Consider the following 125,806-nt stretch of genomic DNA (forward strand, 5'->3'; position numbering starts at 1 on the left):
ATCTATATTCTTCACAATACCTTGTGAAAATCTATATTCTTCACAACCTATAGTTTAAATCTTTTTTAGCTAAGTACTTATGTTATTTAAAAATCTGATGCCCGTGTGATGAACGTAGGGGAGCAATTCATTGTTATTCCAGCTCTTACATTCGAATTAAAGAAACTTTTATTGATTGAGTTTTTTCAACTTCGCTGTAATACACACCAGTAATCTCGAGGCAAGGGTTTCAAAAATCCTCATCTCTAGATTCCCTTGACTGTAATACAATTAAGTGTTTGTAAACTATCAGCCTTTGTACTGACAGAGGGTGCATGGTATCCGTCGTGGTTAAACTCTTCTACCGTAAAGAGCTCGACTTCGCGCACGGGTCATCGGCTAGAAAGCAGTAGGGCTTCTCCTTTGCAGAGGATCAGAATTGCAAATCATGTCTTCGGATCATCCTCAGGGATGTTTCCCAGACCATCACTAATAGCCCCTTGTGCAGCTCTAGTGCGACGTAAATAAAGTACCTACCTACCGTTATGAGTATATTCAAGTATTTCAAAATTCTCATTTTCTCGGCTACCTAACTGATCTGGAATCAAGCATGAAGGTCATGCATTTTGATATGTGGGCAGGTTCTTTTTTGTCTTACTAGAGCTACACAATAGGCTATTGGGAATGGTCTGGGAAACATCCCTGATTATGATCTGAAGATATGCCATCACATTTTTCATCCTCTGCAGAGGATGAGTCCTCAGCTTTGGTAGCCTGACAACCTAGATGTGAAGTAAAACAGTCTACACTCGGTTCCTACGCAATGCTGACAAAATTGATCACGCACCCGCTTACTGATCGCAGTCAGTGATGCTTGACTTCAGTGTTCTACTGGGAACCGAGTCCTTACCATCAGTCCACTGCGAGACCTTAAATTTTTAATATGTATCATGATGTGATTGTCAACATCATTATCTACATACAATTTGATTCGTTTTTCGTCTTCTTAAACATGAAAACTTGCATAGACAATCGCAGGCTGAAGACTCGATGTTACGGAAATAATCTCTAGCGCTTATAGTCGAAAACAAAATTCGAACCTAATACTTTTACGCTGCGGCACTTGGCGGATCGACACGGCCACTCGTCCAAGGTTACCCCTAAAACCTTCTTTCTCCAGATTCTCTTAACACTTAAGCTTCACACTTAAATATTAAGTTATTAATTTATAAAAGCCCAAATTGCCCGAGCAGCCAGGATGTCGAAACGAACGATGACTTCCTCCTAGAATGCTCATCATTCCAGAATGCTACCAATCCTTGTCTTTTCAGAATCTAGTATTTACCGATACCGTAAACTAGTCTTTCACTCCTCGATCCAATCTCTAATCTCTTTCTAAATAATTCATCAACAGTATATCAATCTGCTTTCTATTCTTGCTTCAAAATAAATGTTTTACTAAATTATAATATAAAGTTGGAACTTTAATAGGGGTATCAAAATAAATAAAGTTGTATTTATGTTTACTGAGTATACAATTATATTCAGGTGTCTGTTCAGAAGAAATTTGGGTCCGTTAACGTACCCTTCACAATATATCTTTTCATAAAAACGAACCCTTCACAAAATATTTTAATTTAAAAACGAACCTTTTACAAAATAATTTATTTTTTAATCTGTCCTTTCACAACAGACACTCGACATATATTTGCGTATTATTGTAAATGGGTGGGAAAAATTGACTGATGCTGAGTGTTCAGATATTCCAGGAATAATTTCAATTCCGAAAATACAATAATTTACCTTTACTAGAAATAAATGACCCGTTAAAGGGTTAAATTAAATTAAACTAAAATTCACAGTTAAAATTTTTTACACTTTTTCGTTACATTTTAGTGTGTACTTATTAAATATTTTCTTCTTTAAAAATGGTTACAGTCAGAATTGCTGTAGACTATTAATACAATCATGATTCATCATACTCATTATTTAAATAAATAACATTCTGGGAATAATAAAATGCAAAATTAAGTGAAATATTTTTTTATATTTAATATCGCTTTAAATTAATATTTAATTTTCAAAACTTGTTTCTTTTAAATTTAATACAGTATGACTTACACAAAAATATTTTGCATAATTTATTGGCTAAAAATACTGAGAGTGATTTAGCATTATTTTGGCGTACATACGCGCGTAAGTAAATTGAACTTTGCCTGTAAGTAAGGTTACAACAAGTATTCAAAATCCCCCCTCCGCTACACTCCTTTGAAGCTTTGTCCAGATGTGTAAGTGTGGAAGAGGTCAAAGGTTATTATTTATTTTACAGTTTTCCCCCTTTTGCGCAATTTCCCCCTTTTGCGCCCCTTTAGCCCCTAAATCACTGGTACCGCATGCAATACTGTCTGTATAAACAGATGACACTTTAATTCGAATTGAAGAGAAACTGCAAAAAAACATTAGAATTATCCAAAATTCGAACTACCCTTATAACATTTAATAAGTGCACCTTATTACAAGTTATGTCTGATTTATTAATAAAAAGATTTGTTTTAGGTCCATTGGCCGTTTTCCTAATCAATACTTCAGTATCCGGACTTCAGTATCCTGTAGTAGTGTCTGCTGTAGAAATTGCTGATTGCTTCTTCATCCTGTTCCTCATTATCTTCTTTGGACTCTTCAGGGGTGAGGTTTTCTTTTTTTTCGCATTAGTGATCATCGTAATCTCCCCCATTTTAAAATGTCTAGAATGAGAGTGAATTTTATGCAAGAAAAATGTTATTGAGCAAATAATTTGTGGGAACCATAAGAGAGTTCAGGGTTAGAGAAAACATAAAACTTTTTTTGTAAACCTTTAATTAGCCTTGTTGTAAAAATAGAGTCTCAGGGGTTGAGAGATCCGTGTCACTGCATTTTTCACTCATTATCAGCGAGTTGTAAAAATATAAGCCGCAAATAATATCGAAAGGCTTTTAGGTGAAGGTTTGATTAAGCAACTCTTATTTCATGAATTTTACACTAACATTTGTAAAATTAATTTTTTTCCTTCAGATTAATATGAAATTAATACTATTTAATCAACATTATTTCACGAATTTTCAAGTGCAGTATACTCTTGATCACATATGGCAACGTTACTTTTAAAAAGTAACGAGTAAAAGTACAAGTATTTTTAAAAAAGTAACGAGTAAAAAGTAAAAAGTGCATATTTTAAAAAGTAACGAGTAAAAAGTACAAGTAAAAGAACAAGTACTAAGCAAAAAAAGTAACGATTTAAAAGTACATTTCTAGGAAATCGAAAATTCAAAGTAACCTAAAATTTTATTGAATAATATTCTTACGCTCTTTAAAGTTTTTGCCAAATTGTTGTCATTTGTTTAATTATTTTTAATTTTGAAAGTTATGGATTTAAATTTATTTTTAAATTCGAAAGAATATTATAATATGATTTTATAATATAATCGTACAATATAATTTTAAAATCAAATATAGTTTTAATTTCAAACTTTTTATGGATTTGCACGAAAAAGAAATTTTATCTATTGATTTTAATTTTTAGCTTATTATTTTTATTTATTTAAATTACCATTGATTTAAGATTGTTTTACTCTTTAGAGACGCGTTTTAAAAGCACAAACATAAACAAAGCAAACACAGGGTTTCAGATAGCTTTGTGATCTTTGAGCTATTAAAAAATAATTGAATGTGCAGTATAAGTTGAAACAGAAGGTATTTAAACACGAAGTTAGCTGTGAATGCATGTATATTGCACATTAATTTTATTAATTAAGAAAAAACATAAGCATTTTTTTTCAACTTAATATTTTTTTTTTAGAAAGCTTACCGAGTTTTAGAAAAAAAGTAACGATTTCGTTCGATATTTCCGTTACAAATACTTGTACTTTTTCCCTAAAAAACTAACGAAAGTACAAGTAAAAGTACTAAATTTAAAAAGTAACGAAGTACAAGTAAAAGTACGTACTTTTTACTTGTTCCGGCGGTACAAGTAACGAAAGTAAAAGTACTGCCATATATGTACATATCTGCAGTTCGAAAGTTTCTACTCAAATTAAATGATATATGTAGAAAAAACTGTTAGAATTCAAAATGTAATATTTATATTTTAGTTTGACGGGAAAAAATAATTTTTTTGTTGTTAATTAAAATTAATTTTGAGTTCTATTAGAAACTACAGTTATATAGAACTAAATGTAGAAAAATATAAAAAAAGAATATTTAAAGGATAATTGTAAGTTACTAACGATATACGTGTTTTGTTAATAGATGTCGCCACCATAGAAATATTTTGAACTGTCGCTTTCTTGGTTTTTCGTTTCTAAAGTATAATATTGGATAAAATTTTATCAAAAAAAAAAAAAAAGAAAGAATAATTAGGAGTATTTTTCATTTTTTGTCTTTAAAAAAAATAAATGGTTTTTGACTAGAATATTCCTAGGCTTTTTATAACACAGTTTCTTGGCCTCACTTTTATTTCCTCGTAATGTGATATTTTTTAACATAAAAAAATATGCTTTTTGCTTGTGGTCAATTAAAAAGTAATTGTGGTTTTTAGCCAAAATAATTAAAGATTTCCCCCACCCACCAGAAACAAAGTTTCAAGGATTCAATTTTTACTTCTTATAGTTTGAAATGTCATATTTCACAATAAAAAAAATCAAAGGTCTTTATTTTTTCGTTTTAGTTTTGTTAAAAAATAGTTTTTAACCGAAATGATTCAGAATTTTTTTATTGTCCAAAAACAAAATTTATTGACTTTAATTTTCTTTTCAAATATTGTTATTTTTCAATCTAGAAAAACGTAAGAGTTTTTTTTCTTTTTGTTTTAAAAAAAATAAAAGTAAAAAGTGATATTCTGTCAAAATATTTAAAGTTTTTCTCTAGGCAAATAAGTAAAATTTAGAGACTTTTTCTCATGGAGCTCTTTCTTCATAAAGTTAAACATCGTATTTTTTTTCATGTAAAGCACTCAAGGTGTATTTTATTCTCTGGTCATGAAAAAAAGTGGTCTAAGGCCAAAACACTTCAAGGCACGAAATCAATAATATTTTCCAGCAATTGTATTGCAAACTTTTATACGAGGATAGGGTGATGAGTGTACTGCGAAATTATAGAAATGGGCGGCTGTAGACTTCCACGGGTGAATCATATATACGCTTTGGTAAATGTCCGAAATATATATACGTACTAGGTCCAGATGAGTGCCACTGCCTGGCACACATTTGCCCGGTATGTCCTACATCAATATTTTTGTTAAGGTTCACTGTCACTGCCCGGTATACCCTACATCAATGATTTTTTTAAGGTTTAGTGTAACTGCCCGATATACATTTGCCCGGTATGTCCTACATCATCAATGCTTTTTTAACGTTCAATATCACTGTCCGGTATGCATTTTCCCGGTATGCACTATATCAATGTTTTTTTAAGGTTCAGTTTAAATGTCTGATATACATTTGCCCGGTATGCCTTATATCAATGTTTCTTAAAGTTCAATGCCCCTGTCCGGTAAACATTTGCCCGGTATACCCTACACCAATGTTTTTTTAAGGTTCAATGTCATTGTCCGGTATACATTTGCCCGGTATGCCCTACATCAATATTTTTTTAAGGTTCAGTGACACTGTCCGGTATACATTTGCCCGGTACACCCTACTTAAATGTTTTTTAAGGTCCACTGTCACTGTCTGGTATACATTTGACCGGTATACCCTACATCAATGTTTTTTTAAGGTCACTGCCCGATATACATTTGTCCGGTATGTTCTGCATCAATGTTTTTTAAGGCCACTGCCCGGTAAACATTTGCCCGGTATACCCTACATCAATGTTTTTTTAAGGTTCAATGTTACTGGTATACATTTGCCCAGTATACCCTGCATCAATGTTTTTTTTAAGGTTCAGTGTCTCTGACCGATATACATTTACCCGGTATGTCCTGCATCAATGTTTTTTAATGTCACTGCCCGGTATGCCAAAAATCAATTTTTCTTAAGGTCACTGCCCGGTATGCATTTATCCAGTACACCGAACATATCGAATTAATATAACAATATCAACATCAAATCGGATATAACAAGGACATTCACCAAAGCGACTCTTTGATTGTTGACATTCTCTAGATTTTGGTCATTCATATACATAAAGAAAGACATTGTTTCTTAGGCTGCGTAAGAACTAAACTATTGCAGTTTTTTTTTTTGTTCTTCACCATAATTTAATAGACTGAATTGAAATTACAGGAGAAAGCGTTACACATAATCCAACAACACCGTTTTCTGCAAGGATTCGCATTCTAATTGCCTCCGCCGCATAATAATTGTTGCGGAATTTTGAGGGGAATATTTTTCTCCTAAGAAATCATTCTCGCCTCCATTCCATTTTCCAAAGGACACGCGTTTTCGAGCTCTATTATGCCGCATTCCTTGCATTCTTCTCCCTTTTCTCCCGGATTCAAGTCACGCGACTTGCGTCGTTCATGACGTCATATACATTTTCTGAAATTTCCTTCCCCCCTTTTCTTTCAGCAATATTTACTGAAATTACTTTTTTGAGCAGTTCTTCTCTTTTTAAATCTGCACACTTTTAAGAATCATTTATCCGAATTCTTAAATGTTGAGATTTGAAACTCAGATGAGGTTTTTTCCTTCGCGATTGAACCAACTTCATAACCAGAATTTCGGTTTCTGGTAAAGGATGAACCTAATTCACCCCAACCAATTATGGGGGACAACACATTTGATAACTTTATGTACATATGTGTTTTTGTTTATTTGATTTAAATTCAGATGAGGTTTTTTTCTTTCGTGATATTTAACCAGCTTCATAACCAAATTTTTTTGTTTCAGGGAAAGGAAAACTATCGATGCTCAAAAACCCACTATCAGTACTCTAACTATTTTTATCGGTACTTGAACCCAATATCATTTGATCAGTTTTAGAAATCCTTTTCATAAATACCTACGATGATTTTATGGGTACACTCGTACCAACTATCATTTGGTCAAATTTCGAATCTTTTTATCGGTACTCGAACCCACTTACCTTTATTCAAACCTTCAATCATTTGATCAGTACTCACAATATTTTGAAAGATACTTGAACGAACTATCCTTTATATAGTTCTCAAACCCACTCTCATTTAATCGGTGCATGAACCCACTACATTTGACCAATTACCTTCCTTTTGTTTCAAACTTAAACCCATTCTCTTATTATCGGTTCTCAAACCAGTTATTTTATCAGTACTTAAACCGACTTTTCATTTTTTTTAATCTAAACTCGAACTCACTATCATCTGATCATCTTTAGAAGCCATGTATTTGTTGATCAGTACTTGATTTTTGTTGTTGTTGTTGTTAATTTACGTCGCACTAGAGCTGCACAATGGGCTATTGGCGACGGTCTGGGAAACATCCCGGTGGATGATCCGAAGACATGCCATCACAATTTTGATCCTCTGCGGAGGGGATGGCACCCCTGCTTCGGTAGCCCGACGACCTGCGCGCGAAGTCTAGCACTTTACGGTAGCACAGTTTAACAAGGACCAATACCGCACACCCTCGGTCCCTACGCAGACTGATCCAAGTGGACACCCACCCGCACACTGACCGCAGCCAGTGGTGCTTGACTTCTGTGATCTGCTGGGAACCGTGTCTTAACGATCAGTCCACTGCGGGACGATCAGTACTTGAACCACCAATGTTTTTAAAGGTATATTCGATCCAACTATCATTTGGTCAGTTCTCGAACCCACTTACTTTTTATCGGTATTAGAAATCAGTATTTTTTAACGGTACTCAAACCGGCTACATTTTGATCAGTATAAGTATAATTTAAATTTATCTAAATTATGATTGTTAAAAATTTTGAAAAAATTTAAGTATAATTTGCATTTAATTTTATAAGCTGACAATTTCAAAGTATATTTAAAAATGTTCTTGGTAAAAAAAAAGTATATTCACATATAAAATCTGCGTTATCGTTATAAATTTATAAACAGAAAAAAGAAATGTTTTATTGAAATGATAAAATCAATAATTTATATCAGTATGAAAAGCTGATTCATTTGAGAACTGAAAACTTCAGGATTGTTGGTTCTTTTTAACTTTAAATGTAAATTTTGAAACTTTTAAAATATATTTTTGAAAATTTTAAATTTTTAAATATCGGAGAAAATTTTACTATACTCTGATAAGTTCAGGTCGTATTAGGGGTCTGTACAGACATTATGTGAAAGGTCCTTTTTTTTCAAAATTGTGAAAAAATTACTCGTAATTTGTGAATATAAAATAAACGTTAAATCACATTATTTTAACCAGGATCCTGCTTTTATGAATTTGTGCGAATAGGGTCCGGTTATTGCAAAAAACTTTTCAAAGAGTTTTTAAATTGTAAATAGATACAGGATTATACTGTTTCTGTTTAGTTAATTGCTGTTTATTTTCAAAAATAAACGGAAATTGCTGCTTCTAAATTAGAGATGTAACATACAAATATTTGATATTTAGCCTATACTGCTGAACGCAGAATATTCATTTCGGACGAATAATGGAAGAATCGTCTGCCCGAGGACAAAACTTAATTCATTTACATCAATCTTTCTTGCTTTCCCCACTGGTTTCTTTGATTAACAAATCTATACATAATAATAAAAGCGGCTGTGTGTGTGTGTGTGTGTCTGTAATCACAATATATCGCCCCAGAAGCCTCGCCCAGGCACGAAACTCGGAACATAATTGTGTTTTGACATAATGAAGAAGTATTTTTTTTCTTTTTCAAAAATTTGGATTAGTTATTTAGTTATCAGTCATTTTGTAAGTCTATGCTTTTCGTCTGCTTTTTCGTCTTCAAAGAGCCATATTCAAAAAACTATTAAAAAATGCATATACTTTTCCCCACTCTTATAAATGTATGCTAATGCGAACCTTACAATTGAAATATTAATTTTCGACAACTTAAACCAATAATATACGAAGGAATTAATAATTTAATTGTAAAGTTCGCATTAGTTTACATTTATTAAAGTGGAGAAAAGTTTAACTTTTGTATTAAAAATGTGGCAACATATTCGATACGTAAATAGAACGCTTCGCTTTGATATATTTGTCGCTGTTCATAATTGTTATAATAAGTTTTTCTTCTTCTTTCCACGCTCTATTTTTTTTCTTAAGCGAAGACGATAATTTTTGTAGCGATATTGTAGTACTTTGTACAACTAAAAATTCTTTTCACAACACTTTAAGAATTTTTACTTTATTTTCTTTATATATACAGAGAACAGTCGGCAAAGAATTCGATTAGGTTGAAAAACATTTCGCTAAAAAGGAACGAATTCCAAAAGAAAAAATAAACAACTTAAAGAATAAAAATGCTGATGCCAGCCAATGTTTTGAAAGTTAACTTAGAAATAACAAACCAAACTATGTTAAATAACAAACCAAACGATGTTAACAAAATGACGTAGAAAGCGCAACTAGATCAAAATTATACAAGCACAACTAGATCAAATTATAATACCTGGGTGCTTGACGTAACAGATATAGAAATAGAATTTGATACCATAAAAAATTATATAGAAATAAAAATTGATACCATAAAAAATTTATTCGTTTTCGTGTTCTTTTCATGTATTTGGCATTTTAGTTTTTTTCTTCTTAAGCGTTGTAGCTATATAATTTCAAACATCCTCAAGAGCTATAACACATCTGCAGCAGAACTGGATATGAAGACAAAATTGCAGGACAGGAACACTTTAATTGTCCACTAATCTTCATATTTCCTGCTATGTTTTAAAAAACTTTATTTGTGAAAACCTTCAGCGTGGCGGACAGCTGGTCGCCTTAGGCGGCTAGTTAATAATAAAGATAAACAAATTTGTGAAGGGTCCGATTAAAAGAAAAATCATTTTGTGAAGGGTTCGTTTTTAAGTTAAAATATTTTGTGAAGGGTCCGTTTTTATGAAAAGATATTTTGGTCCGTTAACGGACTCAAATTTCTTCTAAACAGACCCCTGTGTATGCACATAATTTTGAAATACTTATCAAAAACAACCATTTACATAAAAGGAGGGATATTATTAATATATAAAGGTTTTATGGATTACGGCTAATATGGAGGGAGATCTCATGGACTGACGAGTTTTATAATAATACCCTATCATCTTTTTCGGTGTGCATCCCAGATTTATTTAGGATGGCGTCTGCTGAACTTGAACACTTCAGACTCTTTCATAATAAAATATTTTATTTATTAGCTAAATTCGAAATGAACGACTGTAATATATTCCGATGCGCATCTTAAACATATATTTAGGATTGCTGATCTTGAAATACATACACTTTCAAAATATTTTTTGTAAGTTAAATTTGAAAGGAATAAATATTAATTTTGAAATTTATAGAGTTATATTTTAAAGATTGTATTCTAAAGTTATACCAGCGCTTAAATTTCCAAAAAAGTTTAGCAAAGTTTTTTCTTTAGCAGAAAATTTAACATGAAGCCAATATTTTAAGTCTACTATTGTAGCGAATGATATTTTGGTAGAGGAAGAAATCTGAAATCCTTACGTCAAATTTCAATAATTTTTTTTTTATACGAATTACAAATGTCAACTATTCTACTTTGTTAAGGTTTGTAAAAAATTTTATTATACAAGGGACTGTTTAAAGAAATATCGTACTTAATTTAATATTGGTTGAATAGGGTGAGTTTCATTTTCCTTTCTCTAACATAATTAAAAACCTTTAATACCTCAATACTTTTGTAATAAGATAATTTCTCTGATATTAAAAAAAAAAAGCATAATTTGTAAATCGCGGAAAAGGAAAAAAGAGCACCTCCTTACCATTTGTATAAACATAATATCCGACTTGATTCATGCCATTGTACCTCAATTCGAAAAGAATCTATAATTACTCAATCGTAGTTATCTCTAAAAAAAATGAGTCCTTGTACAGTGTTTACTTTAAAGTTTTAAAGGAATTTTTAATGCTTTATATATATTTAATTTGAAATACAATTACATGATAGACTAGTATTGTTATACAAAAGGAATTTATTAACTATCGTCTGTCAGGGACTTGATTGTTTTGATAAGTATAAAATATTAAAACAATTCAATCAATTGGATATCAATTGAATTTTCTATAAAATAGAATGTAGTTATAAAAAGTATACTTTGTATTTTATTGAAATCACAGTGCAATAAATATAATTATTGAAGTTTTAAACAATTTTAGAATTTCTCTTAAGATAAAGTTGGGAAAACTTAATTATTTTATCTGAATCTTGAAAAATCTTGCAAAAATATGTTTTACTTTCTAGAAGAGTTTTAGAAAAAAATTTGCTCAATTATAAAAATTTTTTTCAAAAATTTGTTTCATTCAATTTTGTTTCAAAAACTAATAAAAGAATTCGAGTTAAAGATAAAAGATTGCTATGATTTTAACGTAAAAAGGTATTTCTCACTTCCTTTGTTCAACAAATAACTTAGACAATTTTTTTTAGTAAGTGACAATTGGATATCAAAACGTGCCGAAAAGAAACGAATCTTTTAGAACAAAATGAAAAAAAAAAGAAAAAGAAAAAGTGGGGTCTAGTCAACATTTCAGAACTTAAATGGTTATGTAATTGTTAGAGAGAAGAAATAATTTGCTTGGAAAAGTTGCAGAACAAATATGACTTTAAAGAGGAAAGATCATCCATACTCGTAACATTGAGCATGAAAACTACTAAATCAGATGCAATTCCTAGATTAGCACGCGAGCTTTCCTAATTTATTTTCTTCACAGCTATTTATGGGTTTTCAACCGATCCCTCACTGATTTGTCCAAGAAGCGGTAGTTGGTATAAATTCTAAAGAAACACAAGTCCAATTTTATTTCCATCATAATCATCATTGGGAGCTTTAATTAATACTATTTTATACGAAGTTCTAATTGCTGCCTGGAACTCTCAATACTTTTATTAGTTTATATTCAAAATATTTTCGATAGCGCTGTCTAACTATTTCTTTTAATTGAGTTGTTTTGAAAAACTTCATTACCAAATTTCGAGATCTAAAGAATATTACATCAAGTTAAAATCATTAGCAAAGGGTATTTAAATTTGGTTTAAATTTGTGTATAGAGTATTAAAGTCTTTTTTAAAAAGCAGTTTTATTAAGGAAATTTCCTAAATTAATCAGTTTCATAAACTATTAATTTTATATGTATTCGACTTTTGAAAGTAATAAAGTATTCCTTAGTTATTTTTTAATAACAAGTAAATGCCATTGACTAATAAAACAAATGCGGCATGCAAACGATTCTTTATTGAACTTTTCGAAGGACTTCGCTTACTTTATTGAACTTTTCGAAGGACTTCGCTTATTTAAATTCACGATAGACATTAGTTATTAACACCTATTGAAGGTTCTAAAAAATTCATACGATTTCATGTATTAAATTTACTGCGATTATAACCGAAGATAAATCTCATTAAATATTAAGCAGATTTACAGATTTTCAAAAACTCACAATTTTTTAATTTTTCTTAGAGATTAAGCGTATTTCAGCAGGTTAAACAAATTTAATAAACCCGTTCTTAAAACACTAAGATTAATAGAATATGTTATGAAGTAAATGATATATTCTTAATAACTATTTAATATTATGCAATCAACATAACAATTCAAAAAAAGTATTTGCATTTTATCTAAAAATTAGAATACGAGAGCTGGTGACACACACACTTTGTATTAGAATCAAGAAATATGAGTATTACATATAATATTCAAAATAAAATAGTAAAATCTACCGGAAAATTTAAAATTCAATGTTTATATAAGTTAAAAGAAATCAGATACTATAAAACGAAATCGCAAGAAATTTCCATTCAATATTTTTAGTACTATTTTCATATTCTTTAAAAATTTAAAATATTGTCTATAAATTTAATAAGATTTAACGTTCAAACAATACTATAAATCTATAAAGGTAGAAATCATTAAAAGTTATGCTTTAAAACTAACCGCTAAGGTTGCTTGATTTAATTCAGCATAAATTTAACTATTCTTCAATTCCGAAAATTATGCTTAATTTGAAGTTGAACTACAAAAAAAAGCATGCTGCATTTTAAGAAAAATGGCCTTTGGAAGTATGACCCACAATTCTAAATTTAGTTTCGTAAAATTTCAAAAATGAATTTTCTAGTCTTAACGAGTCAAATTTTCAAAAACCAGAAAAGTTAAATCGAAAGTGAAAAATCTAACATATGTTGCTTGTATTTATAACTGTTAAAATTTTCAAGTAGTTGTAGTTTAAAATTCCAAATTTTTCTCAATAGCTTAAAAAGTAATAAAAGTCAAAAATAGTGAAAAAAAATTTTCATTCAATAGTTAAAGATTCAATAGTTTAAAATTTTCTAAGTTTATTAGCATTTTACAAAAGGAAAGTTTCCAACATCTGTTGCTTGCATTTATAACGTTTAAAATAAATATTTATCAAAAAATAGATTTTGCTGTCAAAAAAAAATATCGTTGAATCACCACATTTGAATTAAATAAAATTGCAACGTAAAAAACACAGTACATTTAAAGTGATTAACTTTTCTACAATATAATGGACGGAATCTAAATGGCTGACAATCTAAGAACGTTTTGTACTCTGATGTTCGACTCTTATAACCTAACAGATTTGTTAATAAAAAGACCAAAAAATAAACTAAACACAAGTTTTATTTCTGTTCAAGACAAAGAACACACTTTTACAAATAGCATTTCTTAAGACTCAAACAATAGTTCATTCATTACAAAATTATTCAATGCAAAATACTAAAAAAATTCGCCACTAAATTTGTTTAAGGCAAAATACTAAAAACATTCGCCACTAAATTTGTTTAAGGAAAAATTTTAAACAAATATTATTATTACAATTTTGTTACTCTTCAGCTGGGGATTTATTAATAGATAATTGTATTAGCAAAGGGAGATAGTGTTAATTTAGCGATTATATCCAAAATTATTGTAATAAGAATTTATAAATTATTTTTTAAATATAAACATTTGAATGCAATATATTTAAGTAACGCAAATTAATATTTTTATGAAAGTAATTCTTCTGTTATTTTAAAAAATTTAAGATTTTAGCAATAAAGTTTAAAATTTTATTTCACAGATCTGAATTTTTTCATAATCTCATTTTATGAAAGCCAAAATAGAATGAATCATTTTGGAAAATGGGTTTCTTCATTGGATTCAAATTGTCATTTTGAAAATCGGTCAACTTCAATTTTAAGCTTAAGCTACAATAAAAATTTAAAAGTTTTGTATCAATTTTAAACAAAAATAAGTATTTATTTATAAAAATGTGAAATTAACAGGGTACATTGTTAGTCTAATTTTTAAACTAGTTTTCCTATTACCATTAAAAAGTGTTTTTAAATGTAGAAAACTATTACCGAACAAATAAAACTGCATTGCCTTACAAAACAAAATCATATTTATAATTAAAATGTATCAGTAAATTGAGAAATCCAGGGAACAAAACTTAAGCTTTAAGACGAAGAGCTGATTAATAAATTTAGAAAATTTTTATTTCGACAAATCATTTCATGTATCTTAGAGAATTTTAAAAATATTTATACTTCTTCAGCGATCTTTGATTTACTACTAAATAAACTGGAAGTATAAGCCAGTATTCATTTAAAAAAAAAGAATTTATACTAAGAGCATTTTTAGTGGAGAATTGTGTACACAAAAGGGTTTTAAACTAATAAGTATTCAAGGCACGTAACAATCCACTTACACCAATATAACATAGACACAAAACATTAAAGTTTAAATTTCATACACCATTGTAATGTAAAGAAATATGATACATTTGTTATTAAATACATACTGTTTCAGTACTCAATTAAAATAAAGTTTCAAAACAGTTTCAGTCATGCTAATCTAGCTGATACAAGATATTTAAGTAAAACATTTTAGCTTTAGGAAAGCGCAATTTCGTTAATTTCAACACTAAAATTAAGTTTGAAGTGAATAAGAATTTAAAATTACTGATCAATTTACTTCGCAGCACTATATTTGCCTCTTTGTTTGAAGGTAAATTTTCCATGCATTAAAAACATTTCAATTAAATTTAGGCGTATCAAGATTCGTATATAATGTATTTATTAAAATTTAAAAATTCCCTTTTGTTTATTCAAAAATGTTTTACCTCTTAAAATTGAAACTTTAGAAAATCTATTCAATGCAAATACTGTCAAATTAATCGAACTTCGGATAAGTTTTACCTTAAGGCATGCTAGAATTATTAACTGTTTTATTATTAATTGTTTAATAATAACTAACTAATTTTTATTAACTGTTTTAGCACATAACATTAATAACAGTCGGATTCAAAACTTATCTGCACAGTCATAATTGTTTAAAAAATGGCAATTATAAAAGTTCAATTAAGTAGTTTATATATTTTAAGGTTTAGAAAATTAGACCTTCATTTTAAGATTTTTTTATAAAACTTTCTTATTTAAATTTATTGCATGCCTAAGGTTCTACAATTAAAAATTAAATTTAGAGCGATACTACATTTTTAACTCTAATTTTAAGAGCATTCGTCAAATGCAACATTAATCCACATAACGCTTAGATCGCTTTTTTGACGAGATCTTTAAACGATTACATACTGTCGTAATCTAAAGTTCTACGAGTGGTCTAGTTCTACTAAGCAATTTTAAAGTGCCGGGGATTTTCAGGGCACGAACTTGCAATGTAAAATTGCAGTCCAGGACCTTACTACCCAGCCCTTTAAAATTCGATGAACGCTCTAGTTCAAAAGTTACTTTTAACAGCATCTAGGCTATTCGGCTTTAAGTGCTAGAGTTCTTCGGAGACTTCAGGTCACGAACATGCGATCTAGCATCGCAGTCCAGGACCCCCAGAACTCCAAAAGGCACCCCGGCCCTTACTGCAGGGACACTGTTACTGCAGCAGGGTACACAAGGGAATCGAAAAGCTTCGAAACTGCTGAACGAGTGTAGGGCTCGAAGAGGGAGCAGAACGGCCGTCTACCGATACCAATTCGAACTCTACGCTTGTCAAGCTGTCTCGGAATTTTTCGTTTCACACAAGTTTACCTGGGTTGTAAAACTATGTCCCTATATCGAGTTTCCGATAGATCGCAGATTTATGGGGGGTAAACATTTAAATTACTCTAACAGAGCTAAAGTTCTCAAAGAAAGTATAATTACTAAACATTTATCTTAGTACATCGGGCTGATCGTTCTCCTGCTTCGAAGGACAGGGTAAAGTTTATCTATATATATAAAAAAAAGACTCAATTGCTTAAAGATAAAAATTAAAAATCTTTAAACTGTCTCTGCCAAAGTTCATGTTTAAAAGTTATTTTAAAGTAAAATAAACCTTTATTTTTCCTGCAACGCTACTTAAAACTTACTCTTAATTTTCAATTATCTTATTATGTACTTTAGAGTCGTACCGTTTGAAAAAAGCAACTGTCTGGGAATTATAGCTATAAAACACTTCAGGCATACAGATTTCCACTTAATATGCTTTAATATGTTTAAGAATTTAATTTGCTGAACTAATAATTTCTGAAGATTTATATATGTTCACGATATTTTACTTTAAGAAATTTCAACCAGAGTAGGCAAACCTTCTTATAAAATTAAAAGGCTTGAACTGGAAATTGTACAAGCTTTTAATGATTATGATCGAATTCTACTTATGTTTTGAATTAAAAATATTTCGCATAACCACTGGGTTTTTATTTTTGTTACAAATAGTTTTGTGTAGCACAAAAGCTCTTATGCTTATGTGCGGGACTCCAAACGCAAGGCGATACGTAAATTCAGCAATGCTTTAATTTTAAATTTTAATTTCAGACAAATATAAAACATTGAAATGCAAGACAAGACATTGAAACATCTCTTCATATTTATTTTCTATTTAAATAAATTTTTCAAACATAAGTTTCTTCTACACATAATATTTGATAACTTTAACGTCAAAAACAAAACTAGAAGAAAATAATGTAGGACTAGAATTATATGCCAAATTTGTTTTCTCGGTGAAATGGATTTAAACTTACGGTTTGAATGAAGTTTGTTATAAGTAATCTCAAATGAAATAAGCGCAGTTTTTAAAATATTTCAAGTTTGAGAATTTCGACTAAAAGATCTTTTTTACAGCCGTTCGAAAATCTCCAATCCATTCTTTATATATTCTTATATAAATCCATTTCTTTTTAATGACAAAAAATATAGTTCAATTTGAGAGTAAACAAATTTTATTTTTATCAATGCCCTTTTATAGTTCTATAAATTTTGTATCTAACGCTGTGGTTTTAAGTTCAGTTTCTGATATACACAAAATCAGATACTTCTGAATTAAGTAGGACTTTAAAGGTATTCTTAGTCTGTTTTGTGCATCGAGAAAAATAGTAAAAATTTCCAACCAAAAATACTTAGAAAATTTCTCGAAACTTTAATTATTAATTGAATTTTTTTAGAATCGCACCCTTTTTATCCTAAATTTGAATGGCTTTTTAAAACACGCTAATAAAGAGCTACATTCGATGCAGTTAGTTTGAAAGCACTGAATTTTTAAAAAAAAATACTTTTTCATAATGAAAATGCTAGTTGCTTCTAATTATTGGATCAATCTAAATTTAGATAAGTTTGGCAAAATTAACGATTAGGTAGGAATTTCCAAAGACTAAGTGATAGCCCGATGTTTCCAATCATACGAGCCTAAATGATAACTTTAAATAGAGAGTAAAATATCTAAGAGTTAAAATCTTACAATTTTCTTGATGACTACATAAAACGTTCCAGAACATCTTACTTAGAATTGAAATTTTGGCTAAGGAAAGAATTTTTCACTAGTTTCGATATTCGGTGGTGAGGAAATCAACGTATCTGGAGATTTCATCTACATGACCGATATTTTTGTTAAAATAATTTTTGCATCTAACAGTATTTGCTTTAACCAATATTTATTTGAATGTTGTACATATTAAAGAGTTGGCCGTGAAGGTTTAAAGAATAAATAGAAAATTAAAATTCATAAAAATCTGCTCTTTGGCATTCATAATATAGGAATATTACAGGCAAAATTTAAAGTAAATGTTTTTAATTACATCCTAATGTTTTAAAAACATTCTCTAGACTATTCATTAAAAAAAAAAAGGAAAGTAACAAAAGATCTTAAATATCTGTATCAGTCTAGTACAATGTATAGGCAATTAATGTGAAGTGTACAAACTAAAACAATTCCACAATATAAAGAGTTCTTGACCTGTATAGAGTCCTTATTCAACTCGTTACATCTGCTACTCATTTTCATGTAGTAAACCATTTTGTGCAGATTCTAGAAGATTTCTCTCTTTGCATGAGAGACTCAGTTTCACGAAGTAAAGCATAGGTGAATATTCCAATAGAAGTGGCAAATTCTAAAAACTAAACAAATTGTCAATTTCATAATTTGAGATAAACACAAATAGAAATTTCTTTTAAAAATTACTTAAATATTAGCTGAACAACAGTTTAAACCTGACGTGTACTCTTTTTACGAAATGAATCTTAAAAATAAAACTTGAGGCTTCTTAAACAGTCATTAAAATTGATGAGACTTAAATTTATGTCATTGTAAGAAAGAAAAATTAAACTCACACGAAATGCAATTAAAGTTCAATAATTACTATTTACTCAGAACTCTGCAAGGAACTACTTAGAAAAAAAAATATTTACAGTTAATAAAAGTTTAACAGTTTAAGTTTGAGACCTAACTAGATTAATATATAGTATTTGAATCTGGGGTATCATGATTTTATTTATACAATGGTACTTAAATAAAATATGGCTGAAGTCAGAAGTATATATAACTTTCTTTAAAAAAAGTTTTAAAGTTCTCTTTGTTATTTACTGAAATCTAACTTCGACTTTTAAATTTAGATCAGTGTCTCAAATTTAATAAGAACTGTTAAAAGTAATTTTATTTTAAGATTTGTCTTAACACTGTCGCTGTTTAATTTATCAAAGTAATTAAAAAACTACGTAGTTTAATTACATAATTTCAAATATATATATTTTACAATTTTAATGTACAAAAATCTTTTATTCAAGTTTTTTTAAATATAAAATTAGATAAAAAACTTGCCTGAAATTGTAAGAATGATAAAAGCAAAACTTTGAAATTCTTTCGTTCAATGATTTATTTTATGACAAAAAAAAATGCTGTAATTATTCAATTTGCTTAAAAATTTACAGCCAGAAATAGAGTTTGCTCCCTCAAGAACTTTACTAAACAAATATTTCACAGAATATATTACAGATAACATACACACCTTGATGCGATGTCCTTAAAGTCAGAATTCATTCCTGGTTGAGTCTGTTAATCAAGAAACGGTTGATAGTCCCTTTCATCCTGTGAGATTCTCCGTTCAGCTATAGTCTGGTTTCGAATGATAGGTTAAAAAGCTCTTCTGAAAAAGATTAGAAAAGACTCAATAGCTTAAGATTGAAATTTAAAAATCTCTAAACTATCTCCGCCGAAATTAGTGTTTAAAAGTAATATTAAAGCAAAAAATTTAATCCTTTTTTTCTCCTTAGAACTTGAACTCCTAATTTTGTAAGTCAAACTATGAATTATTGTATTATGTACTTTAGAGTGACCTCTCACAAAATAGCACTGCTGACCTATTATAACTAAAAACCACTTCAGGTAAACATTTTAAAACTACTTTAGAGGAAACCTGTGTAAGAATTTAATTTCCTGAAGTAATAAAATATCATGTAAATTTTCAGAAATTACTTCAAGCCTTTTGATTTTATAAGAAGGTTCGCCTACTCTAGTTAAAATTTGTTAAACTGGAAATTGTATAAACTTTTAATGTTTATGATCAAATTTCATTTAATTTTTTGAATTAAAAATATTCTGCATATGCGCTGGGTCTTTCCTTTAGTTACAAATAGCTTTGTATAGCTCGAAGGCTTGTATTATGAGATGTGCTGGGCTACAAACGCAAGACGATACGTTAATTGAGCAACTTTTGCATTACTGAAGTTTTAAAATGTTTCAAGCAAATACAAGACATTGAAATACAAGAGATTGAAAACATCTTTTTATATTTACTTTCTATTTAAAGTAATTTTTTAAATATAAAAAAAATAATTCTTCTACACATAAAATTTCATGAACCTTAATTTTTTACTAGTTTCGTTTTTAACATTAAAGTAGGGTTAGAACAAAATAACAATCTGATTCTCTGTAAAATGGAATTTAGGCTTACGGTTTGAATGAAGTTTGCTGTAAGTGCTCTCAAATGTAATAAACGCAATTTGTAAGTTATTTTCAGTTTACGACAATTGCAACTAAAAGATCCTTTTCATAGTCATTTGTAAATTAGTTTTTACTTTGAAGAACTCACTGTGACTTTTGTAACAAAATTACTACAAGCATTTCGTCATTCAGATTGTTTTTAAATAAAATTGCCTGGTTAATTTACTAACTTTTCATCACAGTTTCTATTGAGCCCAATCCCAATTATAATTTTACTTTTATTCAAAAATGGAGTTTACTCTTATACTTATTCTACCACCGAAGCAGCGAATTAGTATTATGGTCAATGTTAAGGTGTGTTACGTGATTACTGAATAGTTAGTCATTATTTTGCTACTCCAGCAGCGAATAAGTATCATTAAAACTCATAAATTTGTCATAGACTTAAAATTTATCTTCAATTTACGTTAAGTACTTTAACTAGACTGAATAGCGCATTACCTTGACAAAATTAGCTACTTGCTAAAATAATTCTTTTATTTATTTTAGTTTAAAATTACATTGAAAATTCCTGAGCCAAGTGCGCATTTTGTTGGCAATTTGTTTTATTAAATTTTACTTTCAACTGCAATTACACCACAATACTATAAATTCATTGGATTTAATTTCAAAACACGAAGAACCCTTAAGTGCTTATATTAGAATTGCTTTTATTAACTTATTTTATTGCAAGTATATAGACTATTAAAAATGTTTAATTATCTAATTAAGTTTGAAGCAAAAATCGTATTTAGGTTTCTACATTCTTATAGTCTTCATCACTTCTGCGCTAGGAGGGGCTTAATTTAGCTGTAAACCTTTTTTTTCCTTACAAAGTCCATTTATTTTTCATAACTAAAAATCAAGTTTAACATGAAAGTAAACAAATTGTATGTTTTATCAATACCCTATAACTGTTTAATTAGAGATTTTCTACAAATTTCGTATCAAACGATGTGATTTTAAGAGCTTAGTTTGAAATACTCAAAATCAGATACTTGCGAATTATTAAATACAATTCTCAAGAGAGATTTTAAACAGTTTTATTTCAGATTTTATTCTTGGAAAATTGTTTGAAACGAAAAGTCAGATTACAATCTTAAATTTCGTTAGTTATTAAATAACATTCACTACATTAAGAAAATCTGTTTTCCGTTCAATTTTGTTTATCAGTAAAGAAAATTATCTTACGCAACTATGAACACACACAACTATGAATTATATCTTACACAACTTCAGATATTTCTTAACTATACTGAATTTTGTATACGTTTTGCAAAAACGTAATACAAAAAGTTGATAAAAATGGAACCAGGCAAAAATTTAGATATTAGTTTTCAGAATATCTCCCTTATCTTAAAGTTGAATCTCTTTAAAAACACGCTAATGAAGAATTACAACGAATGTGTTTAGCTTGAAAGAACTAAATTTTAAACACTTTCTTACAATAAGAATACTAGTTGCTTCTAACTATTGAGTCAATCTATATTTAGATAAGTTGGGCAAAATTAACAATTAGGTAAGAATTTCCAAAGACTAAGTGATCGCCCAATGTTTCCAATCAGACTAATCTGAATGATAACTTGAAATAGACAGTGAAATATCTAAAAGTTAAAATCTTACAATTTTCTAGATGACTGCATAAAACGTTCAACATCTTACTTAGAGTTAAAATTTCGAGTACGGAGAGACTTAAAAAAAGGAAAGTAACATCAAAGATCTGAAATATCTGGATCAGTCTAATACAATGTGTAGGCAATTAATGTGAAGTGTACAAACTAAAACAATTCTACAAAATATAAAGAGTTCTTGACCTGTATAGAGCCCTGCTTCAACTTGTTGCACCAGAGGCTCAGTTTCTTGCAAAAAAACCATAGGTGAAGGTTCCAGTAGAAGTGATGTATAAATCTGAAAGAAAACAAATTGCCAATTTCAGGATTTGTGTTAAAACAAAAAGAAATCTCACTGAAAAATTAAATTTTACCTGAATAACAGTTTAAACATGACGCAGACTAGTTACGAAATAAATCGTGAAAATGCTTCTAAGTGCTAATAGCTTCTTAAACATCTTAACTAAAATTGATGGGACTTAAAAAATTTTCTAAGACCTTTTAAGAAAATTTCTAACTGACACGAAATGCAATTCAAGTTCAATAATTAATACACTCCAAGGTGTTACTTAAAAAATCCAATATTTACAATCAATAAAAGCTTAACAGTTCAAATTTGAGACGTAACAAGATTTAATATATAGTATACATAATAATACTTTAAAGACTTTAAAATTACTAACACAAACTCGAAATTCAGACAACATAGTCAAACCGAATTTAAAAAGAACTCGTTTTACCAGATTTTTGTTAACTTTCTTTATAACAACTTTAGAAGTCTAGTTTCTGAAAATAACAGAAAAAACAAAGAGCAACTTCTTAATGTAGATAGCTGTCTTAAATTTAATAAAAACTATCAAAAATAATTTTATTTATCTAAATAAATTCAAAAACTACGTAGTTACATAATTTCTAATATATATTTTATAATTGAAACACACGAAATCTTTTACTAAAGTATTTTTTGGATAGGAAATTAGATAAAAAGCTCTTGGCAGATAAAATTTAAGAATGATAACAAAATTTTATGATTTATTTCATGAAAAACATACTGTAAATAATCAATTTGCAGAGTAATAAGAGTAATGAAATTTACTAGAAATTTACAGCCAGAAATAGAGTTTGCGCCTAAAGAATTTTACTAAAAATTATTTTACGGAATATAATACAAATAACAAATACATCTTGATGCGATGTCCTTACAGTCAGAATTCATTTCTGGTTATGTCTGTTAATCAAGAAAAGGTTGATAGTTCCTTCCAAATTCTCCGTTCAACAATAGTCTGGCTGCTAGTTCCTTCCAAGTGAGACATTTGGAACTAGCATTAAGCCTTAGTACTAAATAATCTAACCAAAAATTTAATAGAATAAAATCAAAATGGCAAATTTCATAAATTAATTTATCGAAATCCTAGTTCACGAAATTTAAGAAATTGAGTAAAACTTGTTTCATTTGAAATTAAATTTATTTAAAGTTGCGAAGCAGTAGAGACTCTTGGAACAACTTTTTATTTAAAAATCAAAATTAAAAATTATTAAAAATTGCTGAAACATAAAGAAAAGTAAACTTACCTGTAAACATTGAACAAACAGAAGAAGTGTCCTACAAATTTGAGTCAGTGGCGTATTTAATGCGTGGATCGACCAGGAGCGAGTGTTGTCCTTTTTATAAGAGAGGGCGGACTCTTGGGATCGCATCCGTCTGTTTTTGTCACAAAATCAATTTTTTTTTCTTTTGCAGCCTCCATGACAGCAAAAGGATTTTTTCTAATCTCTGATGGGTGCCGCAGTGGACTGATCGTTAAGACAAGATTCCCAGCAGATCACCGAAGTCAAACATCACCAGCTAAGCTACGGTCAGTGTGCGGGTGGGTGACCACCTGGAGCAGTCTGAGCAAGGTCCGAGGGCTCGTTCGTTGTAATGGAACTGAGTGTCTGAGACCTTACGGCCCTTTTCCCCATTCATCCTGAAATTAGACTAAGAGATATACATGACAAAAATAAAGTTTTGGGATCAAAATGGAGTTAGTGAGATAAGAAAAAAATGGCACTTTGCCATTATTAGGTAATAACAAAATTACAAGTAATAAAAACGTACATGAAAAAAGGTAAAATTAAAGTAAAAGGGGAAAATAAACACTAAGGAATATTTACAGTATTTACAGTTTGGGAATACATACAAAAAGGGGGCGAGTTAAAGAAAGCAAGGTCCGGGGGTGTGCGGTATTGATTCTCATTAAACTTTATCGTAAAATGCTGGACTTCGGACGTAGTTCGTCGGGCTACCAATACAGGGGAACAATCCCCTCTGCAGAAGATCAAAATTGTGATTGCATGTCTTCGGATCATCTGCCGGGATGTTTCCCAGACTGTCTAGTGTGACGTAAACAAAATACACACTTACCTACTTATCTCTGATGGTATTTTTATCTAATAAGTACCTTACGAAATGTGATGTTCTCCGAAGGTGTTGGTACTGGCACACTTTATGTGTTGCTTGCGGCACTGCTCATTGAAAACAAGGCTATAAATCACTTTTTTTTTATCCTTTATTTGCTGAATTTTCTTTGTTCAGCTATTTTCACGATAATTCTATAATTTCAGCTCATCTCTCTCCAAGGCCGGATTAACCATTAAGCACACTAAGCACGTGCTTAGGGCACCAGAAGATTGAGGGGCACCACAAAGCCTAACTAAATGTTCGCAGTACATATTTATTATTTTTTTTTGAAACATTGATAATAAATTTATTATTTTGAGCTTCCTTTTTAAGAGTAGATAACAACCATTTCTAAGTACGAAATTTCACATAATAAAAGAAAAAAAAAATCGAAAGATGTTTTGTATCAAAAATTTTCGGTCTTATAATGAAATTAGGTAGTGAATTTCTACGCAATAAAAGCTCTATTTATTTATCCATTACAATGATTCCATAACATACTGCTACGATTCATGTTAACAGAATATTTTTCGCAGTTGTAGCAAGTTAATACTCCGGCAATTTGATATTTTTATGAAAAAAAAATTTGATTTACACAATTTTGATGCAATGGTTTGATGATGTAAAAAATGTGATTTTTGATGCGAAAAAAAAAATCCATGTTGTGCATGTTTGCAGTTTTTGTGCATGTTTTTGTTTATACTACATAAAATATTTTCTTATACTATATTTTTAATTATATTCTCATGGCAACTGGAAAAGAAGTCACCAAATTACGTAAAGGTTGTGTTGCAAAAATTTGCGTCAAATAATTTTTTTTATTCACTAAATTAAGAAAAAGGAGCTGTGTTTAAGTATCATTTTTTGAAATTCCTTTGTGGAGGAGAGGTTAAATTTGCGAAAAATATGACCACACACTTCGCATCACTTATGATTTTTTTATCTATATATATCGAAATTAGATTTTAAGATTTAAAATATATACTACGTAATATGACTGCAAGCAGCTAGTTTTTGAATAAGGAAAGAATTATAGGTTCCTTAGTCCTTAGAGTCTTGTATAAATACAAATGTTATAAAAGTTGAGCACAAAAGATGTGTAAATTCTCAATGTGAACCGGATGTTCGTTGACGCTGAAAAATACGTTAAGAAGAGTACCCATTAAAACTAATTTAATTTTGAAAGCAAATGTAAGAAATAAGTAGCAATAAAATAAAATTTTCAATCATTGAATTTTGTTTAGTGCAAGTAAACTATATTTTGTGCATCTTATAACAAAATTTGTAAAAATTATAATTAAGAAATAAGAAAAGTACTGAAAATTTCAAATTAAAAATAAATAGCAAATTTAAGAAAGATCTTTTTATTAATTGAATTTTAAAATATGTTTAATAACTAATAAGGAAAATCCTTAGATTATGATAATGATTATATATATATACAATATATGTGTGTAATTTCATCAACTTTTATTATGATGATAATTTGAACGTGTAAATATTTTAAATATAATAATATTATTTCTGTCACTAAAAAAAAATTTAATAGTTGTGCTTAATTTTTACTTGTAGCTCGTGTGTAAATCAGATTGAAATAAATAAATAATTAGTTACGGTATTTCCATTATCCATTTAACTTTTTCTTAAAATAAAAATTGGTCATTCTGCATAAACGAGTGGGAAAAATATTGTTGTTCCCTGTTATTTTATTACAAGTAACAGACTTCTGGGAAACGTGGTTCAATTTAACCTGATCTTGCTTTCTACCTATAACAAACAATCCCGACATAAAACAACAAAAGCTGTATATTGCCAGCATTCGACTCCATGAATTCGAAGGTTCCTGAAAAGGACCACCGTGATTGTCACCAACATATGTGTTAGAATACAAAGCTAAATTTTCTGAGCTAAATTTTCTGAGAAGAAGCACTTTAAGGACAAGACAAGTGTAACCAATTGATTTGCTACAGACAGAGAACATCCTTTCATCTCAGATATCTTTAAGCATCCTATAGGGGACTCATTCCCCCCTCTTTTTTTTCAAAAGAAAAAAGGGTGCATATCTCAGAAAATTCAAATTTTCTTTCTTTCGAGGAGGGGGGGGGTAGAGTTACAAATAAATGGTGACTTATAAGATTGAAGAAAGTAGGAGGTCTAGGAAAGGAAAAGTTTCTTGATTGACATAATTTTTAACCAATAACATTATTTATGCTACAATCAGTAACTAATTTCTCGTATTTACACACCCCCGTGTATACGTGAATGCACAGAACGTGAGTGCACTGAATCCTACATGAATGCACAGAAAAAGTTTATTCTACTAAAACATTATTTTAAATTATTGCTTTTGAAAGCATGCTGTTATAGTGTAAAGCTGATGTTGCTTCAGGTAGTAGCTAAACCCTTCAAATAATTTTATCAATAATTATTATTTATCGATCAATATTGATTGTGTTTAAATCAATATAAGTGAAGAGTTTAATTTTCCTAAAGAATTACTATATTTTAATAATAAAAAATTAATTAAACTTAAATGTAAAAATAAAATTACAATTATTAAAAATTATATAATTTTTTTTTAACATTTTAAGCATTCTATTACACAATAATACTCAAAAGTAATAAAAACAAATTTCAAGTTTTTGTTAAAAATACAATGTGACGTATTTTTTAAGAGGGGATGATGCCGTATTATAAGTTTTAAGAAGTAATTAAATTTTTTAAATGATTGATCTTATCGAAATAAATTTCATTCTATGATGTTAAAATTAAAATAGTTATTCGATTTAAAATAAAAATTTTAGGTAACAATGCACAAATTTTACTTCGATTTATTTTACGAATTTGTCTTTAAATGTTGTAAAGAATATGTAAAATATTTAGTACATAAAATTTTAGTAGGCAAAATAGATTTTAGTAGGTTTAAGATAAATGTTGGTTTAATAAAATTACATACAATACTTCTGTTTATGTTTCTAAGGATTATATTTTTCCAAACCTAAAATTATTTTCTATAAAACTAATGTTGTATTATGTTCGCGTATGCATACAGGAATAAAAAATATCGTAACACCAAAAAAAGTTGATAAATTAAGAGTGATTGTTTGTTATTTTCTACTGATTATTATTTAAGTTTAGTTTTTATATTATATTCATTGTTGCTATACTTATGTTTTTGTTTTGTATTATAAAAACACGAATGTTCCGAATTTGTAAATGAAAATCTGATCATTGAATTTATAGCTATTTAAAGTATTTTATTTATGCATTTATTTACTTATTGAGGACAGAATTTTTATTTACTGTGACAGCTTTTTCAGACCAAAGTTACTGCTATCACTTATGAGAGTTTTAAGTACAGGTTTAATGCAGTAGTTTTAAGTGATTTCTATCATTTTTTCTAAAAGGTCATTTTTTTACTAGTCAAATTAAGATTTAATTGATAGTTATTTATTGCTCTTCAGCTCTTCTGTACCTTTGACTTTGACAGGTCAACTAACTACGAGAATGTCCAAAATATTAAACAAAATAGTAATAATTCTATTAGATAATTAGTTCTGTTTTCCACAGATGCAATCTAGAGTGAGTTGTTATTATGAAATAAGTTCATTTCTGATTTTTAATCCAGATTTTATGGGATCATTTAAGATAATTGTTGCATTTATAAAATTACTCATCACTATTTTTTCCCTTCATTTCTCTTCCTATCATTATTAATATATTAGGTTTAATAAGGAAAAAAGGAATAGTGAAAAGCATTATTATTTCTAAAAGTTGTGTGTTATTATATACAGTGCGTAAAATAAAAAAAAGTAAAAAACCTGAATAACTCTTGATTTAATGATCGGATTTTAACTTACTAGATCTCAATCTAATTGGTTTGAGGGCCAAACTTAAAATATGCAAATTAGTTGGTGCAGAAGATATTTTTTTTAAGTTATGAAATCGGGCAAACGTGCTTCCTCTACCTACATATATGTATATGTTGTTGAATTTGGATATTTGTCTCTCAAAATATGGATGGTATTCACAATATGGAAATTAAGATCCCAAAAGTTTTTTTAAGTTGAAAGTTTGGACTCCTTTATTTAATTGCAGTTTTCATGCATTTCGCCATGTCTCGAGAACTTTTGAAACGAATTGAAAAATTTTTACACTTAATAATAAAATTCATTAACCTAAAAATAATTCTTTGTCAAAAAAATTTTTTTTTAATTATTTATTATTAATAGTCGGAACAATTTTGAATTCAAAAATATACTAATTATTGCATAATTTTAAAGAATATTAATTTAAATAGTAAAATACAAAATTTGAACAAAATCTGTCAAAAAGTTCTTGAAAAATTAAATGTTAAATATATAACTTTTTTAAAATTGAAAGATTCAGGTTTATTTGATTGATTTAGTACAGATTAAATTTTGTATTTTGTCATTTAAAATGATATTTGTTAAATTTTCAATTTGAAGTTATTTCGACTATTCTCTTAATAAATAAAATAATATAAAATGATTAATACTTCTTACAAATTATTTTTGACAAATAACTATTTTTAGGTAAATGAATTTTATTATTGTGTGCTAAAATTTTTTAGTTCGTTTGAAAAATTCTCGAGATATGATCATTTATTTCGAGAGTCAAGAATTCGAATCAATTGGAAAAAAAAAGGTATGCTTTTTTTAGAAAAAGTACGTGTCTGTTTTTCTAATTTAAAGTATTTTGAGTAAAATAAAATATATAAAAGTTCAAACTTTCGATCATGAGTTATTCAAAGTGTTTGCTTTTTTGCACATACCCACAAACATAAGTTATTTGTTTAATATTAATTGAAAAGTTTTCAATTGATTATAATATTTTTTTTTAAAAATTTGATTTAATTTGAATAAATATTTTTTTTTACAAAAAAAATTTGATTTTATATTTTGAATTAACACGTGAATTAGTACTAGATATATTTTTTATTGTTATAGGGGGGAGGGCACCAAAATATTTTCAGTGCTTAGGGCCTCAAGAGGTCTTAATCCGGCCCTGTCTCTCTCAAGATACAGAGGATAAAAGCGAGAAGTATATACATCCTCTTCAACTGAACTCTGTGACCGAGCGGGCTCTGTCGCGTAGAGATAGCGGGTTCAAGTTCCATCGTTTAACCTGCTGTCTTTCTGATATCCCGATGCTTACTATCTGTTCTTAAATCTGACAAATGTCTTATAAGCCACTTCTGTTATGAGCAATATAGTAGTAATAGTTTGTCATTTTTGATCGTATCAAATAATCAAAATACTTACGGGTATACGAGGTATACCCGTACGGGTATACGTATGCTGAATCGTATTCAAAATACGATTCAACATACACTCATAAGAAAAATATGTGAACTGTTTGCAATTTCAAATTAATATTGAAATGTACAGGTTTAAAATTTTCTACAGTGAAAAGTTTTCGGAACTTCAGTATTCAAAAAAGTATACAAAAACTGGACGGATTTTTAATCTGTTTTATTCCTCTATAGAAATACCAAAATTTGCCTAGAAAAATCTAGAAAATTGTTTGAAACGAAAAGTCAGAATTTAATTTTAAATTTAATTCCTTATTTAATAACATTCACTACAATATTAAGAACATCTGTTTTTCCATTCAATTTTGTTTATCAGTATAGAACTATTTTAAATGTTCATATCTTACACAATTTTATAAATTGATCCAAAAATTATTTAACTATATTGAATATTTTAGAAGTTTGGCAAAACGTAAGACGAAAAGTTTATAAAAATGGAACCAGACAAAAATTTAGAAATTAGTTTTCAGAATTTCTCCCCTTTATCTTAAAAAGTTGAATCTCTTTTAAAAACACGCAAATATAGAATTACAATGAATATGTTTAATTTGAAAGCTTCAAGATACATCCAGATTTTCACAATAAGAATGCTAGTTTCTTCTAATTGCTGTGGCACTAATCTGAATCAGGATAAGTTTGGCAAAATGAACACTTACATAAGCAATTTAAAAGACTGAGTGATCTTCCGATGTTTTCAATTATACTAGCCTAAAGGATAGCTTGAGACAAAATACCTTAGCAGAGTTAAAATCTTAAATTGTTCTAGATAACTTCATAAAACGTCTCACAATATCTTAATTAGAATTCATATTTCGCGAAAAGAAATATTTGCTTTAAGATCTTTGATATTCAGTGAGAAAATCTGTGTGCCTGGTGTCTAGGAAATCAGCGTACCAGGAGATGCTCTCTGAACACCAGATTTATTTTAGATTTATTTTAAAATTATAGTTTTGAATCAAACAGTATTTGATTTAACCTATATTTATTGGAATTTTGACACATTATTAAAGAGTTGGCGGGAGAAGGTTTAAAAATAAATAGAAAGTTAAAATTTATGAAAATCTGCTCCTTGACATTCTTAATTTAGGAATATTACAGTCAAAATTTAAAATGTTTTTAATTATATCTTCTTGTATTTAAATTCGTAAGACTATTCATTTAAAAGCAAACAAACTAAAAACTAATAGCAAAGATCTAGAATATCTGTATCAGTCTAGATCATTTACTTTGAGTAGTCAATTAATATGAAAAGGCATTAAATAAACATTCCACAATATATATATATATATATATATAAAAAAGAAAGAGTTCTTGACCTGTTATAGAGTAGTCGTAATTCAACTCGTGGCGACATCTGAGGCTCATTTTCATGCAGTAAACCATTAAGTGTAGATTCCAGTAGAAGTGAATTCTGAAAGAAAACAAACTGTCAATTTCACGATTAGAGATTGTACAAATAGAAATTTAATTTAAAAATCGCTTAAATGTTATCTGAATAACAGTTCAAACCTGACGTAAGCTCTTTAAAGTTTCATTTTTAAGAATTGTTTCATAATGTCTTCTTAACTTAATGGCACTTATCACTAAAATTGATGGGACTTAAATTTAGGTCATTGTAAGAAATTTTTTTTAACCGCAATGAAATGCAATAAAAGTTCAATAATAGTTACTTAGAACTCTCCAAGGTACTACTTAGTAAAAACTAGTATTTACAATTAATAAAAAAAAGTTTAATTTTGAAACGTAACTAGATTTAAAATATTGCATACATTATTATACTTTAAGGCTTTACAAATTACTAACAGAACAAAGTCAACCAGAATTTGAATAAGATGAGAATCTGACAAAATTTTAATCTGGGCTGTCATGGTTTCAGAAACACGAACATTTTAAAATCATTTGATAAACTTCCTAGAACACCTGAAGTTTCTTCTAAGGAATTTTGTCAACCGGTTAACAATATACCAACATATTAACCGAACTTTTGACCGGTTCTAGTTAGCGCATGTTTAGTGTTAAGGTCAACTAACGAGATCTGGCTTGTATTATCGTATCAAATCTATTGCAGTGCGCGTGAACTCTTGTAAAAATAAAACTACCGTTGACTATCAAGGCTTTAAAATTCAATAAAATACATTTGGTGTATGTTTTATATTACCAATAGGAATTTTGGACTGCGAGGAGGTAAAGGTCTCATGGCCAGAAACTAATATTAAATTAGAGACTTATTTGACGTTTTAATTTGCATAAAAGTTTAAGCCGAGATAAAGATTTCTTTAATTGAATACAAAAATACGAAGCATTCTGCCAGAAAACTCTTCCACTTCGTATTGTTCTTGCATCTTATTTTTGGCAATTTAGAATGCTAATTGCAGTATCTGTTTAGATGTTTATTATTAATTTACTGAAAATTTAATTCCTCCTTGCCTTTCGTAAAGTTTATAAAAAGACCATTTATCATGCTACATAATTTAACTTTAAATTACAAGTCTTCAAAAATTAAATTTCGCATTTAACTGGTAAATTGCGTATTTAAAAGTCCCAAAATTTCTAGTGCTGAGTGTCTAAATGTCTAAGAATAGAGAAGTTAATTAGCATGGAAATTTCTAACCAGGAGACAAGATAACATTTGCTGTCTCATGCCCTGCTGTTATCATCCAATGAAAACTTATGATTATAATAGATGTAAGATTAGTGTGAAATATCCCCCCCTCCCCAATAATCACTCATTTCGGTATAAAGTTAAGTTTTTACCTTTGAGTTGTGGTATTTCAAAACTTATTTAACTCCAATTATAGAAAATGTTTCATATACTAATTTTAGGCAAATATTAATTTAAAGAGTCAAACAATATTTAATCTTCACTTAAAAGCCAGAAATAGAGTTTGCGCCTAATGAATTTTACTAAACAAATATTTCACAGAATATGATACAGCTGACATACACACACAATGATGCGAAGTCTTTAAAGACAGAATTCATTTCTCGTTACTTCAGGTAATCAAGAAAATGTTGATAGTCCCTTCCATACTAGCAAATTCTCCGTTCAACAATATCCATGCAGCAAGTTCCTTCCAAACTGTGAAATTATCATTATCCAGGCTGCTAGTTAGATCAATCACTCGACCAAACGGACGTCACGGAGATATTTTAGTTATTTATTGCGTAAGGAGTAGTGGTTTCTTAACGCTTAAAAGCAATTTTTACATTAAAAACGGTTTGAAAAATTTGTTTTGAAAATAGTGTTACCATACACCAGAAAAGGTTACAATACACTAGAAAAGGTTAACCAAACGAATATTGCGTTAAATTTTTTTTAAATAGCCTCTAGATGCTTCAATCATCTAGAAATTTAAGAATACTTTTCCACTATTTTTCAAAAAATAAGTAATATAAAATTTAAATAGAACTATCACTTGATAATATACTTAAACTGCAGCAATAGACAAGCTATATCACTGTATTTAAAGTGTAATTATTTTAAAGAAATTTAGTGTTTTGATGAAAGTCCAAAAGTAGCTTACAAGAAATGGATTAAAATTATTTAAATTAACTTATCAAAATCCCAGTTCGTGAGACTTAAAAATTTCGGGAAACTTTTCATTTGAAATTAAATTATTTATTTTAAAGTTAACAAGACTTTCAACGGCCACGAAGCTAAAGATTCAAATATAAACTTTTTATTTTATAATCACATCATACAAAACTATGGCTGAATATATAAGAACGAAAGCAAACTTACCTACTAATATTGAATAACCAACAGAAGTTCAGTACCACAATTTTGACTTGGCACAATCTTAAATGCGTGGGTCAAGAACTACAAACCAACTGATCAAGTTTCTCAGAGTAACTATCCAGGAACGGATGTCTGCTCTTTCATCTAAATTGAAGAAAGGGAAGGGAGTTAACATTAAGTTAAATCTCAGAATGAACAATTGACAATCAAGTCTGGGTTATACCTAAAGATAAATCGCAAGTTGATACATAAAAGGGAACAAATTGAAGATATCGAAAAAATTTTTACACTATTTACAAAAGATTGAGCGACTTTTATATAAGAGGTTGGGTACTTTGGATCGCATTAGTTTGCTCATTTTTGTCACAAAAACTTTTCTTTTGCAGCCTCCTTGAGGTGGCTGATTCGAATCCCGCCGTAACCCAGGATGTGATGTCCTTTAAAATGTTCTATATGTCCTACTAGACAAAGGTTTATAAGCCTGAATTGAGCAATCAAATCTGCAAATGTAATTTCATTAAATCCTCCTCGACCGGAAAGAATTTTTCCATCTCTGATGGGTCCCGCAGAGGATTGATCGTTAAGACACGATTCTCAGCAGATCACCGAAGTCAAGCATCACTGGCAGGGGTCAGTGTGCGAGTGGGTGACCACTTAGATCAGTCTGTGCAAGATCAGAGGGTGTGCATATGGGTCCGCATTAAACTGTTCTGCTTTAAAGTGTTAGACTTCACGCTTAGGTCGTCGGATATTTGATGCTCTCCAAAAGTGTCGGTATTGGTACACCCTATTTGTTATTTATAGTTCTGCCCATCGAAAACCATGCAATAAATCATTTTTTTTAAAAATCCTTAATAGCTGAGTATTTCGTTGCTCAGCTATATTCGCTATAATTTCAGCTCATCTCTCTCAAGAGACAGAGGATAAAAGCGAGAAGTATATACATCCTCTTCATCAAATGAACTCTGTGATCGAGCGGGTAGAGATAGCGGGTTCAAGTCCCATCGTTCAACCTGGTGTCTTTGTGATGTCCTGATACTTACTATCTGTTCTTAAATCTGACAAATGACTTATGAGCCACTTCTGTTATGAGCAATATACTAGTAATATTTTGTCATTTTTGATCATATCAATTACTCAAAATATTTATCAAACAAAGTACTTAACAAACTTAGTCGAATAATATTATTACAATAATTGATAATAATTATATAAATAAATATATTATTTTTTAATAAGGGTAGAGGAAACTTTGAATTATATATTGCTTCTAATTATTGGGTCAATCCAAATTTGGATAAGTTTGGCAAAATTAAAGCTTAGGTAAGAATTTCCGAAGTCATCGCCCAATGTTTCCAATTATACTAGCCTAAACGATAACTTGAAATAGACAGTAAAATATCTTAGAGTTAAAAATCTTAAAAAATTTTCTCGATGACTACATAAAAAGGTCCCACAACATCTTACTTAGAATTAAAATTTCGAAAAAGGAAAGACTTTCTTCATATTCGGTGAGGAAATCGGAATGTTGCATAGGAAGACAGTGAACATGGAGACAGTGAATATGCCAGATATTTTAAAATTTTATTTTTGAATCTAACAGTATTTGCTTTAACCAATATTTATTGGAATTCTGTAAATTTGACATATTAAAAAGTTGGCGGTGAAGGCTTAAAGAATAAATAGAAAGTTATAAGTCACAAAATTCTGCTCTTCTGCATTCATTGTATAGGAATATTACAATCAAAATTTAAATGACATGTTTTTAATTATATCCTAATGTTTTAAGAAAATTCATAAGACTATTCACTAAAAAAGGAAAGTAACATCAAAGATCTTAAATATCTGGATCAGTCTAGATCATTCACAATGTGCAGACAATTAATGTGAAGTGTACAAACTAAATAAATTCCTCAAAATATGAAGAGTTCTCGACCTGTATAGAGTCGTCCAGATTCAACTCATGTCATCTGAGGATCATTTCCATACAATAAACCATTAGGTGAAGATTCCAATTTTTAGTGACTTATAATTCGGAAAGAAAGCAAATTGTCAATTTCACGATTTGAGATTAAACAAAAAGAAGTTTCATTTAAAAACTACTTAAACGTTACCTAAATAACAGTTTAAACCTGACGAACTCTTTACGAAATGAAACTAATGACTTTTTAAACAACTTTTCACTAAAATTGATGGGACTTAAAATTTTTTTAAAAGTAATTAAGAAAATTTCTAAAACTGACATGAAATGCAATTCAATAAGTTCAACAATTAATACACTCCAAGGTGTTACTTAGAAAAACCAATATTTACAATTAAGAAAAGTTTAACAGTTTAAGTTTGAGACGTAACTAGACTTAATATATAGTACACATTATAATACTTTAAGCCTTCACAATTATTAACAGAAGTTCAAAAGACATAGTCGAACGGAACTTGAACAGTACCAGAATCTGACAATCATGGTATCATGGTTTTATATACACAATGGTTGAGTACAAGGTAAAGCCCAAGGTTTTGCTTGCCCAAAATAGTTGTGAAAACTTTTGTCTTTAGACAGATTTCTTTTAACTTTCTTTAAAAAATTTTTGAAAGACTTTATTATTTACAGAAATCTAACTTTAACTATTAAATGTAGATCAATGTCTTAAATTTAATAAAAACGATCAAAAATAAATTTCAGAGTTTGTCTTAACGCTCACGCTGCCTAATTTATCAAAATAAATTAAAACATTACGCAGTTTTATTTCATACTTTCAAGTATATATATTTTAGAATTGACGCATACATAAATTTTTTACCAAAGTATTTTCTAGATTAAAAATTAGATAAAAAGCTTGACAGAGGAAATCTAAGAATCATAAAAGCAGAATTTTAAAAATCCTTCGTTAAATGATTTATTTTATGAAAAACATACTGTAAATATTCAATTTGCAGAATAATAGGAGTAATGAAATTTACAACCAGAAACAGAGTTTGCGCCTGAAGAACTTTACTAAACAAATATTTTACAGAATATAATACAAATAATCATACAATTACTAAGACGAAAATTACGATATTTACTTTAGCTAGATGTTTAAAACTTTCAAAACATGTTGTTAAATAATGACAAAAGTGAGACATTTGGGACTAGCATTATGCCTTAGCACTAAATAATCTAACCAAAAATTTAATACAATAAAATCAAAATGATGAAAAATTTCGGACATTCATAAATTACTTTAGCAAAATCCTAGTTCTAGAGATTTAAAAAATTGAGTGAAACTCGTTTAATTTGAAATCAAATAATTTATTTAGAGTTACGAAGCTGAAGAGAATCGTACATTAACTTTTCTTTTAAATGTGAAAATAAATTCACGTAAAAATTGCTGAAACATAAAAATGAAAGTAAACTTATCTGTAAACATTCAACAAACAATCGAAGATGTGTCCCACAAATTTGAGCCAGTGGCGTATTCAATGCGTGGGTGAAGAACGAGCGAATGTTGCTCTATTTATATGAGAGGACGGGTTCTTGGGATCGCATCCGTCAGTTTGTTTTTGTCACAAAACAATTTTTTTTTCTTTTGCAGCTTCCTTGACCGCAAAGGATTTTTTTTAAAATCTGTGACGGGTTCAGCAGTGGACTGATCGTTAAGACACGGATCCCAGCAGATTACCGAAGTCAAACATCACCAGCTTAGCTACGGTCAGTGTGCGGGTGGGTGACCACTTGGAGCAGTGCCGGATTAAGCGTCCTAGGCCATTCAAATTTTTGGGGCCCTCAGATTAAATTTGTTTGTAATTATTTATTGACCAAATAGAATTACGAACACTAAATAATTATAAAACACTAAAACAATTATGAGACACTTCAATTGAGGCACTAAATAACTTCTTTTTCATTTAAAACGTCTCAATAATATTACCAACACTTAATTCTTTGCTTCTTGTTTAAACAAGTCACAGCTGGCTATAGTACTGCCTTCAATTTTTCTGAACGCAAATCAAAATGGCAAATTTGAACTTAAAAAATATTGATAAATCTTATAGTACATAAACTATAATAATACTTATAAATAATAACTAAAATAAAAAACTAAACTCAGCTGCACGACAGCCCATAGAGGGCCAATGCCTACTGTGCCCATCTCAGTTATCTTGACTTTGGGCTCTGGGGTGCAGGAGCAGATGTTCCGGTCTGGTGGACAGCCGAACTCGAAACCCCCAGTGTTTAGTTCCCAAGCATGCTTGGTACTCCTATATCGACCCACTGAAGGAATGAAAGGCTGAGTTAGCCTTGCCCGGCCCGAGGATCGAACCAGGGACCTGTGGCACGACAGCGCTTTTTTTTAATCATTAATTGCTAAATTTTTCGTTGCTTAGCTATTTTCACTATAATTCTATTATTTCAGCTCATGTCTCTCAAGAAACAGAGGATAACTGGGAGAAGTTTATAGATCCTCTTCATCAACTGAATTCTGTGATCGAGCGGGTAGAGATAGCGGGTCCCATCGTTCAACCTGGTGTGTCTGTGATGTCCTGATGCCTACTATCTGCTCTTAAATTTGACGAATGACTTATAAGCCACCTCTGTTATGAGCAATATAGTAGTAATATTTTATTTGTCATTTTTGATCGCAACAATTACTCAAAATTCTTATCAAACAAAATACTAAACAAACTCGGTCGAGTAATATTATTATTGTAATAATTGATAATAATTATATAAATAAATTAATCTATTTTTTGATAAGGGTAGAGAAAACTTTGAATTGTATAGTATAAAAGTTTTTAGATAATTTTGAACGATGTAACTTTAGATGGCAAAATTCACAATTTAGAACAAAATCATTCGAATATTTTTTTAAAAATTAAAATTTTAAACTTAGGTTTTTAAATTTTTTTAAAATTTCAATTCGACTATTTGAATATTGTTCGAACACACTCTCATTTAAATATTTTTCTTACAGACTTCCTTTTTTTTTTCCAATATTAAACCACGCCATCTTTTTTTTCAGTACTCTAACCAAATGTGACTGGAAGAGTTTTCTAGCAATTGTCTTATCTCCCTTTTGATCAATTATCCAACCCACTATCTTTTTATTGGCACTTGGACCTGCTATCATTTAATCAGTACTCAAACTAATTTTTTTATCGGTACTAGAATCCACTCATTTTTACCGGTTCCCGAACTCGCTATCATTTGTTCAATGCTGGATTCCTTTATCATTTGATCGTTATACTTAAATCCACTCTCTTTTATCGGTTTTCGAACTTGTTATCACTTGTTCCTTACTGAATTCTACTATAATTTAATCATTACTTGAAGAATCCACTATTTGTTATCGGTTCCCGAACTCGCTATCATTTGTTCAATGCTGGATTCTATTATAATTTGATCATCACTTAAATCCACTCTCTATTATCGGTTCTCGAACTTGCTATCATTTGTTCCTTACTGAATTCTACTATAATTTAATCATTACTTGAAGAATCCACTATTTGTTATCGGTTCCCGAACTCGCTATCATTTGTTCAATGCTGGATTCTATTATCATTTGATCATCACTTAAATCCACTCTCTTTTATCGGTTTTCGAACTTGTTATCACTTGTTCCTTACTGAATTCTACTATAATTTAATCATTACTTGAAGAATCCACTATCTGTTATCGGTACCACGGAGGAAGTAGCATACCGTCTGGAGATCAGTGGACCCAACTTCCAGAAGATGTCGTGTGGTGTTTATAAGAATAAAAATGTATTTAAATAAATAATAAATAAGAAAAATGAAATTTTAAAATGCCAGATTATTTGTTAGATTGTAAGTTATTTCAAAGCATTTACAATACTTAAATTTTTTTAATACTTTATTACAATTCATTGCGTTTTTTTTTCAAAGGATCGATCGCAAGTTAACTGGTTACGTCCCGGTGGGCGAGTTCATCTCTGCATGTTTTATTAGTCCCACAGTGGTAATGATTGTAAGACACGGTTCCCAGTAGGTCACCGAAATCTTGCATTTCTGGCAGCTTTGATCAGCCCGTGGAGGGACCGAGGGTGTGCTTAATCTTTCCTCGTTGAACTGTTCTACAGTATAGTACTCGACTGCAACAAGTTGAAAGGTATTTTTCTAAACTTTTAGATAATTCATGTATTATGTTAACAATCTCACTACATGTATTGCACGTTCTTTAAGCAAAATAAAAGCTATGAAAACCTAATTAAGATCTATAAAGAAAAAAGTGAGTTCTTTAGCAATAATTTCTATCGAAAGTGAAACCGCGGAAGCAATTGATTTTGAAAGAGTCTGTTGCATCTGTTAAAGCACGAAAAAATACATTTTAATGTTTATATGTTTCTTTATCATAAAATATTACATTGATTAAAAATATTATGTTTAATAGATATTAGAATACTTGAGGTAATATCCTCATTCATTAAACTGACGGCTTTCTTTTTTTAAACCTTGAAATCGTTAAATGTTATTTATCTTGTGATTCTTCACCGCTTTCCTGATTATACCGAGTTAAATCTGGTGTGTATACATTGCAAATATTTATTATCCCGAGTTAAATCTGGTGTGTATACATTGCAAATATTTATTATCCCGAGTTAAATCTGGTGTGTATACATTGCAAATATTTATTATCCCGAGTTAAATCTGGTGTGTATACATTGCAAATATTTATTATCCCGAGTTAAATCTGGTGTGTATACATTGCAAATATTTATTATCCCGAGTTAAATCTGGTGTGTATACATTGCAAATATTTATTATCCCGAGTTAAATCTGGTGTGTATACATTGCAAATATTTATTATCCCGAGTTAAATCTGGTGTGTATACATTGCAAATATTTATTATCCCGAGTTAAATCTGGTGTGTATACATTGCAAATATTTATTATCCCGAGTTAAATCTGGTGTGTATACACTGCAAATATTTATCATCCCGAGTTAAATCTGGTGTGTATACATTGCAAATATTTATCATCCCGAGTAAACTCGGGCATAACAGAATTCGTCACGTTTTCACTCGGCCGGAAGCAAAGCAAAAAGTAATTATAATCTGGTGTGAATGAAAGTTTTGCTGTTTGTGGGACAGCAAATCTGTTTTGATGTACGATGGTTGCTGAATTTACACAGAAAAAAGAGTAAAAAAATGACGATCGAAAGTAATGCAGGTGATTTTTCAGATTATGCAAATGTGACGATGTACGACGACTAATATTTAACTTTTTTCATTTGCCCGAGATAATACGGGACTGTTGGTAAATTAAATAGTTTTGACACATAAAAAAATTAAAATTTCATGAGTATTATGTTTTTGCCTTAGTTCCTTGTATTTATTAACCCTTTTGAAGTCCGTGGTATGTATACTTACCACCACGTTTTACCACTTTTAATTTAGGTTTCCATTTTTCAATAACTTCAGCTTTCTTGAAGTGAGTTTGAATAAAATTGGTAACCATTTGTCACTTTTAAAAAACGTATAAAAGTTATAAAATACATAATTCCTTTTGAAGTTTGTAGCATTTAAAGAATTCATTTTATAAATAAAGAAAAATAAAAGTCAGTAAGTTCCTGATAGGTCATGTCAAATATATTTAAGACCAAAAAAATCTGATTTTTCTAAACTAAATGAGTTTTTTTTTTCTTATATCAATTACTGTTCTTAAAACAATTTCAATTCCAAAAATACTTTAATTTACCTTTACTAGAAATAAAGGGCCCATTAAAGGGTTAATGAAATAAAAAAAAAAATAGGTTGATTTTTAGCATTTTGATCATCACTTAAATCCACTCTCTTTTAACGGTTTTTCGAACTTGTTATCACTTGTTCCTTACTGAATTCTACTATAATTTAATCATTACTTGAAGAATCCACTATCTGTTATCGGTACCACGGAGGAAGTAGCATACCGTCTGGAGATCAGTGGACCCAACTTCCAGAAGATGTCGTGTGGTGTTTATAAGAATAAAAATGTATTTAAATAAATAATAAATAAGAAAAATGAAATTTTAAAATGCCAGATTATTTGTTAGATTGTAAGTTATTTCAAAGCATTTACAATACTTAAATTTTTTTAATACTTTATTACAATTCATTGCGTTTTTTTTTCAAAGGATCGATCGCAAGTTAACTGGTTACGTCCCGGTGGGCGAGTTCATCTCTGCATGTTTTATTAGTCCCACAGTGGTAATGATTGTAAGACACGGTTCCCAGTAGGTCACCGAAATCTTGCATTTCTGGCAGCTTTGATCAGCCCGTGGAGGGACCGAGGGTGTGCTTAATCTTTCCTCGTTGAACTGTTCTACAGTATAGTACTCGACTGCAACAAGTTGAAAGGTATTTTTCTAAACTTTTAGATAATTCATGTATTATGTTAACAATCTCACTACATGTATTGCACGTTCTTTAAGCAAAATAAAAGCTATGAAAACCTAATTAAGATCTATAAAGAAAAAAGTGAGTTCTTTAGCAATAATTTCTATCGAAAGTGAAACCGCGGAAGCAATTGATTTTGAAAGAGTCTGTTGCATCTGTTAAAGCACGAAAAAATACATTTTAATGTTTATATGTTTCTTTATCATAAAATATTACATTGATTAAAAATATTATGTTTAATAGATATTAGAATACTTGAGGTAATATCCTCATTCATTAAACTGACGGCTTTCTTTTTTTAAACCTTGAAATCGTTAAATGTTATTTATCTTGTGATTCTTCACCGCTTTCCTGATTATACCGAGTTAAATCTGGTGTGTATACATTGCAAATATTTATTATCCCGAGTTAAATCTGGTGTGTATACATTGCAAATATTTATTATCCCGAGTTAAATCTGGTGTGTATACATTGCAAATATTTATTATCCCGAGTTAAATCTGGTGTGTATACATTGCAAATATTTATTATCCCGAGTTAAATCTGGTGTGTATACATTGCAAATATTTATTATCCCGAGTTAAATCTGGTGTGTATACATTGCAAATATTTATTATCCCGAGTTAAATCTGGTGTGTATACATTGCAAATATTTATTATCCCGAGTTAAATCTGGTGTGTATACATTGCAAATATTTATTATCCCGAGTTAAATCTGGTGTGTATACATTGCAAATATTTATTATCCCGAGTTAAATCTGGTGTGTATACACTGCAAATATTTATCATCCCGAGTTAAATCTGGTGTGTATACATTGCAAATATTTATCATCCCGAGTAAACTCGGGCATAACAGAATTCGTCACGTTTTCACTCGGCCGGAAGCAAAGCAAAAAGTAATTATAATCTGGTGTGAATGAAAGTTTTGCTGTTTGTGGGACAGCAAATCTGTTTTGATGTACGATGGTTGCTGAATTTACACAGAAAAAAGAGTAAAAAAATGACGATCGAAAGTAATGCAGGTGATTTTTCAGATTATGCAAATGTGACGATGTACGACGACTAATATTTAACTTTTTTCATTTGCCCGAGATAATACGGGACTGTTGGTAAATTAAATAGTTTTGACACATAAAAAAATTAAAATTTCATGAGTATTATGTTTTTGCCTTAGTTCCTTGTATTTATTAACCCTTTTGAAGTCCGTGGTATGTATACTTACCACCACGTTTTACCACTTTTAATTTAGGTTTCCATTTTTCAATAACTTCAGCTTTCTTGAAGTGAGTTTGAATAAAATTGGTAACCATTTGTCACTTTTAAAAAACGTATAAAAGTTATAAAATACATAATTCCTTTTGAAGTTTGTAGCATTTAAAGAATTCATTTTATAAATAAAGAAAAATAAAAGTCAGTAAGTTCCTGATAGGTCATGTCAAATATATTTAAGACCAAAAAAATCTGATTTTTCTAAACTAAATGAGTTTTTTTTTTCTTATATCAATTACTGTTCTTAAAACAATTTCAATTCCAAAAATACTTTAATTTACCTTTACTAGAAATAAAGGGCCCATTAAAGGGTTAATGAAATAAAAAAAAAAATAGGTTGATTTTTAGCATTTTGATCATCACTTAAATCCACTCTCTTTTAACGGTTTTTCGAACTTGTTATCACTTGTTCCTTACTGAATTCTACTATAATTTAATCATTACTTGAAGAATCCACTATCTGTTATCGGTACCACGGAGGAAGTAGCATACCGTCTGGAGATCAGTGGACCCAACTTCCAGAAGATGTCGTGTGGTGTTTATAAGAATAAAAATGTATTTAAATAAATAATAAATACGAAAAATGAAATTTTAAAATGCCAGATTATTTGTTAGATTGTAAGTTATTTCAAAGCATTTACAATACTTAAATTTTTTTAATACTTTATTACAATTCATTGCGTTTTTTTTTCAAAGGATCGATCGCAAGTTAACTGGTTACGTCCCGGTGGGCGAGTTCATCTCTGCATGTTTTATTTGTCCCACAGTGGTAATGATTGTAAGACACGGTTCCCAGTAGGTCACTGAAATCTTGCATTTCTGGCAGCTTTGATCAGCCCGTGGAGGGACCGAGGGTGTGCTTAATCTTTCCTCGTTGAACTGTTCTACAGTATAGTACTCGACTGCAACAAGTTGAAAGGTATTTTTCTAAACTTTTAGATAATTCATGTATTATGTTAACAATCTCACTACATGTATTGCACGTTCTTTAAGCAAAATAAAAGCTATGAAAACCTAATTAAGATCTATAAAGACACAAGTGAGTTCTTTAGCAATAATTTCTATCGAAAGTGAAACCGCGGAAGCAATTGATATTGAAAGAGTCTGTTGCATCTGTTAAAGCACGAAAAAATACATTTTAATGTTTATATGTTTCTTTATCATAAAATATTACATTGATTAAAAATATTATGTTTAATAGATATTAGAATACTTGAGGTAATATCCTCATTCATTAAACTGACGGCTTTCTTTTTTTAAACCTTGAAATCGTTAAATGTTATTTATCTTGTGATTCTTCACCGCTTTCCTGATTATACCGAGTTAAATCTGGTGTGTATACATTGCAAATATTTATTATCCCGAGTTAAATCTGGTGTGTATACATTGCAAATATTTATTATCCCGAGTTAAATCTGGTGTGTATATATTGCAAATATTTATTATCCCGAGTTAAATCTGGTGTGTATACATTGCAAATATTTATTATCCCGAGTTAAATCTGGTGTGTATACATTGCAAATATTTATTATCCCGAGTTAAATCTGGTGTGTATACATTGCAAATATTTATTATCCCGAGTTAAATCTGGTGTGTATACATTGCAAATATTTATCATCCCGAGTTAAATCTGGTGTGTATACATTGCAAATATTTATCATCCCGAGTTAAATCTGGTGTGTATACATTGCAAATATTTATCATCCCGAGTTAAATCTGGTGTGTATACACTGCAAATATTTATCATCCAGAGTTAAATCTGGTGTGTATACATTGCAAATATTTATCATCCAGAGTTAAATCTGGTGTGTATACATTGCAAATATTTATTATCCCGAGTTAAATCTGGTGTGTATACATTGCAAATATTTATTATCCCGAGTTAAATCTGGTGTGTATACACTGCAAATATTTATCATCCCGAGTTAAATCTGGTGTGTATACATTGCAAATATTTATCATCCCGAGTAAACTCGGGCATAACAGAATTCGTCACGTTTTCACTCGGCCGGAAGCAAAGCAAAAAGTAATTATAATCTGGTGTGAATGAAAGTTTTGCTGTTTGTGGGACAGCAAATCTGTTTTGATGTACGATGGTTGCTGAATTTACACAGAAAAAAGAGTAAAAAAATAACGATCGAAAGTAATGCAGGTGATTTTTCAGATTATGCAAATGTGACGATGTACGACGACTAATATTTAACTTTTTTCATTTGCCCGAGATAATACGGGACTGTTGGTAAATTAAATAGTTTTGACACATAAAAAAATTAAAATTTCATGAGTATTATGTTTTTGCCTTAGTTCCTTGTATTTATTAACCCTTTTGAAGTCCGTGGTAAGTATACTTACCACCACGTTTTACCACTTTTAATTTAGGTTTCCATTTTTCAATAACTTCAGCTTTCTTGAAGTGAGTTTGAATAAAATTGGTAACCATTTGTCACTTTTAAAAAACGTATAAAAGTTATAAAATACATAATTCCTTTTGAAGTTTGTAGCATTTAAAGAATTCATTTTATAAATAAAGAAAAATAAAAGTCAGTAAGTTCCTGATAGGTCATGCCAAATATATTTAAGACCAAAAAAATCTGATTTTTCTAAACTAAATGAGTTTTTTTTTTCTTATATCAATTACTGTTCTTAAAACAATTTCAATTCCAAAAATACTTTAATTTACCTTTACTAGAAATAAAGGGCCCATTAAAGGGTTAATGAAATAAAAAAAAAAAATAGGTTGATTTTTAGCATTTTGATCATCACTTAAATCCACTCTCTTTTATCGGTTTTCGAACTTGTTATCACTTGTTCCTTACTGAATTCTACTATAATTTAATCATTACTTGAAGAATCCACTATCTGTTATCGGTACCACGGAGGAAGTAGCATACCGTCTGGAGATCAGTGGACCCAACTTCCAGAAGATGTCGTGTGGTGTTTATAAGAATAAAAATGTATTTAAATAAATAATAAATAAGAAAAATGAAATTTTAAAATGCCAGATTATTTGTTAGATTGTAAGTTATTTCAAAGCATTTACAATACTTAAATTTTTTTAATACTTTATTACAATTCATTGCGTTTTTTTTTCAAAGGATCGATCGCAAGTTAACTGGTTACGTCCCGGTGGGCAAGTTCATCTCTGCATGTTTTATTTGTCCCACAGTGGTAATGATTGTAAGACACGGTTCCCAGTAGGTCACCGAAATCTTGCATTTCTGGCAGCTTTGATCAGCCCGTGGAGGGACCGAGGGTGTGCTTAATCTTTCCTCGTTGAACTGTTCTACAGTATAGTACTCGACTGCAACAAGTTGAAAGGTATTTTTCTAAACTTTTAGATAATTCATGTATTATGTTAACAATCTCACTACATGTATTGCACGTTCTTTAAGCAAAATAAAAGCTATGAAAACCTAATTAAGATCTATAAAGACACAAGTGAGTTCTTTAGCAATAATTTCTATCGAAAGTGAAACCGCGGAAGCAATTGATTTTGAAAGAGTCTGTTGCATCTGTTAAAGCACGAAAAAATACATTTTAATGTTTATATGTTTCTTTATCATAAAATATTACATTGATTAAAAATATTATGTTTAATAGATATTAGAATACTTGAGGTAATATCCTCATTCATTAAACTGACGGCTTTCTTTTTTTAAACCTTGAAATCGTTAAATGTTATTTATCTTGTGATTCTTCACCGCTTTCCTGATTATACCGAGTTAAATCTGGTGTGTATACATTGCAAATATTTATTATCCCGAGTTAAATCTGGTGTGTATACATTGCAAATATTTATTATCCCGAGTTAAATCTGGTGTGTATACATTGCAAATATTTATTATCCCGAGTTAAATCTGGTGTGTATACATTGCAAATATTTATTATCCCGAGTTAAATCTGGTGTGTATACATTGCAAATATTTATTATCCCGAGTTAAATCTGGTGTGTATACATTGCAAATATTTATTATCCCGAGTTAAATCTGGTGTGTATACATTGCAAATATTTATTATCCCGAGTTAAATCTGGTGTGTATACATTGCAAATATTTATTATCCCGAGTTAAATCTGGTGTGTATACATTGCAAATATTTATCATCCCGAGTTAAATCTGGTGTGTATACATTGCAAATATTTATCATCCCGAGTTAAATCTGGTGTGTATACATTGCAAATATTTATCATCCCGAGTTAAATCTGGTGTGTATACATTGCAAATATTTATCATCCCGAGTTAAATCTGGTGTGTATACATTGCAAATATTTATTATCCCGAGTTAAATCTGGTGTGTATACATTGCAAATATTTATTATCCCGAGTTAAATCTGGTGTGTATACACTGCAAATATTTATCATCCCGAGTTAAATCTGGTGTGTATACATTGCAAATATTTAACATCCCGAGTAAACTCGGGCATAACAGAATTCGTCACGTTTTCACTCGGCCGGAAGCAAAGCAAAAAGTAATTATAATCTGGTGTGAATGAAAGTTTTGCTGTTTGTGGGACAGCAAATCTGTTTTGATGTACGATGGTTGCTGAATTTACACAGAAAAAAGAGTAAAAAAATGACGATCGAAAGTAATGCAGGTGATTTTTCAGATTATGCAAATGTGACGATGTACGACGACTAATATTTAACTTTTTTCATTTGCCCGAGATAATACGGGACTGTTGGTAAATTAAATAGTTTTGACACATAAAAAAATTAAAATTTCATGAGTATTATGTTTTTGCCTTAGTTCCTTGTATTTATTAACCCTTTTGAAGTCCGTGGTAAGTATACTTACCACCACGTTTTACCACTTTTAATTTAGGTTTCCATTTTTCAATAACTTCAGCTTTCTTGAAGTGAGTTTGAATAAAATTGGTAACCATTTGTCACTTTTAAAAAACGTATAAAAGTTATAAAATACATAATTCCTTTTGAAGTTTGTAGCATTTAAAGAATTCATTTTATAAATAAAGAAAAATAAAAGTCAGTAAGTTCCTGATAGGTCATGTCAAATATATTTAAGACCAAAAAAATCTGATTTTTCTAAACTAAATGAGTTTTTTTTTTCTTATATCAATTACTGTTCTTAAAACAATTTCAATTCCAAAAATACTTTAATTTACCTTTACTAGAAATAAAGGGCCCATTAAAGGGTTAATGAAATCAAAAAAAAAAATAGGTTGATTTTTAGCATTTTTCTTCTTCAAAGAAATTGGTAACGGAAACGGTTAAATCAACTTTCAGGATTGATTTAGATTTTATTAATTTCTGATAGTAACATTGTTATTTGAAATATGAAAAGCAATTTTATACATCCTTTTGACCACACCAGAGAGAGAATTGAAACGGTCTTTTTTTGTGTTCAAAAAATAAGTCTAAAAAATGTTTTAAAAAAAAGTGTTTAAAAAATAAGTTTAAAAAATGTTTTAAAAAAAGTGTTTACAAAATAAGTTTAAAAAATGTTTTAAAAAAAAGTGTTTACAAAATAAGTTTAAAAAATGTTTTAAAAAAAAGTGTTTAAAAAATAAGTGTAAAAAATATTTTAAAAACGGTGTTTAAAAAATAAGTTTAAAAAATGTTTTACAAAATGTATTTAAAAAATAAGTTTAAAAAATGTTTTACCAAATGTGTTTAAAAAATAAGTTTAAAAAATGTTTTAAAAAAAGTGTTTAAAAAACAGTTTGAAAAATGTTTTTAAAACAGTGTTTAAAAAATGTTTTAAAAAAATGTGTTTAAAAAATAAGAATAATTTGTACGCATCAGTTAAAGGTATTCGGTTGATCAGATCAAATCGGTATCAGATCAGATCAGATTCGGTATCAGATTTGTAGGTGAATGATAATTTACCACAAGTGTTTTAACTATAGGAGGAATAACACTAATTGGTTAACAAATGAAAACTATAGCATTGCCATGTTTGAAAAATGTTCAAGTTATATAGAATAATGGAATCGTTTGATATATGATAATCTTTGCACTTTCATAAATAAGAGTTTGGAAAAAGCCAACCTACTTTAAGCGCTGAAGAGTTTTGTCCTTCATGCATAGGAACCACACCAACCCTTGAAGGACTGGTTTACATTATGCCTAAGGAAACTAGCCTTCTTCCCCTATGTATATTCTTTGGTTAAGGTTTTATATCTGGCTTGAAAATGACTTTTAAAACAAAATATTAACTAACAGTATTGAGGAGTTGAATCATTTTCAAGCATATCAGTATGTAAAGTAGCTGGAGCCTTTATTATATACATATCTTGCTAATGGCAACACCAGTCAAACTAAACGTGTTTCAAATACCGTGCTACAAGAGTTTCTTAAATACTGTAGGTAAAATGTGTCGTTATTTCATTGTCAATCGAAATTTAGTACTCATTTCGACGTAAAACGAAACAACAGACGCAGAATTAAGAAAAGAAACTAATGATACGGAATTTAAAAGTTTATACTTTTACGCGTAAAATAGAAAAAAATAGGATGCATCACTCCAGCTAAAAAATTATATCACCATCGAAAATTCCCCACACGTCTAATGAAAATGTTGTGCTTTTATTGTTTTCGTCTAAAATAAAAATAATAAAATTAATTTTTCTATTTCTTTTATTTAACTCAGTTACCGCTGCTGAGCAGCAGACCCAATTTAGGTTTACGATTACTCATGAACTCCGTAGCCTTGTCATATTGAACCCAATCCAGAAGACAAGGGAACTCCTGGATTAAGTATTGGGAGAAATTTTGCCTTCGTTATGGACTTCTTGAGCCGCAGTGGCTGACGGCAAGGAGACTCTAACCCGTAATCCGTCTACCACTGACGATATTTTACGTCAGCTCTGTTCGGTGCGAGCCGGGTTTATTATAGAATAATAGTAGAAATAAACTTATAATTGTAGTAGAAAGCAACATTAAGAAAGGACGATAAGTAACTGTTACAAGTATATAAGTAAAAAAAAAGTAAATTAATAAATAATTTATGGATTAATTTTTTGCGGTTAAATTGTTAAAATAATTAATTTTATAAGAAATCTACCTTCCCGGAGGACTTTTTGACGAAACTAACCCGCATTTGCGTTGCATAGACAGGAAAACCACGAAAACCTCCCACTGTTAGCTCGACGGCGAGGGGAATCTAACCTATAATCCGTCTACCGTTGAGGATATTTTAAGTCAGCAATTTGTTTAATGCGAACTGGTTGCGGAATTCTTATCGAGCTGCCATTGCTGGGATTCGAACCCGGGGTTCGAATTGGAAGGCGGACACTCTATCCCCTGAGTCACCACGGCTCTTTTTTTTCCTACTTTAAATATGAGACAAATTTAAAAACTTGAATCTTAAAGTTATTAATGTAGTTTTTGTTTCTTAACATTGACAATCCGCCAAATTCAAAGCAATATTATAGAAAGGATAAACAAAAGTTGTGTGAAGCAATTTTCTAAAGCAGTATCACCATAAATAATACCTCTCACCAGACAATTCCGGTAAAAGTAAATAAGAAGATATTACATATCAACAATAGTTCCTCCGTTGCCATTCAGTGTAATAGTAATTCTAAATAATAGCAGAAATGTCGTCTTCATTCTTTATCCAATGTATAAATCACGCATGTCTTAGAACAAGATTAAAAAAAAAAAGGAATGCATGTAATATTCCAACTGATAAGCGTCTGCTGTTTCTCACGAGCTGCTGTATACAGCAATCTGACTTGATGTTCCCGACGGTTTGAGCAATTTCTGTAACCATAGCAACTGTTGTACATCATCGCTCAATCTGAAAACCACCCAAAACACATTACCAGATCGTAGAACGCATAACATGATTTCAAGAGAGGACAAGAAAATAAAAAAATAAAACACTTACATACTTTGAAAATTGGAGGAAAAAAATGTGCACTTTTAAATTAATAAAATTCGATCAGAGGAATTGTATATAATTTTTAAAATACAGTTATGTGTACAGTGCTCCAAAAAAAGAATAATAATAAAAAAAAGAAAGAACAAACGAACCGCCCTGAATAACTTTTGATCCAGTGATCGGATCTTCACGTTCTAGCTCTCAAACTCAATAGTTCCAGGGAGTAACCTCAAATATGTTAATTAACCCCTTAACGCACAAACCGGTCAAAAAAAATTTTTTTAATGTAAAAAAAAGCACACTTTATACACTTTCCTCCTGGTTCAACTTTTCTTTTGGCGGACAATTTTGATATACTGCACTTTTGTTCCATGGAAAATGGCTATATTTTATTCTTGAATAAGTAAGTGTTATAGCTTACAGTCCTATGTAAATGATAAATATCAATAAAACGATTTTTCCTTCTTAAGTTACACATTATTTTCAATTCTCAATTATCTCAGTTTGGCTTGTTTAGCGTACTCGAATTAACTCGAGCGTACAACTTAAGGGGTTAATTGGTCAGACGATATTTTAAGTAACGAAAGCACAACGTACAAATTAAAACAACGTACAAGCAAAAACGTACTTTCTTTGAAAGAACATACTTTTTTTCCAGCGGATCCGGATTTCTAAACCCCGAAATATAGGGGGGGGGGTAGCCACAATCTGGTAAATATGGATCCCATAGTTTGATCAGGAGAACTCGCCAAAGTTTGGACCCCTTAATGTTAACTTTATTTTTTGCGTATTTAACCATATCTTGAAAATTTTTTAATCGCATTGAAATTTTTTTCCACGCAATTGTAAAATTCTTTTATACAAAGATAATTCCACGCAAAAAATAAATTTTATTAAACTGTTATTTTTTTTAATTACTATTTTATTTAAAAATAGTTGAAAAAAATTTTGAATAGTAAGGTATAAAATTTTTTTACGTCATTTTAAAGATTGTAATTTTACATGGCAAAATACAAAATTTCAGTGAAATCGGATGAGAACTCGAATTTTAAAGAAGTCGAATATTTCGTATGTTATAAAAAAGAAATAATAAAAATTTCAAGTTTAGAATATCAAAAAAATAAAAAAAATTATTCGAATGTTCAAGGTGTTTCAGAGAGTCTTAAACTCAAATGAAAAACTCAAACGAAATCTAAAGAAAATTTTATCTAAAACATTAAAAGTATTTTGTTTTATACTATGATACTTATTTTATTTGAAATCAACCATAAAATTAGAATTCTACAGTAAAATTCAAGCGTCAAAGCAAAAAATTAGCATGGGTAGTATTTCTGATCTGCTTATTTTCGCTAATATTTCGACTGGAAAGTCAATTATTGCCAAAAATATGATTACGTAGTATTTAAACGGCCCATATTTGAGATTAGGGAGAAATTCTTTAACGAAAAAAAAAATTGCTCTTTTTCATTTTTAAGTTGCCATTCTGACTTCGGAAACTTGGAGGAGAAATAAAAGAAAAAGGGAGAAATAGAAGGTAAAAAAACCATTCGAAAAGTATCGTTATTTTGAAACCCCCGCTTTCTGATGCTTTAAGTGGAGTGGGGGTAAAGATTGAGCGGTTGTTGTGGCCCGTCACACCCCACCAAATACAACTCTCGAACATTTGGAAGAACATGGCCTTTCCATTACCTGGAGGGAGATTGAATGCCTTCAACTCTGAACCAGAGGAGTATCAGATGTTTCCATATTCAGAAGAGTGTTGATTGGATTTATATTCAACCCTCTGCAAGATTTGGATTCCCATTCCAGAGTCTCTTATTTTTGCCTATCATTTTGATGCTTCACACTTTTCGTCAAAATTTCGAGAGTTTATTTAGTTCTATAGTTTTTCATTCGTAAAATGAACGTTCAAATTTTTTAATTTTCATACTTATATTATCACAGTTTTATTAATTTAGCCACATTTTAAGCCATGAATGATTTCTTTATATCGATTTTGTTGTGTTTCACTGACAACGAGTACTCTGATCGTTGCGAATAAGCAAAACTGTTTATTTCGTTTTATAATTTTTCATTCGTAAAATGAACGTTCATAATTTTTGTTAACTGTCATACTTATATTATCACAGTTTTATCAATTTAACCACATTTTTAAACCTTAAATGACTTTTTTTTTTTTTTTTTTTTTACATCGAATTTGTTTTGCTTCACTGCTAACGAGTTGCGGTTGAGAATAAAAGAAGTTTAAACATGTTATAAACAGGAGGTTCAGCTATTCCCTCCCATTCTTTTGTTTGATTCTTAAAAAAAACTTATACGAAGAAAAAAAACTTAGTATTTCAAGTATAGTATATTATTATTACTTAGTATATTATTCGTAGCTGAGCTGGAGGGGTTCTGTTACATTGAGCTACCTGTTCCAAATTATCAACCAATCACACCTCCTCCCATAAAAATATATAAATATAGCGTACGCAATATTTTAACGACCCTTTAAACCTATTTATGTTTATGCTACGTTTACAATTTTTGCTCTATTTTCGAACTATCATAAAACGTTCAGTTTTCCATCTATGTTACGCACCAAGTTGCCAATGGGTCGGAAATCACGTGATGATTTCAAATCCCAGGCAGTCGCCAATAGCCCATTGTGCAGTTCTAGTGCAACGTAAATAAAGATTATTTTAGAGTAAATACCAAATCAACAATTAATTATTAAGTGCCGGCAGGAAACTACTTTTTAACTTATTTCCACTTTCATAAATCAAACAATTAAGAGTTTACAAAAATGGGAGCAACAGTAAGGGAGAACTATTATGCCTTCGATCATTGCATCATTCCTCACCCAATTTATTCCTAATTCACTTATTTATGTGAAGAGAATTTTTAAAATCTGATTCTTTATAATAGATAAAACTTTGCAATTAAATTAACATTAGGATTGACCAAAGAAGTCATTTAGATTACTTTTTAATTTCAATCATTTATATAACGACACAATTTGTTAGAATTTTGTGACTTTTTACTCAACATATAATTTTTTTTATAGTTTACTAGTAACTTGTTACATAACTGTAAATAAAATAGAAAAATATTAAACAATTTTAAACAAATTTCTTTACACATTAGTTATTCTTTCCCAGTCTAGTCATTTTGACTGTTTTTGGGCAATATAGGTGTATACTAAGTTTCAGTATTTCTAGGTGCTAAAAACAATCTTTAAATTAATTAAACTGTCAATTAATTAGTAATTAAGTCTTAAGATTAAGCAGTCTTAAAAATTAAATTTATGAAGTAAACTGAACTATTTTTTTTTGTGAGCCGAGATAGCCTTTTTGGTAGCGCTCTGGACTCAGGCTTGTGAAAGCCGTGTGGTAAATGGTGACTGGTGCATATTAAATCTATCTGGTCACAAAGTCTTCAATGTTTCCATAATAAATTTTACCTCTTGAATTGGAGATGGATCGCTCCCTGCTTTTGGTCAAAAAGAAGACGATTTGTGGATAGATGAATGAATGGGTCCGCCTTATAAGCGGGTGTGATGCAGTGTTGCCAGAATTTAAGATTAAAAAATAGCGAATGGAAGCTCCAAAAGTAGTGGATACGAACATTTTGCAGGACAAAAAATTATACATCTTTCTACTAAATAAAAAAAAAAGTTAAATTTCAATGCATTGCATTAAAAGTGTCGTCAAATTCAATATTTCGTTTTAACTCAGAGTAAAGGTCACGCGAGTTTTCCAGAAGCTAAACGATTAATAATGGTCAAGATTTCTTCCCATCTCACTTATCCCACACATATGCGATTTCACGAGTCTTCGACTTGAAACATAGATGTGGAAAGTTTCTAGACTCCGCGCAGCAGAACAAACCAAGAATTCAAAATAAAGCCGATGCATTTTCAACAACAAAAAAAAAAAAAGATAAAGAAATAAGAAAGATAAAGTAATTGTTGACTTTCAGAATCGTTTTATAATGAGAAGGGAAAAAAATTAAAATAAATATACATATTTCTGTAAGAAGAAAAAAAAAAAAAAAGAAAGCGCATTTTTAAGATTTGCAGCGTTCGAAGAATAGTGAGTAGCCCAAAGAGTAGCAGGAAGCCCAAATTCGATTTTCAGTAGATTCTTATAAAAGTATCCCAATTCGCTACTTGTAGACCATTGGTGTGATGTATGGGTGTAGTAGAAGTTGTTTGCGAAACATCAGCATTTTTCGACTTTCCTGCCATCTGCAATATTCCTTTGATACAGAACACTCAATTTATTTACCCTCATAATAAATGTATAATTAGGTTTTAAATTTTTTTTTCAGGGTGTGCAATACTTTAGAATAAGTACTAATAAAAATCTATGTTTTATAACAACTATTTTTTAAATTTAAATTAGTCTCTCTAACTCTTCTGTAATAAAATAAGCTTTGACGTTTTATATATTTAAGAAAATCGCACAATGATCAATAAAAAATTTACGTTTAACTTATTATTTCAAATTTCAGTTCAACTTCTCGAATAGATATTTTTGTACTTGCTTCATTTGTTTTTTCATTGAATTTTCATTTTGATTTATAAATAAGATAATCTCGCGCGCTATATAACCTCATTTGCAAAACATTTAAAAAGAAATTTGCTTTAGTCATAAAATTAAACTTAATTTTTTTAAATAAACTGTTTTAGAAAAAAAAATATGAAGGCCATCTATCCCTTTCTTGAAAAGTCAAAAAATTGGGAAATCTGAAAAAAAGCATGTTGACAAAGTATATATATATTTTTGTACGCCTATTGCTTTTTGAATGTTAGCTCCCTTATGTATTTTAGCGCGTAAAAATCCGATTATAAGAACAAAGGTTTTTTTAGGTATTGCTCCTTTATTTTTGAGTTCCCCGACCATAAGTTGTCGTTTTGTCGAACAATAAGAAGTCACAGGACAAAATATCGTCTTGATGTTTATGCACAAAGACCGCATTTTCGTTACTTGAAAACGAAAACCACGGAAACCTGCCACGGTTAACCTGATGGCAAAGGGACTCTAACCCATGATCCGTCTACCGCTGAGGATGTTTCACATCAGCACTGTTGTCGGTGCAAGCCTGATTCGGAATTCGTATCGGTCAGTCTTCGCTGGGATTCGAACCCGGTTTACCTCATTGGAAGGCGAACGCTCGTTCCCCTGAGCCATCACGGCTTTTTTTCATACATCATGAACAACAAAATCAGAGAAAGATTAACTATTTTGATTTGTCATTTATTTTTTCATAGATATTTTTTATTCCTTTGAAATTCGCATAGCTATTTTGTTTGAAAATGATTGCTACAGCCTGATTCTTGCCAATTTGATTTCTATTACTTGCATTAAGTATTACCCTATTTCTTATCATAAATAAAAAAGTAAAATTGTAAAAGCAAATAAAATAAATTACATTCTATTTTTTTATGATGTAAATTTTATAGCTGATTTTTCTCTTTAGAATGTTAACGCTTTAAAACATTAAATTTAATCGAAAATCATATAATGTTTTTTATTATAGATAATCTGGTAAATAAATTTTTTATATTTATTACACTTTAATTTAATGATTAAAAATAATAGCAATGATTTAAAGATGTAGTGTTTTTAAGCGTCTAATGGCTAGATGACTAGGGCTATTAATTCCCACAGATCTTCAGATGATGCCTGTTGAGTACGATTACTCGAAAATTGTCACTTTTCCTTTTATTAATATTTTTCCTAAAATTCTTCATTAATTAAAATTATTTTTATTACGTAAAAAGTTTTCATAGAAAATGTTTTAGATAAATTGTAGAATTTTTTTTATATTTATTTTTAATTAAGAGACCTTTTTTTTCTTTCTTTTTTTTGCAAGCTAAGATCGAGCCCACTGCAAATCTTTCGAGTAGAAATGTTAAGTGCATGATAAGAATTTAAATATGATAGAATAATGGTATTTTTTTTAACGAAATTCTTTTTTATTCCTTTCGTTTTATTTTAAGCGAAGTTATTAAGACTTCTCCAGTCCGATAAAAGTTTTAAAAAAATTCTAAATTATTAAGCGCCACGGCATCCAATATTTTATTTATCCCGTATGTAAAACTTTAAATAATAACTAAAATAATACAAACGATGATGAGCGCATTTTAATCAAATTTTAGTTGGATGTCATGTTAGGATTTTTTTTTTATTATTTTTTTAAAAAATTTATTTATTTGAAGAGAAATTATTTAAATTCTTTAAAGTTCAAAATGTAGTTAAAAAAATGCTGAAATTATTAGCACTAGTTTTGATTCTTATGGCGTCTCTGATTCTTCGAATTTTGTAAATGGAACATTTGCACTTTTTCTGTATTCAATAAGAGTTCTCTTTCTGTGAAATACCACACATGTAGAATAAAAATAATATTATTTATTTATTTATTTTTTTGCTTTGATCCTTCAGCGCAACTTTTTGTAATTTATTGAAGAAAAAAAACACTGCATTCATGATTCTTTGTGAAACACAAAGGGATCACCCCTCCTCCATGAAGATAAGAGGATGGTCTTTAATGACCCCCTCTTCACCCCACAAATCTCCCTCCCAACAACACTTCTGAAAATAACAACGGACGTTAGAATAGACGTGGAATATTTTTCATACGAGTGCTCCACGTGTTGCCGTTCTCTAGGGTGATTCCACAGGTGCGCCCCCCCCCCCATAAGATTAAGAATCTCACAAATTGGGACTCCCCTTTAATATAGAAAGAAACTCATGTCTCTCTCTCTCTCTCTCTCTTTGTGGATGAAAATACAATCACGCGACTAAAAATCACACGACTACTCTACTCTGTATCTACGATCGATTTTCTTCACATAGTCTTGGTCACATCTCAGACCCACTTAACTCAGCTGCTCTTTCCCCACGTAAAAAAAAAAAGAAAAGAAAATTAAGCAGGACAACGATCGTGGATCCTCATGACCGATAAATATGAGTTTTAATATCGCGATTCAATAATTAACATCAAAGTCTCTGGCCAATTTATTAGACGCATTATAAGATTCTATGTAAAATCTTAATTATCAGATGTGATACTCTATACAGCTTCATTGTTTTTTACGCGACTGAAACCGGTTTGCACTTGTTTACATTCGCGTATTAAATGAGTTAAATGAGACGATCTATACTATAAATTTGACGATATATTATACAAATATAGAATATTTATGATATCAATCATTATATTATAATAATTGGATCAAATTATGAGACGCACTGTAATTTTTTAATAATGACATGTTTTGCACAAGTTTATAGGCATTATTTTTATATTTAAACATACATATAATGGGTTTGTATGCGGGAGAGTTTTTAATATACTTCCTATTTGTATTTATTTTCAACGTACTGCATAACAATGATAAAAAATTGATACAGGAGCATAAACAAGTGCAAACCGGTTTCATCCAGGTTAAAACAATACAGCTGTACAGTATCACCTGATAATTATAATTTTACATTGAATCTTATAGTCCAGGGACTGTATGTCGTGAAAAAGTATTTCTAATATTTTGATTTAATATTTATATTATTTTACTTAATTGGACGCCATACTGTGGAAGAAAATGTTTGTCCTTCTTCTTCACTGATAATTTAAGATTTGAAAGAATGAAAAAGTAAGTTCAGGCATACCTAGAATAAGTCATGGAGTTTCTGTTGCTGAAAAAAACACTTCAAAATATTAAATTACGAACAAATTATTCGAAGAGAACTTCACCGTTGCGTAATCCTAAGTTATCTTCTCATAAATTATTTTTATTTGTATATTACAATATTTTCTTTTCAGTATTTGAAACTTCGTGGTTTAATCTAGTTTCGTCAGAAATCACTTTTTCTACACTTTAAATTTTAAGTTAGGAAGAAGAGACAAAGAGAATTTGGGAGGAAACTTTTTCCCCTCGGTATGGAGTCCTCTTAATACTAGCAGAATGCCCTAACAACGTACGGGGTGGGAAAAAACGCATCCATAAATTTGTACCGAACAACACTACAAAATCGTGCACAGAGCAGCCATGGCTTAGGAGATTGAGGGTTCGCCTTCCAATGAGGTGAACTGGGTTCGAATCCCGGCGATGGCTGCTCCATACGAATTCCGCATCCGACTAGCACCGACCACAGTGCTGACGCGAAATATCCTCAGTGGTAGACGGATCATGGAGATCATCAGGCTAACCGTGGGAGTTTCTCGTTGTCTTCCACTCCATATAACGCAAATGCGGTTTAGTTTCATCTAAAAATCTTCCACGATGGCAAATTTCTCCCAATACTTGATCCAGTAGTTCCCTTGTCTTCTGGATTGGGTTCAAAATAACAAGCTACCGAGCTGAACATGAGTTGCCGTAAACCCAAAAAAATTGGGTCGGCTGTTCAATGACGGTTATAAAATAAAATGTATGAAAGGAGTGCAACCTTTGCGTCAAAAATTGAAAGAGGATAAAATTCGGAGAAGATCCCTTTTTCCTGCAACCCTTGACAACAAAATTCATCTTCTTTCACCAAAGAGATGCTCAACTCGGAGGAAAAATATTCGAGTACTTTTTATTACCATTGAGTAGATAAAATTTCTATGTTCTGAATAGAGATCGAGAATCTTTTAAAGTTCTAAAAAAAAAAAAAAAAAATGAGTTCTTTTTGTGCATGAACATCAAGACAATATTTTGTCATGTGAATTCTTATTGTTCGACAAAAGGAAAACTTATGGTCGGATGATTCAAAAATAAAGGAACAATACCTAAAAAAACCTTTGTTCTTATAATCGGATTTTTACGCACTAAAACGCTTAAGGGAGCTAACATTCCCAAAGAAGTAGGCGTACAAAAATATATACTCTTTGACAACATGTTTATTTTCAGACTTTCCAATTTTTTGACTTTTCATGAAAAAGATAGATGGCCTTCATATTTTTTCTAAAACTATATATTTAAAAAAAAATTAAGTTTAATTGTGTGATTAAAACAAATTTCTTTTTTAATGTTTTATAAGTGAGTTTTGTAGTGAGCAAGATTATCACATTTATAAAGCAAAATGAAAATTCAAAGTTTAACTAATATAAAAATAACCATTCGAGAAGTTGAACTTAAATGCGGATTTTCATTGAACTCAAATTTATCCTATTTATTTTTGTGCAATTTATTAGATTGAGCTAAGCAAATTTTTAGCAGTTTATTCCATCAAAATGAAGGCCAACTACATTCAGCGGCATAATGCTGTTGTTCAATTCGACTCATGATATTTAAAATTTTCAACTCTCAAGCTACTCTCTCCTGTACACTTCTGTACATTACTATGTTCAAAAAGAGCTAGAAATTATCACTCATAATATTTTTAAAATGTGTGAAAAACTGAATCGCTTATAGTTAAAATTTAAAACAATGACTAACGATTAACTCATCAGAAAATTCCATTTCAGTTCCCTATTTAATGAATGAATTAATTAATATTTAAAGAAAAAGCTGCATTAACATCAACTGTTATCCATATCCATTACAAGTTCAAAAAAATGTATTTGAACTTGAAGGGAGGAATTAAAAAATATTATATTAACGATTGAAAATTTGAACAAAATATAGGGACAGTGTGAACTAATAGAAGGAATTAAAAAATAACAAAACAGATCAAGCATCTCCATCCTTCTTAAACTTCAACTTATTTCAAAGTACCACGACATTCATCTTCCCTAGATACCATCCCACGTTGACATATTTGGCAATGAGCAAGCGGATCGCTTGGCCAAGGAGGGCTGTAGTTATTCAACACCTTCGTCCTCAGCCCTTACCTACTCAGAGAATCAGTCCAAAATCAAAAGCCATCTGTCAAAAAAGTGGAGGATCCCCCCCCCCCTCTCATTACTGGTATGTGGCCAAGGAACCGGGTTCTTCACTTGTTCATATAGGTCAGTGTTTCCCAAAGTGTGGTACACGTACCCCCAGGGGTACGAGAACAGTTCAGCGGGGGTACGCGTTCTTATGCGAAATATCTTGCAACAAACGGAAATTTCAAAAAATTTTATTTAAAAACAAAGCTAGCCATGAAAATTTATGATTACGTATTTTTCGATTGGCTATTGGCAAAGTTAACAGTTAATAATTAGTAGTGTCAATAGCCAGTTGTGATTTTTAACTTTTGTGCAATTTTTTTATAGTAAAAAATGCATTCATTTTTTTATTAGTGGTACACAGCGTTACGAAAAATTTAGAAAGGGTACACAAAAGTCATAAGTTTGGGAAACACTGAATTCAATATTCAAAAGGAATACAAAAAAGGAATTCAAAAGGAAGAACTTCGAGAAAGCTTAGGGGTTACACAATGAGATTGGCATTGGCGTATTTTAATACCTTCGAATCCTGCTACAATTCTTGAAGACTAGAAACTCGCCAATTCTCTCATCTCTCAAAAGAAGTTGCATACTAGTATATTAGAAGTATTTTAAATGAAGCTATGCACTAGGTATTGTTCATGTTATTACTGAAATCATCTTTTTATGGACTTCGTTTTAAAGGAAAGTATATCAGTAATTCAGTATTTTTTTGTGTTCTGAAAGTATTAATACAAAAAAGTCACTAAAATTTAATTGAAATAGAAAAAATGTGAAAGAAGTCAAGAATGTATTTTTTTTTCTGAGGTGGTAGCATATACACACATATTTATTTGCGAGAATAAAATTTTTATCAATCTGAATTTTTGAAACATTTGTTAACTACAAATAAAATAGTAACGAACAATTATAATAAATACAAAAAAATTACTTATTTAAAAAATACGTAATAAGGCTTATGCCTTATATATATATATATATATATATATATATATATATATATATATATATATATATATATATATATATATATATATATATATATATATATATATATATATATATTAAATAAAAATGAGAATGAATCCAATTTACTCAAAGTAGAAAAACACGTCCACAGAAAATTTTAAATTCATATTAATTTTTATAAGTTATACTGTCTAGTTTCTGTACGTTTCTTGCGATCAATGGTAACTAACGTAATGCTTAATGATTTAGTTCTCGATTAAATGAATGCGATTAAATGAAAAATAAATAAATACTGATATCATGAAATATTTTTTTTTTAATTTACTTTCCGGAGGAATGGATTATTTGTAAAGTTAAAAAAAAAGAGACTGTTTATTTTCTTGCGGAAATTTAAAATATAATTTCTAAATTACTTATTTATTAGTAAATTAGTTCAAAGTACTTGATGCGTATCTTTCCTAATAAATTCCTTGGTAAATATTTTCCTTACTGAACATTAAAAAAAAGTTTTCTTAAGATGAGTATTTATGAATTTTCTTTTTAAATTATTTTCAACTGTATTTTGAAAGAAAAATAAATAAATACTGATATCATAAAATATTTTTTTTAATTATTATTAAGCGGTCGTCGGGCTACCGAAGCGGGGGTGCCATCCCCTCTGCAGAGGATCAAAATTGTGCTGGCATGTCTTTGGATGATCCTCAGGGGTGTCTCTCAGACCGTCGCCAATAGCCCATCGTGCAGCTCTAGTGCGACGTAAATTAAATACAGCAACAACAACCAGTATTAAGCCCTTGATAAATTAACGCTCGTGCATAAGTGTGAAAGCCGCATAAGAATTTTGCGCGTCTCAATTTAGTATCTTTTAAATATAGTTTAATGGTATAAACCTTTATAACTGTTGAACTCCGAGATCTAGAATCAGTCTGAAGGTGCGACGAAATAAAAATTGTAAGGCCTGATTAATATGTGTCGAAGGTTTATGGTATGGCAATTATAAGATGAGCTCTCTTTCCAAGTCTTTCTTCGTACGTCTCTATTGAATTTCTTTTAAAAATAGTTTAATGGCATAAGCCTTAATAACTATAGAACTCCAAGATCTAGAATCAGTCTAAAGTTGAGAAGAAATAAAATAGTTCTGTTTCACACATTCATTTTAGAACAAATTGATGAATTTTCACTTACTTCTAAAATTGAAATTGATTTCTTGTAATCAATTTATAAAAAAGTAAGACTTAAAATAATAAGGAAAAATCTACTCGGCAGAATTTATTAAAACTTAATACTACACTACTTTAGAGGAACTTGCAAATATGTTACTGTACTAATATTTTATTGAGTTGTCTCAGATAAACTAATTTTGTTAATAAAGTAATGATATTTCGATAAAATTAGATTCAGTATCATTCGAAAAACCAAAGTTTTAATTCCTGCTTTTGTTAAATGTATCATAACTTTTTTTTAAATTACCGTTGCATTCTTGTAAACATTTTTTATTATAAATTGCTATGGATATTATATCGAATATCGAATTTTCAAAGTGCCAAAAAATAAAAATTTATCGAATTTTACGATTTTTTTCTCTCCTCTAGGCTGTTTAGTGTATATAGTATATATTTATTGAATAGTATATAGGTTATATCCAGCATAATATAAATGAATTCCCCTACACAAAGAATTGTCTATCGGAAATCGAGCATTGAATTGAATATAAACTTAAGTTTTCTTATATCATAGGTAATACCTCAATCCAATCAAAAGAATTTTTCACTCTTTCAAGATCGAGTATAATTGGTCCTCTTACAGCTATGTAAATGTAGAACATACACTGTCCTTGTTTTGTTTCTTCTTGGTCTAATTTTAACATGCTTGTTAATGAAAAATTGCTCCTAAAACTTTTATTTTATTGAGTATTTTTCCTGTTTTAGGAAAAAATCGTATGGCAAATAAAAGTTTTTATTCATTCATTCTATAAAAATGTCCATATTTTCATAGTATAAGCTTACGAAATTTTATGTACTTCTTACAAATAATAACAAAGTGTCCTTTGAGTTAATAAATTTATTGTTACATTTTCTGAAATAAGATGCTATAATACTTGTTTTCGCTCATAATTTATTGCCGGCCCCTTAGACCACCTCTGAAGTTTTTAAAATTTATTACACTCTTGAAATTCATAAAATAATCTTCTAGGTATTTTGTGAGAAATTCCAAAAAAAAAAAAGAAAAAAAGTGAAGAACTGATAGTGTCTTATTTATTATTGCACGGTAGTGTGCATTTAAATTTCCTTAGTTTTATTTCATAGCTGATTTATTTGTTATGAAATGTTAGTGCCTTGATGAACACTACTGTTCTATCTATATTTTAGAAACATTCAAAATATTTTTTTTCATGAACACCACTCTTCGCTAGTTTTGAAATTTTTGTCAAAAGGTAAATATTTGAGAAGATGATTGAGATTCATAAAAGATTATCCTGATTCATCACAGCAGAATTAAATAATTAATATACAATTTTATTATTTCAAGTGAAAAATGGTATGGAACTAAAGCGAACACCTTTAAAATATGTTAAAAAGGAATTGCTTTCAAATATTTTTATGCTACATTTACTGTAATTAATAGATTGCGTCAATCTTTAATAATTTTCTTTTTAAAAATGTTACTTCTATACTACCTATGTGTAATTTTTCTACCTAGTTAAGAATTCTAAAAAAAATAAATTGATCTCGCAATTATGGGACAACCTATTTAGAATTAAAATGCTAATAAATTATTATTAAAAAATTAATGACAAAGAGAATGCTGTTTCTCGTCCTGTTTAGTTCCTAGCATGTGGCTGCATTAAATCACACTAATTTACTAATATTGCTGTAAATAATCAATAAAAAAATTTTAATAATAAACACACTCTAAAAAATGTCTTAAGATATTTCATATTTAATTTACTTTATGTTTCATAAAATACTGTAAGCAAAGGGGATTAAAAATATTACGAAATAACTCTACAATACTGATATTTTAATTACAATAAATAAATTTTTAAAAATAGCCTCGCGCAAAAGAAAGCAGTCTTTAAAAATTCTGAATTTTATTCTTGTTTTGTAAAATCATAACATTTTGTAAATAATAAATATTAACGAAAACAATAAATAAGTTTTTAAACGAATTACAATAAATAAATTTTTAAAAATAACCTCGCGCAAAAGAAAAAGCAGCCTTTAAAAATTCTAAATTTTATTCTTGTTTTGTAAAATCATAACATTTTGTAAATAATAAATATTAACGAAAACAATAAATGAGTTTTTAAACGAATTACAATAAATAAATTTTTAAAAATAACCTCGCGCAAAAGAAAAAGCAGCCTTTAAAAATTCTGAATTTTATTCTTGTTTTGTAAAATCATAACATTTTGTAAATAATAAATATTGACGAAATGGCGCCAATCAGAGCTAAACGCATCAGGACTATCAACTCCTATGGAAAGAAAGATAGTGTCAATTGCGATGGATTAGCGTCAACTCCGAACCTGTGATTATAAAGGGAGGGGGGAAACTTTGAGCGAGGCACACCTGTGACTTTGGGCCAGAAAGGATTCTCCCGTTCCCTCTAAGGGGACCGGCAGAAGCACTCTAGAAAAGAAATGGGGGGGAGTTGTTCCTCGTGATTTCGAATTTCAAGTGATATTCAAACAGTGCACTTCCTAAAACCAAATATCCAGATTGAATAATGCTTTATTATTCCATGGAAATGTAAGCCGATTTTGGATGAAAAACTCTCCCCTTTTTCAGAAATGACGCCTTTGATTTTTAGTCGCGTTGTGGACAATACAGCTTACGCAAAATGCTGCGATTCATAATACATTATGAATCAGCAACAAACACAGTACATTCCATTGACCCCTGATGTACGATTTCAGATATTAACACAAATAAATTCAAAATTAGAATAAAAATAGGAACATTAGCAAAGAATATACTCACAGAAATACCTTTTTTCGATTACAAGTCGTTGTTTTTTAGAAATACAGTCAAATCCTGTTATAGTGAACACTGTTTATAGTGAACTCCCGGATAAAGTGAACAAAATCTTCCCTCCCGTGCCTTGCTGCACACGTATTTTATTTTTTGTGGATATGGTGAACCAAAAAAAGAAGAGAGAGGGTGTCGGATATTATGAACTGTTTTCTGTCTACAACTGATTTATTTTCTTCATTTTTTTGTAATAATTTTGAAATTTCTACTTCGAAATAAATACATATATCGATTTTTTAAACCATCTACAGCATGGTATGTAGCGATAAGTTTATTTTTCTCGTTTGCTTCATTATTGAATTGATTCAGCATTCAAACAGGCCGCAATCTTCCGGTATCCGGACAAATGCTTCAAGTCAAAGCCGGAGAATTCTATTTGGGGAGATTACTTTTATGTGCTCGAGTGGAGGGTTAAACAGGTTTAAAAAGCGGAATAACATAAATTCAGGAAAAAATATCGGAGAGTCTGGAAGTGTTTCCATATCTGATGTTAAAAATTACGCATCAGCTAAAGATTAAATTTTTTTTTTTTTTTTTTTTTTTTGTTCGGCGAAGAGTAATAAAAAATAAAAGTTAACACATTTTTGTTACTTTGATTATATTTCAGTCATTTTGGTATTTCATTTCATTGGTCATTTATTTAAATAATTTGTAATAAAAGGGGGGGGGGAGTTTGGAACCACTAGTTGAAATTGTTTGCGGAACGGATATAGTGAAGTCCCGGTTACAGTAAACCGAAATTTCGGTCCCTTGAAAGTTCACTATAGCGGGGTTTGACTGTATAATAATTCTATCCTTTTTTCATAAATAGCGTGCGAAAATTTGTCGAACCCTTAGATGCCACTGCTTTTAACTCATTCACTATAACCACGATGATGCCCCGCAGTGGACTGATCGTTAAGACACGGTTCCCAGCATATTACCAAAGTCAAGCATCACTGGCTGCGGTCAGTGTGCGGGTGGGTGACCACTTAGATCAGTCTGTTTAGGGGCCGGGGGTGTGCGGTATGGGTCCTCGTTGAACTGTTCTACCGTTCAGTGCTCGACTTAGCGTGCAGGTCTTCGGGCTACCGAAGCGTGGGTGCCATCCCCTCTGCAGAGGATCAAAATTGTGATGGCATGTCTTCGGATCATCCTCAGGGATGTTTCCCAGACCGTCGCCAATAGCCCATTGTGCAGCTCTAGTGCGACGTAAATGAACTCCAAGAATAACCACGATGATTGCTTCGCAATAATCGCTGCTTTTGGCAGAAAACAGTTTTATACTAAAGTTAAAATTATTCACTTAACATATATGTACTAAAAGGACTTCTGTTTGTTTACGCTTGTGCTTCCACTTCCCACATCCAAATCTTATTATCTATTACTATTATAAATATATAGATCTTTTGGTAAACTGAAGTAATTTTTCCAAGTAATCAATTTTTGAAAAAATATTTATATTGTTATTATATTATATAACATTACATATTATTATATTGCTCAAACTTATTTGAGTTCGCAACCGTAATTTAATATTTCCGCTTACCAAGCGGGCGGATATATTAAATACGATATTTACTTGCATATCGTTGTGCATGAAGTTGAGTGTTCAGTTCTAAATCATTTAACAGATATCTTTAACTGTTATTTATAATAGTATATTAATGTTATTTACACAAAAATAATAATTGTAAGATGGTTAATAAGATTATAGACCACCTTTCTAAAATATAGTGTGCAGAATTACATTATAATAATGATAAAAAAATATTTCTCTTAGTTTTTAACTCTTGAATTAAAAGCGCAATAATAGCAGTAAAGGAAAATTACTTTAAATTAGGAATGCAAAAATGTTTGTAGAAAAACATTACCCATTACCTTTCTGACTTTTATTAATTTTATGCTGATGACAGCCAAAACAATATGCAAATGAATGATGAAAAATTGGATCCCACCACGTGATTTTTCTGGCCAATAAAAATGCAGCGACAACTATGTTAACACATTATGTGTCTCCCTATATTAAAGCTGTTGCAAGCACCGCTATTGTTCGCTGCAGTTATCAATTTTATGAAACATTTTGTTTTGCTGTGCAGAAACTGTTAGATTTAAGAACTTAAAATTTCGAAGGTGTGTAGAAAAATATAGAGCGATATATTTTTCTGTAATAATATATTTCTGGTAAAAATATAGTTCAAATTCTCTTAAAAATTCTCAAATTCTCTTAAAAAATATATTCAATTCGAAAAATAGATAGTAGTATTCGCATAATTAGTTGAAGAATAATTAACTGTTAAATTTCTGAACAAAAAATACAATAATATAGTCCGGACTTTTCTACATACTACAGTGATGAAATTTCAACTATCGAAAAGATACTTCTTCTTTAAGCTTTTAAATCGAGTTCTTTTCCGTACTCCAATTTGTCCGAAAATTATTGCAATTTTAAGTGCGTTTTTGTGAAAAGAAAAAAAAAATCTGCTTTAAATAATGACTATTCGTCGTGAGAAAAGTACAATTAAAGTCATTGCAAAAAAAAAATTCCTTAGAGATATTGATGTAGAAAAATGTATTTTTCTTTCTCGAGATCTTTATTTCATAAGCTCATATTAAAGTTTATCTTAAAAGTAATAAAATTTAGATGTTACCAGATATAAATCTTAACAGTTGTTACGAATTTTAAAAAAAAAAAAAAAAAAAAAAAAACGGATTAAAATCGTTTAGTACTTAATATGTTTTGACTTCTATTTATTTATTCTTAATCAGTCGAACAATAAATATTTAATAAGTTAAATAATCGTCTGCACTTGAAATTTATTATTTCAAATCGATCCTTTCGTTCTGATTAGCATATTGATAAATTAATATAGAAGTACATTTGTATAATTTGTTATAAAATGTCTAAAGTTTCTGTGGAAATTATTGACTTTTAAGAAGAAAAACGTCTACTGGAGTTTATTTGTAGGGCCAGCAAGAGTAAACTCTCCTAGTTGATACGAAAATAATTACAGACTACTATAGAGATAGCTCCTGTTTTCATATCGAACACATTATTAAAATAAAAGAGCCGTGGTGGCTCAGGGGTTAGAGCATTCGCCATCTATTGAGTGGAATTGGGTTCGAATCCCAGCGATGGTTGGTCTATAAGAATACCACAACCGGTTTACACCTACCACAGTGCTGACGTAAAATATCCTCAGTGGTAGTAGTGATCCTGGGTTAGAGTCCCTTTGCCGCCAGGCTAACCGTGGGAGGTTTTCGTGGTTTTCCTCTCCATGTAACGCAAATGTGGGTTAGTTTCATCTAAAAATCTTCCACGATGGCAAATTTCTCCCAATACTTGATCCAGTAGTTCCCTTGTCGTCTGAATTGGGTTCAAAATAACAAGCTACCGAGTTGAACACTGGCAGTCGTAAACCCAAAATTGGGTCGACTGTTCAACGACGGTTATAAAATTAGATAAAATAAACTATGAGTGGACCCGGTATAGCCTGGTTGGTAGGGCGTTGGACTCGCTTTTGTGAGAACAGGAGTTCAAATCCAGATGGATGAAGACTCCCCTGGTAGTAAATGGCATATATGGCAACGTTACTTTTAAAAAGTAACTAGTAAAAGTACAAGTATTTTTTAAAAAAGTAACGAGTAAAAAGTAAAAAGTGCATATTTTAAAAAGTAACGAGTAATAAGTACAAGTAAAAGTACAAGTACTAAGCAAAAAAAGTAACGATTTAAAAGTACATTTCTAGGAAATCGAAAATTCAAAGTAACCTAAAATTTTATTGAATAATATTCTTATGCTCTTTAAAGTTTTTGCCAAATTGTTGTCATTTATTTAATTATTTTTAATTTTGAAAGTTATGGATTTAAATTTATTTTTAAATTCGAAAGAATATTATAATATAATTTTATAATATAATCGTATAATATAATTTTAAAATCAAATATAGTTTTAATTTCAAACTTTTTATGGATTTGCACGAAAAAGAAATTTTATCTATTGATTTTAATTTTTAGTTTATTATTTTTATTTATTTAAATTACCATTGATTTAAGATTGTTTTACTCTTTAGAGACTCGTTTTAAAAGCACAAACATAAACAAAGCAAACACAGGGTTTCAGATAGCTTTGTGATCTTTGAGCTATTAAAAAATAATTGAATGTGCAGTATAAGTTGAAACAGAAGGTATTTAAACACGAAGTTAGCTGTGAATGCATGTATATTGCACATTAATTTTATTAATTAAGAAAAAACATAAGCATTTTTTTTCAACTTAATATTTTTTTTTTAGAAAGCTTACCGAGTTTTAGAAAAAAAGTAACGATTTCGTTCGATATTTCCGTTACAAATACTTGTACTTTTTCCCTAAAAAAGTAACGAAAGTACAAGTAAAAGTACTAAATTTAAAAAGTAACGAAGTACAAGTAAAAGTACGTACTTTTTACTTGTTCCGGCGGTACAAGTAACGAAAGTAAAAGTACTGCCATATATGCTCTTGATACATCGAAAACCTTATTATATCAAACAAATATTTCTCCCTATATCCACCTAATGTTAATTTGAATTCTTATGTCGAGGAGTTTCTTTTCAAAATCTTGTTATATCGAATATTTTTCAAAATAGAAAATGAATTTTTTTTCTTCATAAAAATCACAATGCAAATTAATTTAACAGTAGTCGAAAATTTTTGAATTGCAGGATATTAGAAAAAATTATATCGTTTTAAAGAAGGCAGTTTTAAACACGAAAATCCAGTGAAATCGGTCCAATAATTCCTGAGAAATCGAATTTTAAATATAGGAATGCTTTAGCATTCGATTTTTCAGAAACTTAAGAGAATTAAAGGTCTTTAGAAAAAAGTAATTTTATAATTGTGCACAAAAATTTTTCAATTTGCTCCTAAAGTTCCCGAGATATAGTGAAAGGAGCAGAAAGTAACATTAATGAAACCAAACTTTGGTTCGCTCTTCTGACCAAATTATTTTGGTCACATTTCTCATATTGCAGCAACCCCCTATATTGCGAGGGTTAGAAATCCAAGTCCGTAGAAAAAGAATGTATATTCAGATTAAGTGCGTTTTTGAAATTAAGATTGAAGATCCGATTATTAGATCAAAAGTTATTCAGAGTTTTTTTTTTTCTTTCTTTTTTTCGCATGTAAAAAGGATTGTAAAATCCTTTCAGGGTTGCAATTATTTCAGTGTAGTATTTTAGAAATCGTTTCTCACGGGATCAACGAATGTGGGGTCAACATAAAACAATGACTTGAATATATGTGAAAAGTAATAAAGAACAAGGTTCGTACAATAAGTATAAAAAATTTCTTGAAACGATTACACCATAATTTGAACATTTTCACCAACTAATGTATAAGAGCCATGATTGCTCAGGGGATAGAGCGTTCGTCTTCCATGGAGGTGATCGGGTTCGAATGCCAGCGATGGCTGGTCGATACGAACTCTGCATCCGGCTTGCACCGACCACAGAACTGACACAAAATATCCTCAGTGGTAGATGGAACATAAGTTAAAATCCCCTTGCCTTCATGGGGATCCTAACCCATGATTTCAGCGTCTGAGATTTTCGTGGTTTCCTTCTACATGTAACGCATATAAGGGTTAGTTCCCTCAAAAAGTCCTCCACGAAGGCCAATTTTTCTAATACTTGATACAGGAGTTCCTTTGTCTTATGGATCGGGTTCAAAATTACAAGGCCACGGAGTTTAACATTAGTAGTCGTTAACAAAAAAAAAAAAAAATTCGGTCGGCTGTTCAACGATGGTGTTTAGTGTTCGTGATATATTGATCAATTAATAGCGGACTGTTATAAACATAAACATTTATTTTGAAACTTAATAACATAAAATTGATAAGATCACATTGAGTGACAGGGGGATGTTCCCTGTTCTAGAGTTGAATGGCAACTGAATAATAATGTGTCATATGATATGAGCGCCGCCTCGTGGCAATTCTTAACACTCCCCGCCGATTGGATGTTTAAATCCAATCATTATTAATTACAATGCTTATTACATAATAAAATAAAATGAAAAATTGACAATATTCATACAAAACATTAAATATACATACACGTAATTTCAACTTTACAATTATAATGAAAATTTTAACACAAGAATTAATATATAGGTAAAATAGAAATGTTGCGTACTGTTCTTTTAAGTTTGCCTTGTGGCAAACGTATATTTACAACTCTTACCTTCCCATCACTTCCCTTAAATATTTCCTCAATTCTACCTGTTAACCATTTAGTTGCTGGCAAATTCTCTTCTTTCACCAACACTAAAGTTCCAATTTTAACATTACTGAACTGCCATTTGGAGATTACTTAAATAATCTCTCTTCCAAAGTCTCCAAATTTTTTGAGAAATCTTTTCCCATTTACTGAGTCTATTTTCATTGATATCTGCAAGTTGGGGTTCTGTAATGGAAGTGATGGGTCTCCCAATAAGAAAATGCCCAGGTGTTAGGGTATCAAAGTTTTCGAAATCAGCTGACAATGGAGTCAATGGCCTGGAGTTTAATACTCCTTCAATCTCTGCTAAAACTGTAATGAATTCTTCCAAAGTAAAATTGGAGTTTCCCGCTATCCGTTTTAGGTGGAATTTAAAAGATTTAACGCCGGCTTCATATAATCCTCCAAAATTTGGTGATCTTGGGGGGTTATAATGCCAATCAATTTTTTCCTCGGCAAAATATTGAGCCAAAGGTTCATCTGGTGAATTAATAATTTTGAAAAGCCGTTTCAGTTCAGCGTCTGCACCCACGAAATTTCGTCCATTGTCAGTGAAAATTTTAGAGGTTTTACCTCTTCTAGAAAAAAATCTTTTCAAGCTAGCTATAAACCCTGTTGATGTTAAGTCACTTACAAAATCTAAATGTATTGATTTAGTACAGAAACATACATAAATTGCAACATATATCTTATTTAAAACACCTAAATTTTATATAAAATGGTCCACAAAAATCAATACCTGTTATGGTAAATGGAGGAGAAGGTTCGATTCGTTCTTTAGGTAACTGACCCATTAATTGTTGCTCTAAAACTGGTTTGTTTTTTTGTGCACGTAACACAATTGTGTTTTACCAACCTGCACAAATTTCTGCCGTTCACAGGCCAATATTTTTGACGTATTAAGTACAACAAAGTTTGTGCTCCGACATGTAAATATTTCAAATGAAAATAATGTACAATCATATAGGTTAAGGGATGTTTTGCTGGAAGGACAATTGGATGTTTAGTATAATCATTAACACTTGAATTTACAATTCGACCTCCAACACGTATAAGACCCTTTTTATCAATAAAACAATTAAGAGAAGACAATTTACTTTTACCTTTCACATTCTCACCTTTCATTAAAGCATTCAATTCTTCTAAATATTCACTTTGGGCAAATTTTAAGAGAAAAGTTTCGGATTTGTTCAATTCTTCAGAATCTAAATACCTACCTGCCTTGTTCCTTGGATTTTTACAATTATAGATAAATCTAAAAATATATGAAACTATACGAACAAGTTTAGAAAAATTATTGGTAAGTTTAAGTAGGTAATTATAAAACATAACATTTTGATTAGTTAAAGCAAAACACATATCCTCTTCAACAGAGGAACCTTTTTTTTAACTCTGAAAGGTAAGAGTTTTCAGCAATAGAATTAGTGCACTCAAACACTGAAATCTCATCTTTTCTTTAAAACTCGGGACCCGACCACCAGACCTCATTTTTCAGAAGAACTTCTGCACTAACTCCTCTCGTAAGAATGTTAAGTTTACCGGGAACGTGTGACCAAGATTCAGGATTGCTAAGGGCTTGAATCTCTTTCACTCGATTGGAAACAAACTGTTTCCATTTATGATGAGGTCCTTTGATCCAGAACAATGCGATCTGGGAATCTGTCCGAAAATGAACTGTGGGGGATCCTTTTCGTTTTACAATCTGTTCTATTTCTTTTGCGAGTCTGGTTGCAAGTAATGCACCCATTAGTTCTAGTTTTGGAAGAGTCAGTTTCTTTAATGGAGCAACACGACTCTTTGATGCGATAAGATTAACTGTGATTTTGTCACTGTACTTCACTCTTAGGTACACTGCTGTTCCGTATGCTCTTTGGCTGGCATCCGAAAATACATGAATTTGAAGTACCTTGGCATCATCTAGACTGGAGTCTAGAATCATTCTAGGAACTCGTAATTTCAAAATGACAGACAACTCAGACCTCCACTGAATAAATTGTTGGCGAATGTCTGGTGTAAGTTCCGTATCCCACGGACACTTTCTAAGCCACAAGTCTTGGAGTAAACACTTGAGTCTTATTGTGTACGGACTAAGAAAACCCAATATGTCGAACAGTTTTCCGATAGTTCTTAAAACAATTCTTTTAGTAATGCTTTCTTTTCCATCGAATTTAAGCAAGTCTTTCAGTTCTACAGAGATGTAGTCTTCATGCACATGCCATGGCAGTCCTAGAACTTTGTGTAAATTGGCAGCAGGATTGGCTTTCGAATGAATGGGATGGGTTTCGAACCCACAATCCTTCCATAATTGTACCAGTTCCTTGCTGTTTGAACTCCATTTACACAGATTCATGCTTGCTTCTGCCATAATTTTCTTGGCTTCGTCCGACATCTGAAAGGCAGATTTCACGTCGTCGAGAGCTCCTATGAAGTCGTCGACATATAGACATTCACTGAGCATATTCGTCGTAGCGGGATGCAACTCTTGATATTTTTTGATATGTTCCTTAATTGTGGCAGAAAGCAAGAAGGGACTGGCGTTGACACCAAAAAGAACTCTGCAAAATCTAAAAATATTTATGTCATACTGCTCACTTATGGCCGGGTTCGAACTTGGAAAAAGAAATCTCACTGCATTTCGATCTGTCTCATTCAACGATATTTGAAGGAACGCTTTTTCGATATCTGCTAAGATCACCACAGCATACAAACGAAAAAATATAAGCATGTTAAATATCAGGGGATTTAGGCTAAGTCCTGCGTATAAACAGTCATTTAAGGAAAGTTCACCTTCTTCATGTGAGCTGGCATCAAAAACTATTCGTTTACTAGAACTGACTGATTCTCTGTAAACCATGGAAAATGGTAGATAAAATAGCGGTTTATCTGTTTGTACTTTGTCTTTTGGGACCTTCTCTATGATGCCTTGATTTTCATAGTCTTTCAGAATTTCACAATAATCTTCATACAGTTCTGAGCGTCTCTCAAAATTTCTAATCAAATGATCTAGCCGTCCTCTGGCTACAGTTAAGTTATCGTTTAATTCCCTAAAATCATGTTTCCATGGTAGCCCAACTTGATACCTCCCTTCTTTGAAAGAAACAGAATTTTTAAAGAGAGCTAAAGCAGTACTTTCCTCATCTGTATTATCATTTGGAACTATCCCAATTGACTCTAATTCCCAAAATTTATTTAACCCTTCATCAACATTGTCCTGTATGAAATAACATTTGGAATCATGTGGGTGTGTAGAGGGGATCGAACCTGTAACCATCCACCCGAAAACTGTTTCAATTAAAATAATAGAATTACCCCTTAATCGAATTTGATTTCCTTTTAACAATTCATAAAATACGTCACCTCCTAAAAGAATCGATATTTTTTGAGGTAAATAAAAATTAGGATTAGCGTACTTTACGTTTTCGGGTAAATTCAAATTAGAAATATTTATTTCTTCCGAAGGAACATTTCCGGCTATTTCTGGCAAAATTAACAATTCGAGTTCCTTATTATATGATTCCTCATCATTACTTATACGCGAATAAATCTTCTCAGTGATCGGAAATACTGTATTTTTTAATCCAATTAAATTTGACCTACAACGCGATCTTTTTAAACCCAATAAATTAGCTGCCTCTTCAGTAATAAGAGATTTCATACTTCCAGAATCGCGTAGCCCTGTTAAATGCAAATATTTTCCGTTCGATTGCAATAATTTAACTTTCACTGAAGAAAGAAGAACACTTTTATTTACATTAAAAGAATATAAACATGGGGCCTCTTGCGGTTTGTTATTAATTTCATTTTGCATTTGTGATTGCGTAACTTCTTGTTCCGAAACTGAATTATTTCTTTCTTCCCTGCTCATTGGCGCCACACCCGTATTTTTGTTTTGATTTTGTCTATCGAAGAAAAAGTTTGCTCCGTGTAACATTGTACTATGATTCTTGTTACAAGATTTACATTTTAAATGAATTTTCTTACATTTAGACATTGTGTGAAATCCGAGACAATTAAAGCATAATTTATTCCTTACAACACATTTTAATCTATCATCTGCGTTAGAATCGATAAACTTTTTACATCTGAAAATAGGGTGAGATTCCATGCATCCTAATAAACAATTATTTTTGTTTTCGTTTTTCACCATTAGAGTTTTGAATTTCGGGGTTGGTTCCCGTTTAAATTCGCTTGAATTTCTGTTTACATTTTCTAGTGCTTGACATCTTTTAGTTCCGTAAATTTTTCCCAACTCGGTAATTCCGAACCCAATTCCATTTCGTATAATTTACGTGAGTCAATATCAATTCTTTGAATAATTATATAAATTAATATTGTTTCGCAAAGAGGGTTCGTTTCTAATTCTAGTTGTTTTAATGATCGCAAATTACTTTCAATTTTATCGAGCATCTGTCTTAAACTAGACGCAGATTCACATTTAACTTTAGAAAAATTAAATATTTCACCAATATGACTCATAATTTGCAACCGTGTATTTTCAAATCGTTTTTTCAATGCTTCGAATAAACTGTTGTACGTATCATTTACCGTAATTAATTGTTTAGCGTTACCCTTAAGTGCCGACTGAAGGTAAAACAATTTTTGTTGTTCTGACAACTGTTTGTTATCGTCAATTAAAGACATAAATTGCGTTTTGAATGACAACCATTCAACATATAAACCTGAAAATTCGGGAAGATTAATTGACGGTAATTTTAGTTTACAGTTACCAGAGGACGAACTATTTTCATTTGAATTAGAATTTGGATTTAAAAGTTTTTGAAAGCTTACCTCGCATGTTTCGAGGTCAATTTGCAGCCCATCTAAACTTTCTTCAAAATCTGGCAAATCCTCATCCGACAAAGTAGAATAGCATTCGCTGCGTAGATCCTCTAACTTTGTTCTAAGTTTATCCAAAGTTGATAATTTTTGAGTGATGTTCGTATTGTCTACAGGTAAATCAGTATTTTGCTGAAGTGCATTTTCAATCCTTGTCAATTGTCCTCGTATATAACCCCGTTTTCGGTTAAATACTGTTATTTGCTCCAAAGCCATTGTTCGTTTCGATTTCGTACTCAATTTCCACAAGCGTTCGGTTTGTCTTCGTGCTCGGCGATGACCACTTTTTCTTTAGTGTTCGTGATATATTGATCAATTAATAGCGGACTGTAAAAAACATAAACATTTATTTTGAAACTTAATAACATAAAATTGACAAGATCACATTGAGTGACAGGGGGATGTTCCCTGTTCTAGAGTTGAATGGCAACTGAATAATAATGTGTCATATGATATGAGCGCCGCCCCGTGGCAATTCTTAACAGATGGTTATAAAATTTAAAAAAAAAACTAACGCATAAATATCAAACGGGATCCCCAAACCTAAGTTGACTAGTGTCCTACTAAAACTAAGAAACTGGTTGCAAAATTTCTAAAAGAACATTCGAAGCTCGATCTCTTGACTTTTCTAATTATTTCTGTTCGAGAATCTCTGAGAATGTTTCTGCTCTTACAAAACTAAATTGAGAAGGTGTAACGGATGATGGAACACACACCTCATTCTGACGAGCCAAAAAACGACACGAGCTGTGATACAGTAAACATACCATAGGGAAACCTTGCCAGATAAGATTTTCTTAATGTTTTGTGTTAAAGGTAAATTTGTAACAATAATTTTTTAATCCGTGATCTAATTAAACAGCAAAATTATTCCCCTTTCCTTAATTACTTACTACAAAGATAAGTTGTTGCAGTTCATTTACGCCGCACTAGAGCTGCACAATGGGCTATTGGCGACGGTCTTTGAGACACCCCTGAGGATGATCCGAAAACATGTCATCACAATTTTGATCCTCTGCAGAGGGGATGGCACCCCTGCTTCGGTAGTCCGACGACCTGAAAAACGAAGTTGAGCACTTAACTGTAGAAGAGATTAACGAAGGCCCATACCGCGTACCCTCGGTCCCTACGCAGACTGATCCAAGTGGTCACCCACCCGCACACTGACAGCAACCAGTGATGTTTGACTTTGGTGATTTGCTGGGACCCGTGCCTTTACGATCAGTCCACTGCTGGACTCTACAAAGATTAATTTTGAAGCATCTGTACAGAAATTTTAGTCTTAAAAAGAACGCTGGTTAGCTTACTTAAACAGTAACAAATCCGCATTTTCTACCCCTTCAAGTTCTAATCGTGAAGACGCGATACCCATCCAAGCACCGAAGCATCACTGGCTGCGGTCAGAAAGTGGGTGACCACTTTGATCCGCCTGCGAAAGGACCGAGGGTGTGCGGTATCAGTTCTTGTTAAACTGTTCTACTGTAAAGTGCTCGACTTCGCGCACAGATCGTGCAGGCTACTCTTTAATACCTTAACCTAGATACTCTTGAATACTCTTAATAATACTAGGTAATTATAAGGTTTCTTTTCACAAAGTTTTGCATGCTCAGCTAAAATCCACCTTGTCATGACATTTTAATGAGCAATGCAGTTTGATCCTATAGTTAGTGTGACCATTTTACTTAAGTGACAACACTTATTTAAAAAAAAAAGTCTTAAAAAATAATTTGTAATCCTTTTAGGATGAAAGGTTTATAAACTGCAATATTTTTGTCTTATTAGAAAAAGGTTTTTAGTACTAACACTTTCGTTCGACAATAAGAAGAAAATTCTGACAGAAGGTAACCGTAGGAAAAATAAAAAGTCAGCCGAAATCTATTTTTCTTCATTAAAATGAAGTTTTTAGGTGCTCAACTCCTTAAGTGATAATGTCTCTGAATATGCTTGAGATCACCGAAGTCAAGCATCACTGGCTACGGTCAGTGTGAGGATGGGTAACTACTTGGATCAGTTTGCGTAGGGACCGAAGATGTGCGGTATGGGTCCTCGTTAAACTGTTCTACCGTGTGCTCGACTTCGCGTGCAGGTCATTGAGCTACCGAAGTGGGGGTGCCATCCCCTCCTCAGAGGATCAAAATTGTGATGGCATGTCTTCGGCCCAGACCGTCGCCAATAGCCCGTTGTGCAGCTCCACTGTGACGTAAATGAACTATAACAACAACTAAATATGCTTGACAACCAACTCTGTTTAGTATTTATAGTTAATTTTGCATTCTAACTAATTCTAGCCAACTCTATTTCTAAAAAATTTCATAAATGAGTTTTATTAATAGTTTTATTAATAGCTTGTGTCAATGTAATAAATTAACGTTTTATCCCCACTCTATATCAGTTTAAAATTTTAATTATATTTTTATTTTTCTTACAGATTTTTCATACAGTACAGACTGCACCAGTAATTCATAGTTACCATTTTGTTAACAATAACTTTGTATGTTATAATAAATAATTTCTGCACGATATATTGTAATATTTTGTTTTCTTGTCTACCATATTGTTGTTTCTTATAACATTAATTTTTAACATTAAAATGGCTTTATCGTGCCCGATACGAAATCAATGGCACTCTGTTTTACAAAATTCATCTGTATCTCCTTTAACTATTAATAGTATTACAAGAGTCTTTCAAAATTTATCTAAACCTGAAGTAAATTTCTTATCACGATGTTTAATTTCTTTTAAAGTTGATCTAGTTTTAATTACGAAATTTTGCGTATACATTATATCACGAAATGAAATGTTAGTTATAAACTGCTCTCTGTATGATGTGATAAATCTTATGAAATTCGTCAAAACGTACATAAATTTTGAAAAAAACAAATTTCCCGACTTGAACATGGATGACATGTTCTTCAATACTTACCGTGAAAAAATTTTTCACGAATTTGAACAAATTTTAAAGCAAATAGATAATATAAACGAAAATAATTCAATTAATCCGAATTTTCAAAGCTTTTTTTCTGCGGTATATCACTATTTCGCACATAAAAAAGTTGATTTATCACGTCATACGTATGAAATGACGGTACCTGAATATTATAATCTAATCAGGATGCTTTTAGTAGAAATAAAAAGAACTCAGCAATTCCATGAGTTAAAGAATTCTAAGAAGGAGTTTTTAAAATTTGAAAAATACTTTCAAAAATTTGAGGGAAGAGTAAGAATAATTTTAAAGAGAAGAAAAAATATTTTAGAGTTAACCTCTTGCTATATAATTATATCTTTATGTCCTGGGGAAAAAGATGGAGATACTTATATTAACAACATACCGCAGAATTAAGTGTCTATAAATACCCGAGCTAAGTTTCCTTTTTAAACATTTTATATTTATGTAGTCTATGCTCATTTACAAATCAACTATCTTCACAATTGTTTATTATTTTTAAAAACAGGACATGATCAGTATGTTGATCACACATTTTTTTAAATTTTAATCAATTAACTTTTCGTCATACTTTTTATACATATCTTAGTGTTTTTGTCTATTTTGTATTTTGTCTACATTTTGTGTACTGTTATTCATGCATGTTTTTGTAATTTTTTTTTGCATGTTTGCATGTTTTTGTAGTAAATATTATGAATTAAATAAATTCTTTTTCTAAAACTAATATATGAATACTTTTCAATCAATGACTTCATTTGAATAGAATCAATGCCGAAACTGTAAGAACTCAAATCCGAATAAAAATTACGCATCATATTTCAAAACTCTTTCTACTTATTTAGTTGTTTTAAATTTTTAAGTTGAATTTTTACCATTAGAATATAATAAGTCATTGTTTTACTTTACATAAATTGTTTTTTAATTAAATGACGATGGTGTTAAGCTAGCTTATAACTCAAATTCAAGTTCGACAAGTTAATTTCAAATATTGCATTCGAATTTTTAATAGTTATTTTGTATTTATTATAGTTTTATTGTATACGTTGACTAAGACCGGGTTTACATAAAATTAATTATAAAAAGTAAATCTAACGTTTTAAAAAGAGTAAATGTAACTTATTAAACTAATTTATAAAATGTGCAATTTAAAAAGTAAATGAAACTCTTTAAGAGCTGGATAAAACTTTTCATCGTTTATTAAATTAGCAAATTTGGTAACTAAATATCTTTATTATAAAATATTGCATAAGAGTTTAGTTTTTAGTGTATTAAAAGAACAACACTTATAACTTTAAGCCTTTAATTTTCCTTGGTAATTAAAATGTAATAGAGCAAAATATTAAAAGGGGTGATAAGTAAATATTTTTGGTGAATGCCTTTAAATAAGAGAATAAATAAGCAAAACTATAATGCACAAAAAGGTAAGCCCAGTATCTTTTCCTAATATATATAGATATAAGACATATCATTTAAGAAACTTATCAATATTAAATACAGAAACTGAAAGGTATCATTCCAAGAAACTGAAACAGTTATATATTATCCCAAGAAATTGGAGCAGTTGGATATTAGATTCAAAATATACAAAAGATAAATAACAGTCTACATGTCTCTCAAAAATAGTTACCAAAATAAAGTTGAAAAAACCATTTCCAAAATTAGAAAAACCACAGTAACCAAAAGAGTGGAAAAAAATGAAAAACAGTAAAGGAAAACCTACAATAGCCTTAGAGGCGAGCATAGACATAAAAGTGGCAAAACATGGTTTTGGACCATCTTCGGAGCAACAAAAAAGAAATTTTGGAGCAGCAAAACAAAGATTTGAAGCATATATTTAATAAAAAAAATTAAAACAAGAATTTAATAACAAGAATTTTTAATTTTGTTCATTGATAACATACTTTTTTTTTTTTTTTTTTTTTTGAAGGACTCTGCATCAACAAATTATGTTTCTTTTTGGTATCTTCCAATGCTGTTAAATATTCTGCTATACTCGACTTAGCCTCAGATAAAAGAATCTGTCAGTTTTCTATAATCGACATTTCTTTATTACCCATCTTTAATATTTTTTTCAGATGTGGCCAAGAGATCTTGAGAAGCTTTCAAATTTTTTTTTTTTTAAATGAATTTCAGCAGCTTTTAGTCTGTTTTCCTCAGTTTCAGTGTTTTCACATTCTTCTCGCTTTCTTTGTTCTCAACCTCTAATCAGGCAGAATAATTTTTAAATGCTACACGAGCCACTTTAATCATGTCTTTGTCAACTTTAAAGTTATTTAAACCCCCCATTTTGTTGATATGTGACACAACTTGTCTCAAACCATTAACACTATGCGAATTTAAACTTGCCCTACTGTCAAGTAGCTTTTTGTTTACACTAAAATCTCTTTCAACATCAGCATTCTCATGTGGTATGCACAAAAAAGCTTTGTTAAAAGAGGATATTTGATATTTCCCAAATTATCTTTCTTCACAAAATAGTTTTTCCAAAACACATCAATTAGTACATATTCATTTGAGTCAGAAGAATAACCTTCTGGTTCAACACGTAACCTCGTCCATTCATCTAGCAACAAAGATGCGTCTTCGGGTTTTATCATGGATGGGGTTACTGTTGCCAGATATCTTATTGACTTAATAGAAGTGTCTTCTATTCTTATTATAGGATGCAACACTTTAAGATGTTGCAGTAACCTATTTTCAAGAGGCAATTCTTTTAATAACTTTTTTGCACATGCCAAGTAAAAAGACCTAGCACCTAAATACATAGATTTTATTTTCTAAAGATAAGGATGGCATTGCCTTTGTGATATCTAGACCAATATCTATTAAATTTGAATTTTGCCAAATTTCTGCGTTTTCTTCATCTAATCTTTAAGTCCCTTCCTGACAAGCTAAGAAAAGCAGAATTCTTTAAAAAACGCCTTACCAATGCTTTAACTAGAGACACCATTTCATCAAACAGCAAGTGAATCAATGGTCTCTCAGTTTGGAAAAAGACATAAAAATTTATTCAATATAGCCGAAATATTCAATAACAAATATCATTAACTGGAATATATTTCCAGTTAAAACTTACATAGTTTTACTTATTTTTATAAGAACCTAAGTGGAATGAATCTTAAATAAATCATAAACTTATATAATGGAAAAATCATAAAAATTAAGTAGAATATCATTAAAATTATAGAAACTAATACAATGTGGGAAAATGAAATTTATGACAACTTAGCACAACAAATAAGTTTTCAAAATCTTACCGGATATATACTTTATTTCTTTGATTGATTATCAGAGCATGATTTATAGATAACACTGAAATATTTTTCATTGAATTCTAAATGAGTAATTGAAATTTCAATGGCCATATTGCCAAACATAAATATTACTCATCTACCAACATAATGAATAAATCTAAACTGAAACTAAAAAAAGGAAAGAAAATAATAAAACAAAATATTTCTTGATTAACAGTACCACTGGCGCCATCTGTTATTGAAATTATAAAAAGAGTCAAAACATCCTGCCACCCAAGGAGGTGGAAATGTTATTTTTTTTATCAATGGACATACTTTACAGATAGGCCTGGTGGTTTCTCCATGAGCTGTTCTTAATTTAACAACCCTAATAATACCATCGTTTCCAGGAAATACCTGCACAACTCGTGCAAGAGTCCACTTTAATGGAGGTGGGACATTGTCATTTTTGAGAAGAACTAAATCTCCAACATGAAACTCTGAGCCAGAAACAGTCCATTTAGACTTTGCTTGCAGAGTTTGGAGATAATCTTTACTCCATTTGATCCAAAATTGAGCACGAAGTTTTTGAATTAAAGACCATCTAGACTTGAGACACACGGATGGTGATGGGTCTCTCTCAGGCAATGAAAGAAGTGGAGCACCCACAATAAAATGTTCAGGGGTAAGAGCCTCTAGATCACTTATTTCTGATGTTAATGGACATAACGGTCGTGAATTGAGGCAAGCCTCAATTTGACACAAAGAGCGTAGCCAGTTCTTCGAAATTCAGTGTAGCTGAGCCGCAAACTTTCAGCAGGTGTCTCTTGGTTGATTTAATATTAGACTCCCAGAGTCCGCCAAAATGAGGTGTTGCTGGAGGAATAAAGTGCCAAGAGATTTGAAGATTGCTGGAAAAATCTTGAACTGAATTGTCTCGAACAATTTTGAACAGAGACTTCAAATAGTTACTGGCTCCTTTAAAATTTGTGGCATTATCACTGTATACATCAGATGGCAACCCTCGTCTAGCAATAAATCGACGAAAGGATGCTAGGAAGGTTTCTGTTGACAAATCAGAGACAAGTTCCAAGTGGACAGCCTTCGTAGCAAAACAAATGAAAAGTGCAATGTACGACTTTAAGGTGACTTTAGATCTTGGTAAATTTGGTTTGGTTGAAATTGGACCTGCAAAGTCCAACCCAACACGTTGGAAAGGTTTAGATGGAATAACTCGATCACGAGGCAAATCGGCCATGAGCTGGCTTGAAGAAACAGCATTTACCTTTAAACAAGTTATACAGCCTCTGAGGATCTTTCTTACTGTGTTTCTCCCAGCTGGAAACCAAAATTTTTGCCGAATTAAAGATAAAACTACAGAAATGCCAGAATGTAACGAAAGCTTATGATAATATTCTATAATAAGCGTGACAAAATGATGATTTTTCGGCAAAAGAAAAGGATGTTTAGCCGACAGTGACAGATTTGAATTTTTGAGTCTCCCACCAGTTCTTAAGACCTTGTCAGAATCTAGAAAAGGTGAAAGGGTTATTATTTTAGAGTTTCTTGGAACACAGCCTTTATTTTTGATTGACTTAATTTCAGCACTAAATTCCACCCTTTGAATTTCTTTAATAATTGCGATAAGAGCATTATCCAGTTCACTAACTTGAAGGCAACCGTTTATCCGATTTTCCGAATTTCTCGAGTTGAACACGAATCTTTTACACCAAGCAATCACTCTTATTAATTTGCTGAATGATGAATATTTTTGAGTTAACTCTTGCATCGAATTACTTTCAACTGCTGAGGCATGTATTAAAGTGTCAGGGTTGGAAGTGTGAACAGAGTTTGGTTTAACCTCTTCGGTGAATGCTGAATTTGCATTAGATAGCCACTCCGGGCCCTGCCACCAAAGTTCCAAGTCCTTAAGCTTCTTTGGAAAAATTCCTCAAGAGGCGCAGTCGGCAGGATTGGTAACTCCAGCCACATGGTTCCAGTCGCCATTATTAGTAAGTGATGTTATGGCTGCAACTCTATTTTTTACGAACTGATCCTTTAAAGAGTCTGATCGAATCCAACTCAGAACGATTTCTGAATCCGACCATAAGAACACTTGCTTCCAAATTTGATCTATCGAAATTTGAAGATTACTATACAATTTTGCTAGCAAATGAGCTGCACACAGTTCGAGGCGAGGTAATGATACTGTTTTCAAAGGGGCGACCCTGGTTTTTGCTGCCACTATGTTCACTGAAGCTCTACTTTCGTTATCCACTACTTTCAAATAAAAAACAGCTGAATATGCTTTGAGTGAGGCGTCACAAAATCCGTGTAACTGGGCATCAATGATTAAATTATTTACAGACACCAGTCTTCTTTGAATTGCTATTTCCTTTAAAGCCTGTTTTTCAGCCTGGAAGGTTTTCCAGACACATAAGAGCTCTTCGGTTAAAGGTTCGTCCCAAGTTAATTTATTTTTCCATAGGCTTTGCATCAAAATTTTTAAGATGATTGTGGCAGGTGAAAGAAAGCCCAGAGGATCAAAAATCCTAGCTATGACAGAAAGCAGTTCTCTTTTTGAGGTAACTATCTCTGGAAATGAAATGTTCACCTGAAAAGTATCTTGCTGTGTATTCCAATACAGTCCTAAGACCTTCTGACATTGATTTTCTTTTATAGTAACATTGTGCTGCTGTGAGAGAGAGTCTTTGGAAAGATCTGATAGAACCTCTGAACAATTAGACGACCATTTTCTGAGATTGAAACCTCCTCGTTGCAAAAGTGATTTTAAGTTTGAAACTAGATTTTTGGCTTTGGGGATAGAATCTGTACCTGATAACAGATCATCAACATAAAATTCTTCCTTAAGAATTCTTGAAGCATCAGGAAAAGCTTTCTCTTCGTCCTTAGCGAGTTGTTGAAGTGTTTTTACAGCAAGATAGGGAGCACAGGCTGTCCCATAGGTGACAGTTAATAATCTGTATATCTGGATTTCTTCATCAGGTTTGAACCTCCAGAGTATTCGTTGGTAATCAGCATCCTCTTCATGAATACGAATTTGGCGAAACATTTTCTCGATGTCAGCAGTAAATGCAACTTTGAAAGTTCTAAATTTTAGTAATAGAGAAAATAGTTCGGGCTGCAAACGAGGACCTGCATGCAACGCATTGTTGAGAGAATTCCCTGAAGAATCCTTAGCTGACGCATCGAAGACCACTCTTAGTTTGGTTGTGTTGCTGTCTTCCTTAATAACGAAATGATGAGGTAGATAAAATGTTGATTCCTTAATCAGTTCGTCGGAAGGAACCCTTTCCATATGACCTAGTTGAAGATATTCCGACATGAAAGTTGTGTACTGATGCTCAAGTTCATTATTCTTACTTAGTTTTCTTTCAATGTAGTTGAATCTTTCACTTGCTTGAGTAGCTGAGTCACCAAATTCTATAGAATGTTTGAAAGGTATTCTCACAATATAACGTCCAGATGGATCTCTAGCAACCGTTTTGTCGTAAAATGCTTCACAATCTGAATCATTCTTTGATTTCAGTTCAGCTTGAGGTAAAGATTCGAGCTCCCAGAATTTAGCCAATTGACAATCCAACGATGAGGTAAGATGACAGTTCACAAAGGAGTTTTCCTTATTGGAGTTTGAGAACACTCTTCCCGATAATAGCCTGCCTAGATGAGAATTGAGTGCAGCTGGAGTACCTTTCTTCCCTAAAATTGGTTCTCCAATTAGCAAGTCAGCGTATAAGTCGGCTCCTAACAGAATGTCTATTGGACCAGTTGCATGAAATGTTGGATCTGCAAGCATTAGACCATGCAGGTGTGGCCAGTTGCATGAAGAAAATGTGAAATTCGGTAAATCACTTGTTATGCAGTCTACAATCAAGGCTTTACAGCAAAAAATTTTCTTATTAAAATGTGGAGAAAAGACCAAAGATACTTCAGATAAAGAAGACTTTACTAGCGTATTATTAATTCCTGAAATCGAATGATTTGTAACAGTCTTTGATAATTGCAGTCTTTTAACACAGTTTTTGCTCACTAGAGATTTCTGACTGCCGTTGTCAATCAGCGCTCGGCAATTAACGAAATGTCCCTTAGCATTTTTAACCTTTATTAAAGCTGTTGATAATAAAGTATTACTATCTACACTATTAGAATTTAGACAAGTTGTGCTAAGTTGAATGTTTTCCCTCACTGTAGGAACATTTTCAGAATTGGCATTATCTAAATTTGAATTAGAATAGCAAACTGTATTGCTTACATTAGGTTCTTCAGAATTAGAATAAAATCTATGCAATGAAGTATGATGTTTTCTATGACATGCCTTACAGGTGTTAGTAAAACGGCATTTATTTGCCATATGAAATTTTCTTAAATAATTTATACACAGCCTTTTAGATTTAATTACCTTCCACCTGTCATCAACAGACATCTTATTATACATGGGACAATTAACAATCGAATGATTTTCATTACAAATATTGCATAAATTTTCGGTTTTGTTTACTACCACATTATTTACAAAAGCCTTTTTAGGAAGAACCCTTGGCTTGCATTCTGTTTGATTTGAAATACTTTTTGCTTGTTGCTCAAGAAATTTAGCCAATTCTAAAAATGTTGGAATATCTTGATTAGTTAAAGATAATTCCCATCTTTGCCTTAGTGTATCATCTAGTTTTCCCAAAATAAAAAATATTAAAATAACATCTACCATAGGATTAACTTCTAACTTTAAAGTTGAAAGAATTCGAATAACTTCATTACACGTATCTAAAATTTCAAATATCGAAATCGCAGAATTAGACTTAATTGTCTTTAGATTAAATAGTTTTGAAATTTGCGCGAACGCTAATTCACGTTTATTATCATATCTCGCAACTAGAGTCTGCCAAGCGTGCTTATAATTTTCATCTGTGAGCGAAAATCCTGAAATAAGCTTGTGTGCAGTACCCTTTAAACTAGCAAACAAATATTGAAATTTTTGAAGTTCTGTTAATTCTGGATTTTTATCTATGGAACTCAAAAACAATTCTTTAAATGACATCCAATTATTGAAATCTCCATAAAAACTCGGTAACTCGAATTTGGGCAACTTTAAACAAGATTCATTTAGTTTCGGTTTCGAATCATCTAGAGAAACGCCGCCATTATTAGTATTGTTTACTTTTGATTTCAATTCCGACATTTCCCGTGCAATATTAATTCGCAACGTATCAATATTAGATGCCAAATCATCAAATTCTTTCATATTGCTTGCCTCTTCCTCATTCTTGCAAGAAACGATAATTTCCGTATGAATCTCATTAAGCTCCACCCATATTTCATTCATTTGAGCCGAAAAAACATTTAATTCCGCTCTTTCTATTTCCCCAGACACAAATTTCGGTTTCAGAATATTGTTTATACGCGTTACTTTACCTTTCAAAATACTACGTCTTTTCTTTAAAGTTTCCATTATAATTACAAAATACAAGATTTAAGATCAAAGATTTATCGACGGACCGAAAAATAAAAACAAAAAACAGCATTAACTAGAGCAATATAAAATACTTTTATCTAGCTCTCTTAATTGAAATCGAAACTACAATTATAAACAATAGCTCAGAATTTTCACTCCGGTCTCGAAGGACCAAAAAATGGAATGAATCTTAAATAAATCATAAACTTATATAATGGAAAAATCATAAAAATTAAGTAGAATATCATTAAAATTATAGAAACTAATACAATGTGGGAAAATGAAATTTATGACAACTTAGCACAACAAATAAGTTTTCAAAATCTTACCGGATATATACTTTATTTCTTTGATTGATTATCAGAGCATGATTTATAGATAACACTGAAATATTTTTCATTGAATTCTAAATGAGTAATTGAAATTTCAATGGCCATATTGCCAAACATAAATATTACTCATCTACCAACATAATGAATAAATCTAAACTGAAACTAAAAAAAGGAAAGAAAATAATAAAACAAAATATTTCTTGATTAACAGTACCACTGGCGCCATCTGTTATTGAAATTATAAAAAGAGTCAAAACACTAAGTTATGCAGTCGATCCTTGTTCAATTGTTCCGTTCTCCTGTATATATCGTTTTGTTTTAACGGTCTCGTCACAAATTCTATCCTTTTGTTAATAATACCCGCTTAAAACTTTTTTCAACTAGCATATTCGTTAATGATTCCTTTTTTAATGCAGATGCTTTGATAGATTCTAGAATTTTACCGATATTGAATAAATTAAGTCATTTCGTTTTTAAAAGTGAAATAATAATTCCTGATGCTAACGGTGATAAGGAAAGCAAGGATTTTATTCAATTTGGTGAAAGTACATCGGACATCATGTTTCATGTTCATGCATCAGTTGATGAATATTTTTGAAATCGTGGTGATGTGGATTGAAAAAATGGTTGCAAAAGTTAAAGAAGTGCAAAGTAATATCGATGAAGGCGGAGAAACAGAACCACAACCAAAGCCAACGACGGTGGAAGGCTTCGAAGACTTAAAAACAACGAGGAACTTTCTGAATTCACGCGAATTTGAATTGAAAAGCAATTTATTAAAAAATGTAGAAAATTTATTGTTTGCAGTGAGGAGAAAAGAGAATGTTCAAATCAAAATTTCCAGATATTTTAAATAAATGTTTATTCATCGTCCATTTGCACTGCAAATATTTTTGCACTATATGCATAATTTTACAATTAAAATTTTTTATATTTATTACAATTTATTGCCTAAATAACAAATCCATTACTTCCTTATTACTTTTCATATATTTTCAGGACATTATTTGATTTTTTATATTGTTCAGCATTTGTCGTTTTCCCGTATCTATCATCTGCAATAAATAATCCCATTAGAGATGAGGTTCTTTTTTCTATATAGCTAATTTGCCGCTTCTGGCTACCAGCTGACCCCCCTTTACAAATATATAGAACTTCAAGTATTTAGAGATTTGGAACCCTATAATCAAAAACTACGATAATATGCAAATATAAACTCATATTGAACAAATGAAAGTGATTTACACTAAAAATTTCACACAAACATTGAACTTTTGGCCATGCATACAGACTCTGTATACCATCCATTTGGAGGAAAGACACTACATGTGTGTTATTCCGAATTCCCACATCAGAGAAGGATTAAAGATCTGCAGTGAATAAACTGCATTTCTTTTTTCTTTCCAAGTGTGGCAAAAAAGGAGGCGAAGTTTTGAAGAACTGATAATCTGGGATAGTTTGAACGTGTCCAGTGTTGTGGTGGAATCAAAAAATTTTGATTAATAATATTCTGCTAGTAAATTGTTGTTGTTGTTGTAGTTAATTTATGTCACACTAGAGCTGCATAATGGGTTATTGGCGACGGTCTGGGATACATCCCTGAGGATGATCCGAAGACATGCCATCAGAATTTTGATCCTCTGCAGAGGGGATGGCACCTCCGCTTCGGTAGCCCGACGACCTGCACGCGAAGTCGAGCACTTTACGGTACTTTAACGAGGACCAATACCTCACACCTTCAGTTCCTACGCAGACTAATCCAAATGGTCACCCACCCGCACAGTGGCGTAGCGAGCTTAACTCGCGCCCGGGGCACAATACCCTTTTGGCGCCCCCCCCCCCACATTCGAAAACCATATAATATTATATGTAAAATATACTCGCAAATTAATAAATAAATAAAGTAAAATAAATAATGCCATAGCATAGACTCAAGCTGGGCTTCAAATTTGAGACAAAAAATGCAGTTGAGAGAACAAGACTAGATTTTGAAATGTATATGATCATCTAGAATTAGTTCAAAAGATACCTATTATTTATTTTACATATTTAAAAAGAAATATTTTAAAAACGCGCAATTTTAAAACAATAAAAAAGTAAATATTTATTATCTCTAAGGTGATACATATATTTAATAATCATCTATATATATATTTCTCTTACACGGCGATAAAAAAAGGCCTCATTACAACTCCCCGAATGGCAACACTAGAAAATCGACCAATCATTGCTGCTAAAAATGTCACATGGCAAATGTCACATGAGGTGGCTCAACATATAGCGCTTTTAAAAACGGAAACAATAACCAGAGTGAGCATTATCAGGTTGTTCAATTCAGATTCATGCCCTAAAAACATGATAATATTTAATTTAAACTCAATTAGGAATTAATTAGGCTGGCCTTCTCCACGACTGTAAATAAGTCACAAGGTCAGACTTTTGCGACATTTGACAGCCTTTCAGTTAATTTCTTAGAGCTTTGCAGAAAAAAATGTTTTTTGGAAAAAATTTAATTGAAACTTCTATTGGCAGTTGGCAAGGGGAACTGCCAAAATCAAAACTCCCCGATTAGAAATGCAACATGGCGACCTCCACTTGGTATTTCTCGGGTAATGTTAACAGTCATGCATTTTAATTTATTGTATGTAAAACATCCTTATTTTGTTCTAAAATGTTATGTACTTTATTATAATTGTTAATTAATATAAAAATTGATTTCAAAAATGCTGATCACCAAAAAATATTTCATTTTGGCGATAAAACAAATTTTTGTGTTCTTGAAAATGAAAGACTTTTTGAGGATTATTATCTCACAAGGAAAAGTTAGGGTTTAAAGTTTATATTTTAAAATAATAAATTTTTTTTTCTAAAAGTTTCAGAATTTCTAGCATTAACTAATTTATTATACACATTTAGTTGAATTTAGGTGAGTAACTGCAATATTTGATAATTTATTTTGCTAATATGTTTCTCATTTAGCTAATGTTTTGATTTTTTCACCATGTACAATCTAATTAGCTAATATACTTTTTTAAAAGCCAATAAGAACATTGATAGAATTCTTCTACATAAGTATAATACTATGTCTTTGATGATAAAATAGTATGTCTTTGATGATAATATATTATGTCTTTGTGCTAGAACATTGTGTTCATTGGCGAGCGAGCGCAGCGAGCCATGGTTCACGGCGTGAACCACATAGGATTGCGTAGCAATTCTCGGGGGTTGGCGAGCATTAGCGAGCAGGGGGCGGAGCCACCTAGTATGATTATAATACATTAATAAAACTAATTACTATGTCTAAATTTTCCGTGCTTTTGATGAAGCAAATGTATCAATAATATCATCATTTAAAATTTTTCTCTTTCCACACTTAAAAATGCTAGGTCACTTAGGCAATCTGTCAAAATTAATTTTAAATTGGTGAATGAACGTTCGCAGCTAGCAATTGATAATGAGATAGTCAGGAGTATTTGCAGTGCCCCTCTCAGATTTGGAAAAACATCTTCTCCATTCGAGATTGATTATAAAAGTAAGAAATTCTAGTTTTAGGTTCAATTTCTTTTCTACTGCGGAGTAACATTTTGCTGTCACATATTTTGATAAAAAGTTCTATTACATTGAAATCTGTATTATGAAATTCACCCAAATTTTTAAATTTTTTTTTCAAGGTCGTTATCAACATTATCCTTGTTTAATAAATTTTCAACGTCTAGTAGAAATCCAAATTTGAAATTGAGGTCACTTAATCGTGTACACATTTCTTGTTAGAGACGATCAAGAGTGCTTTTCATAACGCGAGAAATTTCACTTTCTGCGGAAAGACCACCATAGCCAATTCTCCAGGCACGTATTGTTGTATCCATATCCCATTTTTCACAAAGAGACTCCGCTTTTTCTATTGCCTCTTTACATAGCTTGTCTCAAATTTCGGCTAGTTCAGTTGCTAATGATTCAAGATCATGGAACACTTCTCTAAAATTCATTCTAGGATCTTGTAATCTGAGCTGCACACGATCAATCCTTCTTAAGATTTCATACCAGAAATGAACTAAAGTTATAAAACTAAAGGTTAGTTTATTTTGCGACAGAATTGTAGCTTCACTTCTGTTGTCGCATGTAGTGGTAGTGTGCTCTGCTAATTTTTCAAATAGTTCTTTTATATTCTCTAGCCCATAGATGATAACGCTAACCGCTTGTATTCTGGCGCTCCATCGCGTTTCAGATGTGTGACCTGCCATCACGGCAGCATTATCGTAACATTGTGATCTGCAGTTTGTTAATGAAATTTCATCGTAATTTAATTTCTCTAAAATTGTATTTTCGATTGGGGCTGCATCTTTAGCATGTATTTTAATAAAACTCAATAAAGATTCTTTGATGGAAACTTTTTTATTGATAAAATCAACATCTACATACCTAACGACTTGGGACATTTGTTCTCGATGAGAGATATCAGGAGTTGAACCAAACAAAAGTCCATAATACTTATTTCTTTTGATATCGTTTATTAGTTGATTTCGAACTGTAGATGCCAGAAGATGCATGAATTCATTTTGAATCTGTGGTGACAAATATGAGAACAACAAATTTTTCTGTTAACAAATTTTTTCATACTCTATTCACTTAATAATAGAATCGTCGGTAGATGTAGTAAGTAATCTTATTTGATTTATTACTTACCAAGAATGCCTTGAACTTGAAAGGTAGTAGCATAGTGAAATATACAATATAATTTATGCTGACATTAAACTTATATACAACATTTAATATTTAATAACATTTCAATTTTATTCTAAGCAGAACGCGATGACAAGGACGTGAATTAAATATTGAAATATATTTAATATGAATTTAATATAATATTTAATATGAATTTAATATAATATTTAATATGAATTAAATATTATGAATAATATTTATGAATTAACATTTATTATATTACACAGGCACTAGTTTAAAATATATTTTCCAGAAATCAATTACAATAAAAATAAATTATCCAGCAATTTTTTGTTTTGCAGACCATTTGGCGCCCCTTTGTGAGTAGCGCCCGGGGCATGATGCCCCCCCTTGCCCACCCCTCACTACGCCACTGCACCCGCATGCTGACCGCAGCCAGTGATGCTTGACTTCGGTGATCTGCTGGGAACCGTGTCTTAACGATCAGTACACTGCGGGACTAGTAAATTGTTTATTTTGTGGGAATTGATTCTTTAGCTTGTGTGTAAGTAATAAGCATTACTATTGTAATGTTAAATAATTTGTTCTTATATGCTCTATTTATTTAATTTTTTTTTCTTCTATAATTTCCTTCTTCTATAATCTTTCTTCCTTTCGGTCTTAATTTAATTTAATTTTAGATTTTACATAAAAATTACACAATTATTTTATTATCATTTAGTTTATCAGTTTAATGACCACCACGTGTGCTGTCTCAATATATATATATATGAGATCAAAGATTAATACGTAGATCAGTCAATCAAGCTTGACGCACGCATGCCACCCCGTTTGCATTTATTCGATTAAATTTTATTCGAAAATTGATTCAGAGCGATAATAAACTCAATGCCTTAATGTTATAACGTTAGCACGCCATGCAAAACCGCGTGATAATACACAATCAAGTCACCAGTTGAAAGTACCCAATTCAGAGCCACGGTGGCTCAGGGAATAGAACGTTCGCCTCCTGATTAGGTGAACCAGGTTCGTACTCCAGCGATGGCGGGCTAATATGAATTCTGCTCCCGGCTGGTACCAAGCACAGTTTTGACGTAAACTATTTTCAAGGGTAGACGGATCATGAATTAGAATCCTCTTGATATCGGACTGACTGTGAAAGGTATTCGTGGTTATCCTCTCCAAGTAACGTAAACGTAGGTTGGTTCCATCAAAAAGACCCAATGCTTAACTCAGGATTTCAAAATTACAAGGCTACGGAGTTGAACATTGATAGCCGTAAGACCAGATTGGGTGTAACAGTTGGATTAAAATATATATTTTGGTGCGTATAAAGTAAAGTAAAGTTATTTATGTATTGTTATTATTATGGATGGGTTGCTTACTTGGATGCATCACTGGATATAGTCATGATTAAAAAAAGTTAAAGATTGAAATGTCATGATAAATAAATTAAAGGCCGAAATATGTAAAAGGTAATCAAATTAAGGGGAACGTGATCGTTAATGAAAGTGGTAGTACAATGCTAATGTGGGATAACAATAACCCAATAGGTTCAAAGGGTCACAAAGTGTGAGGTTTGAACAAATTGGATAATTTGGTATCACCAAATTTGGAAAAAGGGCGAAACTAAAATGAATTACATATTAAAGATAAAGTCATGCTATATCCAAACAATATATATGATTTAATACAGTAAGCTGATGTTTCCAATGAAAAATTACAAATTCCCTTAACAATAAAAAAAGGTACTCGCCACACACATAAAGAGGACATGATAAATCATGAAAATAGAGGCAAATAAATTCTCCAGCACAAGATTAAATTATTAACATATCATTTTATTTAGTAACATACATCTTTCACCACATCTACCAACACAAGAAAGGAATTTTATTGAAATGGGTGACGGGAGAATTAAAACACATAAGGCGTCATAGATAAAAGTAAATTATAAAAGAACGAATAATTTAAAGGTTAAAATAAATATGAAAAGAAAGCTTAAATTCGAGAAGGTTTTTTTTTAATGTTAAAGAAAATTAAAGGTATAAAATGTTGATTTTAAATTTACAGAAATTGATTATCGTTATGGATTTAATTTAAGATAAAGGTTAAATTGATTATAGTTATGGATTTAATTTAAGATAAAGGTTAAGAAAAAATGAAAAAAGAAATCCCTCGATACGGACCGAAGTCCGCATCTCCGAGAAAAAAGGGTAACCTGCCCGAAGGCTCGAGAAAAAGAGAATCTATTAAAAAAGTGACTTAAAAAATTCCTTAACTGGTATAGATCAAAAAAATTGTGGCCAATTAAATTTAAAGAGGCGGAGAGTTTGAAATTTAAAGGAAAGAGATTGGTTAGTTAGCCCCCCTAAAATTAAAAGAAGAAAAAGAAAGGCGTGAATAGAGGGGTTGGTTGACTTTCCCCACAGGAAGTGCGATGACCGCAATGACCATGAGAAAGGTCAACAAGAAGGTTAAAAAAATTGCTAAATTGAAAAAAAGGAATAACGTTTAAAGAAAAATTAAAGGCTTAGATAAAATTAGAAATAAAATTGTCACATTACATTAAGTGCAAATGTGACAGTAGGCTTTTCAAATAGAATAGAGTACCCAATTAAAATAAATACGATAAAATATAATTTTTAGTATTCCATTCTGTATCAGTTTGAGACAGGATGTTTAATTTATTAGAAAAAGTACAAAATGTACATATTTCTCTGTCAATCTGATAAAAAAAAAAGAAAAAAAAAGCACTTAATATAATGAAACATTATATGATAAGTCATTAAAAGTTTGCACATTTCCTTAGAATTGTTGAAAAATTTCTTATTCTTCTGACTTAATTATGGCTTTCAACTTCATATTTAATGAGGCATTATCTTTAATGCTTTATTAACGTTATTAAAATTCTTCAAGTTTGTTAATGCTGAAGATATTAACTACATTTTTAAACAATCTTATACTCAAAACTTTTTAAAACTGAAATTTCCATATCAAGCATACACTTTAAAACGATTAAAATAATTGACTTAGACTTTTATTGCTTATTTAAAAAAATTAATTGGAGAAGAGATTTCAAACAGAAAATTTTTACTTTTGCTGAAAATATCATCTTTTATCTCTCTGAAACCCTTGCAATTATATTACAAAAACTGCTCGTATGTTCCACAAATATTTATACATAACATAAGCAGTTATGTTTGTAAATTTTATAAAAATGAAAAGTTAAATTTTTAAAATCAGTAGGAATTCCGTCGCTTCGTAATAAATGCTTGTTTACATTTAAGCCTTTTTAACTTCAGAATTTAATGATGATTAACAAAATAACAATTTATTTTCAGCAAATAAAACACCAAAAATCTTTTTCTGCGAAACATAACAAACTGGTTTTGATTAAAATATCAAATTATAATGCGTTTTTATGTGGATAAATTCTACTACCATCATTTGAAAAATTGTATAATTTGCTTTTGATGAACGAAAGTTACGTTGGTTTTCAACAAAGATTTTAATGAGTTGTAAGCATGATTGCCGTTATAAGGAAACAAAATTATAGCTCACTTTTCAGAACGTCAGTATCACTTTTCAGAACGTATGTATTCCTCTCTCTTACAGTTTATAGAGAAATATCTCATACTATTTTATTTTTTGGTTTAGTTCCCATAACACTATAATTAATTTAAATGATACACTAAAAATATTACATAATATAATTGTTCACGATTGTACACAGTGCGCTGGTTTATTAAATACTATAATTTCAACAAACAATATTTTATTTTAACAATTGTAAATAACCAAAATCATTGCACTATTACAATGGAAGCAACGACTGGCTCAAACAAGAGTTCAAGAGAAACTGAGCAGTTCACAACAATTGCTACAGGTGGCGCTTCGCTTAAGACCGAACATGCCGGCCCCTTGAAATATTTAACATATTTCAACAATAACTAATGTGCATTGAAACTATAAGAATCACAATAAAATTATTAGAAATGTTTGATTTCAATTGATAGAATAAAATTATGGACTGTAGAAAAATATTTGTTCCAATATTAAATGAATGCACAATTCCAAATTTAAAGGAAATTATTAAAATACAATGATACAATACAAATATAAACTAAAATTAATTCAATGAGGTTACAATTAATACCAAACTATTTATTGTCCTCAATAGGTAAAATACTCAATTTATGAATTGGTCTTTTAAATAAACCTTTAGGAGTTCGCACTAAAACAACCCTAACCTTTTTATCTTTGCCAGCTATAGTTTCTTCAACTCTACCAATTATCCAATGACATACTGGAAGATTATCTTCCCTAACTAGAACCATTGTACCAGGGGTAACATTATCCTTCGAAAATTGCCACTTAGTTCGTTCGTGTAAATTAGACAAGTAATCTTTTTGCCACCTTTTCCAAATATTTTGAGTCAATTTTGTAACTCTTTCCAATATAGACAATCTGTTATCTGCAATTTGAGTGATTTCGGGTTCTATGGGGGCAGTTATTGGACGCCCTATTAAAAAATGACCTGGCGTCAGAGCGTTCATATCATTTGCATTGGTAGATAATGGGGTAATTGCTCTAGAGTTTAAAATTCCCTCTATCTGCGTAACAAGGGTCAAAAATTCCTCAAGGGTTAGTTTTGAAATTCCAACAGTCTTTTTAAAGTGGGTTTTAAAGAATTTCACTGCTGCTTCCCAAATACCCCCGAAATGGGATCCCCGTTGAGGTATAAATTTCCAAGTAACCTCTTCTGTTAACAGATAATCAATTAATTCTTGTTCCGGGGATTGAGCCAAACTATACAGGGTGTCTATAAAAGAACTCCGGGGTTTTAAAAATTCATATTTCACTAACTATAAAAGATAGCAAAATTTAGTCGATTTCTCTGAAAAGAGTAGCTCAAAAAGTTTTACTCATACCAATTGGGAATGTTTGTATCAACTGTTGGCGGCGCTGCAGGGCGTTGACCTTGAAATGACGTCGCGAAATTTGAAATGATGGCGACTCCGCAACAAAAGACTCAATGTGTTATATGGCTCATAGAAACGAAGTCTTTAGTTACCGTACAAAGAAACTTTCGACGTAACTATGGTGTTAACCCGCCTTCTGACAAAACCATTCGTCAATGGTTCAGTGCATTTAAGGAAACAGGAAGTGTTTTGAAGCAAAAGTCGCCGGGTAGGCCGAGTGTGTCTCAAGAGGAAGTGTTAAAAAAACTTGAAATTACTAAGTGTTAAAAAAAACTTGAAAATTTAAGCTTTTCAGTCATGTATAAAACATGTATGTATGTTTTTTATTTCATTAAAATATTTTGCCTCAAAACCCCGGAGTTCTTTTATAGACACCCTGTATAACCGTTTTAACTCGTTCCGAGCTCCACAAAAATTACTCGCATTATCACTCATTAACATAGAACATTTCCCCCTTCTTGCAAAAAACCTTTTTAATGTGGCAATCAAGGCCTCAGTTGTTAAGTCCGAGACAATTTCCAAATGTACTGCCGGAGTGCAAAGGCACACAAAAACTGCTACATACATTTTTTGAAGACTTACTTTTCTTTGATTTTTTTGCTTGACAAGAAACAGGCCGCAAAAATCTAAGCCTGATTTATTAAAGGTGATCTCAGGATTTAATCGATAAGATGGAAGGTTACCCATTAATTGATCAATAGCTACAGGTCTAAATTTAAAACAAGTAACACACTCGTGCACTATTTTTCTGGCAAGATTTCTTCCGTGAATTGGCCAAAACCTTTGGCGAACAGAATTAAGTAATGCCTGGGGACCAAGATGCAAATCTTTTAAATGGAAATACAACATAATTAAATATGTAAGCTTATGACCCGCAGGCAAAATAATGGGAAACTTAGCATCGAAACTTACCTGCGAGTGGGCTAAACCAGGGCCGGATTTACGTATAAGCTAAATAAGCTGTAGCTTGGGGCCCCGAGATGGCAAGGGCCCCCAGATCCAACTTTTTCCTTTTTTTAAAAAAAGTTTTATTCGGAGCTGGAGCCCTCTGAAGCCTAAAATACATTTTTTTTTCTTTATTACATTGGCGAACGCTTTTTAAAATCTAATAGAAGTGTTTACAAGTATAAAATAATTGTTACTTTTTTTAACCAAAAGAGCAATAAAAAGGCCTTTTGACTCATGAAAATATCCTGTAGCTTTCGTAGCTACCAGTGATGGGAGTAGTCCATGGATCCTTAAAAGCGGTACTCCATGGAGTAGTCAAATAGCCGCCTCAATTTACACTGTGGGAAAGCTTCTACGTTTTCAGCTTCTTTAAATTGCTGTGGGCTCTTTTGTCCACAGAAACACCCTTTTGTCTGATTTCTGGGCAAAAAATTTCTAGGGCTGTGGGAGAATCTTGTTTAGGGTCACTCTGTTTCGAGATTTCCGTTGTGTCTCATTGTCGTTAAGGAACTTCTCGTTTAATTTTAACTTTTCTTTTTTGCAAAATATATGTTTTCCAATTTATTACAAAAGCTTTTTTTCCTTTTAATTATCCTAAATGTTTTAACTAGCTTAATTGTTTAATTTACTTAATTATTGTAATTGATTTTAATTTGTTATTTTCCGAATTAATCGTGCATGAATCCGTGAACTCCTTTCTTTATTTATTTAAATGGTGGGCCACCATTCAATCCCCTCTTTGACAGGCCCATCTGCCAAAATTCTTGATTTGGTTTATTTTGGATGAAATTGAGATAACAGATGTGGTAATTTTACTTACTGCTAATAGACAGAAGCAACATGTGATATTGCTTGATAGAGCATTGAAATCAAGTGATCAAAACTGTGAGATCGCGGGTTCTATTCTAGCTGATGACAGTTTTTAATTATTATTTCTTAATACTGAAAAATGTATTTCTTATTTTTTTTTAAAGTATGCTTATGCATGTTAAAAGCTAATAATTTAACAAGTATTTAAAAAACTAGAAAGCTACACCCCCTGTTCATTTTGCACACTAACCCTCATGGTTGCTTCTGATTAATCATTGCAGATTAAGAGGAAAAACGGTTTATTTCCATCTTTTAATTCTTCAAAAATTACGATTGAATTTCTATTTACATTTTGAAACTGACTAAAATTTGGCAAATCGATAAAATTGGTACCTCCTGCAGAGTTATTACCCAGTGAAGATGAACTCAAGGACACTGAGTTCGAATCCCAGTGTTGACTGGTCGATACGAATTCTACACCCGGCTTACACCAGCCACTGTGCCGAAGTAAAATATCCTCAGTGGTAGACGGATCATAGGACCCCTTGTTGTCAGACTGACAGTGGAAAGCTTTTGTGGTTTTCCTCATCGTGTAACTTAAATGCTGGTCAGTTCCATCAAAACGCCCCCCTCCAAGACGAAAATTTCTTCCCATACTTGATCCTGGAGTTCCCTTGTGTTCTGAATTGAGTTTAAAATTAGAAGTCTAATAAGTTGAACATTAGTAGTCGTAAACTCCAAATTGGGTTGGCTGTTCAATGACTATTATAAAATAAACTAATAATTTGGCAGGGATAGCCTGGTTGGCAGGGCGTTGAACTCGTGTTTGTGAGTATGGGATTTCGAATCCAGCCGGCCGAAGAATACCCATGTATAAAATGGTGACTGGTGCATGTTAAATCTGCCATGGTCACAAAGTCCTCTAAGTTCTCACAACAAATCAATACCTCTGGGTACTGATTCAATTCTCTTGTCTTCTGGATTGAGTTCAAAATTATAAGGTGATTATTCAATATTATACGGAGTTAAACATTTGTAGTCGTAAACTCAAATTAAGTCGGTTGTTCAACGGCGGTTATGAAAAAAAATAGAACTAATCAAATTGTATTTTCTTATGTTCTTTCTAACTCCTTGCTTATTTTTGACACACCTTCATAATTTCATGTTTCTAAGTCAGAGAGCAGCAAAGCGAAATATAACGTTTAAAAAAGAAACAATTTAGAAAAAAAAATTCGCAAGAAAAAAAAATTCATTTGAAATTCCAAATAACATAGATTCAGAATTTCAAGAAAAAAAAACTCTGTTAAACATATAATGGTTCTTCTAACATACCAAATCTTTACTCTGTGCTTATGATGTTCTTAAAATGAGTTTCTGTTTTTTTCCTCGTTCAAAAAATATGTGTAATAATAGAAAGGCTCTACATTATAGTCCCATCCCAATCAATATATTTAACAATCAAGCAATATTATCAAATTTTTAATAATATAATGTTAATATTCAGCAATAAAAAATACGACAGTTTACTTTAGGTGTATAGAAATAGAATTGAACTTAAAAGGGCCCCATCATTTTCAGTAGCTTAGAGCTCCGCCAAGCTTAAATCCGGCCCTGGGCTAAACGACCACCCACCCTCAATCTTCCATCTGCATCTAAAAAGGCGTTAAGTGATTTAATCTTACTCTTAGAAGAAATTGTACCTTTCTGAATGTCTGCAATATCAGAAGAAAATTCACCCCTCTGTACTTCTTTAATCAAAAACAATTCGGATAATTTTAACTCATCCCTCGAAATCGGTCCCGTAGTTTTCTTTGCTGAGTTTTTAGTATTTCTTACAAACCTGAAAATAAAACTTAAGATTCTGATTAGTTTCATATAACTATTGCTTTTGTTCAAAAAATCAATTATAAAAGTGTTTTTCTCAAAGACAGTAAAATTAAGATCAGAATTTTTCTTGAGTTCAACCATATATTCATCGCTGAAAGAAGGAGAATGTTCGAATTGCTTATAGTCCTCAGTCTTTAGGAAGGAAGGGCCATGCCACCAAAGTTCAGAGTTTGAGATTTTGTCTGCAGTAACACCACGCGAAATAAGGTCAGCAGGGCTGCTTTCGGAAGGCACATGTCCCCATTTAAATAATTAGTGATTTCTTGAATCTTGGACACTCTATTCGATACGAAAGTTTTCAACAAACATGGATCAGTTCGTATCCACGCCAAGGTTATGGTTGAATCCGACCACAAGTAGACACTTTGTATATCCATTTGAAGAGCTTTTAACAGTTTCTGTAGAAGTTTGGACATTAGTTCAGCCGCCAATAATTCTAAACGAGGAATCGTCAACTTTTTTTATCAGCGCTAAGCGTGACTTGCTGCACAGTAAGTTAATAGTCACTTGATTCAATTCATTCTTACATCGTAAATAAATCGCTGCACCGTATGCATCTTGCGAAGCATCGCAGAAGCCATGGATTTCAAAGGAGGAAACAGTTCCATTCGCTACACAGCGGTCTATTTTAATGTCTTTCACACAGGAGCATACTTCTCCCACTCCTTAACTTTGCAGTCTGGCAGTGCCTGGTCCCAGTCCAGTTTTTGTAGCCAGAGCTTTTGCATAAAAATTTTGGCCTTCACTAAACAATCTTGAAATGCATGATAAAACAGTTCTTTTAGTACAGTTCGTCAGATTAGTGCTATCTGAAATTGAAAATTCAAACAAATCTGCATTTGGGTTCCATATCACACCGAGAGTCTTAACGTTGTTTTTAATATCGAAATGGTACTCCTGGTTTTCATACAGTAAGTTTTCTAACAAGAACTGTTCATTAGATGACCATTTGTGTAAATCCATTCTACCCCGATGAAGAAGGTTTATTAACTGATTTTTTAACTCTAAGGCAGAAGAAATATCATTAGCCCCCGAGACTACATCGTCCATATAACAATCATTTTGGACGACACGAGCTGCAATGGGAAAATCCCTCCCTTCATCAATCGAAATTTGTCTTAAGACACGCGTTGCCAAAAATGGAGCAGAGGTAGTACCATAGGTAACAGTACAGAGCTTGTAAATTTTAACTTCATCATCTTTATTCAATTTCCACAATATTCTTTGTAAGTCTCGTTGATTTTCATCAATTAAGACAGGGCGAAACATACCTCTAATATCAGCCGTAAAGGCTACAGGATGTTTCCTAAATCTACACATAATTGAAAATAAATCATCCTGAAGCACGCCCCCCTTCATTTGTATAGAATTAAGTGATTCACCACTCGATGTTTGCGCACTAACATCAAAAACGACACGCAATTTTGTGGTAGTTTTGTCAGGGCGATGTGCGCCAAGATGGGGAATATAATAACTAGCGTTTACATTAATATCGGTGTCAACTAGTTGCATGTGTCCTGAATTTTGATATTCAAGCATAAAGTCTTTATATAAGTTACAAAGTTCAGGATTAGAGTCTAACTTTCTATATATATTATTCAATCTCTTTAAAGCTAGTTTCTTTGAATCACCTAAACATTGGGGATCCTTTTTGAGTGGCATTTGAACCACATATCTACCACATTCGTTGCGATAATGAGTTTTTAAAAAATGATTTTCACAATATTCCTCCTCACCAGTAAGCATATCTGACGAAACACTTTCGATTTCCCAAAATTTCTGAAGAGAATCTTCAATATTTTCAGAGGTATGTGTTAAACCGCAAAAGGAATTTAAATTGTTCTCATGAACCTTACCCGTTGCTATCAAACCAAAAGCAGAATTTTAGAATAACAAATTAGGAGAAACTCTGGTTTTTCCTTCCTTTAAAATATCATAAAAGAGCTCAGCTCCTATAATCATGTTTATTTTACTCGGTATCTCAAAATTTGGATCAGCTAATAACGCACGATCAGGAATTAAATGCTCACTAATTTTAATGGGAGTCGATGGAATCAAGCCCGTAATTCTAGGAACTATTAACAATTCAACTTGCGAAGAAAAAGATATATCCTTATTACAAATCAAAGAAGTCGCCTTCCACTTAACATTCATTTTATTCTCTCCCAATCCACTAACAGAAATGTTTATTTTTTCTCGCTTCAACCCCAAATCAAAACAAGTATCAGAATTTAAATAATTCGACTGGCTGCTAGTGATGTGCCAATCGATTCATTTAAATGAATCGATTCTTTAGAATCAATTCACTAAAATGAACGGTTATATGAATCGATTCTTTGATTCTTTTTTTAATGGTCGTTATAATGAAAGTCTTTATAAAAGGTGGTCGTACAAATTAGTTTAGACTGTTTTAGTATTTGAATTAGTTGATCTAGGTCAGGGGCTCTCAATATTTTTCTGCCATGGAACTCTAATTAACGTTCTTTCGGCGGAACACCTGGTAAAAGTACTATCTTGTGTAGCCGCTGTAACCTTTCCACGGAACCATAGGGCTTTACGGAACACCAATTGGGGACTATTAATTTAGATCTTAGGCTCTAGGGTGCAGAAGCAGAATATTCCAGTTAAGTGATCAGCCGAATGTGGCTAAAAAAAGTGCCAACTAGCGGAGCCCTTGCAATTCTTGACGGAACTCTAGGGTTCCATGGAACACCATCTGGGAACCACTCTTTTACATCTTACACTCTAGGGGGCAGAAGTTGAATGTTCTACTTGGGTGGCTATAAAAGTACTATCTCGTGTAACCGCTGTAACTTTTCCACGGAGCCATTGAGCTTTCCGGAACACCAATTGGGGACCATCAATTTAGACCTTGGGCTCTAGGGTGCAGAAGCAGAATATTCCAGTTAAGCGGTCAGTCGAATGTGGCTAAGAAAAAGTACCAATTAGAGAAACCCTTGCAATTCTTGGCGGAACTCTAGGGTTCCATGGAACACCATTTGGGAACCACTCTTTTAGATCCTATACTCTAGGGGTCAGAAGTTGAATGTTCTACTTGGCTGGCTATAAAAGTACTATCTCGTGTAACCGCTGTAACTTTTCCACGGAACCATTGAGCTTTCCGGAACACCAAATGGGGACCATCAATTTAGATCTTGGGCTCTAGGGTGCAGAAGCAAAATATTCCAGTTAAGTGGTCAGCCGAATGTGGCTAAAAAAGTACCAATTAGCGAAACCCTTGCAATTCTTGGCGGAACTCTAGGGTTCAATGGAACACCATTTGGGAACCACTCTTTTAGATCCTATACTCTAGGGGGCAGAAGTTGAAAGTTCTACTTGGGTGGCTATAAAAGTACTATCTCGTGTAACCGCTGTAACTTTTCCACGGAACCATAGGGCTACCCGGAACACCAATTGGGAACCATTAATCTAGATCTTGGGCTCTAGGGTTCAAAAGCAGAATGTTCCACTTGGCTGGTCCAGTTGAATGTGGCTATAAAAAGTACTAACTAGTGGAACCCCTGTAATTCTAAACGGAACCCAAGGGTTCCGCGAAACACCATTTAGGAACTGCTAATCTAGGCAATGCTAATAATTTTTTTAGAATTTTAATATTTTTATTTTTTTTTAATATTTGTTTGATTCATCAATTTTATTAAAAAATAACTATTTTTTTAAAAAAAATTGTTAATATAAAGACCAATAATGAATAATAAAGATATTCGTAAAAAAATAAAACGGTAAATTCACTTATAATAATGAAAAAAATTCAAATTGTATAACGTGAAACAAAATAAAAAAATAGTTAAATTGCGTTTTAAAACTTAAAAAATTAAAACTTGAAAAAGTGAGAGGATATGAATTGATATTCAATAAGTTTGTCTAAAAGTATTCCTAACAAAAAAAAAAGAAAAGGGGGGAAAAAAATAAATAAATGAAATAATTAAAAATATCCCTCCCCCCAGCAGTAAAAGAATATTTACTCTAAATACTCACATTTTTCGCAATAAACAGTTTTTTAATCATTAAAAAAATAAATATTTTTTTTTATCTTTTCGTTAAAAAAAAAAAAAAAAAAAAAACTGTTTTTTTTTCTGAAAATTTTTAGTTACTTGCCCCTTTTCATAACCCCCATCCCTCTGAAGGCATCTTTTAATTTTAGAAAAAAAGATAATAGCGAAAAGAATCGATTCGTTTCTCAAAACAGTTCTTTTAATGTTAAAAGATATAAAACCGCTCAAATGAATCATTTAAACAGTTCAGTGAATCGAATGCAATGTTAAAGTATAGGAAAACGACTCAAAAGAACTGATTGGAAATCCAAATCAACTCTTTGAGCCGATATCAATGTTAAGAGATACGAAACGACTCAAATGAATCGTTTAGAAGTTCAATTCAACTCTTTGAGCCGTTTTCAATGTTAAGGGATAGGAAACAGTTCAAAAGAATCGATTCATTTGGCTTTATGATTCTTTTAATGCTAAGAGATAGGCAAACAGTTCAGTGAGTCTTTTATTCGACTCAACTCATTTTCAACCAATCAGAGGATCGTTCATTTGATTCTCGACTCTTTTTCTCTCATTCAGTTCATTTTCAACCAATCAGACATCTGCATTCATACGTAAGTTCATTACCCAATCAGCGCAACGGTTTCATTTTCTATGGCTCTCGCTCCTTGGCATAGAATAAACGATAACATAAAACTCTGCTTTGCTTCATATTTACTGAAATTTATAAATTGAAAATTAACCGTACGAATGAAAAAATTCGCTCTTTAATATTTAAGGATTCGCGATCGCAACGAACTATAGGGGGCGTTGTTGTATGAGACGCTCACCTGCGATTTCTATATGAATCGTCATTCAGTTACTCTGGAGACGTCGTTAATGTAGCGTGTAGCATTGCAACGTTCCTTCTTTAATGTGGCTTATTAAATTTAAAAAAGAAAAATGCTTGATCTTCTTTCTTGTACAACCGAAAACAAAATGGTATCTCTTTTTATTAGAGAAGGAACATCCAAAACACATCGGAAAAATATTTGTACATTAACAGAAAAAAATATGTATATTCTTATAAGAGTATAAATATGTATACCTAATGCCCGAGAAATAGTATTACTAAATTTAATGATATAACATGAAAGGCCCATTTAAACTTTACATTCTATAGTTTTAGGAATCATATTAGTTCAAAAATTAAAATGAACAAAAAGTATACATAATTTTATGAAATTTAATTTTGTAAACAACGTTTTTTGACAACAATTTTTATCAAAAAATTTCAAGTTTCAATAAAAATCATTATTTAGAAACTAAGAAACGTAAAATAAAGAATGCTGACGAAACAAAAACAAAAAAAAAAACAATTCTTTTTTGTCGCCATTTTTAGTGCTACGAATATTCGTCTTTGGGATTTGCCAAAAACAAAACAAGATGCAATTTTATTTTTTCAGGAGGGAAATATTTTACCGAAAAAACGAAAATGTACCAATTCCCACAACATAAAACTTTATCTTGGTAAACGTACGTTTTGGAAATGTTATTTCATTTGGAATCTTATTTATCAGAGTTCATATGGCGATATGATTGTTTTGAATCTATGCTAAACTCTATATCGGCTCATTTTCCACCGAAATCCGATTAACTATTTTGATTTTAAATAAAGTGTTTTATTTTATGAATTGTCGCAAAAATTTTAAGTGTAGATTGGCGGCACTTAAAAACCGCCAAATCTGTAGCGGCGGTGGCGTTAATATGTAAGTACCGAATTTTTATTCCATACTTTTCTGAATCATATTATTTCAAACATTGGAATATACAAGAAGTATACATAAACACATAATGTTATACCATTTAATTTTTCAAAAGTATTTTGAGAACAATTTTTATCAAAAAATTATAAACTAAAAAACGGAAAATAAAGAATTCTTAGGATAAAAAAAACGATTTTAAGAATTCTTAACATTGAAATAAAAACTTTCATATTGTTTCTTTTTTTATTATTCTTATAGTTCTTAATCAGACGTAAAAAACCATTCTGTAGAGAACCATCATCAAATGAAAAAAAAAATATTTACAAGCAAATTTTTTATTGTAAAAATCATTGCACTTACCTGATTTGTGATTCCCGGAGAATTCCAAAATGATAAGTTCCTTGTTTGAAAACTTTATTCTCAAATAATAGATACATAGTTTATACCTTCATTACTTTTAGATAACATACTACACAGCAAAATTTTATAATTGATATGAATTTGAATATGTAGCTAAAACCAGAATAGCTGAATTCTAGTTGAACTTATTCTTTCAAAATTAAAAAAAACTTACCAAGAAAACGATTTAAATTAATTAAGAATCAGCACAAATGGCACTATTTCAAGTAACTTGAATAATTTTTTATTGTTGTTTTCCGAATTATATGGATACAGAAATATATACTATTCTATAACGAAGAAGAATATGCTATAACTATTACAATTCTGTATGTTCTGAATTCATATTTATTCACTGGAATGACGAAAGCAATGTTGACTTCACTTTAATTCGTAATGAATTGAAGACAGAAGAAATGCATTTTACCTTAATACACACATCTGTAACAGTATCCGAAATCGGAAGTCATCAGTTGCAAGTTTGTTGATAATAGAAATTAAAAATTATTGAGGAATTTTTCTTCAAATGTTTGGCGTGTTCTGTTCCTGAAAGATTTACTAATATTCTGGAGATTTTTTTCAAGTTCTTCGGCCTTTTCCTTAAGGAAATTTTGTTTCTTATTTGCTGCTAAAAAATGGCGTCTGATTCAGTCAATGACTTTGATGGAACTAAATGAAAACGTGATAAATTAATGTCCGATATTTACAGGCTCCCGCTAGACGGCGTACTCGAGCGTTGCGATCGCGAATTGAAAAGTAATATCTGAGCTTTACAGCATCAATATCTTTTTTATTTGAAAGTAAGAACCGAAACTGGAGAAGACAGCTTTTCAGTTGTTGTTGCCATTTTTAAATTGTTGTTTATCAATAGAATTTATTAATTTCGTAGATGAAAGGAAAAAAAGAGAGAGTGATGCATACCTTTCACTGCATCAGAATGCAGTATACATTGCATTAATAGCATTTTCAATTCCCTTCATCCTTCAAGTGAGTTCATTTTATTAATCACCTCCGGAAACCGGTTGTGCGCAAGCATTGACATCGGGGTCATTCTCTGTTCGTGCCCACTGCGACACAAGCGCCATCTCTTAGAGTTTTAAATATTTCAATTAGTGTTTATTGAGTTCCGCAATTAAGCGGATGTGTTTACACAACAGTGAAAATATTTGTGTAAAAATAGTGTTAAATAAAATAATTAATGTGTATGTACAGTCCATTTGTGAGAGTTACTGAAATACATCTGGTCCGCACAAACCGGACTGATTAGTGAGCTATGGATTAAATTTGAGATGTGTAATTAATGTTCATTGTGCGTAAGCTACGACGTAATCAAAGTGAAACTGTAAAATCAAAAGTGAAACTTCTTGGATAAGCATCTAGTGTCGAACGAAGTAGGTGCATGAACTTTCTGGTCATTTACTCCCATCAGTTAAATTCTGTATTTACCCATATGAGTTAAGTGATATATGTTAATTTTGTGATTGTATTTTGTTTGCAAAATGTTTAAAGGCGCGAAAAAAGTTGACTTACAACTTGCCGCTACTGAGTTAGGCGTGATAATAAGTGATAAAATGACAAATATAGATCTTACCAATCTTATAAAAAATACTGAGAGTTACAAAACAGATCCTAATATGGTAACTGATCTAATCGAGGGGATAATAGATGATAGGAAAACAGAATTAGAGGAACTTGAGAAAAGTAAACAACAAGAGTTACAATTGGAACAAATAAAATTAGAGAGAGCGAAAGCAGAATTGGAATTGCTGAGCAAGCAGCCAGTTCAAAAAACCAATGATAATTATTCTGAAAACAAAGTTGAGAATTGCGAGTCTCTGGATTCGATAATAAAAAGTATAAAAACTTTAACTATTAGAGTTCCGAGTCAGCCAGAAGGGTGGGGTTTATTTTTTGCTTCCTTGGAAAGGTCCTTTATAACAAAAAATGTACCCGATAAATTTAAGGCTGAAATTCTTTTGAACTTACTAGGCGAAAAAGCGTCAAACGTAATTTCTTACATAAGTGATAACGAACTCAGTGATTATGATAAAATAAAAACAATTGTATTGAGAGAGTTTGAACCGACCCCCCAGTATTGTTTAGAAAAATTTAAGAAAACTACTAGGCACACAAATGAAACCCATTTGCAATTTGCATCACGTTTAACTACTAGTTTTAATTATTACTTAAAATTGAGAGAAGTGTCTGATTTTGAAAAGCTAAAACAATTAATTGTATCGGACAAATTATATCAAACTTTAGATAAGGAAACCGCTTCTCATATAAGCATTAGACAGTCTAGCGGCTGGTTTGATCCCGTAAGTTTAGGCAAAGAAGCTGATTTATTTTTTGTCTCGCGAGGAAAATCTTTAACGGAGGTCAACAGTCATAAATCGTCTAATATGAGAAATATGTCTAGAGCATTTTTGGCTGATAGCAAGAGTTTAAAGTGTATTATGTGTTCATCGGAAAGTCATCCTTTATATAAATGTAATTATTATTGGGGATTACCCGTTTCTGAAAGAGTAGAAGCAATTAAGAAAAATAACCATTGTTTTAATTGCCTGGGAAAACATTTAGTGAGTAAGTGTAATTCAAAATTTTCTTGTTCAATATGCAAGCAAGAAGGAAAAAATAAAAGACATCATTTCTCTTTACATTATCCTAGAAACGAAAGTATTGAGAATGGGAAAAATGAAAATGCTAATGAGGCAGCTGTAGGTCGAGAACTTCTTTCCCCCTCTCCTAGAGTAAACAAATCTACTCTCTCGCCAATCGCACCAATATTTCAGGCGTCTGGCTCTACTCAAAGTCAAAACAATCCGATTCTTTCATCGAGAGTAATAAATCAGAGAAAAACTGTTTTGCTGAGTACGATTAATTGCTTATTGAAAGATAATCGAGGAAATAAATATAGAGTCCGTGGAATATTAGATCAGGGTGCAATGAATAATTTTATGACTTTAGATTGTGCAAATAGCTTAAACTTAAAGAAAGAAAAAACAAACATAACGGTTTGCGGTTTAGGTGATACATTCACAACAATTAAATCCTTTGTTAATGCTACAATTTCTAATTTTGAGGGAAGTTTTGAAAGAGATTTAGATTTTTTAATTGTACCTGAAATTACAGATTTTATGCCGTCAAAAATGATAAAGATAAATTTACCTGAATTAGAGTTTATTAAACTAGCCGATGAAAACTTTAATGTTCCAAGTCGTATCGATGTACTTTTAAGTGCTGAGATATTTTACGAATTATTGCTGCCAGGTCAAATTTATCCGCGTAATGGTACTTTGATTTTTCAAAATACAGTTTTTGGATACGTGGCTTGTGGTAACGTTCCCGTGGAATCAGAGGAAAGGGTACACTGTGGTTTTATTCAGGATAATACTGAACTAAACAAAAATATGGAGAAATTTTGGGATATAGAAGAGGTGCAGTGTGAGGTACCCAAAAATAAAGAAGCAATAATTTGCGAAAAACACTTTGAGGAAAACGTTAAAAGAGATAAAACGGGGAGGTATATTGTGAAAATGCCATTAAAAGATGATCCGAGGTGTTTGGGAAAATCAAAAGATATCGCACTTAAAAAATTAAATTCTCTGTGGAATCGGTTTTTAAAAGATCCTGAATATTTAGCTTTGTATAGAGATTTTTTACGTGAGTATGAAACATTAGGTCATATGACTGAAGTTTCGGAATGTGAGGAAGAAGCAGGAACCTATTATATTCCACACTTAGGAATTTATCGCCCGGATAAAATGACAACAAAGCTTCGTGTCGTGTTTAATGCATCCTCACCAACAACTTTAGGTAATTCACTCAACTCTATACAATATAACGGTGGAGTTATTCAGGAAGATCTATTTAAAATAATAACAAAATTTCGCAAACATATTTATGCATTTGTAGCTGACATCAAACAAATGTATAGAATGATTTTAATAGATCAGAGTCAAACCAAACTTTTAAGAATTCTTTGGAGGGAGGGAGTAAATGACCCAGTTAAGACCTACGAACTCAAAACTGTCACCTATGGCACAACCAGTGCACCTTACCGAGCCACAAGAGTTTTATTGCAATTAGCAAGAGATGAGTCTAACAACTATCCTCTAGCTTGTCCAGTGTTAGAAAAAGACTTTTACGTCGATGATGTTTTAAGTGGTGCTGACTCCTTGAGTAAAGCAAAAAAATTGCAGTCAGAGTTATCAAAAGTTTTAAATAGTGGCGGCATGCTCCTGCACAAGTGGTACTGCAACAACCCGGAATTAACAGGGTCTGACAATAACTATAATTTCCAAGATGAGACAAAGACACTCGGTGTAATTTGGAAACCTGCCGGTGATCATTTTGCGTTCCAAACTTCCATTGAAAGTACTGTACCACCAACAAAGAGATCAGTGCTGTCAATAATAGCACGCATTTACGACCCTCTTGGTATATTGGGTCCGGTGATCACAAAAGCGAAAATCTTTTTACAACAATTGTGGTGTCTTAAGCTTGACTGGAACGATCCGCTTCCTGAAATGGAGGCTCAACAGTGGGAAAGCTTCAGCAATGCTTTGCCATTAATTAACAACATCAGTATTAAGAGATGCATTTTAATAGAAAATCCAGTGCATATTGAGCTTCACGGATTTACGGACGCTTCCGAATCTGCCTACGGATGCGTTATTTATTGCAAATCATATTCAAACGATGATACCTTTGAAGTGAACTTGATTTGTGGTAAATCAAGGGTATCGCCTCTTAAGCGTGTTACCATTCCAAGATTGGAGTTATGTGCTGCAGTCCTTTTGGCAAGACTCATGACCAAAGTGAAAAGTGCTTTAGAATTTGAATCAGCTGACATTTTCCTGTGGAGCGACTCGATGATCATCCTCTCCTGGATACGGAAAGAGCCGTTTCATTTAAAAACATACATTGCGAACCGGGTAGCATCAATTCAAGACTTGACACAAGTTCAACAATGGCGTCACGTATCTTCTGAGAACAATCCGGCGGATCTCATCTCCAGAGGGATGAATCCTGAGAAGTTGAATGGAAATAAACTGTGGTTCAAGGGACCTGATTTTCTGAATGAGCGAGAGTATCCCAATCGGGAAATTCCGTCATCAATCCTAAATGATAAGTTCACCTGCGAGATTAGACATTCAGAGCAAATTAACTTACCTGTGCTTACTATGACGTCGAACCTTTTTATTCTTGAATTACTTGATAATAGCAATAGTTATTCTAAAGTATTGCATGTTATTAGTTATCTTTTCAGATTTATCCACAATGTAAGGAATCCTGGAAATAGGATGTTGAGGCCTCTTACTACGAAAGAAAGAAGTAAGAGTGAAACCTTTCTGATAAAAAACGTACAAGGTATAGCGTTTGCAGAAGATCTGCAGTGTTTAAGGGCTCAACAAAACGTGCCACACAAAAGTAAGATAAAAAATTTAAATCCTTTTTTAGATGAAGAAGGAATGTTAAGAGTAAATGGCAGAATAAATCATGCTAATGTAGAATTTAATAGTAAATTTCAAATTATCCTGCCTAAAGGTCATAAATTAACTAGGCTAATTTTAGAGTTCTTTCACAAACGATATTTTCATTTAGGGCCTACTGCTTTACTACATTATGTTAGACAGAAATTTTGGCCTGTTCAGGGTAAGGCAACGTGCAGGAAAATTGTGCACGATTGCATAGCTTGCCTTAAAGTAAAACCTTTAGGAGTTGAACAGTTAATGGGAAATCTCCCGAAAGAAAGAGTAACTCCTGATTTCCCTTTAATTGCTCGGGCACAGATTTCTGTGGTCCATTTTTTATAAAGTACAAACATCAACGGAGGGGAATTTATCATGAAATTTATGTTTGCATTTTTGTGTGTTTAGTGACTAAGGCAATACACCTAGAATTAGTAACGGATCTAACCTCAAATGCCTTTGTTGCGTGTTTAAAGAGATTTGTGGCTCGTAGGGGTTTATGTTCTAAGTTGTTTTCGGACAATGCCACAAATTTCACAGCAGCCAACAAAGAATTATCAAAATTACATAATTTGGTTGTAAAACCAGACGATTGCTTGGCTAACTATTTAACAACTGAGGGAATCGAATGGCACTTTCTCCCACCGAGAGCACCCAATTTCGGTGGTCTCTGGGAAAGTGGCGTTAAAGCTTTTAAATTTCATTTTAAAAGAGTTGTGGGCAATTCCAGATTGAGTTACAAAGAATTCCTCACTGTCACAACCCAAATAGAAAGAATTCTAAATTCGCGACCACTTGTACCTCTGTCACCTGATTCTGATGTTTATGATGCATTAACTCCTGCTCATTTCTTAATCGGTAGACCTTTAAACGCTATTGTAGAACCAAATTTAAGTCAAAATAAGGACAATCAACTGTCTAATTGGAAGAAATTAACTAAAATAGTTCAAATCTTTTGGAAGAAATGGCATATACAATACCTCAACAATTTGCAACAGAGGTCCAAGTGGATGGTAAAAAAGGATAATGTAAAAATTAATGAGCTAGTGCTCCTTAAGGATGAAAATCTACCCCCGCAAAAATGGGCATTAGGTAGAATAATTGAGCTTTATTTTGGCAGTGATAAACATGTAAGAGTCGTAAAAGTCAAAACTCAATCAGGAATTTTCAAACGCCCCATTTCAAAAATTTGTATTTTACCTATTAATGTATAATTTTTGTGTGTGATTCAATGTTAGTGTTATATTGTGTTTTTGTTTTATTTTCATTAATTGCATTTTATTAAATTAGAGTGAGTTAATTGAATGTAAACATGTCAATGTGGGGCGGGATGTTCGTGCCCACTGCGACACAAGCGCCATCTCTTAGAGTTTTAAATATTTCAATTAGTGTTTATTGAGTTCCGCAATTAAGCGGATGTGTTTACACAACAGTGAAAATATTTGTGTAAAAATAGTGTTAAATAAAATAATTAATGTGTACAGTCCATTTGTGAGAGTTATTGAAATTCATCCTCATTGGATGCGATTTTTCCGCTTGCGAAAACTCTCACACATACGAGTAACTTATTGGCAAGTTGTTCGCATGTAAATATTTTCAACCAATCAGATTGTCATTCACATGATACTCGAGTGAGAATGTACCTGTGTCTATTCGACTGAGTTGGGATTTTAGCAAGCTCCAATTGTATAAACGAAATGCTGTATCAAATGCATATGCGGATGTTTAGTAAGTATAAGTACTAACTCTGAATAAGCTTATAAAGTGTAGAGTACAAAATATTGTCCAAAAAAAAAAAAAAATAAAAAAAAAAAAAAAAAAAAAGAATCAATTCTTTTTCAAAAACGAACTTGATGAATCGATTCACAAGAAAGAGTTGATTAAAATATCGATTCGTTCGTTTTTCGCACATCACTACTGACTGCCATTGTCCAACAATGCTCTTATTAAAACATATTTATTTTTAAGCGGACTCCAGATGTTAATTAAGGCAGTAGATAGAAGAACTAATTTATTACTATTTAGACTACGAGTTGAGAATGCGTCGGAAACGCTACTCTATTTCGATTTCTCTGAGTCAGCGATTTCGCCGGCTTCAGAAATATTACTCAATACATTTGGCGACAGGGTGGGGGATTGTTTTGGCATATCTGAACTTGATTTAATAGTTTCAAGCGGGCGAGAATTATCTCTATGAAGTAAATCGTGATGTTTACAGTTACAAATTTTACAACAAACTTTCGAAAAACAATTAGAAAGTTTATGATTATTACCAAAACAATTAATACAAAGCCTTAATTTTTTAACTTCTTCAAACCTTTTTAAAGGGGAAAGATCTAAAAATAATGGACAATGCAGTTCATGCGGTTTTTTACACAACAAACATTTCAAACTAGCTTTTAGAATAAAAGATTTACTTTTATTTACGGGATGAAGTTTCGATTTATTTGGCTGCACACCTTGTAAATTCTCTAATAACTGAGCTCTTTTACGAAGAAAGTCCAAAAACTTATCCCATTCGGGTAAATCAGAAGTTGTTAGAGACATTTCGAATTCCTTACGTGTATTTTTATCTACTTTTTGTAGAATAATATTCATTAGCAATTGATAACATAAATCGTTACTTTCTAATTTCAAAAGTTTTAAACCTCTTAAATTACGGTTTAACACATCAATAAGATTTCTTATGTCTTTAAAAGAATCATACGATAACTTTTCTAAGTTTAAAATATTAGAAATATAACTATTTACCACAATACGCTTATTCTCATATCTATCAATTAAAACTTTCATTAAAGATTCAAATGAATCTTCACTAGTTTCTATATATTTAGCATCGCCCTTAAGCGATGATCTCAGATAAATCAACTTTTGTAAATCAGACAATGAAGAATTATTAGATATTAAACTACCGAATTGTTGTTTAAAGCTTGACCAATGCTCAACTTGTCCATTAAATGTAGGCAAATTAATATCTGGTAACTTCAAATTCATTTTAGTTACAATATAATCATTGCCTCTAACTTCACTATGTTGAAACTTAAATATAAAGGTTTGCAAGCTTACCTTTGTATGTTCTATAGGGGAGAGTGGGGTCAATTGTAACATTTTTTACTTAACTATTTTTAACTAACAGAAAATCCAATATATTATCAGTATTAATTGACAGACGAGTAAAGTAGACTATTCTCTACTAGAAAAAAAAATACCTTATTTTAAATGTTATGATATTAGTAATTAACAATTTTCGACAGTCGTGCACTTGTTACAATTGTCCCCACTTACGGGGTCAATTGTAACAGTTCATAAATTCAACTAAAACATAGTCAATTATACATATTATCATAGTTGTGATATATTTTTTTATTGATCAAAATAGTAGTGATATTTTAGGAGTAAAAATAATAATGAGCAGAGACCTAAAGGGTTCAACTTTTAACTTTAAGGGGTTAAAAATTTTAATTTTTGCTGTGAAAGGTGACAAATAAAATAATGCACATGCAACATAATATAAATGATATAGGAAACTATTGGTGGTTCTTAAAGAGTTAAGTAATTGTTTGTAAGCATAAGATTATTTATTTTCAGCTGTTACAATCGTCCCTTTACTTATTGTTACAATTGTCCCCAAGACGCCATTTCAGCTTCATTTGTTAAAAACAATGCTAGTTTATTAATTAAACTAATCTTTTTTTTTTTCTGAAATGTTAATTAAGGTGTCCACTTACATATTCGGTTAATAATTTTTATTGATTTAAACAAAATTACTTTGTTACAATATAATATTCTAATGCCAAAAAAATTACTTACGTAGCGTGAAAATATCTTTTGTGATGTAACTCTTTCAAAAGTACCTAGAAATGGTTGCCAGCAGGGGTGTACATGTAGATTTATTAAATACACCTTGTGCGCCACCTAAGAACCAAATCTAAAACCCGACACTCGAAATTTTTGCTCTGTTACAATCGTACCCTGTTACAATTGACCCCACTCTCCCCTACTCTTCTAAATTGTCCATTTCAGCTTCAAAATTGGGCAAATCTTTTTCATCGAGGGTGGCATAGTAATCCAATTTTAATTTCTCTAGTTTATCACAAGTATCCAAAACGTTTTCTAATTTGCATTGAAGCAATAATAGTCCAGCAGTTTCGGCTTTCTCACGAACAAATGTCTCTAATTTGGTTATTCGACCTTTCAAATAACCTTTTCTGCGACTAAGCACAGTCTTTTCTGATTTTTTGTCTTCTTTACTACTACTGCTCATTATGAAGAAAACGAAATGAAACTACGCATTCCACAACAAGCCGAAAGTTCGAAAGTACGACCTCTCCGGCTCGACGGACCACTTTATTATGTTCACGATTGTACACAGTGCGCTGGTTCATTAAATACCATAATTTCAACAAACAATATTTTATTTTAACAATTGTAAATAACCAAAATCATTGCACTATTACAATGGAAGCCACGACTGGCTCAAACAAGAGTTCAAGAGAAACTGAGCAGTTCACAACAATTGCTACAGGTGGCGCTTCGCTTAAGACCGAACAATAATTATATTTTAATATATTCTCAATATTTACGAAGCATGTTTAAAAAAATAATGTATTTAATAATAATAAAGTTCATTCGAGCTGCAGTGGCTTAAGGGATCGAGCTCTCGTCCTCCAATCTCAGTCCATTGCGATGACCAATGTTAGCGATTGCTGGCTGATTTGAATTCTGCTCCCGGCTCGGGCTGACAACAGGGCCTGATTAACCTCTGAAAATAGGGGAAGCATAATAGGATTTTGGGGCCCCCTAACTTGAACAAAAGAAACTTTTGATATTTTTCGCCCATAAACAATACATTTTAAAGAGACAAGAACCATGTGAAAGCTATTAGAACCTTAGAAAGGAAAACAGAGATCTTATGCAATCATGTTGGACTCTTCTTTACGTGCTTTATAGTAACAAAAACATGAAGGAGTAGCTAGCACATAAATTTTGGACCGGTCCAAAGAATGGCACAGCATGATGGCAGCATTCTGCAGCACTTGTTCCCACAAGATTCAGCGAGTGAGCGGAGCATGGGACTTAATCCATTAAAGGAAATTCATTCTTAAAACACGCTTGAAGACCAGAATATTTTCCTGACATATTACTAGCATTATCAGATTATTGTCCTCTGCAATACTTCAATTCAATCTGTATGTTTTCAAGAAAATCTATAATTACTTTCTGTAGGGGCTGAGCGCTATGGCCATGGATAACTACAAATTTTAAAAACCGTTCCAAAGGTTCAGCATCTTTATCAACGTATCGCAAAACTATAGCTAGTTGATCAACATGGGAAATATCAGGAGTTGAATCAACAATCAGGCCAAAATATTTCGCTTCTTTAACCTCAGCTTCTTGCAAAACCCTATTAGACATGATGTTGATAAACTCTGTCACAGTTGTTGAAGACCACACTACCTTTGCGTTTATTTCCAGTGTTTCTTATGTGATCAGCTAAAAACGTATCGAAGGAGCTTAACAGTTCAATTATGCAAAGGTTTCATTGTCGCCAAAACATGCGAGCCCACGTATTGAAATAAACTTCACAACAGCTACAACCCTATATAAAATTTTCCTCCAATCTTATTTCTTTTATTATTATTTTTTTTGTTGCAAAAAGTACGAAAACGGGCCCTTAATTTCAGTCATTTGGGGGCCCCCCTAGAATTTCACAGGGGAAGCACTTGCTTCCTGTGCCTTTTCGGTAATCAGGCCCTGGCTGACAACTATGATGACGTAAAATATTCTCAGTGGTAGATGGATCAAGGATTAGAATAACCTTTAAATTTTGATAACCGTAGGAGGTTTTTGTGGTTTTCTGCTTCATGTGGATTAATTCCATCAAATTCTCAATCTATTAGTACTATCAAGAGGGCGCTAGTTTCATTAAAAAATCCTCCACGAATGCTAGTTTGTCACAGTGCTTGCTTGATCCAGGAGTTCCCTAGTCTTCAACGTTGGTTTTGTTCAGCGTTGCCTCCCCTCCGGCCGAAGACTCCCCGTGTAGAAAATGGTGACTGGTGCACCCTGAATCTGTCGGGGTAACAAAGTCCTCTAAGTTCCCCAAATAAATCAACACCGCTGAAGGTACTGGATCAGGTCAAAATTACAATCTGCCGATGGTGAAATGTATGGGAATGTATCCTCCTCCCCTGTAAAACGGGAGGTTACGAATGAATCTTGTCTCCGGATCTTCCTCAGAGATGTTTCTCAGACCATCGTCAATAGCCCATTGTGCAGCTCTAGTGTGACTTAAATAAAAGTACCAAAGTACCATCAAAATTACAGGGTTATGGCGTTAAACTTTAATAGCCTTGAAACCAAAAATGTAGTTCGGCTGTTCAACTCCATTTATTAACTAAAAGTCATTCAAACAACTATAAATTGTAACAGAGTTTATTACAAAAATTATTTCATTATCGTCAGTTTATTTAAAATATTTCAATAATTTTTGATGTAATCAATCAAATATCCGTGTAACAAATTGTGATATTTTCACTTCTAGAACATAGTTAGAATCATCTAATTAATTCGAGCTAATTATCTGAAAAATTTAATTAAAGATTTAATTAAAAATTTAGCACAAAATAACACTTTGTCTTCACGGAACTTTATCTGCTTTGTACTTTCAAAATTAGAGAAAAAGCCACGGATTGAAAAATATATTATCTGAATTAAAAAAGCCATGTTAAGAAAGCCATGTTTTAAATAATAGCCTATAGGGAAATATTCGGAAGGAAATCATTCGGTAATCTTTATATTATTTTTATCTATTTTGCAAAAAGAAGAGCCTCCTTTAGACATTTCATGAGATCTATAGACTCGCCATCACAATTTCGATTCTCTGCAGAGGTTACTTTGATGGCTCGATGACTTGCATGGAATGTCGAACATTTACCACACAACAGTGTAACGAGGACCGATACCGCACACCAGTAGTAGACAGCGAGATCTATGTGCCGGAAGTGACGTCATAGTCAACCGGAGCCTATTTCTGCCACAACCGGAAAACTTCTGCCACAACCGGAAATCCTGAAAATCGAAACTTCGTCTGCAGCGTCATGGGGGAGTTTATTTCTTTTTTTTTCTTAAGCCTAATATATTTTTAGTTTCGGTTTCTGTTTTTAATTTAGTTTCGTTTTTATAAATATTATGGCTGTTGCTTGGCTGACCGCCTTTTTAATAAATAGAGGCATTTGATTGGTCGATTACTTCATCGTTTTCATCGTTATCGCTTAATCGTTTTGTCAGGTTTACTAGACTGGCGTTTTTAGCATTTTTGTTTGGCGCAATTTTAATAACGCGCATGCTCAGTTTGAGAATTTATTCAAACCAATCGAAGTACTTCGTAGACAATGATGTAGAGGCTTGTATCCCCTCTTTTGCTCGTGTATACTCAAGCAAAGACATAAAGATGGAAAGATCAATCACTGTACCAAACAGATGTCAGGGTGAACTTTGACACTGGACACATCACTGGTCTCTATTTTTTTTATTTGATTTTCATAAATTGTTATGATAAATAATAACATTCTGTCTCTGTGCCAGAAAAATCTGAAGACATTTTTTTTGAAGACATAATTTGTAAATTTTAAATGAAAAAATTAATGTATTTTAAAAAATTGATTTTTATATTGTTCTGAAATTCAAATACTTGAAATAAATATTTAAAAAAAAAAACAATTTAAGTGCTTATTAAAAATATATAAAAAATATAAAAATAACTAAAAAATAAATAAAATAATTAAAATAAAATAGAACAGTTTTATAAGCAATTTAAGCTGCCCAAAGCATTTAATTTCATAAATTGGAAAATGTTAATAATTGCTGAGATAGAGTCTCATAATTGCCTGTTAGCGTTCAGTTAGCTAGTTATTAAAACTTTATCATGGTTTTCATTTGTGCGTAATCTAAATTCTAATTATTTTCATTCAAAAAGTCTTTCAAAATATAATTTCATTCCTGTATTTAAATTACAAGTAACTTTGATACCTGGGTTGCTTACAAAAATTCAAAAAAGTACAAAGAAAATTTAGAGCATTTCACAGCATTTACTATTTATCAAAGATAATAAAAAAAATTATTGATTATTAAAAAATAATTTTATTGCGATAATCAACATTAAGCTGGAAACCTATTACTATTAAGCAATTTAAAAGACTTTTTCGTGGTTTTCCTTCGCATGTAACACAAATTTGATTACTTTAATTTAATCTTCATAAAAATAAATTATTTTTATAACATTCATGAATATGATTGTATTCTGATACTTAAATTGTTAATTACTTTGATCTCTGAATTGAATTAAGCATAATAAGGGTGTTTCATTACATTCACAAAATAAAAAAGCTCACACTTTGATTTCTGGGTTGAGTTAATAAGAAGAGCTTTTCGTTCTGTTCAGAAAGATGGTACCCTATCTATTAAGGATAATAATAATGAAAAAATTTTTATCTATAATTTTACTCCGATACTTAAATTGCAAATTATTTTATTTTATATACCAATAACAGCAATCTGAAAAACATTTTTGTCTGTTTTTCATAGCGTGTAACGCGAAATTTGATAATTTTAATTTAATCTTGATTATAATTAATTATTTTTACAACTTAATTATTTATTAACTTAATTATTTTAACTTAATTTATAATTAATTAATTAAAATAATAAATTAACTTAATTATTTTTATAAACATAATTATTTTTATAACGTAAATATGGTTTTATTCCGATACTAGAATAGCGAGTTACTTTGATTTTCGGTTAAAAACTACAAAAATTTGAAGAACATCTCGTCATAGTCACAAAGAAGTCTCTCAAAGATGCTGAAAAATGATTCATTATAAAAAAAAATTCATTGCGATTACTGAACTTCTAAATGGAATCAAGCCATCTGAAAGATATTTTCGTGGTTTCCCTTCACGTATAATGCAAAATATGATTGTTTTCTCAAATTTTTATTCAAGCAAGGAAGAAAAATATTTATACCATTATTAACCACTCCAAAAACCAGAGTAAATGCTTTATTATAAAACTGATACGTCCAGAATTTGGAATTATGATGAACTTGCCTTTATATTTTGATTCAATAAACAGATTTATTTTCTGCTTCCCTTCTTACCATTATTATTTTTTTTTTTAAGTGAAAAATGTTTCTTCTACATTACTGTTAGAAAATTTGACGGTTCATCAGGTTATCTTTTGTCAACATCTGAATAAAATTCGAGCAAATAGTATTGTATTTGTAATGGCGAAAATATCCAAATGATAAAATAAACATGAACTTTTTTTACAGTGTTAAAATTAAAAAAATTAAGTACTCGGGTTCCTATGATTTTATTACTTTACTAATAACTTATTCTAGTATGTTATATTGAAATATCTGATATATGTATTTTGAAATATCTAATATATGTATATTGAAATATCTGATATATCTGGAGAAAAAAAAATTTCTAACCAAATGTTCTTTGAGTCAGGAAGAGACAAAAATTACCTGTTGATTTTTTTGAAATATACTTTCTATCACAAACGCCTTAAAACTTTGTTCTCGATAAAAATAATTTCAGATAATTTTAATCCTTCATCTCTTATTAACCTCGTCGTATCATGCTTTTGATCAAAGTTCAGCAGCGTGTGCGTTCTTTCTCTCCTAAATATTAATTTGATCCCTACACACGTTTTTTATTCCATTACTTATAAGGATTCGTAAAATATATATCAAATGTCCGGATTAGAGAACAACTGAATTATCTTCTTCAAAAATGGCAGTTATTTAATTTAAATTTGATACTTTTGTGTGTGATCATATCTCAGTGTCAACCATATCGGTGTCACGTATCAATGACATCCAATAAAAATCTAACTGTCAATGAACTTAACTGAGGAGAAGGGATTAACTGAATGCTTAATAAAATAAGAGCTTTCTTTGATGATATGTTTTTTTTAAATTAGTGGTGAAATCGTCTAATAATTATTTTTAAAAATCGTTGCAAGAAAGGTTTGCAAGCGTATTTTTTTTTCAGACTCATGCGAGTTAATTCAAATCAAATAAATATACTATATGTACTCTCTTTTTCTTTCTTCGGGATTCTAACGAATTAAAGAGCATTCATACTTATCAAGGTATTTTACAACAAAGTGCTAACATAGTACAAAGGTACATATACTTGTATTGATTTCTGTGTATAGATTTTTTTTCCTTCTATATTTGCTTTCAGAAATTTAGCTGTATAATATTTTATACCCAAATATGTAATTCTGTTGCGATCGTAATTTTTCTTAGAAAATTATTATTTAGATGATTAGTTGAATATTCATAAAGTACGTTAAGAAGAGGTTTGAAAAAAAAAATGTAATCAATATCATGCGTAAATGCTTTGGTTTTTTTCCTTCTTTTTTTAATAATGTGTTACGTTTGTTTTTTTAAATCATTCATTGCCACTTATTTAATTTAATTACATATAATGTCAGGATAAAATCATATCTCAGTTTTTACATAAGCACGTGAGAATGTAATATTTCATGAAGTTTCCCTGCTGGTTTGTGTTTAGAGTGATAAATATTTGTTTCAAAACTATAATTTATGTATCTGCAACTGTATCTCAGGACTGACGTTTAGCAGTTAATTCAATAACTAGCATTTTATTCAAGTGTTCCACACGCACCCGTAACTCTCTAGAAACTACATTAAGAGGCACTACTCATGCTTGTTCGTATCATATGCTAAATGAACACCAGTTATTTATTCTTCTAAGAATATAGTGTTTGTTTTGTTTTACTTGCAAATTTCAGATCCCCATTTGTAGAGCACCCTGTTGACATGAATGAAATATTGTGAAACTCATATAGAATATAACTGTATGATATATTCTATATAGTGATTAACTCTTCTTTACTTGAATTTTTTTTTCTAGTTAGCTAACTCTAGCAGAGATGACTTATGTGTCCTTTTTTTAGAATTGAACCTTTATCAATAATAATAATTTTTTATATGATTGGTCTGGGCATTAAATGAAATAAATATAAGTATATCGATTATCACTAAATGTCAAGTTTACTACGATGTATTGCAAATTTATTCAATTTCTTTTATTCGTTATTCAAGTCAATTTCCTGAAATTTTGAATTTTTTTTAAATTCAAATTGACACTATTTAGCGATAAAAAAAATCTTTGGATGCATTCTCAGATGTATAAAACAAGCTTTTAAAAATTTATATAAATTTTACTCAGGTATTTGATAACTCCTTTAATATTTACATGATTTCGTTATAATTTTTTTCTACAAATAACTAATTAATAACTGTTGTTATATTCATTTAGTAAAGTTAATAAACGGTATACGATTTGATAATTAATAGTTCATTTAGAGCAGAAAACAGAACAGGAATAAATTCAACTTCATCATAGTTATATTCTCTAAACAATAACTGCCTCTTTTTTTTCCGTAAAAAAATCAATGAATTTTAAAAATAAAACTATTTTTTTTAAGAAAATAAGATCAAGGCAGAAGAGATTAGATAAACAATATATAATTGATTTTAACAAATTAAATTTAGATATTAAAAAAAAAACTTATAAGAATAGAAAATTTCTTTCTAAAATTTGATATTTACGTAGATAAACTATTTCAGCTTAAAAATTGGATTTTAACTTCTAAAATAAATTGACATAAATTAACACATTTAGTTATATTTTTTAATCAAACCATTTTATGTAAAATAATATGTTTCTTAAAAATCTAGCAAATCTTTTTCGTGCATAACATGACCCTGTTTAATCATAACGAACAGCTGAAAATGTTGCTTTTTCCAGTCCATACGAAGAACAGGTATTCTGCTCATATGCTATAAATAAAAAATGAATTTTGCAATCGTTCTTGAGGCACATTTCAGGATTTAAAGAAAAAAAAACAAATAACTCCTTAAATTTTCAACGCAGTACAAAGAACAATAAAAAATACATACCGTCATTCGGGGCTACTTTGTGCAGCGGGGGCTACTT

The 125,806-nt window shown here is 31.1% G+C and overlaps 2 protein-coding genes and 3 long non-coding RNA genes across 7 annotated transcripts; 2 read left to right on the forward strand and 3 right to left on the reverse strand.

The window, feature by feature from the left end:
* Positions 1 to 13,696: 13,696 nt before the first annotated feature.
* On the reverse strand, positions 13,697 to 28,852 carry LOC107452190 (uncharacterized). Of its 3 annotated transcripts, none has more exons than XR_015431179.1 (4): positions 23,503 to 28,852; positions 22,135 to 22,228; positions 19,347 to 19,484; positions 13,697 to 18,452 (listed from the first exon to the last, which is right to left on the reverse strand). It is a non-coding gene; the product is annotated as an uncharacterized LOC107452190 (long non-coding RNA). The 3 variants fall into 3 exon arrangements; XR_015431178.1 differs by having other exon boundaries at positions 13,697 to 18,459; XR_015431177.1 differs by lacking the exon at positions 13,697 to 18,452 and having other exon boundaries at positions 19,471 to 22,228.
* Positions 28,853 to 30,411: 1,559 nt separating this feature from the next.
* LOC147800798 (uncharacterized) lies at positions 30,412 to 36,910 on the reverse strand. The gene is made up of 2 exons (XR_015431180.1): positions 33,448 to 36,910; positions 30,412 to 31,116 (listed from the first exon to the last, which is right to left on the reverse strand). It is a non-coding gene; the product is annotated as an uncharacterized LOC147800798 (long non-coding RNA).
* Positions 36,911 to 39,391: 2,481 nt separating this feature from the next.
* Positions 39,392 to 79,365, forward strand: LOC147800799 (uncharacterized). The gene is made up of 5 exons (XR_015431181.1): positions 39,392 to 39,553; positions 41,558 to 41,780; positions 43,785 to 44,007; positions 46,184 to 46,406; positions 79,274 to 79,365. It is a non-coding gene; the product is annotated as an uncharacterized LOC147800799 (long non-coding RNA).
* A 2,793-nt stretch (positions 79,366 to 82,158) lies between these two features.
* LOC147800800 (uncharacterized) lies at positions 82,159 to 88,489 on the reverse strand. The gene is made up of 4 exons (XM_087156454.1): positions 85,637 to 88,489; positions 83,834 to 84,307; positions 83,364 to 83,772; positions 82,159 to 82,544 (listed from the first exon to the last, which is right to left on the reverse strand). The coding sequence occupies exons 1-4, from the start codon at positions 88,487 to 88,489 to the stop codon at positions 82,159 to 82,161; spliced, it is 4,122 nt and encodes a 1,373-aa protein (XP_087012580.1).
* Positions 88,490 to 109,859: 21,370 nt separating this feature from the next.
* On the forward strand, positions 109,860 to 115,130 carry LOC147800801 (uncharacterized). The gene is made up of 3 exons (XM_087156455.1): positions 109,860 to 113,625; positions 114,171 to 114,892; positions 115,053 to 115,130. Exons 1-3 carry the CDS (start codon positions 109,860 to 109,862, stop codon positions 115,128 to 115,130), a joined length of 4,566 nt encoding a protein of 1,521 aa, XP_087012581.1.
* The last annotated feature ends 10,676 nt before the right edge of the window (positions 115,131 to 125,806 follow it).

Source organism: Parasteatoda tepidariorum, unplaced genomic scaffold (assembly GCF_982258835.1).
Source record: "Parasteatoda tepidariorum strain Cologne lab strain unplaced genomic scaffold, Ptep-v5.0 scaffold_83, whole genome shotgun sequence".
Taxonomy (NCBI): Eukaryota; Metazoa; Arthropoda; class Arachnida; order Araneae; family Theridiidae; genus Parasteatoda; species Parasteatoda tepidariorum.

Bases quoted from the DNA above. Each gene is read 5' to 3' on its own strand.
- LOC147800801 (XM_087156455.1), top strand. From the start codon at position 109,860: ATGACAAATATAGATCTTACCAATCTTATAAAAAATACTGAGAGTTAC. The intron at 113,626-114,170 runs GTAAGAGTGAAA...TTGTGTGTTTAG, and splicing joins TCTTACTACGAAAGAAAGAA to TGACTAAGGCAATACACCTA. The intron at 114,893-115,052 runs GTAAGAGTCGTA...TTATTAAATTAG, and splicing joins ATTTTGGCAGTGATAAACAT to AGTGAGTTAATTGAATGTAA.
- LOC147800800 (XM_087156454.1), bottom strand. From the start codon at position 88,489: ATGGAAACTTTAAAGAAAAGACGTAGTATTTTGAAAGGTAAAGTAACG. The intron at 84,308-85,636 runs GTGAACATTTCA...ACTTGTTTAAAG, and splicing joins CACAGCAAGATACTTTTCAG to GTAAATGCTGTTTCTTCAAG. The intron at 83,773-83,833 runs GTTTGCGGCTCA...TGTCAAATTGAG, and splicing joins CCAAGAGACACCTGCTGAAA to GCTTGCCTCAATTCACGACC.